This window comes from Uloborus diversus, chromosome 1, assembly GCF_026930045.1.
Source record: "Uloborus diversus isolate 005 chromosome 1, Udiv.v.3.1, whole genome shotgun sequence".
Lineage (NCBI taxonomy): Eukaryota > Metazoa > Arthropoda > Arachnida > Araneae > Uloboridae > Uloborus > Uloborus diversus.
Genome location: NC_072731.1, coordinates 92,365,392 through 92,509,570, shown reverse-complemented (window position 1 = coordinate 92,509,570; position 144,179 = coordinate 92,365,392). Strand labels below are relative to the sequence as shown.

General features: G+C 32.0%; 1 protein-coding gene across 1 annotated transcript; it reads right to left on the bottom strand.

Moving 5' to 3' along the window:
* Positions 1–45,545: 45,545 nt before the first annotated feature.
* On the bottom strand, positions 45,546–121,611 carry LOC129231358 (uncharacterized). Its single transcript, XM_054865689.1, has 4 exons — positions 121,531–121,611; positions 68,243–68,298; positions 57,298–57,646; positions 45,546–49,265 (listed from the first exon to the last, which is right to left on the bottom strand). Exons 1-4 carry the CDS (start codon positions 121,577–121,579, stop codon positions 46,528–46,530), a joined length of 3,192 nt encoding a protein of 1,063 aa, XP_054721664.1. The 5' UTR covers positions 121,580–121,611; the 3' UTR covers positions 45,546–46,527.
* Positions 121,612–144,179: the final 22,568 nt, after the last annotated feature.

The window sequence follows — 144,179 nt, the reverse complement described above, 5'->3', positions numbered from 1 at the left end:
TGGAAATTTAATTCAAGGAAAACTTCGAGTGAATTCTAGGTAACGAACTTTAAGTACAGCGACACAGTAAACAGGTGTAAAATTTAGGTTTGACCCTAATGATACTATAGGATTGCTAAAGAGCCGTTATTAAAGCCTCTTGTATCCCTCCTTCTGTAATACTGGGTGATTCTCTTACAAGCAAGTTCTTAATGCAATAAAAACTAGAGCTTAATGTGATACACGTCGCAAATCACTAAGTAAAAGCAATGTTTGATCGTTTTGGAAAAATCACATTTTTCAATCAAAATACTCGTATCTGCATCTATATTTAATATAAATGCAAAAACACTTATACGAAGAACAAGATATAATGTTCAGCTGCTTCTACTTTTATCGAATTTCATTAAAAATCTTGAATTGTGGCGGTCACTCAAACACAAACACTGCAAAAAATCGATTTAGATTGTTCTGTCATGATTAAGAGCTAATGTCTGTAAGAATCAGGCAGTTTACGGCATTTGTGATTGATGACATTTTTAATTTTCTTTATTTTCACATATGTTGTTCCTTATCATGAATGTAATGTTTGTGCAAAATATGAGTTTTGTCTGCCTTACCGTTTTTGGAAAATTCAATTTTTAAATTTAGGGGGCGTGGCACATTTTTGCGTGTTTTTCAAATTTGCAGATTTTAAAGTTCTTGTTGCTTTAAGCGCCCCGAGAATGACATGTATTTTTAAATTCTATACTATTATATGGTCTTCTTAGATACTATTACAGCTGTCAAATCGGTGTCACTACGAGGGCGACGGCCACAAACTCCGTTTAAAAATTACCGAAAATGAATTTTTTTACTACATTCAATGCCAATTTTCTCAAAGCGCCTTCATGATGACACCAACGTTTTTACATAAATTCTTAGCTACACTTGAATACATCAAAAATATGTAATATAATTGTGTCACTATAAGGGAGCCAGAAGATATTGGAACTTTTATGTGATAAATTTCACAAAAATGCAAATGTTTAAAATCTAACTACTACTCTCGCCCTCATAGCAGAGATCTGAAACTAATTAAGTTTGATAACCAACATGTTCGTCTAACATATGAAGTAAAAAAATTGGTGTCACTCGTATTACTTTCGGAAATATAATCATTCGAAATTAGTATGTTATGGAGTTATTTAAAAAAAGACTTTTCTAATTCGAATGACTTTTTGCACGGTTTGTTTTAAACTTCAATATAAAATTACAGTAGTGACACCTAAAATAATATGTTTCTAATGCTTTTTACAAAAAGGAAAGCTTTATAAAAAGCATTAGAAACACAGTAAATCGATATAGGTACAGATGGACGTATTGTGTAATGTGCATTATGGCTAAAATAGTCGTACTAATATTCATATTTTTCCAACCATACTATTTTTTTTATCTGTTATTTGTATTGAAAATGCAACTATTTATAACATAATGTCTTAAATAGTGATGAACATAATGTATTATATAGCGAGCATTCAGAATCTGAAACATAATTTGAGGATGACGTCGACTAAAACAAAGAAAAAAAAATCGAATTACCCAGTTACAGAAAGACGATCATTTCTTATTGATATCTGGTAATTTTGTAACACTAAAGCTTGGGAAAACATGGTATCCCGGAGAAATAGTAGAAGTTGACCATTTGCAAGTAAAGTCAAATGCATAGCAAGAAGGATTGGAATAAATAAATTTATTTGACTGGAAAAAAGGCGAGTATTGGTATGATAATCTAAACATATTATGCACAATAGATCCACCTGTACCTATATCAAAACGAGCATTTTCTATTCAACATTAAAGACGCTCTTACTGCCCAAAACTGTTTATGTTAAACGTTGCTTTTTTGTAATAAATTGAAAATAAATATAGTCAAAACACTATCTGGGTGTGATAAGATTAAATTAACAAAATACATAAATAAACAAATAAAATAAATTAAAAATAATAATAATAAATGAAAAAAGTGCACCACAACATACTAACTTCAAATGATTATACTTCCAAATATAGTAGGAGTGACACTAATTTTATTAGTTCAAATGTTAGACAAACGTGTTGGTTATCAAACTTAATTAGTTTCAGATCTCTGCTATGAGGGGGCTAGTTGTATTCGGATAAGCTAATTGTCAACTTCTACTATTTCTCAGGGATACCATGTTTTCCCAAGCTTTAGTGCTACAAAATTACCAGACATCAATAAGAGATGACCGTCTTTATGAAACTGGGTGATTTGATTTTTTATGTTTTCTTTGTTTTAGTCCATGTCATCCTCAACTTATGTTTCAAATTCTGAATGTTTGCTATATAATACATTATGTTCATCACTATTTAAGACACCATATTATAAATAGTTGCATTTTTAATATAAATAACAGATAAAAATAGTATGGTTGGAAATATATGAATATTAGTACGACTATTTTAGCTATAATGCACATTACACAATACGTCCATCTGTACCTATATCGATTTAATGTGTTTCTAATGCTTTTTATAAAACTTTTTTTGTAAAAAGCATTCGAAACATATTATTTTAAATGTCACTACTGTAATTTTATATAAAAGTTTAAAACAAACCGTGCAAAAAGCCTTTCGAATTAGAAAAGTATTTTTTTAAATAACTCCATAACACACTAATTTCGAATGATTATATTTCCGAAAGTAATACGAGTGACACCGATTTTTTTTAGTTCATATGTTAGACGAACATGTTGGTTATCAAACTTAATTAGTTTCAGATCTCTGCTATGAGGGCGAGAGTAGTAGTTAGATTTTAAACATTTGCATTTTTGTGAAATTTATCACATAAAAGTTCCAATATCTTCTGACGCCCTTATAGTGATACCAATTTTATTACATATTTTTGATGTATGCAAGTGTAGCTAGGAATTTATGTAAAAACGTTGGCGTCATCATGAAGGCGCTTTGAGAAAATTGGCATTGAATGTAGTAAAAAAATTCATTTTCGGTCATTTTAAACGGAGTTTGTGGCCGTCGCCCTCGTAGTGACACCGATTTGACAGCTGTAATAGTATCTAAGAAGACCATATAATAGTATAGAATTTAAAAATCCATGTCATTCTAGGGACGCTTTAAGCAACAAGAACTTTAAAATCTGCAAATTTGAAAAACACGCAAAAATGTGCCACGCCCCTTAAATTTAAAAATTTAATTTCCCAAAAAGGGTAAAGCAGACAAAGCTCATATTTTGCCCAAACATTACATTCATGATAAGGAACAACATATGTGAAAATAAAGAAAATTAAAAATGTCAACATTTACAACCTGCCTGATCCTTACAGACAATGGCTCTTAAGTACCTGATTCAAGCTCGTTGTCTCAAATTAAAGAACATAATAATAAAATTCGTACACATTCAATTAAAACTGTCCAGTAATTGAAGATTACAAGAAGATATTTTTAAAAAAAATCTAAAACCCTCGTTAAAGTATGGTGAAATAAAAATTAGCAAATAGCGAGATTATCAGTACAGGCGCATGCTTTATGAAGAAACATAGTGGAGGCTTTCATTAAAACAACAGTAACGCAATTATTGGATGTAGAGATAATTATATTTTTCTTTCTGCCAGCAGATATATTATCTTTAGCAAAATTGTGTTAAACTCAACAAGGATTACCTCTGAGAATTAAAATCCTTATATATCATTTTAAGATCTTAAGAAGAAAAAGCAAAACGTGTTATCTTCATTAGCAAAGATAGTTCGGTGCTTTCTAATTGCAAACGAAAAAATTGGATTAGTTTTCAGTTTCCGTTGCTTGTAAAACTGATTGTTATCAAAGAAAAGATTGATAGTTAGAAAGAAAAAAAAGCGTGGTTTAAGTACGCTTTCTTAATGATTTTTCTAATGAAGTATAACTGTCTTACACAATGTAATACCATTTGGAGGAATAAAATTTGAAATCCTGTCGAATCGTTCTTCTGTACCTACAAAAGTGGACTGAGAGCTTTACCATGTTTTTATTTTCGTATGCAATCATTACACAGTATGAATTTTGTTCTTTAATTAGAAAAATTAATTTGATAGATAGTAAACTAATTGCTTTCATGATCCTCGTTGCGTTTTTTTTTTTTTTGATAAACTAACAACTGAAGATAAGACGTTGTACAACGTTACCAAGAAAACTAAAGTTACATTGAGTCAATTGGGGTAAAGAAAAGATGGGGGTAGATGGAAAAAAACTCTATTACCACACTTGTTCTAAACTTTAAAACTAAATTGTTGGTGAGTGAAGACTAGGTAATATATGGGAAATGCTTTGAGAGCTCCGCAGGTTTCCAAACTGTGTAGACGTCATCATTCTTTAAAGACTAGAAAATCTATCGTCAAGATATGACGGGTGAAAATTGCTTCTACATTAGAACGAAGTTAATAATTATTTCGTGATATTTTGATAGTGGAAATTTTAACCCTAACTCCAGTGGATAAACTCTAAACTCCTAGTGTAGATAGCGTTCATTGTTGATCACTTTTTTGTTTCTTCATTCAATTGAAATGACAATCTTACCAATAAAACAGTTAAGTTACCGGATCCAGTTCAGTCTTGTCACAATAGAGCCTTTCTCTACATGTTAAACATTACTAAAACATATTATCAAATTATCATGCCGTGGTGCGTTTTTCATTGTATAAACACAAGGGTTACTCGATCATCGGCGATTATTTATGTGAGGAGGAGGATAACATAGCAAAAAAAGTTGATCTTTAAAGTCGTGGTGCGAGTTTCATTGTTGATGACGTCACGAGCGCTACTCGATTATTGGCTTTTATGTATTAACTAGAAAGTCGCCCGTCAAGATATGACGGGTGAAAATTGCTTCTACATTTGAACGAAGCAATTGCCTATTTTGTGATATTGTGATATTTTTATAAATGAAATTGTAAACCTAACTCTGGTGAGTTAACCCTAAACTCCAGTAGGTAGCGTTTAAAGTTGACCGCTTTTCGTTTCTTCATTCCTCTGAAATAACACAGTCTTACCAGTAAAACAGTTAAGTTACCGGATAGAGTTCAGCCTTGTCACAATCAAAACTTTCCCTGCATGTTAAACATTACCGAAACACATCACCAAATTATCATGTCGTGGCGCGAGTTTCATTGTTGAAACAAGCGAGTTACTCGATCATAGGCTGTTATTATATGAGGATGAGGATAACACAGCAAAATCAGTTGATCTGTGAAGTCTAGTGAGTTTACATTTTCCTCTTGAGCAATGCGAAAGCAGTTTTTTAAATTCGAAGTAAGTGGTTTCAACGACTTATAGGCTTTTACTTCCTTCTAAACGTCATTTTTTTCCGCATCGGAAGTGTTCTTGCATCGAACATCAAGTTCCCGAAGCAATTTTCTGAGAGCGACCGTGAGCTTACTACGAACGCCTCAAAATTCCCGACGCCGTATATTTGAGACGTTCGCGTTCGAGGATACAGATATTTCGATGCCGGTATGTTGAGCCAATCACTGAGCGGCTTCAATCTTAAGAGTCATTTTTTTAAAGCAGGACACTTTTGATAGTTGATGTCTTAAGTTTTCGTAAAAATTTCATTATGGGTTAGTGGTTAACGAAACAGTCGAGTTTCCTTTTCTAAAAAACTGATTTGTTTGTCCTTGAGTAGAGGTCAAAATTTAAGGACGTAAAAAAAAAGAGCTAAATGTATGATTGTTTTACTTCAAAAGCAGCACTGCAAATAAACCTGCACAATTTGGAACACTTTGTTTCAGAAAAAGTGATCCTAATATGTGAATGTGCGCTATGAAGTGTTCTGAATAAGCTCCGTCAGAAGGAAAGTATTCCGAATATGTTCTAGATACTGAACCTCGAGTGCCAACACACGAGTCCAGGCAGCAGATGGTTCGTCAACACATGTGAAAACATGTTTAGTCACATTTGGGCACACTTGTAAAATCATTGCTTTCTTTGCTGCAATGAGAATGGCTAGATGAAGATTGGTTGGTTGTACTATATACTGTATGTATACACTATTAAATTAAAGAACGTTATTTTTACGGTAAATTTCGTTACATTTTTTCAAGACCCTCAATCATAAACTTAATTGAAAGAACTTTGTGCTACGAAATTGTGACATATTTCATCACGTGTGCCAAATTCTGCGAAGCTACGCAGAAAGTATTAGTAAACATTGATGTCGATTTCAGAATTTTCATCTGTAGCTGTTTTGGTCTGCTTTGGAATAATTTAATGCACGTTACTTATTTCCATTACTATTCATTACATTATGCTTAAACATTTGAAAATTGACTTAGCACTCGCAGATTGTTGAGCTCCATATTTTGTGTACATTATGCGCTAGCATTTGTACATTAAGGACTTGTACATCTCTGAGCATTCACATTTTGTTTTAAATAAACTTTTATTCATCATACTGTTTAAGTTGTAGAAGAATAATTGAACATCAATTATGCTTGGAACAAAGATCAATAACCTTTATTGTTATTTGTTACACTTTATAAATTTATGAAGTTTGAGTCTCACAATTTAAATTTAACACAAATGCATAGTAAAGCAAAAAAAAAAAGGATGTTTGAATTTCTACTCTGAGCTCGAAATATATGCACAAAGTTATATCAGCTATCTTAGTCTGATTTCTGAAACTACTAAAGCTTATATAGAATTCTATAAATAAATGTGTGTTTCAGTACATATATCGGGCCTGGAATTGTTCAAAAATAGGACTGGGAAACAAAAGGTTTAAAACCACTGGTTTTAAAGATAATTCTGAGAAATTTACCTTTTTTTTGCCTTATTTAAATCAATTTTTCAATTTGCTGTTCGACACGTTAATAAAAAATTTTATGCTTTGAAAAATGACCATGTCTTATTTAGGAAAAATATACAACCCGATGAACTAAAATTAAATAACATATGATGAAAATTTTGATGCAAAACGTGTAATTATTGGATAAATAAAAAGTTCATTCTGTTGCAGACATTAAAGAAATATTTCAATATTATACATATATTTCATGCAAACTATTTAACACTATAAAAGAGAGGCTCAGAGAGCCAGACTGGAATACTCGGAATTTTCAGGGCTTTTAATTTAAAAAAATTCTAATTTTAGCTTTAATAACGCAATTTTTGGCCATATTTTTAATGTTCGGAAAAAAGGTGTAGGGATACCTTCCCGAGAAATTTGTTGAAGCTGATGTTTTGAAAATAACGTTTAAACTGTCTTTGGGTGATGTAAAGGTGAGAAAAAGAGGCGGGGGGGGGGGTCTAGAAAAATGAATTAAACTGGAGTTTTAAAATTTAAATTTTAGATTGGTCTTTAGTAAACTATAAGGGTAAGAGTTTCCATGAATGATCCCCTCCGAAAACGATTCAGAGGTGAAGAATTTAGAAAATTTTCAGGGGACTTAAGGGGATATCCAACCTCAATGTTTCAAAATTTAATTTTGAAATCATAGTTTTAAGCTGAACTTGAAGACGTTAGAGGAAGGAGACTCGGAGAATTTTTCCGTAAATTAAAAAAAAAAATATATCTTAAAAACATTTCAGCGATATTTGATGATAAAAGGGAAGAGAGGATGGGGATGGGGGCTAATCCTAGAAAAATATTATCCAATTATCCAAGAGAATTTAGTGTTAAAGGGGACATATATTATTTGTGTTCAACTGATAAAGTTTATAAATGTAAAAAATATCTTTTATAAATTAAGTTTTATGGAATTTTATAATCGAATCGACTTGCATGTAAAAACGAGGATTCTAAAATACAACTGTCCAGCAATGTGATGTAAATTTTAAAATCTGTACATGTGTCAAATAAATTAATTTAAAAAAGTATTGAGTTAAATGACTGTTAAATAGTAAAACTGCAAACGATTTCTGCAGATGCGTTTCAAGATTTCCTTTCATTGAAAAAAAAATGAACATACTTCTGTTCAAGCTCGAGTTATGAAAGACTTTTTCCTGACGTCATTTGTATTTAAGTTTACAGACATTTGAAACTGAAATTCATTTTTTTCGTATTTTGAAAAGCTTTGAAACAATGAACATACCACACTAAATTTACTTAAACGCTTGACTGAAACAAAATAAGTCAAAATTGATCAACACTCAATTAATTAAACTTTTGCCCAAAGGCGATGATGATTCCGCAATAGTACTTTCATCAATGTAATGTAAATTTTAAAATGTGTATTTACGTCAATTAGGTTAATTTAAAAAATATTTTGTTTTACGACAAGATGTGTTTAGTAAACTGCAAAATAGGAGTTCAGAGGTTCTAAGTGCATCAGTTTAAAATGTAAATTAAATACGTGTTTTAATTTTTAGCTGCATTAGGGAGCTTATTTCTTTCTTGAGACAATTTAACTTTTTAAACAGCATTCTGTACTTCAAAGTATAATTAAGCGAGTTTGACCAGGAATTTCTGGAAACTCGTGTTTTTATTTAAAAAAAATCGCACTATTGAAAAAATTCAAGTACAACTGAAACATTTTAAGTTGAAGTGGCCCATTCAACTCAAACATAATTCGATCCAATCAAATAAGATTGTATCTACCAATAGCACAGCCAAAAATTTGCATTGCCTCATACAGTTGAAATTTCTCACTACGCTACTGGTAGATAGCATTCCATCGAATTGAACACAATCGAGTTGAATGTGCCATTTAAAAAAAAGCAAGTTACATTTAATAACTTTTGATCAACTTAATAATCGGATTTTCTCAAAATTTTATTCCAGAAGTAATTTTTCCAAAAAATCATGCTGAAATAACAATTTGGAAACAGTACCTTGTGAAATATTTGTCGCTTAACTTTTCACCAAGTGGGCGTCCATTCATAACATCATTTCAGGGGTACATTCAATCTAACATAATTGATTATTCAATTCGAACGAATTCTATCAACCAAAAGTGAAACCAGAAATTTCCTTCACTCCACCCAGAAGAAAATGTCTCGCTACGTGACTGGTAGATAGAATTCGATCGAATCGAACACAATCGAGAAAAATATGCTTCTTAGTCGTCATTGAAAACTACACCGATTTGGCTCAAAAAAAGAAAAAGTGTAAACGCTACTTTTGGAACCTCTGTGCACACCAAAAACGGAGATGCACAACCAGACTCTACTCAGTCTACATATAAAATTTTAACTTATTACGGCATACAGTTTTTCAATTATACGAGATGCGTAAAACCAGGGGTGAATTCGTGCTTGGTCTTACTGGAACGCTGTTACTTTTCAAGAAAAATAATTCCGCTTCCACACAAAACTGGCCAAAAATCGTTATTCAATCATTTTTCATTAGGGTCTCTGATACTGGAACATTTACGAATTCACCTCTGATACATATGTACTTACTGACTTCACGAGAAAACTCGTGATAATGAATTCAGTAATTATAAAAAATGGGCATTTTCATTGCCGGTACATTCATATGCTCTTGAAGACGGGTCGAAAACACTAAACATACATCTGGGAATGAGTTAAATGGATTTTTTTTTGGCCTAATTCAAATGAAATTGGTTTGCACAAGGAAGAAAACTAAATGCTAACTAATTGGTAATTCCATCTTTGCAGTGAAGTTTCACAGAAATGATTGGTTATTAAAGAATTTCATTGCATTTTAATGGTATAAAAGAACACTGCCTTCTTTAATGGTCATTGATCATAAACCGAGCAGTAGACTACTGAGTAGCTAAGTAGTAGGAACGTAAGCAAATTAGATTTATAGACAGTAATAAAAAAGTTTATGTTCTTGACGAATTATTTTTTTAAAATTAATTTATATAACCATTTGTTTTTGACACATTTTTGTTTACTTTTTCAATATTGATTGGCTTTGAAAACTTATTTATGAAAATTTTTATTTCAAATTTAGTTGTCATTTCTGTAGTAAATACGATTTTGTACTAAAATTTCTTGCTACTTCTTTTGCTCGTTTGTCATTTTGGTGTAAACTATTCAATTGGTTTTGAGATGCCATTCGATTTTAAATTTTCATACTAGTAATACAGATTAATAATCATATTCACTCAAAGCCTAAAGACATAACAAGCCTGCAGTCTCAACAAAAATGAATTTAGTGAGTATTTTTTTTTATAAGCTTCTTTTATACTTGGGTAGCACACATAGTATTAGTGATCGGTAATTGTTCCAAAACGTATCCTAAAAACTGTACTAAAACGTGTGCCACAAAATGTTTAGCCCAAGCGTTCAAAAACCATTCTTTTACGCTATTCATATATTGTTTAAAATGTGCGCTAAAAAGGATATACATGTTCCGAAAGTGTTTCTAGAAGTGTTTTCAAAACTGACCGGAAAAAGTGTTCTAAAAAAGGGGACAAGTGTACGTGTTAAAAAAGTATTATGACATGTGTTCACAAAGCGGTTCTAATGACTATTACAAAAATAGTGTTCTTAAAAAGGAGACAAGTGTACGTGTGCAAAAAGTGTTCAAAAAGTGTTTGATTATTTGCAGTGAATGCGTGAACCAAAAAAATTCTTGCAAATCTTGATACTACTTGATACTAGGTACATGCTAGCATAAATACTTTGGTGGTTCAGTCATTGCTTGGGGGGCACAGGTCAATTGAAACAGCTAATTTTTTACATTTATTTTGCTTTATTTAGGCCCGGATATCTGCTAAAGCCGTGAGTAACTCTCGAAAATAAGTATATGATTGACTACTCACCACATTAACGTACTAAGAAAAATATATAATAGCTTTCGTTTCTCTTGACTTTAGTAGTTTTCGGTCTCAAAGTCGATGATTTTTTTAAAAAAATGCCCAAGTTTAGAGGGGTATAACTTGAATCGCGACTGGTCAACAACTTTGGGACACAGCTGTAGTTATAGTCCGAGTGGTGAAGTTTAAAGTCCAGGTTAAAAACACATGGCAACTAATGGACTTTTTTTAATTACGTGGTCTCAAAGTTCATAATTTGAAACAGTAAGTATCAGTTTTAGGTCAATTACTCTAAAACGTCTGATTCAATAACTTTGGAGCAAGCACTGTAATTATGCTCTACGTGGTGTAGTTTCAGACTTATGTCAGAAAACCATGAGATCTAATCATCTTACTTAATTAAACGGTCTCAAAAATGATGATTTCAGTATAAAATAGCGTTTTTTCACAAGTTAAAATGCTTGCTACTAGAAATCTTATGAGCTCAAACTTATATAAATACTAGAACGATTCAACACACTAATTTACTTTAAGCTCCCTAAATTTCATGCTTCCCGTGAAATAAAATTTTCTGTAACCTTGACCACAAAATAACAATTCTTCTCAAAAATCTGATCCGCCATTTTGGAGCACTATATTTTGGAGATTCAGGATCCTCAGGATTTGGCTCTCGGAAGCTGAAAATTAGCATCAGGTTAGTTTCATAGACATCCTTACGCCTCTATAAACTTTCATCCCATTCGGGGATGATCGAGCGAGGAGTTTGAAAAATATGGTTAGTTGACGTGGAATCATTCTGATATGGGTCATTCTTCAGAAGACGTAACTTTTGAACGGAAATATTTTTCAATTTCGAAACCTTGTGTTCTTTTTTTTTTTTTTTTACATTCTTACATGAAAGTGTTACCTACTAGAAGTAAACATAAATAATGGCCCAGCTAAGTTCCAATTATTTTACTCATAAATAAAAAAAATTAAAAAAGCCTTGTGCACGGAAATAAAATAAAAAAATTATATATTTTTTTAATGTTTAAAAACTGAGGCCAATTTATTATCAAAGTAGTAATTTTTCTAATTGCGCAAACAATGAGCTATTTTAATGATTAGTAGGAATTTAATATTAAGCTCTCCTAAATAAAGTAAGGCTTAGTTAACAGTTATCATTTTAGTTTAAATATGTGTTAAAAAAGTATTTAGTAAATTTGAGAATACACTGGCAATTTATAATTGTGGTAGGGTGCCTAAGATTGATGTATTTAACCTCCATCATTTATTTGCACCGCACAAAAAATGACATTAATATCGCCTGTCACGGAGGTGAGGAATTTTCCATTAATATAGGCTTAATGGATACATTTTTCAGGGAAATATGTTTTGTTCTTCGTTACTACAATCTGCACATGTCAAGCATACAAAAACATGTTCACTTCTTTTTTACATTAATTTACATCCTTGAAATTTGAGTTCACGGAGGTGAGAAGTCAGAGTAACCACACTAAGGTTTTAGAGCAAAACCTATCTCCTTGGTTTTCGATAAAAATTTCACAACTTCAACTATGGCTGAAAATAAACAAGTGAGTTCCCTTGTATCATGGAAAATAAAATTTGATGTCATTACTGCCATGTGTTAATGAGGAATGACATTTTAAGTTTGGGTAACGGAGGTGAGCATTTTTTGTGTGACATTACTACTTATCCTATAAAACGAACTAAAATACAATATTAAAAAATTAAATATACTTAAACAATTAGTACTTGAGACACCTGTGAAAGGAATAATAAATAAATAAATACATACTTTTAATTAAACAAGTTAATAAGCAACATAAACAGTCACACCAGGTGTGTGACATGCCACGGAGGTGAGAATTCACATGTTGTATACCAAAAATATACTAAAATAAAAATTATTAAAAAATTGCTGGCAGGTTTAAATAGGTATATTTTCGATGAAATTAAAAAGTATTATTAAATAAATTGTTCCTTAAAATTTTTTCTGTAAAAGGGGAGTGTCAGAAAATTTACACTTTTTGAGGAATGACCCATATAATCATTATGCACATTTTACCTGCATCTTTTGTTATTGTCTAACAAACCTGTTCTTTTTTTTCTTTTTGATGTTATATTTATATTTTTACTATTGAGCCTTATTTAATAAATTTGTTTATTTATAAAAGTTTATTACTATGTATAAGTAGTGTATATGCAAATTCTGCTGTGATTATGAACTTAATCTCTTACCTAATTTCAATTCTCTTCCTAAAATATAGCATTGATTTATGAACATTATAAAGTGTGCATTTTCACAATGTTTTATCAGGGTGATTCCACGTCAACTGACCTAAATTTCTTAAATTGTCCCTGCTCGATCATCCCAGAATGGGATGAAATTTTATAGAGGTATAGAGATGTCTTTGAAACTAGCCTATGCAAGTTTTCAGCTTCCGAGATCCAAATCCTGAGTATCTAGGATGTTCAAAATTTAATGCTCCAAAAGGGCGGATCAGATTTGTGAGAAGAATTGCCATGTTGTGGTCAAGGTTACAGAAAATTTTATTTCACTGGGAGCATGAAATTTTGAGAGCTTAAGAGCCATTATTTTGAAGTTCAGACAAGGTGTGGCAGTGACCATTTTTGATTTTTATAATTTTTTTATATGTCAAAGCAGGTCATGAGAAGTGAACATTCTGAAATTTTTAGGCTTCCAAAAAATTTTTTTCGCTCGTTAAAAATTCCCAAAGTTTGACGTTTTGCAGGGCTTTTTAGAAAAATTCTAAAAGTCGCGTTTTAGTGCGCTTTAGCTCTTTACAGAAACACCACCCCACGGTTATGTTTATATTTATTGGTTGTACTGTATCTAGTGATGATGACTTCATAGTAATTTTGGTTGGGGGTTGTTGCTTTCTTCAGATAAGGGGTCGCAAAGTATGGATTTTATCCGTTTTCGCGCAAGTTGAACCTGCGTTATTTCCCCCAAAAATCCACCCCCCGAAAAAAATGTAACATATACTGAAAGTTTATACTATGAAGAGAGTAAATGGCACAAAATTTGTTTGAGGTTTAATTTTTTTTAGGAGAAAAATACACTGATATTTTTCAAATTATCAAAAATTGTGCTTTTTTGATCGCAATTAACTCAAAACAGCATCACTAGGAAAAAAAAACCTTTTATATATTATGGTACCTGGCTATGTGTAAAATATCATGAAAAAGAAAGCAGCATGGGATCTCTTCTTGTTTTCCAGAAAATAACTTTTTTTGTAGCACATTTTATGCGTGTTCTCGTACGTAAAACATGTGTCCAGTATGCAGATTAGATCTTCTAAAACTTTAAGGATGTAGTAAGAATGTATATATGTGTGTATAGAGAAAGGAAAAGACTAGTAATACTTTATTTTTCTGATTTTTACAAATTGATGGTATTTTAATTGCAGGTAATTCAGAAAACGATAAATCAATATCATATATATATATATATATATATATATATATATATATATATATATATATATATATATATATATATATATATATAAATATCATGAACAATATCTGCTTCCTTTTCCTCCAAATGTCTATTTTCTATGTCATCTTCAAATACCTCTAAAAGGCTGTCAGTTCTTGATAAATCAGTATTATTCGCTTTTTCTTGCTTGGGATATCAGCTAAAAACAGTTTGAATTCGACTTTTTGTCAGATATTCGTTCGGTTGGGATATTTTTATGTCTTCAATCATCTCTGTTCTCATTGCATGTTCTACTTGGTCGGACGTCTGTTTTCTGCCGGTTTTTTACCATAAAGGAACTTTTCATAAAGAAATTCTATTTGTTTCAATGAAAATTGTGTACTTTTACGAGTTGGGAGAGCCCACCCCTCACATGAGATTTCCAAAATGTTTTCTTCTTTGTTTTCTCTTTTGTTGTAGAACATGCAATGAGAATAGAGATGATTGAAGACATAAAAATATTCCAACCGAACGAATATCTGACAAAAAGTCAAATTGAAGCTGCTTTTAACCGATGTACAAAGGGAAAAAAAACGGATAATACTGATTTATCAAAAACCGACAGCCTTTTAGAGGTATTTGAAGATGACATAGAAAAAAGGCATTTAGAGGAAAGTAAAGCAGATATTGTTCATGATATTTCTTCCATTGCTACGGACATAAATAAGAAAGAATTATTTTGGGATTATTATATATATATATATTATATATATATATATATATATATATATATATATATATATATATATATATATATATATATATATATATATATATATATATATATATATATATACATATATATATATATATATGATATCGATTTATCGTTTTCTGAATTACCTGCAATTAAAATAACATCAATTTGTAAAAATCAGAAAAATAAAGTATTACTAGTCTTTTCCTTTCTCACACATATATACATTCTTACTACATCCTTAAAGTTTTAGAAGATCTAATCTGCATACTGGACACACGTTTTATGTACGAGAAAACGCATAAAATGAGCTACAAAAAAAATTATTTTCTGGAAAACAAGAAGAGATCCCATGCTGCTTTCTTTTTCATGATGTTTTACACATAGCCAGGTACCATAATATATAAAAGGTTTTTTTTTTCCTAGTGATGCTGTTTTGAGTTAATTGTGATCAAAAAAGCACAATTTTTGGTAATTTAAAAAATATCAGGGCATTTTTCTCCTAAAAAAAATTAAACCTCAAACAAATTTTGTGTCATTTACTCTCTTCATAGTATAAACTTTCAGTATATGTTACATTTTTTTCGGAGGGTGGCTTTTTGGGGGAAATAACGCAGGTTCAACTTGCGCGAAAACGGATAAAATCCATACTTTGCGACCCCTTATCTGAAGAAAGCAACAACCCCCAACCAAAATTACTATGAAGTCGTCATCACTAGATACAGTACAACCAATAAATATAAACATAACCGTGGGGTGGTGTTTCTGTAAAGAGCTAAAGCGCACTGAAATGCGACTTTTAGAATTTTTCTAAAAAGCGCTGCAAAACGTCAAACTTTGGGAATTTTTAACGAGCGAAAAAATTTTTTTGGAAAGCTAAAAATTTCAGAATGTTTACTTCTTATGGCCTACTTTGAGATATAAAAAAATTAGGAAAATCAAAAATGGTCACTGCCAAAATTTCCGTTTTTTGTCTGAATTTCAAAATAATGGCTCTTAAAATACATTAGGCTGTTGATTCGTTCTTGTATTTATATAAGTTTGTGCTCATAACATTTTGAGTAGCAAGCATTTTAACTCGTGAAAAAACGCTATTTTATACTGAAATCATCATTTTTGAGACCGTTTAATTAAGTAAGATGAGTAGATCACATGGTTTCTGACATGAGTCTAAAACTGCACCACGTAGAGCATAATTACAGCTCTTGCTCAAAGTTAGACTTAAAACTGATTCTGTTTGTTTCAAATTATGAATTTTGAAACCGTCTAATTAATAAAATTTATTAGTTGCCAAGGGTTTCTACCCTGGACCTTAAACTACACCACTCGGACTACATTTACAGCTGTGCCCCAAAGTTGATGACCCGTCGCGATTCAAGTTATTGATCTCTAAACGTGGGAATTTTTAAAAAATCATCGACTTTGAGACCGTTTAACTACTAAAGTCAAGAGAAACGAAAGCTACTTAATATTTTCACCATCTTCACCATTTTCGGGGTCGGCAACATCCTAATTCATTTTCCTCGTGCTAATACCTTTCATAAATTTTACTCCCTAACTCCCTTAATTGTATCATAAAAATTGAACTTAAAACCACTTGCTACTCTGCAGTTATAACCACCCCCTGCTCCCTGCCACATTTTCGGAGTTGGCAACATAAAAATTTGTTTTCCTAGCGTCATTACATTTCAGAAAAACTAACCCCGTAGTGGTATCACAAAAATTGAACGGAAAACCATTTGCACCCAGTACAGTTATAACCGCCCCCTTACCCCCTACACCCTTTTCGAGGCTGGTAAGCATCCAAATTTATTTTCCTCGTTCCAATACCTTTCAGAAAAACTAACTCTCATAATTGTATCACAAAAATCGCACGGGAAACCATTTGCTCCCAGACTATTTGCGAAAGTTAACACATTAGTTTGAATGCCATAAGTTTGATCCACGTTCATTTCATGCATAGAAATATAATTTTATTTTTTGATTCTGTGAAAATATACTTTTTAGGTTTTTTTCATGTGCTACATGTGATATGTTTTCACAAAAGTATGCACTGAAAAAACTTACTGTTTGTTTTGTTTTCATTTTAATTTTAAATTTGAAGAAGCAGAAGAAATTTTAAAATAAATTAATTAACTAAATAAAAATAAAGCTCAGGCCTACAAAATGCTCAAAAATCCACTTGCATCTGGCGTAAAAGGAAACTTGCTTGATGAAATAAAACACTGCTTCATTTGTTAACAAAAAGACAAAAGACATTAACAAAAGACATTTTTCATACTCAGTTACTCTCAGGGAGGTTAGCCTTGGGCACAGTGGACAAAGTTTTTTTTTTGTTTCGATTAATCCAAAAGAAACGAAGGGATGTAAAATTGAAACCTTAAATATTTTTTTATTTACTAATTGACCTTATGGAAAAGAAAATACAGGGTTAGCATAAAAGAATATCCCGGTTTAAAAAATTTATATTTCATAAATTATCCTTTAGGCTACGGCAACTATACAATTATCTTTTCCCTTTCCCTACGGCTCAAAGCTTTCTTAGTTCCTTCCCCCCCGAATAGGACAGCATAAAGGGGGCGATGTCCACTTCGACCGCTGAGCTCTCCGCAATACAGGGTTGCTATAGTGAGACACTATACTTGGCTAGTCATCACTTATTCAATGGTTTGAAAATAATTTTTTTCCCTCCTTGTTCCTTATGAGGTTCTCTAGGTTTAGATTTTCTGTAAGTGTATTTGGTTCAGTTTTAAAATTGAAATCACTGAAATAACGCTTCTCATCTAACCTAAGGCTAACGACAACAAAATAATAAATATCAAACTCTATTTGTGAGGTAGACCACTGGATTCAATAAATGCCAGATGTCCTTATCTATGCGCTAAAATGCGGAGGTAAATAGCGTTCAACTGAGACCAAAGCCATTGTAAATACAATGTAGAATACCTTAGATTCAAGGGAGGCAACTTTGCTTTTCAGCTTGGCTATTCAGAAAAATGATGACACTAATACGTGTGTCCAAGAGAGAATCCACAATAATAGCGAACAATTCCTTGCTTTGCTTTTCGGAGCAGGTGCAAGCGGAATATGGTTGAACACCGTATTCATTTACATAAAGAACGTTAGCGCTTATCTATCTTTTAGAGCATGCAAGGCACCCTTTTTTGTATATGAAGCTGGCGTTTCAAAGTCAATCACTGTCGAGTGAGATAATATGGAGAGACAGCCTACAAATCCCCTGATATCCCCATTCACTCTTTCTTCTAATTGTGGTTGAAATACCTCTAGTAATTGTTGAAGGATTAAGTTCCGCTCCCTTCACAATGCACAAGAAAAATATCTGGGCAAATTTGTTTTAGATTCCAAGTCTTTCCTCTTTTCAACATTTCCTATTTATGTACTATCTTTATAATACATTTTCACTACCCAGTACGTTGTTATTTGTGAGTAAGAGAAGATAAGTAAAAAAAAAATACGCATGAGTAAACAGAAAACCAACCTCTTTCTACCATTTTTTACTGGCATAAACAGTTCCAAATGTAAGAATTAATTAACAGAAAAAAAAAATAAACAGACATTAGACTCTCATTGAAAACTGAGTAAGATATATCAGGTGCTCTTATAAATCTTTTCACTTAATCTCTCTTTTTTTTTTTTTTTGCGCAAGGAAGAAATAGGAGCAACCGACTTTGACTTAAAAATTAACATTTTAAGCCCCTTAAATACAAACAGGGGGAAAACTGAACGCACAAATTTATACTTTATTAACTGCTTTATAAGGCCATAACGTTTAAGAATTCCTAAGTTGAACCATAAAATTAAAAAATTCAGCGAAAAAAAAAAATCCTCGTAAACGTGCCCTGGTGTACCATACTTATTTTGTTTCATTCAGCATATACTTAGTCCTTTTGACTTTCTACTGAAATAATATTCGCTATAGACAAAATATCAAGGAAATACATTTATATTTTCTAAAATATCAAAATTAAGTTTTTATGCTTTTCACTCAATAAGTGATCAATGAGATAGATTTTGAGGCGTAGCGAAGGGGGGGGGGATAAAAACACCCCTCAGAGCCCTTGATTTTAACATTCTTGCCATCCCTAGTGCAATAACTTTTACATATGAAAAGGCTCGTTTTGAACAGAAAACCCCCTCCAGAAGATAATTCTGGCTGTGCTAGTGACTCTTTTTATAAAAAAAAAAATGAGCATTTAGTCTAACTTTCAATTTTCAAACCAAAAGATTCACGACACAGATTTTTAATTGAACCTCTCTTTCAAATTTATTGATTTTAGAATGTTTTCCATGTTTTGTTGAAACGGTATTACAAATAATTTTCAGTTAAAATGTAAATAAAGAAATAAATGAAACGTGGCAAATCGCAAATTGATAAGTTGTTTCTTATTCAGCATGATATTCATTTTCGAAAAGTTAGCAAAATAAGATATGCTTTTCAAGTGTTTAATTATTTTTATAAAACCATAACAAAAGAAATATTTTGGAGAATGATGTTTCTTGCGCTCTGCTCCCTAAATATCTACACTGCTTAAACTAAATAGGTGTTTTGTACTCAGTAAAATATGCTGTTATTAATTATAGGAAGCCTTACTATTGGGTTATTAAACAGAAAAAGGCTATCAAAAATTTTTCTTTCCTTCAAGTATTTTACTTCTGCTTAACTTTCTCCCCTCTTTTTCGAAACTTCGCCACACATTCCTTCACTGGGAACAAAACTATGCCAAACGCCTCTGATTGACAGACCCCCAAAAGGGGTGTAGTGCGTTTCATTCATTTTCTCCCTGCGTAGGCGTGTGTGAAAGGATTATCAACTGCGGGAAGTAACTGGAGGGGGAAGGGAAGGACTGGTACAGACGTTGTACCACAGCCGTAGGAAGAGAGCACTTTTTGTCGGTACAGCATGTGTACCGCCGTTGGCTAAAGGTTAATACACTTAGTACTATAAATGATACATAAAAATAAAGATAAAATGTGAAAGTTGTTTTTTTTCGCTCACAAATGTTCGATGTGCGTTCCTTTTGTAACGCAACACATCTATAACAAACATTCTGAAGTGCTTCACTGTCAATTTTTCGAAATGCTACACACATGCAATCTTTCAGTTTTTGCAATATTGTAGGCAATGGTGGTGTATAAACACTGTCTTTGGCATAAAACATGTCCAAACAAGTCATGTCTTGGTCCTCATTAAAATAAAAATTCACATTGGGTTAAATTTGGAGATCGGGCTGGCCAGCGCTGGTCCTCACCTGAACGGCCAATCCAGCCATGCGGAACGTATTGTGGTGTTCCGGAAGGAATTTCTATTTGCGCTAGAGCGGAACGTGAATGAAATATTAATTTTTAAAACCGGTATTTTCTTTTATAGTAACCCTGTACATTAAAATTAAATGAAATAAGTTTAATTCATGGTTATTTCATACATAGGAAAAAAATAATTTTTCATTCTGTGAAAATGCATATTTTTATATGCACATGTGATAGGTTTTCTATAAAGTATGCGCTAAAAAAACTTGCTGTTTATTTTGCTTTCATTTTAATTTCAAACAAGACGAAGCAAAAAAACAAAATAGATAAAATAAAAGCAAAGCACGGGCCTACAAAGTGCTCAAAAAATCCAGTCTCATTTAAATCTCAAATAAGATTTATTTTTAGAAGATTTGATTATAAATGAGCTTAAGGTTTAGAAAAATCAATAATGGAGGTCAGCATGTATTTAAATTGCTCGGTTGGAAACTGAAGATCATACAATGATTTCCTGTCCTTCTTTGGCTCATATTTTATTTTTTATCAGAATACTTTGGGTATACTTTGGGTCATTACAGATTTTTCATATTTTACCATGTTTATGCTATATTACTGTATTAGGATTGGTAACATGGATCAAAAATTCCTGTCACTTCTCCTGCTTTACGTCGCTTTTGGTTTTGAAACAGCAAAGGTTCCTTGATCTTTTGAGGCAAGCATAAATAATCAAATCGTGAAATAAAATTGAATACAAACTAAAATTAAACCTCTTAAATACTAAAATTCGAATGTACCGAAAATACACCTTCCTTAGTTTTCTTAGAGATGGACTTTTAATTTGAATTAAATAAACTAAAGAAAGAAAACATTATTATCGATGCATTTTTTGTGCAGTTTTTTTTAAAAATAATTTCTGAAAAATAAATATTATTTACGTAGTGTATTACTGAACCTCATTTATTTCAAAAAAAGTGGATACGTGTCAATAGAATACCATTGCTATTTTAAAACCTTAATTAAAACAGTAACCTGAAATTTAATCAAAAAGAACTTGATCGATAAACACCGAAGTAGATAAAAGAGAAAATTAATTAAAGTCAGTAACAAACTAATTGCATGCTCTATTAAAAAAAAATCAAAATTATTCAAAGCCACATCACTTTCAATCTATTTTTTGCACGAAAATGGGTTGTGGACATTAAAAGCCGAAATATACCATCGAACAATTTAAAAATGAAATTAAAATTATGAGTGTTTTTAGAAGAGTAATTACTATACGTTTCAACTTTTTTATTTTAACTTTAATAGCTTTGATTTCAAGAGTCACCCCCCCTCTAAATTTTTAAATCAATAATATCAAGAAAATGTCGCAAAAGAGCTCAATTAAATCCATTGGGGTTATTATCATATTCCATAATCATTTTATGGTTAGTTATATATTCTGGCAATCTTTAAGAACAAAAATGTATCTTAAAATAGATAAAAATGCATATTAGCGAGCTGCAAAATAAATAAAAACGAGATAAAATGTCTACACACACGCAAACATTTAAAGGGCAATGCATGAAAAATTTTTATACTATATTTACTGTTTAAAAGTAAAGAGTTACAGTTTACAAAAGAAGGGAGACACTATTTCAGTATTCAGGAAGAAATATTGGGTACTACAAAAAGTACTACAAAATATAAAACTGGTGCTATTTGCAGTTCCTATAAAATGAACTTTTCTTTCCTCCTAGGAACAATGTCTTTTCGTTTGCTTTTTCCGATTTATCTTCGAAATTACTGTCCCAAAACGAGGGTCGCAAATGAACAGCATCATATCGCCAAAATGGCAGAATTTCAACGGCGTCTGGAATATAGAATCATCGATTTTAGTTTAGACACACACAATTCATAGGATTTGAGAAAATAAGAAACAACGAAACAAAAAGTATACAGTTTTGTAACGCATACATAATTTGTCTGATTTTATTTGGAAAGTTGCAAGGTATAATGTAAAAATGAAGTAAAATATATAAAAAAGACGTACTTCTGTTATATTTTAAATTCAGAAAATAACTTATTGTATTTGGATTTAAAATCTCCTCAAACGAAAGAAATTAATTGTGTGACGCTTTACAACATTTACTCTGAGTTTCTAGTAAAAAGTCCACAATTATTGTTTTTTAAATCTGCGTAAGAATATCTTTTTTAAAAAATGTAGTGATAAAAAAAGTAAAAGTTCTTTGAATGTTTTATTTTCTTCAAAGAGTCTACAATGTCTTAGTTGTTTTTTTCCATATGTTTTCTAAAAATCATTACCGTTCCACCTTTGTATAGCTACAATTTAAAATTTAGAAAGTTTTTTTAAGCCAAACCAAGTGTCAAAACAGAGTATTTCGTAATGGCACAAACATTCCTTCCAGCAGCGGATGATATTTTTAATTTTCTCAATGTCTATTGTACGGCTGGGTCATAAATAAGTTATTTATAAAAAAAACTTAATAAAATTAGTTGCAATCCAATCATTTTTGTGAGTGATTTCAACCTCGTGATTATGTTTTTGTACAAAACAAATATCATACCGTATCTCACAGACACATCTCAAGATTTTGAAGAAAAATAATACGTGCTAATAACTAATCTATACTAATAATATAAAGCTGAAGAGTGTGTTTGTTTGAACGCGCTAATCTCAGGATCTAATTGATTGAATCGTCCATTTATTGAGGAAGGCTATAGGCTATGTAAAATCACACTGTGACTAATAGGAGTTGAACAGCAATAAATTGAAACTAAATCTATAATAATCATGATGCATTTTTAATGCATCAATAGCTCGACCTTTTGTTGCCCGAATAGCTCAGTCGGTGAAGCGCGGGACCTGCAACCCTAGGGTCTCGGGTTCGAGCTCGGCTGCGGGCGGGAAGCTTTTTAGCATTCATTACGCGGCTCATTTACTAATACATCAATTTATAAATCGATGGTTTTCATTAATTTTACATCGATGTGGATAAGGGCGTTTAATATTCATATCATATATGTATATATCAAAGTGTGATCTACTTAAAATAGTTTCTTAGTAGGGTGACCGGGGCACGATTACGCATAAGACACGTTTACGCAGTGCCTTTTTTTCAAAACGAGTTAAAATTGAAGAGTTAATAGTCATAACATTTAAATGCTGCTCCCTAGCAGTTATCCTCACAAGTTTTTGAGCATCTGTCGAACTTCGGTCTCGCATGCAGAAAGAATAATCTGTTTTCTACCAAGGTGTTTAATGAACGTAATACGTGTGATTAAGATCAATTTGTGTAAATTTGCCAAAACTATAAGTTGAAAAAGAAATTGTAAACACTAAATGACAGCGTCTATGTAAATTTGGCTAAGGAAAAACCATTATCGCTTCATTCTCACTAACTATTCCAACATCATCAGCACATGCCAATGGTGCCAAAGTGTCACTATTTCTATTTGTTCTTGCAAAGTCAACAGTATTCTGTAATTTGTATCATCAACTTATAACAATAAACCTACTTAAATCTAAATGATTTTCTTTCATGTACGAGTATGTTCCACAAATACATAATTACCAGCTTCAGCAGTTTTTGCAGCTGAACGATCAATTCCTACTAAGTCGTCATAGTTGTCTTATATTTCACTAATACAAATATTTACTGCGAGTTGCTTTTGATTTTGAAATCCTCATTATTATAGGGGGACCCCTTACCCGTATATTAAAAATGTACGAGGTAAGTGAGCCCCTCCTTTTAAACACTTATTACTAATACATGAAATACACCGCCAGCTAAGTCAGTTCCAGCCTAGGACTAAAGTTTCATGCTTATTAGCACTCATCAGCCCGGCATAGGAGTGACTGAGCTGGAGGCGGAAACCTCTTACTGAAGTGCTAATTCTGTATTAGCTACCAGTTTGTTTGGCACTCTTGGCTCCCTTAAGAGGTTTTCCGCCTCCAGCTCAGTCACTCCTGTGCCGGGCTGATGAGAGCTAATAAGCACGAAACTGCAATCCTCGGCTGGAATTGACATAGCTGGCGGTGTATTTCATGTATTTCTGCCTTAGCCCTGGCTATAGGGGGGTAACTTACTAAATGTACTTATTACTAATATTTTATACAAAAATTCTTGTTGCTGTATGAACTTTAAGTTAAACTGTACGTGAAAAATTAATTATTATAAAAAATAATAAAACTAACCTGGAAACACTTCTTTGAAAAATGTTGCTTGAACTCGCGAAAAAAATTTTTTTTTCGTTTTTTTTTTTTTTTTTTTTTTGACTAAGTGCTATGACTTAGAAAAAAATTCCATGAATCCCAAATGTGTGCGAAACCAATCACTGTGATGAAATTTAACATGATCTGTGCAAAAAAGTTTCAAAACTTTATTTATATTTCAATTTTAGGGGAGTGACCCACTTCCCCCAACCAACCCTTCACGAAAAAAGAAGCATTAAAAATAACGTTATGAATGTTTTGTGCGACAGTAGTGTTTGAAAATATACATTACACATTGCGACTTTCTGTTGAAAGTCGCAATGTGTAAAAACATGATTTATCCGATATTGTTATTTTTTGAATTCTGACACTTATGTTGCCTGATGTGAATGTAGGAGAGTAGTCCTTTTCCTCTGTACGTTTTAATGTACAAATTACGTTTTTTGTTTTATTTATTTGAGTTTGTTTACATATAAGAGCATGGCTAAAAACATTTCATCAATAAATTTTTTGTCTCTTTAGAGATATATCTAACTTTTTTTTTTGAGTAAAAATAATTAGCTGGAACCTATTTGAAGAAGGTCATGTCCCTTTAAAAAATGCATCAATAATTACATGCCACGTGAACGAAAACTTATGGAATGCAGCATTTTGTATGATATTACAATTAATGAATATGGAAAAAATCGAAAATTAATTTTTTTGTCACCAGACTATTAGTAAGAAAATATAGTCAAGCAAAAATAGTGGTTCTGTGTTTCAGCAACAGACATTTACAGTTTGAGTAAAAACTAGAAGGCCATTAACCTTTTTTGAGAAATTGGACACATATTAAACTTTAGGATCAAAAAAATAATTTGAGTGGTAATTATTAACCTTAAACACAAGTTAAAAAGTCAAAAACTTTCATTTGAGTGTATTTCTTTTTCAGAAAATATTACAGATTAATATTTAAACCTGAGTGAAATCTCTAAGGCCAGCATAGAAAAAAGCATATGAAGACAAAAATAAAAACATTCATGAGCTTGTGTAGGAGTCATTTCTTCAAATTGCTTCAAATATTCTTATTTTAATGTATAAAACTAGTTTTTGACAAGGTTTGGGATATATTTTACGCCATTCATCGTCGATATTAAATTTCAACTCTGATGAAGTTCAATGTCCCTCATTTGCAGAAATTCGCCTTGCTAAATCACCCTATAAGTTCTATATTACGCTAAGATTTGGAGTTTTAGTTGATCATTTCAAAGTTTTAACATTGTTGATTTTTAACATTTTTTGGCACTGTTACTCGAATGCATAAGTCTTGATGACATTTATAATTTTCTCCAGCAGTACATTCAGCATTTGGTAAAAGATGGCTTGAGAGGACATTTTATATGCTAGTGAATTCATTTTACTTGAAACAAACATAACGGAGCAGACACCATTATACTGCTGTTTGCAGGTAAACGGCAGAAACAACAGAAATACGTTTTCGAGATATTTGAAGAAACGCGTTTTGAATTCAAAACTAACTGTTGGAAATGTTGGAGTTAGACGTCTTTTTTGCGCCGCCTATTTAGGGGAAACCAAATAAGCGAGCTTATACAATAAAGATGACGTACAATAGGTGACAAAAATGCAAAAATAAAATGAAAAGTTTGCAGTTATTGCCCTTTACCTGCATACGGTAGTATAAGCAAAGCAATCTTAAGTCATGCTAGAGCATCTAATTGGCGCATGGAGAAAAATTCTTTTTCATTTCGTAAAGCATACCAATAGTGCTTCCATCTGTCTGGTTCATCCAAATTCTTACTTTTTTCGTCAGTAAAATTATTTTCATTCATTGGTTACCCCAGGCCATGATTACCTGGCTAAAGTTCAAATGCCCTATCTTGTGCCAAATCAGTAACTGAAGCTTAGGAAATTTTGCTGCATAAATAAAACTTCCACACTTTCTAATTGCGACATACATCATTTTTGACAAATATTGATACCTGTCGTTTAAATAAGGTTCCCGATTGAGTGCTTTTCAGGTGATGTAAGTTTGCAAACTCTTCTTCTATCACGAAAAGGTTTAAGTCTTTCGACGGTGATCTTTTTACCATAAGTGTGTTTCAATTTAAAAAAGTTATTGGCTTCAACCTTCAATCTTACTTTTTTTTCATAATACTACGCCTGATCATCCCCGTGGATGAAAAAAACTTCAATCTGCCTTCTTTTACGAACAGTCAATTTCTTACCTTTTCAATATCTTTCCGTTTTCCATTCTCCGTTCAACTGAAACCAAAAGATTGATAAGGCATAAGAATTAAGTTCGCAAATTCGCTTTAAGAACTGACAATCCCAATGTGCTTAGTGAATTTCAAACTCTGAAATCTACTCTTAAAAAGAACATTAAAGATGATTACAGTAAATATTTGCGTATTACCGAAAATAATCTTATTTCTGATCCAAAGAAATTTTGGTCCTACTTTAATAACAAATATTCCCTGCCTAACAAAATCTTTTACAACAATGTGTGCTATGAAAATGATAGTGATATTGCTGGGGCATTCGCAAACTACTTTAGTTCTGTGTATCAGTTTATTAATTGTTATGAAAGAAATTTTAGTCTTTTTGAAAACAATGTTTGTGATCTAATAAAAGTTGATAATATTGGTTATGATGAAATGAGAGAGAGAGAGAGAGATTATTGCCATTAACGTTTTAAAGTCGTCCTCAACAGTTGGGGTTGATAATGTGCCTTCTTTTATCGTTAAAGGTTGTGCTGATGGGCTAATCTATCCTCTTCTTATTTTGTTTAACTTTTCTTTGAAAACGAACACATTCCCTGATGCTTGGCAGCATACGAAAATTATTCCTGTTTTTAAAACTGGGAATAAAAATGAATGCAGAAATTTTCGCTCAATTGCAATTTTGAGACATTTTTCGAAAAATTTGGGATCTTTTATATGTAAAAAGCTCTTTCATCAAGTAAAAAATTTAGTATCACCTGATCAATATGTTTTTTTCCTCAAGCGTTCTGCGAGTACCAATTTGTTTTGTTTAACTAATAAAATCATTTCTGCATTTGAAAGCAGTGGTCAACTTGATGTTATTTACTCTGATTTTGGAAAAGCGTTTGATGCGGTTGACTTCGGTATTCTTTTGGCGAAATTGAATAACATTGGCTTTCACATCAGCCTCACTGACTGTTTTTTTTTTTTCATATTTAAGTGGTCGTATGTTATATGTTTATTTCAATGGTGCTATTTCTAATGATTTTACTAATACTTCTGGTGTGCCGCAAGGTTCTAATTTAGGACCCTTGCTTTTTATTGTATTCATAAATAATATTTGTAATATTTTTCAATAGTGTGACTATCTTTAGTTCACTGATGATTTAAAGATATTTAGAAAAATTGCACTATCTCTGAATATCCTTTTAGAGAGTGATTTGGATAAGCTGCACCGGTGGTGCATGGTGAATAGGCTTTATTTAAATATTAGTAAATGCAGTGTTTTGAGTTACAGTCGCAGATCTTTTCAAGTCATTCTTGCAGCTTTATAAAATTGAACAACAGTGTTTACCGCGTTCTGACTTTGCTACGGATTTGGGCATCACTTTTAATACTAACCTTGATTTTACGCAACATATTAATGACTAATAAGGTTCTGGTTTTTCTTAAACTCAAGACTAAATATTTTTCTAATGAGTAAGCACTTAAAACGCGTTATTTTTGTCTTGTGCGGTCCAAACTCGAGTACTGTAGTCTTATTTGGAATCCCTATTACCAATAATAAATCTAAAACTCTTGAGGAGGTTCAATCCAAATTTGTTTATCACTTATGTTACAGAACTAATAATCAAAAATTTTTAACTTATTCTTCCACTCATTTATGTAATATTTATGATGTTTCCGCTCTTAAATCATGCCGTGAACTTTTGTATCTTCTATTTTTTCTGCAAGGTCCTACATAATTTAATTGCCCGCTCAGATATCGTCAATTCGATACAACTTGCTGTCCCAAGTAGAACTTTAAGGAATCATTCTTCTTTTAAAAATATTTTTATCAGACGGAACTATGTTGATAATTTTTGTCTTTTTAAATTTTACAAACTTTTTAAAATTTATTGTCATGATTTAGATATTTTTAACTACCAATTAATTTGATTGCATGTATAAATACCTACTAATAAGAAAATAACTCATTGTGGCAACCAGCTGGCCTGATTATTTATCGAAATTTCTGTAACAGCTACTTACGCCGCGCCGTCTCCTAGTTTGCTTTTTTCCTAACTTTATTTACTCGTAGCTGAAAGCAACTGTCAGCAAACAGTTTCGTTGCCTAACAGTTTCTAAATAATCACTTTAAAATAAAAATAACAGTATATTTTTTCCTTGATGTCTGTTATTAAATAGTAAAAGGAATATATGTATCGCTTGAGCAAGTCAGGAAACTACTCACGGTGCTTGGTAAATTCAAAAATGTGTTGGCACGAAAGCGCAAATCCAAAAGATACGATAAAATAAAAATGTTTTTTTAATTCTAAAAACTTTATCTAAGAAAGCTTGGTTAGCACTGAAAAGTACGAAATAAAATACATTATTTATTAGTTACAACACTCTACAATTGTAGTTATCTTTAAAATCTTCATATTAAGGTTAATGCTGAAGCTGTTAATAAAAAAATTAAAAATTGAGTCAAGAAAAGTAGCTACTCGTATAAAGATGCATACCTCCGCCTTTTGTGTAAAATTCTCTCCAGACGGACATGCATCCGACCTCTCTCCACAATACAGTGCAATATTTTTGTTTAAAATTTTAAGATGAAATTTAAGATTGATTATTGGGGAATTTTTTTAGAACTAAAGTATTTCAATTTTTGTAAATTCTGAAATTAAGTTAAGGTGTCACCCACCAGAGGGTGTCCCCCGTGAGGATTGGGGGCGCCCCCTCTCAAGAATTTTTTTTGACTTAGCAAGAAAGTTTTTTTTCTCTCCAAACTCTTTCTCTCATTCTTCTCTGTGCTTTCAAAAATTGAAAACCCAGGATTTGATCAGCGTCTATTTGTTGAACATTAAAGAGAAGCAAATTAATCCTTTTCATTTTTTTTTAAATGGGACTTTTTAGTAATCTCATTTTAGAAATCACACCTATTGAATAGTTTGATTTTAAACTTGAATTTCAAAAGTTGTATGCATCTTAGGTTTACAATAAAATACAACGCGAAATTTTTCATAAAAAGTAATTCATATTTCAATCTCTATTTTGGGGTTTCCCCCCTTCTAATGAGGGGCGGGGGAGAATTTGCTAAAATAAATTTAAAAAAAAACGGAATTGAAGTCGGAGTTGGAGTCGGATTCAGACGTATTAAAATTCTGGAGTCGAATTCGGAGTCGACCATTTTCCTTCCGACTCCGCAGCCCTGAGCGGTGGACACAGAAATTGTTCGAAGGTGAAGCGAGGGGGAGGGTCCAGGATCGAAGGCACACCATTCTCCTATATCTACTCCAACACATTCTTTTGATTTTAACAATTTTCGGGAACAAAAAACATTGAAAAAATATATATTGAATCGTTATTTAACATTAGTTAATAAAATGCATTTATAAAAATAAACACTTAATCAAAATAAAATAAAGCACAAGAATGAATGAATTTACCTTTTTCATAATTAAAAATAAAAACAACGAAGCAAAATCATCATTATAGAACAATATATGTTCAAATACAATTCGATTTTTCAGGGGAAGAAAGATGAAACAAATTTTATTTTTTCATTTATTGAATATGAAATTATCGTTTCATTTGATTGGAATTATTTTATGTACTACATACATAGGATTATAGTCAATCAAAAAACTCAAGAGCGATGGGAAGGGGTCCGGACCCCCTGGATCCTCCTCTTCTGTGTGCCACTGCTTGGGACATTTTGGCTAGTTTTATTTAAAGTGATTTTTTACGTATCCCTGTCAGTACTCTACCAGTAAGAAATAAATGGTATTATATGATAAGTTAAAAAATACCTTTTGAGAATATTTGAGTTAAACTTTAGTATCACGGATAAATTTACTAGGTGAACGAGAGGCACCCCGCCCACTTCGTCGTTTCTTTTAATTTTGCATTGAAAATCTTACAGATGATAAAAGACTATTTTTTTTCTCATAACGACGAGGAAGAAAAATCTTGCACAGCATTTCAACTCTGGAAGACGCTACATCTACTTTGGACTCAATGACTAAAAAGGAGTCCACTATTACGGACTTATTTCAACTTAAAAACCCGAATTAACAACTAAATGTGCTAAAAAGATATCTATAATAATCTTGTTTCAATAAAATATAGATCATTACATCTTTTGAAAGAATCATCGTTACTACCTTCGGTTTTTTCTTTTTAATTTTTGCTTTTTATGTATTTCCCGTATTTTACGTTAACCAGTCACTTGAAAAACGTAAAATCGGAATTTCACTGTATATTTATTTTAAATCTTATCATTCCTTATCGCTAATCTTCTACATAAATTTCAAAAAATGTTAGTAGATATTGCGCCTACATTTACATTTCTGAATCATTTTGTCCCTGCATCAAACTAAAATTTATTTTCATGATAATGCATCTGAAACAAAACTCTCTTAAATGAAGCATTTCCTGGGACCATAATGATTTATTTTATGATAAAGAAGACGCTGGATGAAAATGCTGTAAAAATAATACTTGAAAGGAATTCATCAGAAAGAATAGTTTGTTGGTTGCTGCACCTACTTACTTATTTGCTTCCCGGGAAGTCGCAGATGTTGGATGATAAGGGTAGGATGGGATCTTAATTTTAAGCGGATTATGGAGGAAGTTTTACCGAAGAAACATGAGCTTAGTTTATGATTTTCCGCTTCTTAGAAATTGCCAGCTCTTTCTTCAAAATTTTCTTGTTTCTGTACCTTCTTGGGGGGGGGGAAACACACAACAAGGCATGATTGAAATGAAAACCCAACGTAAATAAAGCAAACTGTCGAGAAAAAAATGTTTTATATACAATGTTTTTTTCATTTCTTAAAAAATTGCGCTTTATTTATAAATTGTTTTTCTTTTTTTTCTTTCATTTCAATCATATTTCAGCATATAGCATATTTGTTTTTGTTTTTCATTTACAAACTACAGTAATTTGGAATTTGCTGCTAATATTGGGGTAAAGTTACTTTTTATACTTCATCCAATATATTTCATGTATTATGTTTGTTTTTTTTTTTTTTTTTTTAATTTCTACACTACTAAAATGTATTTTTATAATCTACATGATTCATTGTATTTATTAGGTTTGAATATTTTTTGATACATAATTCCTTTTGATTTTTTACCGTTTTTGAAGTATTTACCGTTATATCAGGAACCCCTTTGCGTAACATGAGTTTCAACTGAGTTAGTTTTGCTGTCAAAGCTTTTTAGCTTTGCAGAGATTCGTTGTATTTAAACTTATCATATTACACTGCTCAAAACAATTAGGGGAGCACATGGTTTTAACAAAATTACGCAAAGATGCATACTAATAAATAACATAAAATGTATGTACATATAAACATCTATAATTTTAAGCCTACCAGGAAACGGAAAAAGAAAATTTTATATGCCAATCAGTGTTCATGACGTCAAAAACCAGAAAAAGGAGATAAGAGCAGAAATCGAGATGTTGCAGAAACGTCCGTTTTATTGCCGTAACTGTGAAATTCGATTGCACAGTATTTTTTCTTGAGACAAGGTTACTTGAGAATGTCTTAACAGAGTGATTTACCGGAATCCATGACATGACATCTTATAGACAGACTGGAATCCGCGCAAACATAACGTAGTGTCGCGGACGCTGTTGGAGTCTCCAGAAGTGTTGTTGCAAGGCTTTGGAATCAATTCCAAGAGACAGGAAATGTTAGACGTCGACCAGGGCAAGATCGGCCACATGCCACTGAAGCAACTGATAACCAGTATATACTGTTAATAGCTCGTCGAAACAGAACAGAGAATGCTACGCAGCTGCAAAGACAGTTACTCTTGGCAACAGGACGAAGGATGTCCAGCCAAACAGTACGTAATCGGCTTCATGAGGGAGAGCTCTATGCACGTAGGCCAATGGTCCTCATTCCGTTGACCCCACGCCACCGTGCTGCCCGAAGATGATGGGATGTTGAACATCGAGATTGGGAGCAACATGATTGGAGCCAAGTGTTGTTTACAGATGAGTCCCAAATCAGCCTAGAGTGTGACATCCGACGCTTTCTGGTATGGAGGGACAGGGTGAACTCGAAATAACCTCGCATTCATTCGTTAAAGGTCACAATACAAATGAGTTGGTTGGATGGTATGGGGTGGAATCAGCATGGGCGGACGTACGGACCTGCATATCATTCGGAATGGCACTTTGACGGACCGATGGTATGCAGACGAGATACAGCGACCTCATGTCACCCCTTATGCTGAAGCCATTGGATATTTTTTTGTTTTGCAGGATGATATTACTCGATCGCATAGAGTTCGTCTGGTGGAGAACATGCTTGAAGCTGAAACAATACAGGGTATGGAATGGCCAGCGTGTTCTCCTGACCTGAATCTAGTCGAGCATGTTTGTGACATTCTCGAACGACGCATTGCTACGCGATCAAGGCCGCCTGTTTCTGTTCGAGACTTGGAAATTGCACTTCTTGGGGAGTGGAACAGTATTCCCCAAAGTCAGATAGATAACCTCATCGCATCCATGGCAAACAGGTGTGCAGCAGTCTTAGGTGTTCGAGGAGCCCACACGCCTTATTAAAACTTATGCATCATGTCTAAACAGTGTCTTTTTTCATCATTTACATGTAACCAAATTGTTGCCCTAAATCATCTTTTTACGTTTTTTCCATACTTTCAAAGCATTAAAACTTAATTCCAATTATTTTACGTCTTTTTTTCTGTATTGCGCATTGATACGCGTGTACTATCCATTGTATGCCAAAACATAGCCGTCTCGCCCGGTTTTCTTCACATTTTTGCTTGCTCCCCTAATTGTTTTGAGCAGTGTAGAATAAGAGCTAATGAGCGTAAGGGCATCATAGCAGGTAAAATACAGTTATCTGTTAATTTAAGCTGGGTCGCGCATGCCTTGGCAGGAAACAGCTAGTAAAGTTGTGTCAAAAACGGAGTCCTTCCATGTAAAATAATTTCGTCATCTCCATCCGACCATCTCCGATTTGAACAAAATTTTATAGAGGTGCAGACATGCCTTTGAAACTCATCTGTACGAATTTTCAGCTTCCAAGACCCAAATCCTGAGGATCTAGAATCGATAAAAAAAAAGGGCTTCAAAACGGCAGAACAGCTTTGTGAAACGAAGTGCCATGCTTGACACAGTTTCTCCACTGGGGGCAATTTTAGGGCCCGCTTTTTTTTCTTTTTAATGTATCCTAGATCATCGTGATTTGTGTTTTGAGAGCTGAAAATGTGTACAGGTTAGTTTCAAAGGCATGTCTGCACCTTTGTAAAATGTCTTCCAAATCGGGGATGGTTAGATGGGGGCCACCAAGTAACGTGACGTTAAATGAATCTATGATGTTTAGCTTTTTGTTTCCAAAGCCAGCTCAACTTATCTTACCTGCTATGATGTTCTTACACAGAAAAATGTTGGGTCTTTATACTATGACGTAGTGCAGGCACTCATGGGCTCTCGGACTACATCATTTGACAACTATCAGGATTATTTGGGAGCACAGCCTATCCTGATATTTGAAATTCCAAACAAAAAGATAACTTTCAGAAAACAAGAAATTATACAGCCATCCTATACAGCATTTAATGTATAGAAATACAGAGTAGTACAGAATTTAATGTACAGAAATACAGAAAAGTACAGAGGTCAATGTACAGAAATACAAAACGGTGCATAATTTAAATTACAGAAACACACAATAGTACCAAATATAATGCACAGAAATACAGACTAGTATAGAATTTACTGCACAGAAATACTGAACAATGCAGAATTTAATGTACAGATATACAGAATAGTCCAGATTTAAATGGTATTAAATGAGGAAAAAAATATACATCCGCGCTAAACGCAAAAGTCATATCTGCAGCTGAGTTCAAAATGAGAAATTGCTATTTAAAGTTTTGCGTCTGCAAGTATTTGATTCAAATACAACTTTGTAAAAATATTTCCCATTGCAGATGACCATGAAACATTGTATTTAGGTAAAATAAGAGACAGAGAACCACCTGGTGACCGTAACTCAATTTCGATATAAAGCGCAGATGCAACTTATCTACTTCGCACGGCAGTTTACTCTCTAGTCCAGTGAAGGTAAGTAAAAATACGTGATACTTCAAGATACCGTTGTCTGTTAGATAATCAAGAAGACGTTTAATACCTTCAAGTTTTGAAGGTATTGAACGTTTTGTTTTTCTTCTGTTGTTGTTGTTCTTTCTAAAATCTTTTTGAAGTTCATACAAGGTGTTGCAGATAGTGCTTTTTTTTTTTTTTAAGTATTTTATTTTCAGATGTAAGTCATGAGAAGTGAACATTCCGATTATTTCATATTTTCAATAAACTTTATTCGCTTAAGTTTAAATTCTCGATGTATGGAATGAGGTGGTTTCCTTCAGTCAAAAGAACTACTTTTAGTCATTGAAATGAATAGAATGAGCAAAAAAAAAAAAAAAAAAACATATACCCAGAAAATACTTTTATTTTTCAAACAGTTTTTTTTAAATTAATTTTTTGAAACGTCCGATTTTGCAAACAAGGCGTGATCTTTATGACGTCACAAATAATGCTATTTGCCGCGTCTGTCCACCGCGTTTGTCTACCGCGTTTCCACGTTATGATAATCAAGAGGCGAATTAAACACTGCTCACTACGCTTGCTATTAACCGTATCGTTGCCAATACACGTTAGTAAAGATGCGAATTAAATATTTTCGACCGTGAATGGCAGCACTGAATGGCATTTCATCATTTGTGATGTCATCGGCAGAAGCGTTAAACGATGAAAAAGCACCGATTTAAATAATTTTTTTATAATATTAAACTTAAAGAAATTATTTGAAAAATGGTCAGATTCTATATTTTTAAGCATGCTCTTACCGAAAAAAATATTTTTTAAAATTTTGGAAACGACCCCATTGCGCTTGAGTGTTTTTAACAAAACAACTGCAAGGTGCATTAGGGTCATTCTCCAGAAAACGTAATCTTTGAAAGCAAATACTTTTTAATTTTGAAACCTTGTATTTTTTTTTTCATTCTTACATGAATGTGGTACCTACTAGAAGTAACCATAAACAATGGCCCGGCTAATTTCCAATTATTTTACTCATAAATAAAAAAAATGTCTTGTTCACGGAAATAAAAAGAAGAAAAAAACTTTTAACTCTTAAAATTCTCGGCCAATTTAATATTAAAGTAGTAATTTTGTTAATTGTGCAAACAATGAGTTATTTCAATGATTAATGAGAGTCTAATATCAAGCAGTCTTAATTAAAGTGTGGCTTAATTAGTAGTTATCCTTTTAGTTCAAATGTGTGTTAAATATAGTCTTTAGTAAATTTGAGAATATACTGGCAATTTATAAATATTGTAGAATACCTTATATTAATGTATTTCGCCTCCATTTGCCACGCAGGTGAGATTCAGAGAATTGAGGAATTTTCTATTAATATAGACCTAATAGATACATTTTTCAAAGAAATATATTTTTTCTTTGTTGCTACAATCTGCACATGTTAAACACATAAAAACATTTTGACTTCTTTTTTCCTTCAATTTTAGAACATCCGAATCCAACCAAAAGGGGGAGGTGCACAACTAACCCCCCTAAACGATAATCACATTTAGTTTAACAAAATCTATCTTCTTGTTTTTCGACAAAAATCTCACAACTTTTTTATGGCTGAAAATAAACAAGGGGGCTCCCTTGCATCATGGAAAATAAAATGCGATGTCATTACTGCCACGTGTTAAAGAGAAATGGCGTTTTGTGTTTATGTAACGGAAATGAGGCATTAAATAATTGGCCTTTTTTTATATACCTAAACAATTAGTATTTGAGACACTTGTGAAAAGAATAATACTTTAATAACTATACACTTTTGATTAAACAAGTTTTTAAGCAACATAAACTGTCACAACAGGTGTGTGACATGACACGGATGGGAGAACTCACATGTTGTGAACCAAAATTAAAAATTATTAGTAAAAAAAAATTGTCATTTTTAAATACACATATTTTTGAAGAAAATAAAAAGCATTGCTAAATGAATTATTCCTTAAAACTTTTACAGTAAAAAGCGTGTGACAGAAAAGTACTTTTTGAAGAATGACCCATATCCGTGAGTTGTAGTTCTGTACAGCAAGACCACTTTAGAGTAGCGTTTATATTTATTGAATGCACTATTTCAGCTGATGGCTACTGTATAGTAAGTTTGATTCGGCTTAACACTCTCCTTACTTAAGCGGCCCTAAAGTCAGATTTTTCGTCCGCTTTTGCGCCATTTTAACCTACACGTCATTTCAGTCAAAAACAACATCCCAAAATAAATTTAACAAACTGAAAATGTATGCAGTAAGGAGAAAATGTGACACAAAAGTTGCTGGTTCATTGCTTTTGAGATTAAATTATCCTGTCATTTTTTACATTTTCAACAGTTTTTTTAATTGCATTTAACTCCATTTTGAATCACTAGGGGAAAAAAAACTGTTTTTGCACGTGTACATATCTACAGCAACATGGAAAAGAAAGTATCCTGGGTCTAGCCCGTCATCTGGACAGTCATCTGGGCGGGTGATGTCAATTGACCCCCTGGACCCCACTTTGGAAACATAATGTAATAATGCATTTGTATTTTGATGCTTTTTTTCCATAAAAATGCATTGATTTTAAACCTTTTGATAAAAGTTCCTTTAAAACTTGGACATGACGGGTCTGGCCCTTTCAGTTTTCAAGAAAAAAAAGTAGATTATTTTATGAATTTTTTCCTACATAAAAGGTGTCTGAAATGATACGCTCCAGTAAGATCTGCTGAAAATTAAATGCATAATAGTATCACATGTATAGAAAATTACATACCTACATGTAAATATATAAGAATAATTTACTTCTGATAAGGTATAAGCAGAGCTTTCCAGCTTTTGATTTTAATGATGCAAAACTGTATGTATAATTCAGAAGACAAAAATTTAAATTTCAGTTGTAATAACTGATTGATTGCTAAATATAGGGCGATATTTCGGCATTATTTAAGAAAAGAATATATTTTTTTACGCCAGATGATTTTTTAAATTTGTGAAACAGCAATTATAAAACAACACATGCATGTTAAATGCTTGATGATACCAAGAAATAATCTTTTTGTGATGCAAAATAATGAATGAATAAGAAAATAAGTGAATGAATGAATAAACACAAGTGAATTACTAAATGAAGAAATGTAAATGAATTAATTAATAAATTAAAACGTAACTGATTTAATATTAAATGATTTTGTGACTAAATGAAACAAATCTTTCCCTTTATCCTATCCACTTTGCCTCTTATGTATTTGACTAATTGTACAATTTATTTAAAATATGAATTGACTTAATATTAATTAAATTAATACTGCATTCAATATTAGGAGGCCTATATTAATATTTAAAATATTAATAACAATACCTTTATCATGTTATTAGAACAAAAATAATTTGTAACTCACAACAAAATATTACAATATGAGTATCATTTTTAAAAATAGCCTGTATCACCAAATGCTTTAATCTTCAGCGGTATTTTTTTCCGACTGGAATAGACTACATATGGTACTATATCGTTAAAATAATACCAGATAGGTGGCGCTAAAAGCAGAGAAATTATTTCACATTGTCACTTTGCCCCATGTTCCCCTACATAAGTATTCCTAAAAAAGTACCGTAAGTAAAGTACTCATACATATAAAGTAATAATGCGAGCACTACGAAATGTTCGAATGCTAAAAATACAGCTCTTGTGATGTGCATGGAATTTCATTTGGCCATTTAACTGTTTTAAAAACAATGCCATGGCTCATCTAAAAGTATTTTTACTACTACATTCTTTGTTTTTAATGCTAATACCGCTAATATGTTGGTTTAACCATGGGTGCACTCAGAAACATGACGAAAATAAGGGGGATGTCTATAGGCTTTTAATAAGATCAAGAACTACATTTTATTTGAGATTCTTAAAGCAACGCTTATTATAGAAAGAGTTAGAGTTTAAAAACATTTCTAATAATGAATAAAAGAGCATAATTTAGTAACTTCACTACTAAACTCCAACAATGTATTGCTTTGCTCATTTTCTTTAAATATTTTTTAAAGGTATTTGAAAAAAAAAATATAGAAAACTTTGCTTCAGCTTTAGAAACGAGTAAAGTCAGATTTTTAGCATTTTTCAGTTAAAGTATTACAAAGTTACATCGTTGGTTTGTTTCATTAAAGAATAAAATGAGTGCAAAGATACTGTCGAGAAAACGTCTTTTCGTGCAGTTGTTTTGCTTCAGTAACATATTTCATTTATGAATGCATTAAAAGCAACATAGCTCGTTCGTGAAAATCAATTTTATTTTAATTATTCGTGCAGTCCAATTTGAATAATATTTCATATTAAAAAATGACGTGTGATTGTTTTTCTCACAAAACAAATGAGGTGACCAAGTTGTTCCATTCATCTGGAAGTTACATCGGATCAGTTGAGATAGAACATATCTGTAAAATGCTTCAGCAACTACGGTTGGCAAGAGCAACATCATTGATTTTAGATTTACTTGAAACGAAATTTCTCGAGTCAGAGAACATTGAAACAATCGGAAAAGTGTGTCATTTTGTGCAGTGGCAGATGTTTTAATATCTTCGAGTTATTAATTTTTAAAATGCAATAAAGAAAATAGCAATGTGTTCGATGAATATAGATTCACTTTATCAGTTTGAATGCGTCAGAGTTTATTTCAATTCGAGCTCAGTTAATTAGTTTGTATACTTAAGAGTTTAACTGAATTTGGGTTATTTGTTTCTGTAATGTGTTGACTGATGGAATTGGAGCTGATTGAAATGGCAGAAGCTTTAATAAGTCCAAATTATTATTAAAAAAAATATATATATATATATATTTATTCGGGGGTGGTCCTTATGTTTGAAGCGCATATATATATATATATATATATATATATATATATATATATATATATATATATATATATATATATATTTATTCGGGGGTGGTCCTTATGTTTGAAGCGCATATATATATATATATATATATATATATATATATATATATATATATATATATATATATATATATATATATATATATATATATATATATATATATATATATATATATATATATATATATATATATATATATATATGTATATATATATATTATATATATATATATATACACAGAGTGCGGAGAAAATTCCCACAATTTTGTTTAAAACGTTTTTTTGGCGGTAAAATCATAAGTTGGCGATTTATTTGGCACATATTGTTTATTGGCATCAAAAGTATTTGAGGTTTAATCATTTGTTCTTTGTTAGGTCGTTGAGTTAGTGAGCTATGAATCATGAAAATGTTCGTGTTACTGTCGTTGAATTACACAAGAAAGGAATGAAAACAGTCGATACTATTCGAATGACTGGATTCAAGAGTAAAACAGTCTATGACGCTGTGAAACGCTACAAGGAGACTGGAGGGACTCTCGACCGTTCACGGAGTGGTCGTCCAACCACTGCAACGACTCCAGCGAATGTGCAGAAGATCCGCTGTCGCATCCGTCGCAATTCAGACGCTCAATGCAAAAGATGGCCAAAGAACTGTAGATCAGCGAAAAAAGCGTCCGAACCATCGTGAAAAACAATTTGGGACTTTGTTCTTACAAGATCAATCGCCTCCACTTCCTCAATGACACAATGAAGCAGAAAAGATTGATAAAAGCTCAACGGATGCTTTGCTTGGCCGCTGGTGCTCGCCTTTCGAAGGTTCTCTTTACCGATGAGAAGATCTTCACCATCGAGCATACACATAACCATCAAAATCATCGCCAATTGCTTAAGAAGGATCAGAAGAAGACCGCTGCTGTAAAAATCATCGGACACAGTCACTTTCCAGCCTCCATAATGGTCTGGGGGCTGGCATTTGTGCCACTGGGAAGACGCCGCTTGTTTTCATTGACATAAACGTCAAAATTAATGCTGGAGCTATCAGCAGCGGGTTCTATGCGATGTACTAAGGTTATGGGCAACCGAACACTTTGACCAAGATGGATTCACACTCCAACAAGACTCGGCTCCTACGCATTCGGCCCGATAGACGATTGCCTTCTGCGAAGATCTGCTCCCAGGTTTTTGGGACAAGGATGTTTGGCTCCCTAACTCACCGGACCTCAATCCGATGCATTACTCGGTGTGGTCAATCTCGGAGGAAAAAATATCGGGAAAACGATACTCCACAGTCGACATGCTCAAAACGGCTCTGAGGCGTGCCTGGAATGAGATAATGGTGAATGCGTGCGCGAGCATCGTCGGAAATTTCAGACTGCGGCTCCATAAATGTATTGACGCCCAGGGAGCCAATTTTGAACAATTGTCATAATTTTTTTGTTTAATGTAGTTATTATTGTTTCAATAAAGAGTTTTTATTGCTTTAACTTGTTGATTTGTTAAATTATGTGTTAGTTACAACATATTGGAAATATCCAATAAAATTGTGGGAACTTTCTCCGCACCCTGTATATATATATATATATATATATATATATATATATATATATATATATATATTATATATATATATATATATATATATATATATTAGGGTGGTCCTTATTTATATGGGACATTTTTTTTTCGGAATTCAACAAGTGACGCCCCCTAGTTTTATGACACTATAATAAAAAGTAATCGTTGCAAAATTTGAACTCGATCGGTCAATAATAACACGTGCCCCTAGGACGTTGAACTTTAACACTTGTGATAATTTTCCCACAAATCTTCGAGTTTTTACTTCAGACCCCGTACATCGTTTCTCCTATGTTTGCAAAATATTTTTACTGCGAGGTAGCCCTAAAATTAATCTTTTTAATTGCTTCATATCGTCTAAAGATTTTTCATTGAATAAGAATGAAATAGTGCTTTAGAAACTTTACCTTAATCGTACGCTTTTCTCAATGTATCTCAATCGTGTGCATTTTTTTTCCCGATCGTCTTGAACTGTCTGTAAAATACTAAATTGCTTTTGTGACTCATATTTGGTAAATTGATTGTGAAATTCGTCGATTAATTTTGCTCCTCTTTCAGTTGTATCATTTACAACTTTCAGCATTTTAACGATATCTCTTCCCTTTAAATAGCTTCCTTCATTTTGCCATGAATCAGGATCACATAGGAAAACATCTTTTGGTGTTTGTAACTTATCAAACAGTTTTATTTACTTGTAATTGATTCTATAAAGAGGAAGATCTTTACTAAGAAAGTATTCCAAATCATCTACTGTTATCTGAATTTTTTCATATAGTCATCAGACACGTCTTCCTATTCAGCAAGCATTTTTTTGAAGTAGTCTTTTCCTATCTTCAAAGTCAATTCCTTCATCCAATACGGACAAAGCTACTAGTTCATCCCCTAAATACCATATGTGATCTGTGAATTTTTCAATCACTGCTTCTCCTGCATGTTTGTCATCATTTTGTACGCTGCAGGTTTTTTAGACACTAGACTTTATATTAGTTTAAAAGGCCTAGAATGGGTTGCTGCGAAAAACTATATCTTCTTACAGCATTTAACTGTAAAACAGCATTTAGGGCATTCTCTTCATATAAGGTCAATTTAAATTGTTTCCTAAATATATAAATATTCAAACAATAAATTCCTTTTGCCATCCATTTGGCTCACAGATAAGCTCCAGGTTGCCGAAAACATATCCCTGTAGGAAGGAGGACTAAACCAAGAAATATTATTACACGTTAAGAGAATTCTTTGTAATATTTCTTAATTCCGCTTTCTACGAACAATAATATGTCATCAAATTCTTCTTTTAGAATTTAAGTGGTATGTGTACTTTTTGAATTTTGAAGCGCTTAAATAATGGAATACCGAGTCTAGAACTAAGAAAGGCAAGAACTTCTTTAAAGACACTCTGCAGTACGATTTCAAGTGCATGATGATAGCAACACAAATGCAATATATCACCGTTCAGCTTTTGTTCTAAAAAAATACATGCACAATTTATACGACCGGTATTGTAAACCGCTGTATAAAACACTACAGCTTGAACAGTCAGCAATAAAGAGCAATCATCTAAAGGTATCATATGCAACTGAAGAAATATCTCAGAAATTCTGAGTAGCTGTTCAACATTGGGACCTGAAGCTATCATGGTAAGCCTATCAGCGTTTTTTTCCAGTTACATCTGGATGTAGCTTTGTATCCGAGGAAATAACTAAAAAATCTAAATTTGAATTCATGAAATCTGATTTTGCTTCTCAAAGATTTTCTCTTGCTCTCTTAAGGATGTACGATTGATCATAAGGTTATTTGGATTTAAATTTACTACATCTACATAAGCTGTAAATAAATGAACAGCATCTTTGTCCCTAATATGGCATTGGCATTTGTCTAACATTGATGAAATGCGAGCAGATATCAATAGTTGTCAAGCTTTTTTGCGTTGTGGTAGACCAGATATAGAAAAAAGGTTCAACAAGTTAGGATAGATACCCATTTCGGTTTCTAAATCTTGTGAATTGGAAGAGGAATTTGATGATAATAAAGGACTATGTACTGAAATAGAAGACAGTTTAAAGTGTAGATTTTTACATTATTCCGATCTGGAATTTTTTAAAATTTATATTTTAGATATGGAAATAGAGTTTATTTTTATTGTAGGGTAATCGAGGATTTTTCAAAATTTAAATTATGAGAATGCATAAACATTTAAGTATTTAACTAAAGAACAGCGAATTAAAATATAATTTTCATTACTTATATTTATAGCATGGAAACCTAGTGACCCTATTTGCCACACCTATTACATACACAGAAAATTTTCTAAATCAACACCCCCAAAGCCTGGAGGAGGCAATTTGTTGTTGTCAAAAATCATTCATTAATGGCCTTTGAAATCTCTTGTATCCATCTTGGTGGTAAGAAATGTTCTCCCGCCGCTTGGTTTGAAACGAGCGCGAATTGCGGTATGCCCGTCCCTAGGCCTCTGGTGTACATGTACCCTACGTAATATGTAAAATATTACAGAATGAAAATGAGAGAACGGTTGGTCTGGAAGTAGCAACATCTATTAAAGTTCAAAATTACTTTAAATATGAAACCTGGGAATATTTTTACATAAAAATGAGAAAATCCGCATTTTTTTCTTCGGGCCCTAGGGGCACGTGTTAATATTCATGGATTGACTGAAAATTTTGCATGGATCATTTATTTGTATAATGGAACAAATTGAGGGGGCGTCGTGTAAAATATCTACAACTTCAAAAATAAGGACCACCCTAATATATATATATATATATATATATATATATATATATATATATATATATATATATATATATATATATATATATATATATATATATATATATATATATATATATATATATATATATATATATATATATATATATATATTATATATATATATATATATATATATATATATATATATAGAAAAGCATCACCTTTCCTCATATTTGAAAGCACAACCATCCATGTTTATTGGTTCATACCAAGGTCTAAAAAGCTATTCATTTAGGAAGCATTGCTTCTAACGAACGGACATGAGTACGTGCACCCATACTTTTAAGTTAATCAAACTTTTAATTATGAAATAGACATGAGAGGAGGTAATGTAGGGTCCAGTTCATGTATTTTTTAATGAGTTGACTGCATTCTCAGTGAACTTTGGTACCTATCTGGTACTAACTTGTTGATCCAGTTTTTAAACCCTTTGATTTTCTTTGAAAGATAATGAACTTGATTCATTAGATAACCTAGTTTGTTCAACTAAACGGATCTATAATTTCGCAAAGATGGTAGTTTTTTTGAATTAGTTACAGGAACGAATTTAATTCAGGTCTTTATGTAAATTAAATTAGTGAGTCGATGATACATGCGAATAATACGTGCAGGCTTGTGCATGTGGCTTCGTTTGTGTAAACGGAAAAGTTGTTGCGCACGTAATGTAAGTATTGGATTTACAGTAAATGTTAAATGTCAACACAGTAAAAAAAAATTAATAATAATTTTCATCCAAAAGCTCAGATAGCCCTGTTGGCAGTTATATTAAATATTTAGATCTTGATTACGTTCTTTTTATTTTTTCGTCATGAATGTTAATTTTAATCTGCAATTAAAAAAATGGTTGAAAATATGCAAGAGAAATGAAAGTGTCATCTATTTAGAAGTACTTTTAAAAAATGGGTTAAAAAATGTTAGAACAAATGCATAAAAAAGTGCTCTTACAGCGATCGCGCAATTCATATAATAAAAATAAATAATCTCTGACTGAAAAGAACCGGAACAAAAATCAGAAAGATCATTCAAAACTTTGGCCTAGAGCTGTCTTTTTCCATATTTTCCTTTTTACTTTTACTTTTTTTTTACTGCCTAAGGTCAATAGCTTTTGAAAGCAGACATCTGGGTTTGATAGACCATTGGCATCACTCGAAATACCTTGAGCGTATTTTTTTCATAAAAAAAATGAAAGATATTGTCTGTGCATCTCTGGGGGTAAATAGTAATTTTAAAATGTGTTCATTTCGAGCTCCAAAAGATATACTTACTGTCACATGCATACATATTGTAAAAAAAAATGATAATTTTTACATTTTCATTTACGTTTGCACTTTATTTTAAAGAGCTTTTTTTTTCATTTTTTAAAAGCTTTTTAAGATTTTTTTTTTTTTTTTTGTTCGAGTTTTGTTCGTCTGGTGCCTATTTTTTGTGTGACAACAGTTTTATAAAACCTTTATAAATTCTAAAGGTAAGCGTAGTTTCTTCTGCTTCATAACAGTATAAATTATTACATTTTAACTACGTTGGATAGTACAAATCAAATGGAAGAAGAAGACATAATCCAATAATGAATGAAACATTTTATTTACATTAATAAATATTTATATACATGACAGATTAAAATGAAAAAAAAAAAAAAACAGTTGTTTTGAATGGTTTGAAAAATCTTTCAGGCGGGAAAATATAATGCATCATAAAACATTTTAATAGCTTTTTTTTTCCGATGAACATTAATTGAAATGAATATTTTCTTCTTTAACCATTAGTAAACTACCTTTTTGCTTTAACAGTCCAATAGCCCGTTTTGCGCAAATTTTCAAAAAAATTTATATTTGTGGAAGAATTGAACAACATTCAGAGCAAAACTACAACACACCTGGCTGATTTAGTCTATCTCAGAGGGAAGTATCTTTTGGTGTTTCTAAGAATACAGAAAATTGAAATCAGGTGCAAAAAAAACGTTCTGGGATATCTACAACACTTAATTGCTGATTTTTTTGCAATCTTTAGTACTTAATACTGTTAGTTTAGAAATTTTGACTAGGAAAACATTTCAACATTGTTACAAACCATACAATATCGATAAAATTGTATCTAGTCGACAAGTAAATGACCTATATTTTGCTACGTAGTGCTCTACGTTAATATTTTACTTTTGAAGCAACTTTTCAAGCTGAGTAAATCTTTTAAAGCAACTTAAACGAGGACAATGTCCTAAAACACATATTTTGTGCACTGGAATGTCGTTACATACATTGATATATCTAAATAAGTGTACATAAAAGTTAACACATCTGACCAGCAGTTGTGGATAGACATCATCATAATGAAAGCATAGAAAACGATGGAAGTATTTTTTTTAGTTTAATAATATGTATTTATCAAATTGCGGTCCATCAAAATCAATGAAATGTGTTGAGGTATTACTAAATTAAAAATACACTTCACTTTTAGTCGCTTTTCCTTGCTTTCGGAAGATATAAGTTATTACATAGTAATTACTTAATTTCATGGAAATCGTCTCTTTTGATATAATATCTTCATATATTTTGACTTCACATGAGGTAATGCACACTTTTGTATAATTAGTTGTAAAAAGAGTACAACAAAATGTTACTCGTCTCGTTTCGTCACTGTTTTATTTGCCTGTGAGCAAGTAACATTTTCTTCAAAATCACATATTCCTGAATCAGGATTGAAGAGCAGTCCTTGCTTGCAGTAATGGGAAAATTTTTTACCTCTCGTGCAACGGTAAAATACATGACAGTGTCGAGTGTAGTCTGGATAAAATCCATCTGGTTTGTCCGTACACGAAAAGAAGAATCTTCCTGGAATTCCATGGACATGCCGCGACGATGGGGAGCGTTGTTCAGGTTCGTCAAAGGAAAAAAACTTCGTTGAATTAAACCCGGTTGGCATTTCGCATGGATAATTTTCCTCTAATTCACATGCGGAAGTAATGGGAGTAAAAATTTTACCTTTGGGGCAAGCAAATTTGTATGGTGTGTTATTGATGCAGCCAATGTAATACTTGCAGCCAGATGAAAAATTAGCAACAAAATTGTTATTTTTCCCCCTGCAATCTAAGCCATCGATAGGTTCTGGTCGGGTGCAAGCAACATTTTCCGGTAAATCGCAATTTTTGGTCTCTGGATTAAACAACAGCACACTTGGACAGCTATAAGTCTTTCGTATTGTTCGGAAACAGATATGGAACATTTTGCATCCACTTTCATAATCTGGGAAGAAACCAGTATCGCCTTTCTGGCAAGCGGCGTGTAAATCCCTGTTGGTAGTTCGGACATTGTGAACTTTAGCTGGTCTTTGTTCTATAGTTATTTCTTTATGTAATTCTTCATATGAAACAGTTGCTGGTTGCCCGTATTTTTCAGTTTCAGTAACTACTTGTTGCCTATATGATTTTGTTGGGTTGTATCTTTTACTAGTTGGTGCAATATATATAGAGTTATGAACTCTGGCATTGTAAGGCAAATCGTGATCTTCAGTAGAAAGAGGTGTTTTGTTTTCGGAAGATATTTGATCTTCATCGCCACTCGTTCGGATATTAATATCTCTATCATTTTGCAAATCAGGTGACTTATCCGGTACATAGCTATACATTTCAGTATACAGTTCTTCTGGTCTGTACACATGATATAAGTCATCATTTTGTCTAGATTGCTTGTGTCGAGGAGGTCCTGCTTCATGAGTTCTTAATACAGAGCAACGAACATTATCTTCTTTATCGCACATCATTTTGATCGAGCTAAAGATTTGACTATCTGGGCAGTACACGGGTATTGTTTTACCGTTTTCACACACAAAGTACCGTCTGCAGTTGGAAGCAAAATCTGGATACATACCATCATCTAAATAACTGCAGGTAAATGTTTTGCTGTTATCATGCTCTTTCAAGGTAATATCGTTGCAAGATTCATTAGGGGTTAAAACTCTGCACTGCTTAATGCCATTATCAAACGAAAATCCTGATGGGCACGAATAAGAGAAAGTTTCACCATTAACACAGAAATGAAATTTTCTACAAGATATTTCATCCGCGTAAACCCCATTTGATTTCTGCTGGCAGTTAAAGTATGAACTTCTCTCTTCTATTGTGTTCAGCATTCCTGAAGTAAACAATCTTCGCTGTATGCCCAGTTGAGGTGAACATAACTTCATTATACCACTACACTTCCCATGCATTGAGTCGTACATCATTCCTTCTGGACATATATTTGTAAAACCAACACCATTTCTACATTCATGCCACTCGGAGCAGTTTGGGTCAGTATATATACCGTCATCTCCAGGTAGACATTGAAATGATGCTAAAGCAAAAGGAGCTTTACAATTGCCATTGTTCATTATACATAAGTTACTATCAGAGTCAAATGAAGTACCTGTGGGGCAGTTGTGAAATTTTATGTTACCGTACGCGCAAGTAACAAATCTGCGGCAATCAGTTGAATATAGAGGGTAAAATCCTAATCTATTGTCACAGTTATACGTGTCAAAAAGCCTCGGTGGAAAAATTGAAGTCGAACGGTCGTGGCAAAATACAAAGCTTGATGGCAAACATTTTCCAGTAGCAATGTCGTATAACTCGCCGTCTGGACAATACGACGTGGATACACGTCTTCCACTTAGACAAGCAAAGTAAGCAAAACAACCGCTATCATAATCTGGATACACTCCATCTTGGAGTCCATTGCAATCACTATCCAAAACAGGCGAACAGCTCATCAAAGAAGCAGGCTGACATTTACCATTGTCCGGATTAAGAAGCTTCCCTAGGGGACAAGAACCTTGATGAGTTAAGAGTCCATCAAGGCACATGTAAAAGTCCCTACAGCCTGAATCATAGTCAGGATGTATTCCGCTTGTTTTTCCAATGCATTTATTGGCATCGGGCTTTGAGCACCGAGCATTCGACTCACAAGTCATCGCTTTAGAGTCAAACATGGTATTTGCTGGACAGTTGAATGTTTTTAATCCCCCATTCATACACAACCCAAAAACTTTGCAATCAGCAGCGAAATCTGGATAATAGCCGTCAGGAATTCCTGAACATTGGGCGATTTCTGAACCGTAGCAGCGTGTTGTAGCACTTCTTGTGCATCGATTTTGCCTGGCGTTGTATATTGTGCCATCTGGACAAATGTACTCGGTTATATTTCCTGATCTGCATTCGAAGTAGCGTCTACAGTAACTGTGGGAGTCGATGTAAATCCCATCTTGCTTATTCTCACAGGACAACCTTTCACACAATAGATGATTTGACTTTCGACAAGATCTCGTTTTCCAATCAAAGAACGAAGAATCCGGACAGTTGAACGTTGTCTTCAAACCACCTGAAATAAAAAAACAAAAAATTACAGAATTGTTTGTGGAAGATTTTGAAGTAATTCAAACAAAATACTTTTTAGGTAATATTTTAGTTTATTGTGCTTTTATAGCCTTATTTGAAACTATGATTATTTATAGTGCGATTTTAATCCTTCTTACTCTATACGGTTTCTTGTAAGATATTTAAAATAATGCTTATTTGTTGCTGTGAAGTATCAGTCTATATTATTAAAATCTGACGTTAAACATACGTAAGCAAATAACCAACTAATTATATGTAATTATTCCTGGTTATTGGATCGCAGATAGCTGAGACTTCTGAACTGAGACCACTACCAGTGGATTTGGAAAAATCTTAGGAAGTCAGTTAGAATGATAAGGTACCAATACATCTGCTAATTAAAGCGTATCATGTCTGGGTCACATAAAATAGCAGATTAATTTAAAAGAAAATAAAGCGTATTTCCTGCTTATTTTCATGAAATATTCATAACATATTTTTGAAAGTTTTTCTTAAATGAGGAAACAATAAACATAAAGCCTGGAGTTTAACTGATGGAGTAAAATATTAAATTCATTGAGATTGAAGTAGTAAAAAACCAATTCCATCCGAATGGTAAAAAAATCCCCAATTTTCTTAATTTCCACATGCGAAAAACATGTTTGTTTCTTCTCGTAGACGATCAATAAATGATGCATTTTGTTCTGTTATGTTTGAAAGGGTTTTTTTTTCTTAGGGAATGTTGACTTTATTTTGAATATGTTACATTTGTTCTAATGATGAGAGGTACTGCAGTTGTTTATCAGCAGTAATGACCGCGTTCTAATAAAGGTTTTTAAGAAATGCTGCTTCAATTTATTGGGGATTTGATACGACAACTACCCTTTTTTAACGCTTATACTCAAGTATTATTAACCTTATTTTAATGCGCATGTCTAAGAACTGCTGCAGTTATTCTAAAGAGAAAATAGAACTAAATTCCTCAGTATTTATTTTAAAGAAATCTTTTGACACATATGTGACGTAATATGTGATTTCATTTTTTTAATATGAAGGAATGACGCAGTATTCGAGCTGGGCCGTGCAACGAAAAACAAAACATCGCTAAAACTGTTTTTTACTTTCCATTTATTAACACCAGTAATACGATGTTTTCCTTATACCTAGAAAGACTAGTAACGGTCATTTTGACCGTCATACCCTGCAGATCGCAAATTATTTCTTTTCGGGATTTTTCATCATTGAAAAGGATTTGTTTTGATGTTTAATGATTTAACTTAACATTTTAATCATAATATAACTTAAAAATATCTCTCAGGCCATTTTTTTTTAATTTTATGTTCGAGCAAGCGACATCCACATATGCCTTGCGTAACTGACACTGAGGAAGAAAAAATTTGTATACAAAAAAGGATAAATTTTTTGAGCATAAAATAACTAACAAGTATTTTCAACCATACATGTGATTATTTTCATAAATGCATAAATATCGCAATATATATTTACATTATTTACAAATAATCAACTTTACCATTTCGCTTATAAAAAAAACTGACTTTCTGCATTCAGAACAATTTTTCGATTTTTTATTTCCAGATTGTTTCACTTGACATTGTTCTCGTTTTCCCCTGAAACACTTTATCATTTCTATTAAAACTGATCAGTGCAGGAGACTTGGAAGAGCTCTACTCTTTACAGTGCTCGTCTGCTAAGTTTAACACACATTATCGACACTCATACTGCGTAAAAGTAATTTCTTTGTAAATGTGTCAAAACATTGCTGGCTGCGGGGTCAAGAATATTTAAAAAGTCTTACATCAGTCAACTGTATTCCAAACTGTTTCATACGTTGCCATTTATTTTTTCTCTCTCGTGCTTTGAGAGAGAGAGAGTTCTGCTTTTGAATAAAAAATATCGGCATCTGACCCTTTTCCTTTCATAGCTTGTGTTTATTGGCAAAGCTTTGTCTGATTCTGACTTTGAAGTAGAATCATTTTGTGCAAATCTAGGTTCCAAAAAATTTCGCAATCATCTCATGAAAGTAAATTATTTTCGTCGCTACGAATGTGCTACTTTTCAGATAAGTCAGACTGTTCATCCGAGTCAGAATAAGTTCTCTACGAATTCTGTAACAGTTGTAGGAATTTACTTTCTAAATAAATTTTGACTACTAGCGGTCCTTCGTCGCATTATGAAGAGAATTATGTGACTGGGCACTACAAGAAAAACACATGTTCTGGTGCCCAAAATAGTTCCAGCAAAGTTCTTAGAATCCACCAGTTATAGCAATTTCACTAAGCGGAGAATCACTCAGCAAGAATTTCACTTGCCCTGTAACATGCTTTTAAATTCACATCTCTCAATTGTGCTCTCTGTATTGATAACAGAAAAAAAGATGCTTGCGACCAACAAGTGTTTCGCGTTTTCCAAGCTTTTCAAAAAAATGTACCTGACCAGCAAGTGCTACTCAAATAAACCAATTACAAAATGATGTTACTCATCCTGAAAACCGATAAAAAAAAACATCGTGTACATTTCTGATAACAGAAAAGCGAACAAAACTGGATGTATAATTAAAAGTTTCTTCAGCAGTCAAAATGACCGTAGTCAGTTTTTCTAGGTATTAACATTCATAGCGACTATAATAATAAGCCTAAAGAAATAAAATTAACTTCTGTAAGTTTCTAATAAATAGTTAGGAAAAGACAATGAAAGAAAAAGAGTTTGACAATTAAACGTGGTAATAATGAGTAGCTGAAAATTGTTTGCGGTCAAAATGACCTCTTCCGTCTTTCCAGTGTTTTAACATAACCTATCAATTAAAACGTTTCCAAATTCAATAAAGTTCGACTACCGTTGGAAAAATAGTTATTAAAACTTATTTAAATATTTAAACTTTGCTCATCTTTCACAAAAAAAAGGGGGAAAACTTTTTTTTTTCATTTATTTTTCATTTAACCAAATATTATTAATTTATATACTATCAAGGGAACTGAAAGTTTTGTAACTTATTTTTACAGTTATGTTCAAAGAAAAAACGTTGCAGTATTAAACAGTACTTTCCACTAATATATTTTTCAAAAGAGTTTACACTAAAAACTCAGAGAATGATTTGGTATTGGACACAGCTAACAATAAAAATAGAATAGGAAGAAAAGTTTGAAAGCCGGAAATAGTGGAAGCGCTTGTAATTAATTGACTCCACCTCATAAGTTATGAATCTTCTCTTCGAGACAGTTTCAACTATCTGGAGAATTATGTAAAGTCATCTTAATTGTTTAGAGTAAATATGATTTACCCAAAAGGCACGATTCAAAAAAATAAATAAATAAATAAATAAATAAATAAATCATGCTATGGAGTAAAAGCAAAACAGAGATGTAAGAAAAATGTGAATAAGCGAATAAAATGTTTCATTATATATGATTCTAAATAAAATTTAATGCAATGATTTCATAGGAAGTATTAATAACATAATAAAATTACATATTATGGTTTTAATAAAAAGTTTTTTTATATGTTATGATTTCATTATACATAATTATGTGATTTTATTACATATTATTAATTTCACTAAACATGATATTGTAACCTAATTTTATCTATCAGATATTTAATGTATGTGATTCAGTAATTCAGAAATTAAACTGTGTATCCCTAGATCTTTATCTAAAGAGAAAACTAACTGTTAATATTGCGACCAACGGATGTGCTACACAGTCATATTTTAAAACTAACATGACATATATTGTCGCATTTCTTACTTGTTAAATTAGTATGCTCTCTTCTGTTACATTGATGGAAAAAAAATACGTAACATTTAATAGCATTAAAATATAGGGACTAATTTAAAGCAACAAAGGTGGAAGATGCATAACTCCATCGTTGTCAAACATATTCGGCATCACCACTGAAATAATTTTTGTCTTAAAATAATTTAACTGCAATAAAAACAATAAGTTAAAAAATAAACTTTTTTTTGTGTGTGTGTGTGTGAAAGCACAAAATTGCTACCAAAGAAGTAAAAAAACGTTTCAATGAACATACATTTTTCTGATAAGCAAATATCTAATTTGTCCATTTTAAAAGAGTTATCTTAACTATTGCCTTGTACATTTTTCTCACTTTAAAACTTTCCTCGTTCCAATTTTTTATAATATAAAACCATACATTTTTAAGCTTGGTATTAAGCAAAATGTTTTGTATAAAGCTTTTAACAGGCAGTTGAATGCAATGAATATCTACTCTATGCAGTACTTAAGAAAACTGCTTACATTTTACGCACTGTTCTTTAACGCCTAAATGCCAAGGCATCAAATGAAATTCCACTCATATTGCGACTATTTTTTTTTCTTCATTCCTAAAACATCAGCTCTTTCAGTTAGTCAAAATTACATTTTCCACTATCCCACGCGGATGTTTAAAAAAAATGGTGAAAAAAATAATCCGTCTGTTGGATATAAATTGGAAATGGAAATTTATCATGATCTCATAAAATGTTACTCCCAGCAACATTTAAATCTTGATTGCAGAAACATTTCATGAATATATCAAAGATATTGAGATTCAGACTTCATTTAAAAGCCAATGAAAGTTTTTCTGGTAAAAAATCCCAGGCCCAAGATATATAGCTCTCAGAAGGAAATCGATAATAAACTGCAGGCACGGGATTAAATCGGTCGCTTGAAAACTGAATGACTTTTAAATCAAATGAATGATTCTTCCAGTTTTCCATTTAACACTCCCTTGGGCGCTTTCCTGGGAAAGACGAGGAATTGAGACATAAGAATTTTAAAACATATGATCTTGACTGTGATTGATAAGTTAACTTTTAAGCTCAAGGATGCATACGGTGGTTTTATCCTTTAGATATATGCACCAATCGATATTTCTATAAGCATTATACGTTTTGAAGAGTCATAAACTTATCGAGTTTTGGCCAAATTCTTGTCGAAAACCGTTTTTACTATTCATTTTTAAAGTTGATGTGAGATAAACTTCAAGTGCATATTGGCTTTTGAGTAAAGTGTTTTTTTTTTTTTTTTTAATTTTTAATATTTTTTTTCAACGTGAAAAAAAAGTCATTTTTCTTCCCATTTAATTATTTTGTGTAGGATTGCTTTCTTACAAAGAGAGTATTCATTTATAAAGAAGGAAAAATATAAAATAAACAAACTGAAATAAAACTACTTTTTTAACTACTAGAAAGCATGAGAGCTTCAAAAGCAAAAAAGAAGCCTTACATCAGCTGTATTATACCAATGCCATTCTTAATGTGGGCTACACGATTTTTTTTACTAAATATGAATTTCTTTAAATATAAAAAAGCTATATAGTTCTTAAATGTAAGAAAAACTAGATTTCAATAAATATAATAGTTAAAAAAATTTCAAGCACATGATGTTGAAATGTTAAATACACATGTTCCTTTGTACATTAAAAGTTCAAACACAACTGTTTTGGGGGGGTGGGGTATCGGGGGGGGGGGTGCAGCGCATATATATATTGATTATTATGGAAATATATCACACATTTTTCAAAAAAACTCCAACACAAAGCAAAATTTATACCGACAATGAAAATCTGCACCACTGGATTAAATATGAAACTACACGACATAATTTTACTATTTACAGTACAAAAAAAAAACGTAGTTTGTTGTTAGTAAGTAGTTTTGAAATTTTTAGAATGTTCTAAATTCGGTAGAAGTTAAATGAGCTCAAAAAAGAATAAGACATTTTATTTTTCAGGTTGCTTGAACTTTCATCGTGTATTATAATCAGCATTGCTATACAAGAATTTCTTTAAAAAAATAGGCAAATAGGCGACATCACTCGCATGCTTTACGATTTTTTAATATACACAACAAGAGGGAAATATTTGCGAAACTTTTTTTTTAATAAAAAAAGCAGAAAAATAATATAAGTTCTGTAATGTGAAGTATGTTTTCAAGTTACATTAAATTCAGTCTTTAAATTAAAGTAAACCGAAGAAACGCTTATTCATTACAATGACTTACAAATATAAATTTGTTTTACAAATTTAAAATGGTGGAAATAAATCGCGAAATTCCAAATTTCCCATTGCATTCAAACTTGAAGAGCTGAAGGTTTAGTTAAGAGTTGCTCGGAATACAGTTCTTATTGTAAGATCTTTTAATTATGCGAGACAATTCAAAAATGTCAAAAATGATGCTTAAAAAGTTATGCTGATTTTTTTCAGCAAATCACTTTGAATTTAAGTACAGGTTTAAGCTTGGATATTGAATTAACGATTAACCTTTGCTGTACTTTTTTTTTCAATCAGAAGTAAAGTTTTTATCTGCAAATTTTAGTTCGTCTGAAATAGACAGTAAAACCATATTAAAATGCCTCTTATTAGAATAAATAGTTTAAAGTAAAACCAATATTGAAGTAAAATTGCTCTTAAATACCAAAAAAAGAAATTTAAGATTTTTATTCACCACAGGCATGCTGACCACTTGAGACAGCATGGCGACATCACATTGAATTTTGACGCCAACGACAGTAGCTTGATGACATTCGCGATATACAGCTATACGAGAGCAGATTCGAATAGTATGGATTGCATATATGATTAAATAAAAAGTTAAATTTCCTTTATATAAAGAGTCCTCAAATATACGACAATAGAATCGAAATTTTGCTCTCATTGAAATGAAATGGGAATGGGGGAATTTAACGATTCTTCTTTCTCTACGTCTTTTTTCCTCTTTGCCCGAAATAATTTTCTTGCACTTTACCCAAGACGACAACCCGCACTTTTAAAGAAAAAGGTGAAGCAAATTTCCAAGTCACGATCCCTTCTCTAGATGCCATTAAGGAATTTATTACCTCATAAAAATTCCTTGTCTGTATTGTGGTTTAACCCAAATACCCTTCCGTTTTCGTTTATGGGCTGCATTAAAGCAAGTTTAAAATGTTTCTTTATACATCAGTACATTATATTTTCTTTATTTCTGATCGTAACTGCAATCGGTGTGTTAAAAGGAGGGATGTATAAAAGACATTTTCATCCGACTAATATTTGTTTAAATGCATAAGAAATAATTTGGAATCTAGTATTTAAATTGTTTATGCCATAAAATTTCATTATCATTTTTTTTCTTTTGAAATGCAAGAAAAAATACAATTACATACTTAAATAAATGTCGCAGATTATAAATTAATCTCATTTTAGAACATAATGTTTTTCCGTATACATGAAAATCCAACTCAAATGCCACACATTAATTTATATATATCATGTATCGCACACCTAAGACAACATGTCCAAAATGGTCGATTTTGAGTTATATACATGTCCTGGTACATTTTTATTACTTCTATTAAAACGCAAGGCAGCCCACAAACGGGAAAAAATATAACCCTTTTTTTGACACGAGTCGGTGTGTTATTATAATAATTTAAGCTAAGTCGCATTACATTTGGATTGTTTTTCTCGAAAAACTAGTTTTTGCTGGTGTAGCAATGTTGTACTAGGTGTGCGATATATCGATATCATCACTATATAATATCATTGTGTTATGTATGATGTAATAATTTGGAAATATGTCAGAATATAATATTATTAATTTTTATTATTACAGGTTGGCTCTCTATTTAACAACTTTCAAGGGAGTACAAAAAATCGCCCTTACGTAGAATGCGTCCTTAAATAGAATGCTTTTAAAACTACAGTAGAGCAACCGGGACCGTGAAATATCGTCTTTAAATAAAGTCGTTAAATAGAGCGTCGTTAAACAGAGATCCAACTGTATATAATATTTTGATGAGAACTGCAGATTTCTTTTCCTGAGAGTCAAAATGACCACCGTCGTATGTTTAGGTGTGCGGAGACCGCATTAATGTTAGTGCTAAATCAAACTATCACTCATATTATACTTTTTCTATACTTTAGTGTGCTGGCACACGTGACTCACTGATACTTTCCTAAACATCATATTTCTATGCCTATAACTTATTACAAAGTTATGCTTTTGTTGTCCTTGAAAATGCTAAACCACATTTACTCACCTTTGCATATGAAAAAAGACGAACACCTGTTGCTGAAATCTGGGTACACGCCATCGCTTCCAGTACAATCTTCATCGATCATATGAGACAGAAACACGCTTTTTTGTGAGGAACCTTTGACATCCGGGCACATGTCTCGATCTGGAGGCTTGCAGTGGCCCGTGCTTTGGCTAAAAACAAAACCTTTGGTGCACCAAAATGTGGCGATTTTCTGACCTCCACTGCAAATAAAAAACATTCGGCATGCTTGGGAAACGTCGGGATATGTACCGTCTGGAACATGTTGGCATGCATCTTCGTACAGTAGACTGCTGTTTATGGTCTGTTTGTAGTAACTCGATTCTTCAGGCTTAAAGAAAAACAAAAACGTAATGACCCATTTTTAAAAAAATAAGAATGTTAAATACATGAATTTAAAAAAAAGAAATTATATATATATATATATATATTAAAACAATGAGAAAAAAATTTAATGTGGTATTTTATATCGTATTTTAATTTCAAGGCATGTCAAGCATTTTTGAAACTGCTAAGGATTATGAATTTTAAAAACCAGGTATAAAAAGAGCATTAAACAGAAATATAGATACAAAATGATATTTGTTACATTAATCCACTAAATGAGTTTCGCTGGAAATATTGCGAAACATTTATTATGTTTTAAGAAAATATAAGGAATCAATAATCACTTTTATATTATTCATCAATTATTTCTTTTGTTGATTTTTTTGAAATTTATTCCCAACTATCAAACTTATAACAATTATACAGTCACCACTTTTGTATAATGTACAACAGAGAAACTGGGAAACGTTTAAAAAGTAGTATGCCACTGGCAAAATGAAGAAAGAGCTGGGTAGTTATGTAAGCATTTGGTAAACAAGTTAAGTCCTGGCCCACAACAGAAACAAAAAAAAAAAACCCACGTACCTAAAAGTCAGAAATGGAATATAAACTGAGGCAAATGGAAGGCAACGACACTAGTCACAGACATGCTTAAGACATTGCTCTCAGGTTAATTCAATTTTCTAAACTTTTTAATGTATTTATACTTTTTAAACTATTTTTCTCTCAGTCAACTACATCTCATCTAACGTTTGGCTGCTTCTGGATCCCCTGAATTAGTGAATTATATTTTTATTTCTTCAATTTCGAAAAAAAAGTCCGACCCGCAGTAACAGACACCGACGAATCTGATGTTACACAGTAACAAATAACATGAGAAAATGATGATTAATAGACAAAAATTTTCTCCTCAAAATGCGCAAAAGTTCTTTATTTTTAGAACTAAAGTCTTATTAAATTTAAATGAACATGAAAAACCATTTGACTTGGTAGTAGCAGTTCATAACCTTCCACCACTTCCTTGCAAATACTAACTGGCTGATAAAGTTCACTCTGATAACGTTAGATAGTTGTACCGTATTTATGGGACACAGCAACATCAGTTTTAAACGCCTGAAAGGTTTATTATTTAAATGTAATTTTATGACAAATTTTCTGGACCTTTGCCTTTTCTGCTGAATGTACCCAAATCCTCATACGATTAACAAAAAAGTAAAAAGTTATACTTTTCTAAATTGTTGTTTCGGCGATTTTATTATGTCTTAGTGAAAATTTATTGCTTACTGGTTACGATATTCTAATTGGCTTAAATAATAATCAAGATTGCCTATTGTTTTCACTTTGACTGCAGATGCATTCACTTAGTGGTTGTTAGAGGGATAGTCACGTTAATCATTGCTTCATGTACAGATAGGACTTCAGTCAATTTAATGTTGCATAGCTTGAAATTACTTCTTAATTATTGTCGATAATTTTTTTTTGTGTGTTTAACTGTAGATTTGGATACTATTATTTGGTAGAGAACAGGCCAGTATTATATTTTTCCTACGTTTATCGTTTTTATAATTAAATCATTAAAAATATTGTGATGCATTTGTTTACCATAAGGTACAATAAACTAATTTATTTAAAAAACCGTTCTAAATACATATATATACATCTTAAAACTAATTTGAAACACGAGGATATTTATTGTAGAATTAATTAAAGCACTAAAAATGCGTAATATGTTTATTTGGTTTAAAAAATCATTCATAAAGAAAGTTATACAAGCATTAATTTGCCACGAAGAGCGTAGTTCAAAATCCAAAGAATTACTTCAATTTTTCGGGGAACGAGAATAGATTGAAGCACGACATATTTTCAAAAATCCTGTCTATACGTTTTCAAGTATCTAATTAGTGACCACGTTTAGAATTATATAGCATGATTATAACGTTAATTTTGCATAAAATGTGAAAAGATTTAAAAATATCACAATCTTTAAAAAATGTGGCATTAAACATGTAATTAAAATATTATACGTTTTATATTTCTTCCTATCAAAACATGAATAAAAATCAAAAATAATTTTGCCATTTTTTGATATTAAACACTAGAGGTAAAATTAGTCTTGAATAGTATATTAACAATTAATTTATTCTCGTCCCACTATAAAACTACTTTCGTATACTATACAGTTACACACTAAAATATTTATTTTTAATTCATAGATGCAAAATCTGTTAATGCTATAAGAGAATATATTTCTAAAGAACTATTTCGTTTTTTAAAATAATTTTTCTATATCGGACTTCGTTTTGACATGCTTTTTTCCACTATACAAAACGCTTATTTTGAAGAATTCTATTAAAGTTTGGCCCAAAATTAACACTTCCATTGAAAAGAAAATTATTAATGGAACTAGTTATAAATTTGATTTCATTTTGTATTAGCTTTAGTACTAAAATTTCTATAAAATCATTAACCACTTTAAAACACAACAAAAAAGGAATGATTAAGTGTTCTAATTCGTTTCTGTTGCATTTTAAACTAGGGCTATTGCGAGATTTTTCTAAAGCCGTGCTGAAATGTTAAAACGGTGTCTTTGACACATTTTGCAGTCTTAGTTAAGAAAATACAAATCAGATTTTAAAAAGTCGATGGTAGTAAACAGGAAAGTAAACTCGTTTAGTTCTGGATGGAACTTCTTGTTAGTTTCAAGAAATAAGAAAAAAAAAATATGAATAAAAATAGAAATACCATCTTTCGTAGACTGTATATTGGCAGAAGTCAGACATAATCATGACTGAATCAAAAAGAAATAAATATAAATCCCAAATATGTTTACAAGGACGGCGGAGTTGAACTCCGACTTCTAGGATTTTAGTGCCTTTGACTCCGACGCCTATTCCCTAAAATCAGTACAACTCCGGGTTTAATGAATAGCCTTGGCAGAAAAGATTCGGGAAAAAAATGACCGACTCTGACCCTTGACATTTAAAGTCTATGAAGTAATGATTGTTGAGTTAATTTTCTTGCATTTTCAACTTATTTATTTTACTTTTCTAAACGGGAAATAAACCAAAATTCCAAGTACTTTTTTTGTTTAAAGAAAAACAGAAGCAGACGATTAAATGCTTTGCAAAAATTAGATGGACATTTTATTATTTGATTGTTTATTTTTTAAAGTTTTTTTTTTCAAATCCTCGGCATTTTTCGGATGAAAAGGGGGGGGAGAACACTAGGAGCGCTTTATTTATACCGCCCCCCCCAAAAAAAAAGACGATAAAACGATTGTTTTTATTTTTTTCCATTTAATATATTTTTTATTGGACTTTTATTTTACTTGTTTCTTCTTTAGAAAACGAGTTAATATTTTTTATTAAAAAATATATAAATACATATCTTAGCTGCATTTTTTTAAATGTACAACTACTTTATTTGTTCGTTCATTTTTTTACACCGAGTCTATTTCATCAGATGAGAGCAGCATATTTTGTTTTAAAAACTAGCTTAAAGTGTTAAAAAGGTATGTTTGATAAAATTTACAATCTTAGCTAGTTAAGAGAACATTGATCAAATGCTAGAAAGTCAATGTTGATGTGAGAAAGTAGACTAGTTTAGCTCTGGAAGGAACTTTTGCATTTTCTTCCTTCCTTTTTTTCCAGACCAACTGGCCCCGGCCAAAAGTTGGGTCTTGGTAACAATTAAGCCGATTAGTCAGGAGTCTGCTATAATTTGAGAGTGAGTTGATCCTAATGAAGAGAAATAACTTGCTCAAATTTCCCTAAAATAATCTTTGCACGTAGTTCATTTACCATTACACCGATTCCAAAATATATATATACAGTGGCGTAGCTACGTTTCTGCCGCCCTTTTGATGGGAAATAGTTCATACATTAAACAGTCAAACGTGTTTTTAAAAGATTTAAAGATTTTAAAAAAGAAAAAACCTTCTTATTTTTCTTTCCTTTTCCTTCTTATTTTTCTTGCAGAAGGAAAAAAAAAGGAAATCAGAGCTCCACCGAAAAACTCCAAAAGTGAAACCAAAATTGTTAATTTAATCAATTTTTTTTGGTAACAACTTATAAAAAAGAGGCTTTGAGCTCCCTCCAGATTTTTTTTCTTTTTTAATAAGTTTTATGCTTTCTTTGGTGACGATAAGGGGATTGGGAGTTCGCAAAGAAATTTTCCGAAAAGAAGCCTTAAAAAAGCAGTTTTAGGCTATCTTTGGATACGTGAAGACATTGGGAAAGGTTCAGCGGCGCTGTCCAGAAAGCTGTTCAACTAAACTGAAAAGCACGTAAATGTAGGCTGTATGTAGTGGTGTAAGGGTCTCCCCTAACTCCAACAAAGACTGGATTTTCCTTCCGAAATATTTTCAAATTTGAAATCAATTTTAGTTTATCTTTAATGACGTTATAGAGAATAGGGAATGTACGCGAGCTCTCGAGAAATTTTCCGATGTCGAAGTTTCCAAAACGGAATTGTATGGTATCTTTGACGGCATAAATTTCGGACTATTTCCAAAAAGGTTGGGAAGTCAGATGGTTTTCCTGTCTCCTTACGAAACGTTTTGAAAATGACGTCCTAAAAAAGCCGTTGTTTGACGGACAACGTCATGAGAGAGAGAGAGAGTTCGGAGGGGGGTTTCCCACTCGAAATCTTTTTCGAAACTCTTGCTCATTTTAAGCTCTTCATCCCTGAAAAAAGAAGGCTTTGCGGTCTTCCCTTTGAAATTTCTAAAAACGAAATTTGGAGCCAACTGTGATGACGTTAGGTTCGTGCACATGGGGTCCCTACCTTAGAATTTTTTTGAAATTTCAGTTTCACAAACCCAACGTTAAGCTATTTTTGGGGACATTGGATGCGATGGGGGTTTTAAAATTCGAAGTTGATGTCCTTAATACAAATATAAGACTATCTTTAACGAAGTTAAAGGAAAGGTCAGGGCTTGCCCGCCCTCAGGAATTTGTTGGTATTGAAATTTTAAAAACTTAATATTTGGCTAAAAGATTAGATGTAAAGGGATGGGGTGGGAGTTATCCCTTGGAAATATTTCGAGACTCAAGACCTAAATCTGCACTTTTGGGCTGTTTGGTGACGTTAAGGTATAGGAAGGCTCTTCCGGTTGCTCTTCCCGAAAAATGTGACACCACCCTCAGTCTGTAGCTTCAGACGCAGGAAGAGAAAAAAACAAACAATAAAATCCTGAGATGTAAAAAAGACCAACACGTGTTTTGTATTTGAGTAATTTTATTATCAAAGTTGTACCTCAACCTTAGACTTAAAAGACCTTTTTTTGACTCCAAAAAAAAAAAAAAAAAAAAGATCAAAAACATGATTTACTAATTGGGGAAACGCGTTAAATTTTTTCTCATCAAAAGTGTGAAGTTGCCGCCGGGAGCGGACCCCCTCCGCCCCTCCCTAGTTACGCCACTGTATATATATATATATGTATTATTTAAAATCTCAATCATAGGTAGCACAATGGCAAGCGTGCGTACTAAACAACAACAAAAAACACAAAAGAATATTAATAATGTAAAATGATAGCCATGTAAATATGAAAAGTTGAACAATATGAACACGTTATCAAAGAGCTGGAGCAGTTGGCATAATATATTTATATATTATAATACTATATATATATATATATATATATATATAGTCATTAAAGTCTCTTATCACAGGATAAAAGTTCTCTGTTGCCATTCTCCTCCGTAAATCTCGGAAACTCATGTTGAATCTGTTGAGAATTTTATCACAAACCCTACTAACACTAAATAGTGTATAACGTAAACATTCATTTTCCAAAGTAACTCATTTAACCATGCATGCACAGCAAACATTAAGCGTATGCAAATTAGAAACTGTTTACCGCACTGAAATACCATGTTCATTAAATGTGCTTCGGAATTCTAGCTGAAGACTTATCCATATAAATTTAGAGTTACGGCAACACTTTACAGGTTATTTTCTCATTTTAATTGCACGTTCTACGAGTACGTATATATATATATATATATATATATATATATATATATATATATATATATAGAGAGAGAGAGAGAGAGAGAGAGAGAGAGAGAGAGAGTAAAAAGGTTAATAGCCCTTTAAACTTGTAAATTTTTCATACTTTTCACAAGTGCAAAGTTAAGTGTAAATGCAAGATATGTTGTATTTTTGTTAAAGTGTTAAAGTTAACAAAGCATTGTCATTTATTTTACATATACTGAAGGTTAAATGAGTAAATTTGATGAATTTTATGAAAGTTTTTTTTTTTTTTTTTTGATTTTTTTTGTTTTGGTTTACTTCGATTTTGATTCTTAAATTAGTGAACTAAAACAACCCCATTAAATGTGTTATCTTAAACCAAAACAAGATGCTAAAGTATTGATTTCTTTTTAAATACCCCTTAACTAATTTTTCAAATGAGTTTCGAGTATACTTATCAAATAAAACTGTCATGGTATCAAAAATTAACCTCCAAAATATCAAGTATTTGAAGCAGTTGAAAGAATGCACTTAACCTCATTTTATCCGCAGTTTATGTTTACCATCCGCAAATTAATAATTTGTACACTGGATGGTAAATATTATTAAACGTATTTCACCTGACAAGATGTCAAAAGTTTAGGAATTTTGAATAAAGTTTCACTTATTACAAGTTCAAAAAGAAAAAAAAAACTGCTCAATATTGTTGAAAGTAACTCGTTATGAGTAGTATTTGTAATGACTGACTTTTGTTTTTGACTTTGATATCTGTGGAGTGGGATTGATTTCGGAGTAAAGGAGTCGGAGTCTAAGTCGTTCGAAAACATGCCATTTCCGACTCTGGGTTTCTGTTTTTTCTTTAATTTTCACTGACTCTCCTTGCAATTTTTAAAAACTGACTACCAATTAATTTAATTACATGTATTAAAGTACTACTAATAAAAAAATAACTCATTGTGGCAACCAGCTGGCTTGATTGTTTGTCAAACTTTCTGTAACAGCTACTTACGCCGCACTCTTCTAGCTCGCTTATTTTTTAACTTTATTTAACTGATAGCAACTGTCAGTCAACAGTTTTGTTGACTAACATTTTATAAGTAATAACTCTCATATAAAAATAATACTATAAATTTTACCTCTAGACTATAAATTTTACCTAAAAGGAATGTATCGGTTGAGAAAGTCGGGAAACTTCTGACGGTGTTTGGTAAATTTTAATAAGTGTTGGCACGAAAGCGCAAATCCATAAGATCGGATAAAATATAAATGTTTTATTTATTACTATTTTTTAATCTAAAGACTTTATCTAAGAAAACTTGGTTATCACTAAAAATGCAAAATAAAATCAGTACATGATTTATTGGTTACAACACTCTATAATTGTCGTTAATCCGCAAATATTCATATCAAGGTTAATTCTAAAGCTGTCAGTAAAATTAAAATTAAATTGAGCCAAGAAATGTAGGTTTAGTAAAAGCTATTTGTACAAAGCTGTATACCGCAACATCTTGTGCAAAATTTGCTCCGGACGTACATATACCCAACCTCTCCACGCAATATAGTGCAATATTTTCGTTGAAATTTTTAAGATGAAATTTAAGATTTATTATTGATGAAATTTTTCAGAATTAAAGTATTTCATTTTTTGGAATTTCATTCACTCTGAAATTAAGTTGAGATGTCACCTACCAGATGGGTGTACCCGGGAGAGAAGGGGGGGGGACCGCCATTCTCAAGAAAAGTTTTTTGACTTCGCAAAAAAGTTTTTCTTACAGCTTTGAAAAATTGAAAGCACAGGATTTGATCAACATCTATTTATTAAACATTAAAGTGGAACAAATCAATCCTTTTCATTTTTTAAAAATTGGATTTTTTAGTAATCTCACTTTAGAAATCGCAACTATTGGTTAATTTGATTTTCAAATTGAACTTCTAACGTTGTATGCATCTTAGGTTTACAATAAAATACAACGCGAAAATTTCATAAAAATGAAATTGATGTTTTAATCTCTGTTTACGGGTTTCCCCCCTTTTCCTATGAGGGGGGATTCGACAAAATAAATAAATTAATTAAAAAGCCGGTGTCGGAGTCGGACGTTTCAAAATCCAACAGTCAGAGTTGGAGTCGGCCATTTTTCTTCCGACTCCGCAGCCCTGGATATTAAACACACCTAAGCTTTGAAATTTCTTCCCACAAAATTATTACCTTACTAAAAAAGTTATGATAGCTGCTACAAATAAAAAAAAAGTTATTTTAACTGCAAGTTGCACTTAGTGGTCATGAAAGCCTGCAAAAACTGTTGGATGGTGATAACGCAAAATATTGGGGACAAGTTTTAACTATGCATTAAACATATTAATGTATGCACTCAAGCAAAATAAAAAAATTATTTCAAATAAGGACTCGAAGCATAAAGATCTGTTTTAGAGATACAGTTTATTCATTAACTAGCAAAAGTACCCGGCGTTGCCTGGGTCAGTTATGATTTTGAGAAACAGTCGCTACTTTCATTCGCTTTTTGTTTTAACTGAAAGAACTCAAAACACCCCACTTTGATTTGATTCAAAATCGAACTTCTTCCTTACCAATAAAGTAAAATAGCAATAAGTGTAAAGAACAAAATAGTATTCAGTTAAAAACGAAAGCACGACATTTAAGCACATTAAATTTGAAGAATTTCTAAAATATAAAATTTCACTTGTTTAAATATATTTATCAGTTAATATCTTTTTTTTTTTAGTATAAAATGTTTTCTATATGGCTATTGCTATACACACGGTTTTGAAATATGTAGCCGCCCGTAATTCCAGTATACTTGCCTTAGTTATTTTGGGAAATTTCAGCTATTGTAGGTTCTTGATGCGATTGAAAATGTTACCAAATTTCTGGTAATCGTTTTGGGATTCGAAATTCGTTTTGGGATCCGTTTCCAATGGATTTGGGTCCGTTTCCGATTCGTTTTAGGATCGAAATAAGTCTGGTAATCGTTTGAGATCTTGGATAATGTTGACACCCCCTCCCCTACTTTGTAAAACTGTCTGTTATTAATTTTCACCTATGAGATATTGTCGCCAAACACTGAGATATTTTTGCTGACCATAAAATGATGCTCAACGCTTACATCCGTAATGTTTCCGAAATAAGTTGTAAAACTTGGCGAGTGTTTGAAACTGTGCACAAAGACAAATTAATGGAAGTTTTGAGCTGGTAATAGATTTGCCTAATTTAGTTAGCGAATTATTTTACATTTTAACAAAAGTTTTAAAGATTCTTTTAATTGCGATATTTTGGTTACATGGTGAAAGCCGAACTATGTTCTTGTTTCTATGAAATCAATCTACAGTGGCCGCCGCTTACATGAATCACGTTTGTTCTAAACTGTTTCGATAAAGCGGCTAGTTCAATAAAGCTGGATTTTCTTATGTTTTTGACGATTTGATTTATTAAAGCGGTTGATTTCAACGAAACACTGAAACACTGATTCAATTAACCGGCGTCCACTGTAAATATTTAGTAAATGATTTCCAATTGCATGATGCGTAAACTCGTTTGTAAGTAATAAACTTAAAGATATTTTGAAAAGACTTTCTCCCAGAATTGGAAAAAATAAGGCTTTTCTGCCTCGGTATGCACAATCGGTAAAGAAATAAACACTTTCTATTTTCTAACTGTTGCCAAAATCAATTGTCTTTTTACTTAGTCCTTTTATCGATTATTGGCATAGATGAGGATGGAAATCCTAAGAAGGCAATAAATTTCATGCTTGCTCCAGAGAAGCCTGTATTCAAAATTTTCATTATGATTGCAAATAATATTGTCGTTATAAGGCAAATAATTTTTGTAACAATGGAATTTTATATTTAATAATTTAATGGGGAAATTACATGAAATTTACTGTCTTCGATCGTAACTTTTTTAAACTAAGTTTTTGAGGAATAAATTATAGCCTATGTTTCTCCTTGATAATGTAGTTATCGATGGTGAAAAATTGTTAAAATCTGTCCAGTAGTTTTGAAGATTACCCCAGATATAGATACAGAAGTAGCCATTTATGTGTAGAGTATAATACATTTTTGGCTGTCTAGTTTTATTATTAAAGACATAAGTTCTGATTAAGGATTATGAATGGTAATGACATTTTAGTATTTATATCAAATCTCCGCACAGATTTGCACAAACAAGTATTATTTAGTCTTGCTAAATGCTTGTTATTTTGTTCTTTAGAAGACGACAAAAAATAAAAAATAAATAATAATAATAATAATATATATATATATATATATATATATATATATATATATATATATATATATATATATATATATATATATATATATATATATATATATATATATATATATATATATATATATATATATATATATATATATATATATATATATATATATATATATATATATATATATATATATATATATATATATATATATATATATATATATATATATATATATATATATATATATATATATATATATATAGTATCCACTACGTAATATGGGGTTAAAATACATCGATTTACTGAGAGTTCAGACTAAACAATTGAAATACGCGAAATAAAAATACTATAAACTATTTATAAATCAAGAAATGTATTACCTCTAATCTGCTATCGCAAAAGGCGCTTCTTAAGAACAGGAATATTAAAACTAGGCCTGTAAATGAAAAAAATGCATTAATAATTATGGGATTAAAAATAGATGCACTGCAACATAAACGAATATTTTCTTAATTACAAGTATTTGATTTTGTTTACCATTCACCAATGTTTTTTATTTAGATGTAATGTATTGCCAGTGGAAAGTTTAGCTATTTTGATTTAAATCTTCAATTATTGTAATTTTATACGTGCCTTATGTTCCTCTACTTCATTTAACCATAATTTAATGTTTTGTATTTGATTGCATGCGTAACATAATCACGTCATTTGCGAATATGGCGTCTCTTTTGATCATTTTAATTTTTACCAACTTGCGTTGCGGCATTTTTTTTTTATCTTATACTGACTCGTGAAATGTGGTATATTTTTGAAAATACGCTGAAAATGGCTCACATTACTGTGTCAACAAGGAATGTAAGAAATGTAATTCAAATAACAAAGTCAAAATATAGTAAAAGGATGAAAAGTAAATATATCTTTTGTCTGAGAGAGCTCAACAACTTGCATACACGAAAGAAATTCTTAAGTTGTTTCAAATCAACTCAGAGTTGGGGCCTGATTTGAAAATAAAAAGGTTCGAATGTGCTATATAATTTATTTTTTTCTAAAACATTATGCGCTGGAGTTGATTTGTAAGTACTGAGATACGAATGTTCAATGAAAACAAAATAAGTAGGGTAGAGTGAAATTGGTTAAGATAACTTACCTTTTTCAAATGGAACAAATTGGAAATTTGTTTTGAAAGTTGCAGTGTATAAAGAAATAACAATATATTTTATAAATGGCTTGTAATGAACTATTATTTTCATTTTCGGAAGCAAATTTTTGCCTTAAAAAATTGGAAATTTGGACTTTGAGGTACGTGGGGCTAAGTAGATTTTGTTTTCTAATAAAAGTTTTTATTTGTTTAGAAAAAAATAGTTTTTACCAAATTAATGAATAAAAAATGAAGGAATAAATGATAAATTAATAAACAAGATAACTAATTAATTAAGTAATTGATAAAAGAGGAAGAAATTAATGATTGAATACAAGAGTGAATGAATAAGAAAATAAAAAGAAGGAATGAAGCAATAAGTGAAGGAAAGGAAATGAAATAACAAATGAATAATTACGTGTGTTTTAATGAAGGAATGAATAGGTAAATGAAATAAGCTACTTCACTTTGCCTCATTCACTTTTCCCCGTGGGCACTGGACTAATTGCGCTGCTTTAACAGGACAATTATTATGTCTGTAGATTTAAAACTGTACTGGACACCAATAGACCTTAGGGGAAGGTCGTTTAGTATCGGACAGCAGGTAGTATCGAACAAGGCTGCTTCATAATTTTCCCGCTAGGGGCAGCACGTACTGGGTCAACATAGTGTGCCGTATTGGAGAAGAAAGCCATAGACACCATATTGGTTCAAATCAACCGATCGTTCTGGTGTACAAAGCTAGTTCTTTGTTTGTTGAGAGAATTGCAGTGCACGAACTTAATTTCTGGGGCATATATTTACACATAGAGTAAGTTACATTGTTTCATTGTTATACTTTTAGACTGATAGCACATTAATCTAAGTATTATGGGCTATAAAAGTGTCTAGCATAAGTAATAACTTAGTGGTGGTTAAACAACTGTAGCTTTACAATCGGGTTGTATCGAAAAAAGCAATTTTGGGTTGTATCGGACGAAGTTACCAACATCAAAATAAAATACTGACGGTGTTTTTCTTTGACTAACAGGTTGAAATGGAAAAATCACGACATACATGGGATGAGAGAGAAACAAATATGAAAGAAAGCCATTGAAAAAGTTGGATTTAATAAAATGACAATTAGCCAATAGGCTATATTTTTCAACTTTTATAAAAAATTATTACTTATATTAATTTTTAGACTTGCATACTATTCTAAGTTAGCAACTACACTGCAAAAAATAATTGTTGTTTTTATAGAAATATACTGCATTTTCCTGCAGTTTAATTCTGCTCTGCCAAATAACAGAGAAAAACTGTAAAAATATTTTAGATTGCGCAAAACGATGCGCAAAAGGTGTTTCTTTCATACGGGAACATAAACTAATGAATTCAAGATATTAGCAGTCATGTTTTTTGATGATTCGGGTGTGCTAAAGCAGGACTGCTCAACTGTAATCCAAGTTAAAGGTAAGTGCTGATTATGTTATTCATTCCCTTTTCCTCAAAATATAGTTTTCTTTATCATCGAGAATGTATGTAAAATAAGTTTATTTTGAAATCGCAATTCGTATCCCAATATTCGTTGATGCTGACTTTGCAATTTCTTATAGTTGCTAAGTTGCAGCGATTGCTTTCTAGCAAAAATCTGAGTAGTTGTTGTGATTCTGAATATTTTACTGCACGTGTGATAGTTTTTAAACATTTTCTGAAACTCAAATTTTATTTAAAAATAAATCAATTCCTTTCTTGATCGTATTTAAAGTTATTAGAACATTAAACTTTGTGTACGACTACATTTTGTGTTATATACTATGTCCGTACTTAAAATTTAAATTTTTATGTTCTCTAGTGAATTTTTAGCATATCGCGATTGACTTCTTTCTTCTGTTTTTTTTTTTTCTTTCTTATGTTCAGTTTTAAATTCTTTAACATTTTGCATTTAAAAATTTTATTGAAAAACTTTACGTCATAGCGTCAGTAGCTTTTATATTCTGTACATAATTCGATGAATAAAATGTAAATAAATAAAATAACAACGTGACAGAGAGACATGCAAATAGTATACAATTTACTGATATTTTTTGTTGAAGAATTTGACTCTGTGGAAATACAATACTCTGATGTCTGAACGACTCAAAATTCTCTGAAATCTGGAGCCAGCTTTCATACTTATCGGTCGAAAGTAAAATAATATTAATTAAAAAAATCATCAATAAGGAACTCAAAAAAAAAAAATAAATAAAATAAATAAATAAATAAATAAATAAAAATAAATAAATAAATAAATAAAAACTTAAAAAATAAGCATCTTAAAATACAAACACGAAACCCTTGTGTTTTAAAAGTTTTATATTTGCGTCAGCAGGATATTAAAGTTTTACTTCAGGAAAATTGTACTAGTACCATTGAAACTTGTGAACGTAAAAATAATTTTAGAAACTATATTTAAAGGCACTCGATTGGAGGTCACGGGAAGTCTCTATGACCTCCCCAAAAAAGCCATATTGGGAAAATTTTGTCTGGCTATTCGGGAAATTTGGGGACATTGTAATGTTGCAATTTTTAAATTTTTGAATGACCAAATTTCATTAGATATTGTACTTAATTGTGCGTACTTAATGTGTGCATACACCAGTATTTTATTAATCGGCAAATATTTAAGTTCCATTTGGCAAATTGAGATTATACGTCTTCCCAACACATTTAAGTTCAGGCCGTGCCTATCTATATTTTAAAATTTTCGGCTTTTCATTTCTGATCTGGCAGTGTTTCGTTCTCGTAAAAATTACAGCTTTTAAATTTAAAGTAGAATGTTTACATTATTATGCATTGTTTGTCATATTTTATTCGCTTTGAAGGACATGCTCATTTAGAAAAGTAGATGCTCGAGAACTACAGTAGAATTTGAAACTCTTATAATTTTGAAACTCATCAGTTTCCTTACATTTTAATTTTTAGAACACTTTGAGTCTTAAATTTTGGCATCAACATGTTCAGGATGAAGACAAAAAGTACATTATAAATAATGAAAAGTGTAATTCTGTACTTCACTGTCTTTCACTGCTTATCAAAAGTAAAAATATGTCAGATTGTTATCCGTGTAAAATGAAAAAATCGGAGAATTTCGTTTAAACCTGTAACGGAGATTCAAGCCAACGCCCTGTAAGATCTTCTTTGATCTGTATTTGAATACGATGGGTTCCTTAGCAGTTGAGTTCTTTAAAGGGGGGTGGGAATAATTTTCACAATAATAGACGATTTTTCAAGAAACACTCCAGTTTATTTCTTTAAGAAGAAAAGTGAGGTTTAAGAACACTTTGTCAGGTTTCAAAAGATAAGGGAGATTTGTGGTAATGCTCCGATAACGGAAAGGAATTTCTGAACTCCCGGTTTGAAATTTACCTTAGCGACCAAAGCATAAGAATCGAAGAAACCAACAAATCCTCTAGTTAACAAAGTAGCGTATAGAACACTATAAGTTAACATTAATGAATGGAAACTTTTAAATGAATCGAATGTGCCTCAGCAGTTTTGAGCCGAAGCAGCTATGTACTTCCACTGCTTACGGACTAGAGCGGTTTTAAAAGGAAAAACCAAACCCTTTTTTGAGCTTTTTGGGGGAAGAAAGCCATCTATTAAGCAAAACCTATTTTGAGCTATTTGGGGGAAGAAAGCCATGTATTAAACACTCCCGGGGTTCTTTGGCTGCATTTCGTATATTGGACTTCCAAAACAGAAAATAAACAAATTGGATATGAGAACTCAACAAGGAGTCATGGTAGGATATGCGTTTCATACGAAAGGTTACAGAATTTGGGATCTCAAAAATCGCGAAGTGACAGAAACGCTGAATGTTAAATTCGATGAAAATAAATTCTGGGAGACCCCCTCCCCCCCAGGAACGAGAAACAGAGGGACACAGTTTTATTTCACTACTGAGTAAATCTGAAGTAGAAGAAGAATATCCTGAAAATCATAAAATAACATGTTGAGAATTAAATGGGCTAAAGAAAGTCCAAGGCAAAATAAAGAATGCAGGGATAAGTATTATTCTATTGACACGACGGTTCTAAAGTCCGAATCGTGAAGCCGAGGTTTATTGTTCTGAAAATAACATTGAATATGACACAACATATTTTAATTTCACTTGTGATGATAATTCAAGAAAAATATAGGATTTTTATGAAGATAGGGGGGATAATTCAAGTATGCTAGAAGCTAACATTTCTGAGATTTAAAATTGGCAAAACGGAATGGCTCAAGAAATTCAGGTGATATGAAAAATAAACGTTTACGTATTGGTTCCACTGAATGAAAGTTTTAGAAAGAAAAAAGGGTACAGATGTTTTTTTTTATTTAAAAACAAATGAGCAGAATGAAATAATGCGCTTCAAGACCAGACTGGTAATTTTAAATACCCACCAGGAGGGGGGGGGGGGGGGGTCACTTTTCGCAAGTGTTCTCTCTAGTAATTTCCTTTCCTTTGATTGAAGCTTTCTTTTGAATTTTTGTGTATAAGCTACATTGAGTCCATTTCCATGTAGATGTTTGCAATGCGTATCTATATGCGGATGTAAAACAGGAGATTTGTGAGACAACCTGAAAGGTTTGTCCATCCTTGAAATCTAAATTTTGTCTGTAAATTGAATAAATCATTGTCATTCTGATACAGATTACGCCTCGAATCACGACGACCAGATTTCAATGGGGGGGGGATGGAAGCGGAGTATATTTCAATTAGTGAATAATCTAAGGATGTGGGTTAAAGGAATTTTAAATCAATTGACTACGAAAAGAGTTCAGAATTTTAAATTGTCACAGTACAGAGTACCATTAGTCAATCTAGTTTCAATCGATTTTTCTAGTTCTGCAATAGGAAATTGCAGAACTAAGCAGATTGATGTGGGGTACTATTTCCTAAGGAATTTGATTGATAAAAATGAATTTGGAATACAATTTGTTGAAACTAAAAATAATGTAGCTGATTGTTTTACAAAACCTTTGTCTAGGGAAAATTTACATAAAGCTTGAATTGCAATAACATATTTTTCTAGAGTTTTTTTTTTCTTTTTCTGAAATGTTTCAATTATTCCATTATGTTTAACTTACAATTTGTGCACACAAACGGATGGCCTGTAATATACTTCTATTTTTTTTATTCATGTCTTAAAGTATTTCATTCTAGCCGCCTGAATTTCCTTCATCTAAATTTATTCACTGATGCAATATTATTTCTATGAGTTTAGTGGTATGCAAATGTAAAGAACTACGTAACTTGTGACCAGAATTGAATGGGTGGTCTCATTTTATCAAGATGGCAGTTCGTGGTTGTGTTCCGCTTGGAATTTCAAAGAAGACTCTAGTCTGAACGATGTTGCGATGATTCACTTAGTGACATGAATGCCGGTAATGGAAGTTTATAAATACCTTTTTCATTTATATTTTTATGTTTTAGGATGTAATTTGTAATCACAAATGCTTTTGAGTTTTAGAGCGTTCTTAGCCACTAAAGCCTATCCTGTGTGTGCCATATTGGGCCCCTAAAGCTGATTTTTGTGTGCAAGTTGTCAGGTTTTATGTTACAATCAAGAACTATGTAGTGGAACAAGATAAACTATTTTTTTTTATTTAATGTGATGGATCATACAATTCATTTACGTCTTGGTTTTTTAAACTTGTAATTCAATATTGTTTTTTATGGGTAGTTGAATATTATCATTTCAAGAATCACCGGAATATAGAAGTTTCTGTTGCTAGTGCTAAATTAAACGTAATTTATTTCATTATTTATTTATTTTTTATTTTTATTTTCCAGTAAATTTTAGAGCACTGATTGTTTGTTTTTACATGCTATTAAAATTGAAGGAACCAAATCAGAATGTTAAGTACTTTATTATTTATTGTACGTATGTTTGTAAAAATTTAAAGGAACAAAATTTAAAGTCAACTTCATAATGAGAGCAACAATAAAGATTAGAGTTTAAAGTACGATGTATTACAGCGTATGAAACTTTCTTCGTATATTCAGACTTGTGACACTTATCAAACAAAATTATAGATTATTTTTATTATAATGCAAATACAAAGCAGTTATTTTGCAAATGTGAGCATATTTAAATTTACAGTTAAAAGAGGTGCGGTCCTCTGTCAAGCATTTCCAAGAAGGGTAGCATTGTTTGCAACAAGAACGGCGGACCAAATGAGGACTTAGAATTTCTTAATGATTAGATTTGGCAACATCAGATTTAATCTATTTCTTGACATGTTTGTCGATTTATTCTTTTGTTAAAAACTTTCAACTTTTCTAATCGATTTTCACTTTTTACTGAATTGACTTTAACTAAGCCATCTTGATTTTGGGAATACAGTATTGTTTCTTCCGGGTTTCAGGTAAATTCTGAAAAACTTAAAGATAAATTGTCTAAATCCTATCAAAAGAAGTAGCACTTTAAAAAAAAGTCGCTGGCGGATTAAATGGGGACATCGATAGCTGTTCAAAACGGGGTGGGGGGCGTCCACATTTTGAAAGACATAAAATATAAATGAAACATCTTAAATTATGCTTAAATATTAAGACAGATATAAGATAGAATGCACTTACGGTATTATTTTATTTCAACTCAAATGATTTTTTTTATGCAATTCCTTAGTACTTAGAAAAAAGCTTCAAAAAATAAAATTTAAACAATATAATAACACAATTGTGGAATAAAATATATGAAAAAAAAATACTTTAAAAAATTATAAGTAAAATATTTCATATTAAGTACAGAAATCTAAATAATTATTTTACATCACACATTGTTTCATATTCAGATTTCTAATAATGGGCAGCTGTCAAAGAAAAAAAAATATGAAGCTGGTATCTGTTGAACATAGCTCGAGCTGTTAACAAGTGTTGGAATGGAATATAAGTTTAAAAAAAAGAAAAAGGAAGAAAAAACATCTACGGTTTTCAGTGCTACTATAGCAACTCGGGGAGGGGGAGGGGGCTAAAAGAGGCTAGATGCAGTATTCATTGTTTTAAATGAATACCTCAATATTTCCCAATTGGTTGTCTTAAACGTCGACCTTGCTCCATTTTCTAAAAAAATAATTCTCTACCGCATCCTAATTATTGCTTTGAAGTAAACATATTGCAATCCAATAATCTGTAACCTATTATAAGAAGAAACTAGTTTCAAGTTTTATTATCCTTAAGATATATATTCTCCCAATCACCGATCACTTCAGTTATCCGATCGAAAAAAATAAATATTACTCTTAATCAACGGTCTCCTATGTATTACAAAATCTTTCAAAACTACCGAAGGTTAGAAGGATTTTTTTTAATTGTATTTCAGAAACCAGTATAAATGCATTTCTTGACATGGAAGATAAAATGTAAGATTATGTTCTTTCTTTTTTCTTTTTTGAGTTCTTATGTAAAGTATTCAGATTAGGTCTATTTTAATTAGACACTAATAAACCACCGTTCAAATTGCGTAGTTTCCAAATTGCTGCACAGCAGTTTTTTTTTCTCCTTAAAACAACATATTTAGCGCTTAACTGGTTCCTGAAATTAACGATTCAATTACAATTTAGGTATATGTTAAGCGGTTTAAAAATAAAAGCAACTTCCCAGGGCAATCTTAATTTCAGATCATTCAGATTCATAATTTTAATCATTTAGGGCGTATTTTTATACCTACGTAATTTGAATTTTCCATGAATGTTTTTTGGTGTCCACAAGTTTTATGAGATTCTAACATTTTTTATTTTGACAGACGCTTTCATGATATAAGGCCTAATGATGGCACCTAAGTCGGCAAAGATGTCACAAAGAAGAATCAAGTTTGCAATATAAAAATGTTGACCTTGAAAAAATTAGCATTCGGTTTTAAATGAATTTCTGCAATTTCACTGTAAAACTACTAATCGATATTTATAGGTGATGTATACGAAATAAAATAATTTGGCAATTTTTAATGGTGTAAATGTTTCATTTTTTCTCATGAAAACAGTATAACATAATATAAAGTTATATAATTTTTGGAGTAGTAAAACCAATTTTTAACTTTAATACTAGTACTCATAAACCTGCAGATTTTATTATACCGAGTAAAAAATTGTTTCTGTTTAGTAGCTCTGGAATTTTAAACCGTCACATATTTATAGTTTTCATCTATGTAAACTTTAAAAGGTTAATAGGATAAAGTATTATCTAATCTATAATAATCAGTTTAGAATAAAAACCATTCTGTGCAGTCTAAATGCTGTATACCGCACACATGGTGTGAAATAAAATTAGTTTGTTACTAATATTTCTCAAATAAAGTAGATCCAAATGCAACTTATAACATTAAAAAAAGAAGAAAACCATGAAAAAATTCTGTTTTACCATAAAAGAAAAATAAATGCACATAATTGTATGCATAAAGTTAAAATAAACTTAAAGGTTTAATGGATTGCATATTGCAAAACATTTCCCACGTTAGGATGCACATTTTAGCATTACAATAATGAAAAAAGTACTTTTAGTGAAGATACGATGTAGTATTTTCAGTTATATATAAAAAACTTTCTCATTTTTACTACCTTCATGGATCAAAAAGTTTTGTATTATGAAAAAGCTATAACTGTTCTTAAAATAAAGTTTCAGACAATATTTTGCAATGTCCGTCTATTTGTAAATTTTTAAGTCTGCAATAGAGCTAAAAGTTTTTTGTAGAAATGAAAATGTACCACTTTTTCTTCTTTAACAGGTGTTTATAAAATATTGAGATGGGGCATTGATTTATTTTGTGAACAAGGAAATTAATATCAATAAAACATATATTTAGCAGCAGTTAACTATTTTTATGTAAAAGTGTTTTATATTTCTTTATTTGTCGCTTTTCATAGCCTAAAACATTATTTTTGTTGTTAAAAAAACTTTAGAAAAGGAACAGATTTCGTATGTAGGCTGATTTCTACAACGTACATACAGAATCAAATGCTTTACTTTTTTATATTGTTCTTCAGCTGTAAAAGCAGTGATTTCGACTATGAAAAGAGACAACGATAGGGTGAAAAACCCTTTTGTATAAAAATTGATAACTTTATGGTTTACTGCTGTTAATTTTACTGTACAAATCATTTATAAAACCGTATACTACTGCTGCTTTTATGGCGCAATTTAGTTGATTCCGCAGCATAATACTGCTAACTTTACAGTTTGATACTGTTAATTTTGCAGGGCAATTCCGTTACAAAACAGTATATTACTGTTAATTTTACATATTATCTCTGTTAAATTTACAGGTCAAGTCATTCCTAAAACAGTATATTACTGCTAATTTTACAATTTGATACTGTAAGTTTTACAGGGCAGTTCTATTAAAAAGCAGTATATTACTGCTAATTTTACAGTTTGATACTGTAAGTTTTACAGGGCAGTTCTATTGAAAAGCAGTATATTACTGCTAATTTTACAGTTAATCATTGCTAATTTCACAGGGCAACTCCATTAAAAGACAGTATATTACTGCTAATTTTACAGTTTATCGCTGTAAATTTCACAGTAAAAGTCTGTTACAAAACAGTATATTACTGCAAATTTTACAGTTTAGAATTGTAATTTTTGCAGTTTTTCTTTGGAATGTGAGCTGCCCGTATTTTATGGTAAAAACAACAGCTTTTTTTTTTTTTTTTTTTGCAGTGTACTTTGTTCGTTTCATTTTTTTTTTTTTTTTTTTTTTTTTTTTTTTTGCTCATTAAAATGTTATTTCTGAACTGTTTGTTTTTATTTCAACATTTTAATGTTTTGTCCGATACAACCCTCCAAAATTTAAAATTGATCAAAAATAGAGTTTGACAAAAATTTGTTTAAAAAATACGACTCTATGTTTTTTTAACCAAAGTTTACAATTTATGTTAGGTAACTAAGTACAGCATAATTTAGTGTAAAAACTAATTCTTTACAAATAAAACAAAAAGTGTTATGGTTAAAATGGCTTAGGTGTCCGATACTACCCGACCTTCCCCTAATTAATATTTAAAAGCCTAAGTGTGGTAATTTAATCATTTATAATAACCAACAACAAGTTTGTATTAACCATAAACGCAAAAAAATGTATTACTAATATGCAAATAAAACTTCAATAATTACTTCCCTCCCTCAATCTTTAGAGGTATCTAGCTTTGACTGGAAAAAAAACAATATCTTTAAAAGCATAGCTAAAATATTGCCGGATAGGTGGCGCTTGAAACTAAAAATTTTCTACCATTTCACTTTCGCCCCTATTTTCGTGTTTTAAATACTCCAAAACTAGTAATTTAATGGTTAAGCTTATTTTTTATTTGAAATCTTTGTATTTTAAATTAAGGTAGAATGTAAAATAAACTACATAAATGTGTTTAAAATAATAATTTAATTTTGAATTACATTAGTAACAGAGTAAGTAGGGAAATAATGGGCCTAAAGTGTTCTGGACAGATATTTTGTTATCAGGTTTAAGTGCTTAATTTAAGTGTTTAATGCTCTTGCTGCACGTAATTTATGTGATAGTTGTAAAATGAATTTATATATATATTTTTTCTAATTATGGATATTATCTCAAAACTGAGTCTTAGTTTTATGCTAATTTATATAAATTCACTGCAAAAATATTAACAATTACCTTTAACGATATAAGCATATTTTTTAAAGCTGAAAGCATTGAATTTGCATTTTGAATTCCTTTAAAGGCATATAAAATACTATCGTTTTTTTTTTTTTTTTTTTTTTACGGTGAGAAGTTTATATCAAAGCGAATTCAAAAGGACTTTTTTTTCTCTTATTCAGAAGTTACCAAAAAAAAAAAATGTCCCAACTATTTCCTTTCATATAATGAAAAAACTCCAATGATCCAAAATAGTAGTTCGTCATATATATTTTTGAATCATCTTTACTTTTCAAGTATTTTCTCTTTATCACAAGGTATTCGGAAGTATCATTGGTGGTAGTAAAAAGTGATACATCTACTTCCGTTAGAACCTTCTCCCACCTTCAACTCCTCAGAAATATGGATAGATCCTTTAAATTGTTTATCCCGTTTGGCGGGAAGCTTTTTGCTCACCAAGCAAACCACTTTACTTTGAAAAGCTTTCCGCCAAACAGGATTAACAATTTAAAGGATCTATTTATATTTCTGAGGAGTTGAAGGTGGGAGGAGGTTCTAACGGAAGTAGGTGTGATGAAAGAGGAGAACAGGGAGGATGATAGTTTGACATATACTTGGCGAGCAAACTAGATATCATAACTTTTTAAGGCTGAGAGATTTTGGATGTAGGATGAAGGCCTTCTTTTTTCTGCGGAAAAGTTAAAGGTTTTCTTAGCGGGGAAATTTTTACAACAGGGTTGTTTTTGATGAGATTACAATTTCAGTGTTGAACACCATTCCGCTATTGAAAACAATCACGAATAGAGTAATTATTTTATTTATTTAACATATTAATTAGATAAATAACATGCGCTATACTGCAGAAAATTAAGATCCAATCAAACAGATTACGATTTCAGTATCGAACTCTCGTCCGCCTTCGAAAAAATCAATTATGTAATACAACTTACTCTCTATTCATACAAATTGGAAAACGAAAAGTATCAGCCTGAGATGAACTAAACTATTTAATTTAACGATGCTTAGAAATATCTCGTTTGACTGAAGAGCACTTCCTAAATTTTGAAGCGTGATTGACCACTGAACAGAATTGCTGAGCAATTTCACTTCCTCAGTAATTCTCCGTGCAGTGATTTCCATTCGGTTTCGCTCAATCGTATAATCACTCCCACCTTACGAAATTGAATAGCTTAACATCGCTACTCTACGCATTCTTATTGCATTTGATGCACAGTACAACTCGTGAATCAGGAGCAGATTGGGCGCCACATCAGGATTGGGTAATTTCATGTTTAGTTGGTTACGCATTTAACGCAACTGTTTATGCCAGGAGCTAATTTGAGGATATAGATAAAATTTGGGCGATAATTATAATTTTTAAGGTGTATAATTCTTGCTCAAATTCTCTGGGCTCGAGTTATTTCTCTTGTTTGAAGCATCATTCTGCAATGCACTTTAAAGCTGTTTTTCGCTTTCTGTTTTATTACTACAACTGGGTGTTTTGTAATTCCTGAAATAAATTAAATATGAATAATTGTTTTAAAACAAAATTGTTTCATTAAAAAAGCAATTATATTGAACTGCAAAGAAGCAGAATAGTAATATAATGATAAACAATAAAAACTGCTTTTTGTCCTTTAGTGGTTACAATGAACTGTTCTTATCCACAGAGATGAAGTAATAAAGAAATTATAATGTAAATATTTTTCGTACTAAATACATCTTATGAATTTGATGCACAGTACAACTTGTGAATTAGCAGCAGATTTTGCACCACATCAGGATTGGGTAATTTCATGTTTAGTTGCCTACGCATTTAATACAATTGTTTATGCCTCGAGCTAATTTGGGTCAATAGATAAAATTTGGGCGATAATTATATTTTTTCAGGTACATAACTCTTGCTCAAATTCTATGGGCTCGAGTTCTTTCTCTTGCTTGAAGCATCATTCAGCAATGCACTTTAAAGCTGTTTTTCGCTTTCTGTTTTATTACTACAACTGGGTGTTTTGTAATTCATGAAATAAATTAAATATGAATAATTGTTTTAAAACAAAATTGTTTCATTAAAAAAGCAATTATATTGAACTGCAAAGAAGCAGAATAATAATATAATGATAAGCAATAAAAACTGCTGCTTGTCCTTAAGCGGTTACAATGAACTGCTCTTATGCACAGAGATGAAATAATAAAGAAATTATAATGTAATTATTTTTCGTACTAAATACTTATGAATTCGATGCACAGTACAACTTGTGAATTAGCAGCAGATTTTGCACCACATCAGGATTGGGTAATTTCATGTTTAGTTGCCTACGCATTTAATACAATTGTTTATGCCTCGAGCTAATTTGGGTCAATAGATAAAATTTGGGCGATAATTATATTTTTTCAGGTACATAACTCTTGCTCAAATTCTATGGGCTCGAGTTCTTTCTCTTGCATGAAGCATCATTCAGCAATGCACTTTAAAGCTGTTTTTTCGCTTTCTGTTTTATTACTACAACTGGGTGTTTTGTAATTCATGAAATAAATTAAATCTGAATAATTGTTTTAAAGCAAAATTGTTTCATTAAAAAAGCAATTATATTGAACTGCAAAGAAGCAGAATAATAATATAATGATAAGCAATAAAAATTGCTGCTTGTCCTTAAGTGGTTACAATGAACTGCTCTTATGCACAGAGATGAAATAATAAAGAAATTATAATGTAATTATTTTTTGTACTAAATACAACTTATGAATTTGATGCACAGTACAACTTGTGAATCAGCAGCAGATTTTGCACCACATCAGAATTGGGTAATTTCATGTTTAGTTAGTTACACATTCAGGGCAAATGTTTTTGCCACGATCTAGTTTGGGTCAATAGATAAAATTTGTGTGGTATATATTTTTTGTTCAAACTCTCTGGCCACGAGTTCTTTCTCTTGCTTAAAGCATCACCCTGCAAAGCACCTTAAAGCTGTATTTCGCTTTCTGTCTTAAAACTAGAACTATCAGTCTAGTAATTCATAAAATAAATTAAATCTGAATAATTATTTTTGAACACAATAATTGTTTTATAATAAAAGCATTTACATAAAATCGGAGAGAAACAGAATGACAAGATACAAATATGCAATAAGAACCGATGCTCTTCTTATAGTAGTTTAATTAACTGCCCTTATGCGTGTGATGAAGTTATAAAAAAGTTATCATCAAATTATTTTCGGTGTAACGTACAATTTATCTATCTACATCATATTTTAAGCATAACACTAACGTATATTTTACAAAAAACAGTCAAGTAACATGTCAAATTAAACTGCACACAAATGTCTTAAGAACGAGCTATTACTTAGCTACAAAGCTTCCATAGAACTTGAGTCATAACATTTTAAATTATTGCTAGCAAGTAAAAAGAGTGCGGTTTCACAAGTTCAAAAATTAGTTTCTCATGAATGATGTTATGAATGATGGATTTTTTATAATTATATATTGATTTAAGAAGTTAAAGAGCAAGACTTTTAAACATTTCGTGAAAACCTGAGACAGTATTGATGAGAGAAAATATTTTGGTTGATTTGACATGGGATGACCGAAACTCAATTGCGATTATAGAGGATGAAGATATACGCCAAATCACCCTAAGTTTGCCCTCAATTTCTTTCATTGCATTTATATCAATTGATACACATAAATTTGTTCCTGTTGCATTACACTTCAAGCGACGGAAAGTTTTTCTTATTTTGATCGCCTTCTCTTTTCATTGCTAAGGCTTCCCACAAGTTTAAGAATCAATGAATTCCAAATGGAAAAGAAAATAACACTTTAAGCAAATATAGGAAAGGCAAACCAACATTACAAATTTTCAACCTTTTTTTTTAGCTAGTGAGAAAAAATCATTATTATCTAAATATTGCATAAACTGCTTGTTTTAAAGCATAATAAAGTATGAACACAAGATAGCATTCATACATTTTTAAGCAAACAGTAAGCACAAAATGCAGAAATAAAGTTCTAAAAAAGTGTTTCCTTGTTAATGCTTTCAGCATAGACTGCTTTGAAACGGTCTTTTAATCATAAAAAAACGCAAAAAGAAAAAAAAAAAAAAAAAGATAAAAGAAAAAAAGGAAAAACAAAAAGAAAAACACAAACGATGCCCTTTAAAACTAAAAGAGCTCCTATAGTTCCATTTTCAAGAAACCCATTAAATGGCGGGCCGACATTGCTCACATTGTTTTTTAGATGTTACTGTCAGTTTTTGAATGCGCCGTGACATACAGTAGAAGAAATGCATCACATTTTACGTGAGGAAATGGCATAAAGTGTAATTTTCTGAAGTTGGCAAACAGCTGAGACCCGATTATTGTTTATTCTTGCAATGAAACATTTTTTCTGATTTCGCTGAATGTGTTTCAATAAGCTCGAGATCCAGAATAAAAGAAAAGAATGTCCCTCACCCCCCTCCCCAGAAGCATACCTGTATAAGCTGTGATAAAATTATTCCTATTTTATGCATTCATCCCTTAACCCTTTAAAGACCGTAAGCTTTGCGGAAGAGTATAGACACTTTTTATTCATAAAACTCTTAAATGATGACCTAAATAACTCGTATAGCAAGTTGTTTTTGATGTGTTGTCCAACTCATTTTCCGTAAATGGATGACACATACGCGTCAAAATAGTAAAACTACTACAAAGTTTTAAAATTGGGTAAATTAATATTTAACTAAGAACTATTTGGGCAATTAAAGACATAACTGACAGTTAATGTTCGATTAAAAGTAATCTTAAATAAAAATATTAAGTGTAATAGAAGAAATACGATGTGTGTTCAATCTATATATTTTATTAGCGTTAAAACTTAACAATGTATATTTTAATAAATGTATTTTTCAATTCTTCTTCTTTTTTTTCGTTAATAATGAAAATTTCGATCTTCTTAATAAGATTTTTAAAAAAAAATTAAGAGCACAATTTTATTCCATATTTTATAACATTAATTTTGAACTTAAGAGACATACTTTCGATTTTTCCACATTCCTTAAAAGATAAAAAGACCCGAGTTTACATTTAGAACGCATATAATTTGGTCTTCAAAGCTACTTTTCGAACGAGTTTAAAGGTCTGTTCTTGCCAAAAATCTATGAAATTCATACTGAAGATGCTATTAGGTCAATGTTTTACTTCTAAATGCCTGTAGCAGCTTTAATGTTAAAGAAAATATATACTCCCCCCTCCCCCACCTGTTGCGTATGCATGAATTGATTCAGTACGCTATACGTATCTACGCAAGCAGTTTTGCAGTTATGAATGTACTTATATGTTCTATATTAATCAATGTTGTGGGGATATCTGACTGAAAAGTATTTGTTGTATCGCAGTTAACTCCTGTTGCTATCAAAAGTGTTTTCAAGCATAACAAATATTTAAATCAAAGTACAACTTTTAAGCGTTTCTCCATAATTTATGGGAAACATAAAAGGCAAAGAACGTTTAAAAAAGAAAAAGTTTGTTAAAATATCAGTAATTTCAGAGTTAACATTCGATTGCGAATTTATAGATTATACATGTTTATTGATTGTGTCAAACAGCATGATTCTCTAAGCAAGATAGATAAACCTAGAGTTGCCTCTAACACATGGTGTAGACACTCATGCACTCCCGCACTTACTCGCGTACTCACGCACGCATGCACGTGTGGTGCACACACGAATTACTCCTACAAAAAAAAATATTGCGCCGTTGATAATTTTCTCTCTCGAGTAAACGCCAGAGTAATTCATAGATTTTCATAAAAGTACCTCTTGAATCGAAGTGAGAAATTCTAAGAAACGACGAGTCTCTAGTTAAGATACATTTTCTCTCTGAACCGCAAGTTAAGTTGGGATGTGGTAGAAAGCTTAAATATATATCATAATCGTAAATGAGTGCTATTTAGTAAACTTATTTGCAGTTAGGAGAATGGATAAAAGGTAGCGAGATAGTAAAACTTTCAATTCTTGAAATAGAGATCCCAAGTCAAGTGATATAAGTTAAATTATTGGATTAAATCAGGTATCTTTCAATAGTTTCAAGTAAAACGTATCCCCTTTTCGTCGTAGTTGAAACAAAGATTAACTGAACCATTTGATTTGTATCTTTGCATCAACTTTTAATAATCCAATGATTGTAATTGATTCTCTAGGTACTAATCCCTAATCTGAGGATACATATTAGTTTGTTCTCACAGTGCAAATCGTTAATATTTTTTAAAGATTGATGTGGCAACTGATGCATACAATATATTCATCACTTTACAGATAAACATCCATTAACCACTATCGTCACTACAATGGGCGAAGAGGTGGTCCGCCGCGGTTGACGCCAATATATTTGGCGTGCCTAGGGGTAACGCCAAAAAAAATATTTTGGATTTCTCAAAAAAATATAATTAAGAAAAAAAAAACTATTATGAAATATCCCTTTAATGTGTTTAATATAAAATTGAAATTATTGAATTTCAACGAAAATATTTGTGGAACAGAATGGTTACATATGCATCTCAGCAAATTTTACATATAATGCATTCATAAATTATAAGTTTCTTTTCATTTAAACTTTTGTTACAGCACAAAATAAAAATTCGTCGTTTCTGAAAATTGCACTTCTTAACTACATACAATATTGCATTGGGAGGGGGGTCAAGGAGGGTGGAAAAACAACAGTGACACCTTAGGAAGCAGCCCTAAGAACTGCAGTTACACAAGCTTAGATTTCAAATACCGACTCAAGTGCTATATTATGATAATCTTGATTATGCATAACATAATGTGTTTCAATAAACGTCCATTTATGTAGTGATAGTGTTTATTATGGAATCTTATTATAACTGTTCAACCATGCAACAAGCGCAAAGAATATTTATACAGACATGATATCGTTATGTTCTTTCGATCACTTTATTATGTGTAACATTGCAGTAATGCTGATTTATGAGCCACCTTATATAGTGCCAGTTTATGAAATCGGTAAATGCCATTTATTTTGCGATTCAGATAGATTAATGACTTCAAACCATTTCCCAGTCATTATGGTAAGCACTGATATCGCTTTGTCAGATAATGATGATTGAATAGCTGTTGTGACTGTGGTTTAGCAATACCGCATTTCACTCGCTAAACATCAGCTAATAAAACTCAAAATAGGCACGTTCGTGTTGCACTGTAAACCGTTTTGTGCAACCTTACACCATAAAATCGGTGTCAATTTAACAACCTCCACTGCTCTGGAGTAACTTAACTGATGTAACTGGTGTAAGAGTTACACATAGTTTGTGGAAGATTACACCATGGTAAATATAGTGTAACTATAGTGTAATGTCTCACTAACTTCTGCGTAAGCTTACGCCAGATTTTTCTGTACAGAGTATTACAGAGAAATTGTTTGAAAGGTTGCACATTAGCAAAAATTTAACCTTCGTCTACTTTCTTGAACGGGTACACATTTATAATGGTAAGTTGATCTGCACTTCAGGTTAATTATAGGACGGTTTAAATTATTCAGATATATTAAATGACCAAGTAATATTTTTTTTAACACGTTTTAAATTGAAAGTACAAAAATGAATTAGTAGGATGCAATACTTGAAATTTCGTTCTAACAGTATTAAAAGTTATTCCAGAAATCTCTTCTTTACAGCTCTTGATTTTTTCAAGATCAGGCTCTTTCACCCTACCACTATACATCAATTATTTATTTATTTAATATACAAACAAAACATTTTAATAGCACGAAGAGAAGAAAGGTCCGAAGTGGTGTCCGAACCCACAACGCGAAACCTCACAGACATGTCACAAAGCAGGAGATTTACTGCTCGACCACAAAGACCGGTTTTCGTTTCGCTAATAAGAGTTTACCTGTTCTGCGCCGATTCTGATCTTTACGCATGCTCTTTGAAATCCACTGAAATCATAGTGCAAGGCCCCTCCATCAATTTGAAGCATTAAAATAATAATACTACACACTTCAGAATTCGTGAAACTTTACACTCATTAATACTGGTAATCAAAAACATTTCTTATACAGTGTGCATTTTTTAAATGTTTGAACTGCAAATTAAAGCTAAATACACTAGTAGCAAGAAGGAAAAAATTATAAATGGAACAATTGGTAAGCAAATGTTGATTGTTTTCAAGAGATTTCTTGATACTTCTTCATAGGCGGTGTAACACTTACATTACTGATGTCAAATATCATTTTTAGTAATTACTAAACTAGCATTGGTTAGGTTAGTCGAGTTGTGTCTAGTGTTGCTCCTAATCTGATCCGTTAGTGTCCTACGGTCGTATTCACCCCTTCTAGTTGGCTGACTTGTTAGCTTTCCTGTCGTCGACGATCGTATTCGGAAAATTCGACAAACGGTTAAACACTAAAACCGCCGAATAAAGCTTTTTTATTGGTTGAAAAAAAATTCAATCAGCAAATTTTCTTTCTGATCGCAGACCGATACCTCTGGAGAAAGCGTCCATTAGAAGTTTATTTTGAAACATATGGTTTTAGCTTTTAAATAACAACAGTTAGGATCATTGATTAAAACAAATACACAAGATCTTTTACAACAGTTGCCATTTTAAAATATAATACAAATAATTATGTCTAAACACAATATTTTAACTGCGAGGGAAGCGAAATCAGCTGATGATCGATACTAATAAAGACTTAGGAACGAAATGTGATCACAATGTTTTTATTTTACTGGTTAAAGTGCTTCGTCTCGAAAACTTACGAAAGTAAAAAAGAAAAGGCAGGCAAATATCGGAAGGCTGTACCATTCAGTGCTCAAACTATAACTAATGTTCCATTTACTTACTTGCGCCAGGAATGTTAAAATGGAAAACGAAATTATAAAAGATTTAATTTGTCCATAATTAAGAGGGTTTTAAACACGAAGAGAAACATGGGTGCATAATGTATGTAGAAATTTTCAAGCGTTGCTTATTTCGAAGTTGTCTTAGTGTGATAATATAAACTGCGCCTCTTCGCATTAGTTTTAGCCAATTTTCGTTTTTTTAAAAAACAAGTTTGTTTACGATAGAAATGGGAAGAAAAGACAATCTAATAATACACGGCACCTAGGTAAAACTTTAAATGAAATATAAAGAATGGAAATAAACAACTATTTAAATAGAATTAAAGTTTTGAAAGTAAAATTATGAGAGAGAAAAATGTTTGCTTTTAGATGTGTCTAACAGTGTTTTTGCATGCCAATCTTCTAAATAGCTTCTGACGGCGTAGTCTGATCTAGCTATTTTATTTTTCTTTTGTTATTTCAAACAGTAAAAACCGGAAAAAAAAACAATTGGATCTACGGAGAAAACTTTAGTCTGACTATGGGATTGAGATTGTTTTCAAAAAACCTTACCTTTACCACCTGTGCAAGGCTATTTTACACAAAAGTAGAAGCAAAGCCATCATTTAAACGCTCAGGAATGGGCTTTTTTTTTTCAGAGGAAAAAAAATAATTCAGACATGTATGCATTTTGCAAAACTAGAATTTCAGCAGAAAATAACCACTTTTGATAAAGGAAATACTTGAGATGTGCACCGGAAGATATTTTTTCCCATTTCCGCACTCCCTCGAAAGTGCGGAAGCAGGCAAGTGACAGGAAATGTAAAAAAAAGGCTCGAAATACGATCTCGCAGCTCTTGAGGGATTCATCGCAAGTGGTTGGATCACGAGCCGCCAAGCCAATTTATCACCGACATTGCCACCACCACTCTGCTATATTAGTTGAAGTGAAAAACGACGAAGGATTTTGAAAAGTATAAAAGAAAAAAAAATCATATTCAAGAATAATTTTTTCGAACTCTTTGTCGTAATCAAAGCTAAAATAATTCATCGTTCAATTCACTTGATCTGACATGTTTCACTTGAATAATAAATGTAATCAATTACAGTTATCTATAAGGAATGAGAATTAAATTGGACGAGTTAAAATAATGGCGTCATTAGTCTTTTTTTTATGAGTTAGGGCCGTATTTAACGCAATAGTGTTTAAAGGCGGATACAAGAAAGCGACTATGAGGCGATTGCGGTTCTCCAATGAAACATTTTCGACATTGAAGTTAAAAAAACAAAATTTTAGACGTTTTTTGGTAATTTGAAAGTTTGGAGAAGAGAGCTTCCACCGAGACGATTTTCTTCAGAAATGCTTTAGAACTGAAGGACCTACGGTGACATCTGACTGACATGATGATCTTGGAAAGTCGTCGACCAGGACCAGAATTACGATTTAGTTGATTACATGACAGACGATATGCGAATAGAAACTGTGCTGCTCTAGCCCTCGGAGAAAACATATTACGTATAGATGGTTTTTGGACTTAATACCTGGTGCTCTGAGACTTTACGCGCGCAGTTACTTTTTTATGAGTAGTTCTTGATCTAACCATTTTTTGACTGGAATTTTAATAGCATAGTTAAAATATTACGAGATAGGTCACGCTGCAATCTGAGCACAAAATTTTACCATTCACCTGCTTTGCCCATCTAGAGCATACGTAGATCATACACATGAAACTAAATTGTTTTAAACCTGAACGGTAAACTTTCGTTGTAAATATACATCTTTTTAATAAATGCAGCTCAATAAAGAACACCCTCCCCCCTCCCCCGCACGTCCTCCTTTTTTTTTAATTTCTGGTATTCTGGAAAAGAAACTTTGAATACTGTAATGCGTTCATATATACACTGCTCAAAACAATTAAAGGATATTGAGGTTTTGGGTTGATTTTGAACCTGGAGAACTTTTTGGATGATTGATACAATATCGAAAGGCGTTAGTAAACTATTTGAGACCAAAAATTACATTTGTATGGTAGAAAAAAATACTTTTTTTTCAACTTTTGGTTACAAAAGGGAAAAAAAACGCACTTTGTGCGTATGAAAAAAGCGATAAAAAATTGGGGTTTTCTTAAAAGAAAATCGCTTTTATTAGGAGGTATGGTAACCTCGGACGGCCAGTAATGTAAAACACCTCTGAGGCATGGAATTAATGAGGTTATTAATGAGGGGCTGGGATATTCTACCCCACTCCTCCTGAAGCGCTCTTCCCGGTTCTTGGAGAGTTTGGGGAGGTGGTAGGCGTCTAAAAACTCGTTGCCTAGAATGTCCCAAACATGCTCTATTGGGTTCATATCTGGAGAACACGCTGGCCATTCTATTCGTATGATTCCTTCCGCCAAAAGAAAATCATTCATCAAGTAAGAACGATGTGGTATGCAATTGTCGTCCATTAACATGATGTCACCTCCAATTGCTGCAGGGTAAGGGACTACAATAGGTTTGAGGATCTCATCCCTACTTTGACGACCGTTCAGAGTTCCATTCGGAATGACATGCAGCTCGGTGCGCCCATCGATGGAGAAGCCAGCATGCATCATCACACCACCACCATCAAATCTGACACTTTCGGGCGCGAACGCTGGATTGTTTCTAGTGTCAAGCTCCCTAACCTAAGGCCTACGGCTAAGAGGTGGGGTGTGTGCGGAGAAAAGTGTCAAGCTCCCTCCAGATGAAAATACACCATTAAATGGATAAAGACAAGAACGGGACTCGTCAGATAAAAAAATATTGCTCCATTCATTTCTTCTCCAATTCACATGCTCTGTTACCCACTCCCTGTATCGCGACGGTGTCTCGCAGCTAATGTGGCACAGACCATTGGTCGATGAGCATACAGACTTACAGCGTAAAGGTGATTTCGGACAATTTGTGTCAAAATTGTGGTGCCAGTACCCGAGCGAAGGTGCCGTTATAGTGGGGTGGCATTCATACTTCGGTGCCTCGGATCCGTTAAAGCTAAATAACGGACTTCGTTGAGCATTGTTTACCGTCTGCAACCTTGCCCTGATCTTTGGCCAGCATTTTCAGTCTCAAAAAACCGTTTCCATCTCGTAGAAATCATACTTTGCAAAACTCCAATAGCTTCTGCTGCATTGGTTTGTGTTTGGCTTCCCTCTAGCCTGACAACCACTTTAGAAGCTTCTGATTCCGTTAAATGAGTTCGTTGAGGCATTGCATTCATCGAAAAACAACGCGCTTAGTGAATGTCGATCATTCTTTTCTGCTTTGTCTTACAATAAGTTAAGAGCGAAATCTCATTCGCCGCTACTGAAACGTCGTCTTCTACGTCAAACTCAAAATTTGCATACAGCGACGCTTAAAATTAAGAAGAATTTGCAATTGTAACTCCCTTCTTCGATTCTATGCAAAAAAATATTTGCTAATACCTTTTTTTGTACAAAAACTTACAATATCCTTTAATTGTTTTGAGCAGTGTATTTGCAAATTGGTTTTAAATGCTTGTGTGCTAATTAATAACTATCACTCATGCTATGCAAGTAGATGATAAGGATAACTACAACTTTTTCCACAATAAAATCAAACGTTTAATATTGTTTTCAATTCTTATATGGCTATAATATTCACTAGGTATGTCTCGATATTTCTCGAGATTTCTAACGTACGATTGCCTATTGTAAATTCATCCTGATATTTGAACAAGCTATCTAGAATTTTAGATCACATTCACCAGATGCAACTAGAATATAAATTGACTACTTACATGTTTTTGTTATGCTTTTCGCCGATTAGAGTGTTTTCAAAACTTTGTTACTATTTCTACTCTTCTGAATATAAAAAAAGGAAGAAACGAATTACAAACATTATGATGATTCTATTAGTGATCACAATTGTGTAATGCACTATCTTCTAACATTGAACAGTTAAAAAAGAAAATTTAGTTTTCACTTTTTTATTTAAAGATAAATTTTTGTCAAATTTAAAAATCCATGAAAGTTTTACGTTTTTTTTTTGTAATGCATGTTGATTTTTTTTTTTTTTTTGCAGTTGAAGGATGAATGTTTGTCACATTTTTTCCATTACATTTTTTGAGTGAAATAATAGCGATAAGCTACTATCTATTCTTTGCATTTGCATTTTCCTTTATTGTGTGCGTCATGACCTGCTTTTAATGCAATAACAATAATAAAAATTGTTATTATTATTATTATTGTGATTTTGTCAGACATATTCCCTGAGCATTACCGTTCATTTTTAAATCGTGCACTTTATTAATTGATGAAATAAAGATGTAGTATGTTTTTCTTTCCAACTGCGCTACATAAAAAGAGGGTTAAAAAAAGGTTAAAAAGAAACCAACAGGAAAAAAAAATGTGTTGTTTTGCACAACTTAAAATCAATTTGATTTGTTTAAAAATTAAACAAAATACCTAAACGTAACACAAACTTAATATAAAAGCAATAACCTTATATTAATAATATCTATATGACAATATGGGGCATTTTTCTTTTACATGCCTTATGGATATTAAGGTCAAAACGCTTACAAGTTGAGCTACAAATAGCTTTCGGATATACAAGATTCAATTTTTTAATGCATGGAAGTTTGATTACTTCAAAAAGAACACCGTTGTGGCGAAATAATGGTTAAGAAAAATTATTTTTTGATCAATAAATGAGCAAAATTTAACCCAGTGACACTTCTTTACAAATAGTGACATTTTTAAAAGTGAAGCGTAATGAAGCACAGCCAGAATTGTTATCAGAGGGAAGTGGAGTCATTGTCTTGTTGGATATTTGGATATGATTATAACGGTCCTGCCTGTAACGTATTTACAGATTATAATTGCCAGTGAGCAAGAGCTCTGTTGTGGTGTTGACCCCTCCCCCCCCCCTTCATCACAGCACTTCTGATATCAAGATTCTTAGATACACAAATTGAGTTAAAAGAAAATAACACTTATTCAGTTTGCAATGGAACAGAATTTTTACTCATACTTTTAAGTTTTGTTCCTAAAATTTATAACTTTGGCTTTAATGTCTATGTTTTTAAATACTAAGAAACTAAATATCATGTTCGTGTGTATGGAAATTTTCAAAAAATGTTGTCGTGACTATGTGCCAATTCTCTCCTTTTAATTTCGTGAATTCTGAAATTGTCCATGACAGGGTAGGACTAACGTTGCCCCGAAACATCTTTAATATATTAAGGTCTAAAAGCATGGACCGAAATAATTGTGCTGTTAATTTCATTCATTAATTGTTACAGTTAATTATTTTGATTTTTTAAAAAATCTTGTTTAGTATTTTGTACCAAATGTGGCACTCCCTCCCAATACGGTAAGCAAACCTCTTGATGTTACTAGCATGAGGACGAGTGTTGATGTCCCAAAGTAAATCAGTGCCCCCCCCCCTTTCCGAATGATATAACGTTGTTAACAATCCATGTTGGGCCTTATATAATCTATTTTTGTTCAGAAGCAGATATACTTGCTAATTTTCATTAGCATCTCACAAAAAGTGCAGTTTGTTTACACAGCTATCGACAAACCTAACTCTTTTTACCAACTCTCTTTCTTTTGCTCTGAACACTTAGTACTGATATGCGTTGTCTCACAGCACAAAAGAAATGGTTTTCTCTTTTCATGCTCGGGATTAAGTTTGTTCGTCTGCATGAAAAATGAATCTTAACCCCCTAAACAATGAGAGATGTAGACATTAATAATTACTCAAATATAGGGGGGAAAAAGCGTGGCTGTTTGGCTGTTTCTTCCCATCTGGAGGCCGTGTAAAAGTGTAGTTCATCGTTTCCCTGTTAAAGTGCTTCCGCAGCAAAAGTTCTTTTAAAGGTCCTTAGCATCATATAAATGTTCTCTAAATCGCTTTATATACTTTTACATTCAACATTTGTTAGGAATATATTTAGTTTTTTTTCTTTTTTCTTTCTAACATTTAACTGAAAAACAAACATTATGAATGACCTCCCTGGTAGCCGAAAGTATACAGCAAAATCCTTCAAAGACAAAAATGACGGTCAAACGATTTGAAATTTAAATCTTTTTCAAAACTCCTCAGTATAACAGGAATAAAATATACACTGTGTTTTTGCATTCTATGTTCTGTCAATACGTCCTATGCATCTCATTTTCAAACTTTTTCCATGTTCGATGCTTCGCTCACAAATCGGATGCCTGCATAAACATATCAAGCGAAATAAATCCATTTTCTGTAAAAAAAAAAAAAAAACAACGACGGAGTTTCATTAATGAAAAAAATAAAGATTTCGTGGGTGGAGAATCTAATCGCGTTACTTTTTGCAAGGTTTTTTTGATGACTTATATCATTTAGCCTTTCTAATGACCCGTAATTATAAAAGTTTCAGTTTCATTCCAGTTTTTATGCCATTAGCTTGGAAACTCAGGTAACAAATCACCCTCGTAGCTGCTAGCATAATAAGAAATTTTCTGAAGACGTGTCATTAGGTTGGTTGAGAAATGTTCAGTCAGTTTCAAATGTAGAAGGAGTTCGTAATGAGACGTTAGAAACTGGTGATAAATGAACAACTGCAAAAAAAAAAAAAAAAGTCTATATATATATATATAGTATGTGTTTTTTTCTGAATATATCCTAACAAGATTTTACTTTGGACGGGAAAAAAATCAAAATATTTCTCGAGCTAGATGCATTTCCTCTTGGGTTTCCTTTTGAAGATTTTAATTCTAAGGAAAGAATTTCCATTGCTATCGTGTGATTTAATTTTCTCCTTAATAGATGGTAAAAAAATATCTTTAGTTAAAAAGAAAATAATTTTTTCTAAAAAGCATAAATTATTATTTAAACGGGCAATTTTTAGGGGAATTCTATGATTACAATGAATTACATTGGTTTTCAAATTAAGGATAAAACATAAAGGATTAAACACATTTTAAATTATATGTTTTAATTCTATCAATTAAGGTGAAATACACTGCCGTGGGCAGGTAAACAGCAGTATCTGTAGAAATGAGCTTCCGAGATATTTGAAGAAATGTGTGTTGGATTTAATATTAACAAAGAGGAAATGTCGGAATTAAACTCTTTTTTCGAGCCTTTTTTTTTTTTTTTTGAGCGGAAACCAAATAAGCAAGCTTGTGCAGTAAAACTAACATACAATAGATGACAAAAATGCACAAAATAGAAAAATTAAAAAAATTGCATCAGTTACTGCCCCTTACATGTCCACGGCAGTACAGTTTTCTACATTCTGATATTTTGCCGTAATCATAACTGACTATATACAAAGCTTGACTGAAAGTTAAATTTTTTTTCACACTATTACGTTTCTTAGATTCTTGCTTAAAGGACTACACCCACTTACCGTCAAATTCCCTACAGCAGTCCGATAATCATCGAGATTGCAACGAAGAGGTTTAACATTAAAGCAACTTTCCCTTGCATTGATATAATCCATTAATGCTCATTACAATTAAATCTTTATACATAAAGGGCTAATCTCTGTCCGGATGTCCGGGGTAAACTTCAAAACTACTGGAGGGATTTTAACCATTTTTTCTCCATAGATAGCTACATAATCGGGGAACAACTTAGGCTATAATTTATCGCTAAAAAATAGTCTAAAAAGGTCGTGATCGAAAAGAGTAAATGTCATGTAATTTCCACATCAAATGATTTAAGATTAAACCCATGGTTTCGAAAATTCGTTGCCTAAGAACAGCAATATTAAAAGTAATCATAATGTAAATTTTGAATCAAGGCCTCTCTGGAGCAAGCATGACATTGCTTTCTTAGGAATTGCATCCTTATCTTTATACATAAAGGGCTAATCTCTGTCCGGATGTCCGGGGTAAAATTCAAAACTACTGGAGGGATTTTAACCATTTTTTCACCATAGATAGCTACATAATCGGGGAACAACTTAGGCTATAATTTATCGCTAAAAAACTTAGTCTAAGAAGGTCGTGATCGAAAACAGTAAATGTCATGTAATTTCTACATCAAATGATTAAAGATTAAACCCATGGTTTCAAAAATTTGTTGCCTAACAACAGCAACATTAAAAGTAATCGTAATGTAAATTTTGAATCAAGGCCTCTCTGGAGCATGACTTTCTTAGGAATTGCATCCTCATCTTTATACATAAAAGGCTAATCTCTTTCCGGATGTCCGGGGTAAACTTCAAGAGCAACTTAGGCTGTAATTTATTCCTTAAAAACTTAGTTGTAAAAAGTTATGGTGGAAAACAGTAAATTTCATATCATTTCCCCATTAAATAATTAAGTTCGCAACTCAAATAAATTATAGGGGGCGCAGCAGCCACTGTCTAATGGCGGATGAAAAAAGGTGAAACAAACAAATGCCATAACTTATAACTTGCTTTGACGTATAGTGAATGACAGTACTTTTTCATCGTGTTTGTGCGAAGCTTTCTTTTTTATTCTTCTGAAATTACATTATACCACAAACTGCTTGAAGCCCCAAAGAAAACTCGTGGAATGGAATGTTTTACCTTTTTTCTTTAGTATTGGTAATCACCGCAAGGTAGCGTATTCGAGCTTTGAAGTTGCGAATATAAAACCCATTTTTACAAAAATTCGTTGCCTAACAACGGCAATAATAAAAGTAATCATAATGAAATTTTTGAATCAAGGTTTCTCCGGAGCAGACATGAGTTTAAAGTCGTTTTAAAATTTGGAAATTCTACTTTTTGCATCCTAAAAGAAACATAGTAGAGAGCTTTTTTTTTTTTCTTTTGAGTGTGTACTATTTAATTAAATAAAGCGCACGGTTTTTTCAGTGATCTTTGTTTTTGTTAGTTCATATTTTGGAAATTCTTCAAATTTTTATATGCTTAAATTCGTGCTTTCGTTTCTAAATGAATATTCGTTCGTTCTTTATATTTATTGCTATTTTACTTTAATTGGTAAGGAAGAAGCTCGATTTTTAATCACGTTAAAGTTATATGTTTTGAGTTCTTTCAGTTAAAACAGAAAACGAAAGGAAGTAGCGATTGTTTCTTACATTTATTTCTGACCCAGGCAACGCCGGGTATTTTTGCTAGTATATTTATAAACTTTTTTAAAGCTGCCTTTATTACTTATTCATTTCATTTTATCGATGGCCAGTGTAAGTGATTCATATGATTCCCTGCCGTTTCGTTAAGGTCTCTTGAAAGTTGGAGGAGATGTGTGTGTGGGGGGGGGTGTGTGACAATCCTGGTAAAAAAAATATCGTCTGCTTTGTAGTATGTAGAAAATGAGTGCTTAACAATATTTCTTTTTTTTTCCAAACTTAACTTTAAACACTTAGGTGCAATAATTATGTATGGTTATTCATCATATCATACATAACTTTCCGATCTAAATTTCTGATGTCAAAAATATTTACCCGAATTTCATTTAGAATACTAGAAAGTCGCCCGTCACGGTATGACGGCGATAATTGCTTCTACATTTGAACGAACCGATTGCTTGTTCGGTGATATTTTGATGGTTGAAATTTTAACCCTAACTCAAAATGGATTAAACATAAAATCCAGTAGATAGCGTTCATTGTTGACCACTTTTTGGTTTCTACATTCTCCTAAAATTACCGTCTTACCAGTAAAGCAGTCAAGTTTCAGGCTGCAGTTCAGTCTTTTGAAAATAAAGCATTTCCCGGCATGTCAAACATTAAAAATGGCACGAGTTCCATTATTGGTGGCGTCAGGAGGGTTACTCGATCAGTGAATACGCTATTATATATATGAGGATGTTTTTCATCATCATTTGTCTCCTTTAAAATAAAAAAGGTTTTTTTTTTTTTTTTTTTTTTTTTTTTTCCTTTTTATCACAACATTTTTAACAGTAGTTTTTAACGTAGCTGCAGAAAAAAAAATTACAATTGCCCATATTTATTACTGTTATTTTGGTATGTTATTTAGTATGAATAAAAGTCAGAAAAACTGAAAGAAATCTGTGTGACACAAGTTGTTAGTTATTGAGCATAAAATTCTAAAAAGCACGTTTAAAAAGGAAATCCAATTTTAATCGAAACCTGGTTGCAATTTTTTGACGAGAAAGTCAAATTTGTTAAAAGCAAATAATTATTTTTAATTTAAAATTTTTGCATAGTTCATACTGAAGAACTCTTTAATACAGCAGAAAAGACTACACACAATGCAAAAAACCCATCAAATCAACATCCACATCACTTTTACAACACCTCCTTTCTGCGGTGATGACGGATATGTGTCGCACTAAAGATCCTTTACAAACAAATCAGAACAAAGGAATAATTAGTGTCATTTTTACAATCTCTGCTGTGCAAACACGGCTCAGTCATTCCAGGAGAAAATAATAGATGAAAAAGCTAACGACGTGCACAGAATAGAATAATGCTATCGTTAAACATGCGCCGAGTTTCTGCAAAGTTTTTTTTTTCTGTTGCTATTATTTATTTTACTTGAGCACTTTAACGAGAGTGATTAAGTAGGTTTCTATCACATAAGTTTCTTATGTGCACAGGTAGAGGTAGCTGTGTTGTTGAATAATTGTCGTTTTCCTGATGAGGTGTCATTATGGAGTTTCGGTGCAATTTTTAAAAATATTTTACACCGACAGCCCTTTTAATGAGGCATGGAAAATAACGGATGAAAAGTGATATGGTGGAATTGTTAAAATTGAATTTTTTACAGTGTGTGGCAAAATGCAGATAACTGCTTGTTTTTAAAACAAATCATTTCCAATGGAATATTGAAGGCTAGGAATAAACGCACTAAAAATGAATAATGTGCATGCATGTACACCTAAAAATACCGAAAATGTGCACTTAAATTAAATGAATGAGTTGCCAACGTTTAATGCACAGAAATTGAAAATTACAGCCGACACCTGTTTCGGGGTTGCAAGGAACCATTTTTTCAATGCAAAAAAAGTGTGAGCTTTGGGATGAAAAGTCATCCGAGAAAAGCAACACGGTTTCAGAGTATAAATAACAAAAATTGAAACTAACAAAACAAAAATGACAAAATTGCACCTATAGCGAAGATTTATTACAATAATTTTAAGTTTGGTTGAAAGTCCCATTTTCATTAAAAAGCTCACTACATTTTGCAATGAAAAAGGTGCTCCTTGTTACCCCAAAACACGTATCTGCAATAATTTGCAATTTTTTTCCATTAAAATGTTGGTAATTCATTCATTTAATTTTCAAGCCCAAAAGTATTTATTCGTCATGCACAAAAATGCATAAAATGTTTCACTTATATTTGTTTTTCTTATGAACAGAAAATATGCAACATTTGAATTAAAAAGTATTTCCTTCCTCCATTTTTTTACATTTTATTATTGAAGTGATACAAATATATTGGGACAACTATTCACACAAAAACGGGTATACTCAGCAATTAGTGTTACTAACGGAATAATCTTTTTACTTTTCACTGGCTTCTGAAACGAACAGTGTTTACTTTAAAAATGCCTTTCCTTAGCCATCCGATTTTTTGTTAGTTGCGAGAAAGAATACAATATTTGTCTTTTCATTTTTTAAAGTTAAAAAAATGGGACATTAAATCTAGAAACAAGTAAAAAATTTTGTAATATGCATTTCTTATTTAAGAATTCTGTGTCATGCATTCATATGCACTGACACTTAAGGACGCCAAAATATGCTATTGCATACGTTTGAAGTTCTATTAATGACGTTTTAATTACAATTCTTAACCGTGAATAGTGTTTTTGAAAAAAAAAAAAAACATTTTAGGTATTAGGGCAAAGATGTTAGTTTCTAACTGACGTGTGAAGGAGAGGATAAAAAAGAGATTTACACCGTCCCACATCTATAGATCATAATAAATATGAGCGACAGGTTATATTGCTCTTACCTAAATAGTTTTCATTTACGTACTTTTGCACAAATTATGGAGTTCTGAAAAATGCCTTTCCTTAGCCATCCGATTTTTTGTTAGTTGCGAGTAAGAATACAATATTTGTCTTTTCATTTTTTACAGTTAAAAAAATGGGTCTTTAAATCTGAAAGCAAGTAAAAAATGTTGTAATATGCATTTCTTATTTAAGAATTCTGTGTCATGCATTCATATGCACTATTGTTAAGGAAGACAAAATATGCTAATGCATAAGTTTGAAGCTCTATTACTGACGTTTTAACTACAATTCTTAACCGTGAATAACGGTTTTGAAAGAAAAAAAAAACACTCTGGGTATTAGGGCAAAGATGTTTCTAATTGACGTGGGAAGGAGAGGATAAAAAAGAGATTTTCACCGTACCACATCTGTAGATCATAATAAATATGAACGACAGATTACATTGCTCTTACCTAAATAGTTTTCATTTACGTACTTAGGCACAAATTATGGAGTTCTGAAAAATGCCTTTCCTTAGCCATCCAATTATTTGTTAGTTGCGAGTAAGAATACAATATTTGTCTTTTCATTTTTTAAAGTTGAAAAAATGGGTCTTTAAATCTGAAAGCAAGTAAAAAATGTTGTAATATGCATTTCTTATTTAAGAATTCTGTGTCATGCATTCATATGCACTAATGTTAAGGAAGACAAAATATGCTAATGCATACGTTTGAAGCTCTATTACTGACGTTTTAACTACAATTCTTAACCGTGAATAGTGTTTTTGAAAGAAAAAAAAAACACTCTGGGTATTGGGGCAAAGATGTTTCTAATTGACGTGTGAAGGAGCGGATAAAAAAGAGATTTTCACCGTCAACATCTGTAGATCATAATAAATATGAACGACAGATTACATTGCTCTTACCTAAATAGTTTTCATTTACGTACTTTTGCACAAATTATGGAGTTCTACATTTAAGAATTTTAAACTCAAGTAAGCACATTCTTCTTTTTTTTTTTTTTTTTTTTGTCAAAAGATGTAACACGAAAATTGTTAACATTTTCTTTTGTACAGAGAAGCTTTAATGTTTGGATAAAAACATATTTGCATTTCTTTTTTTTTTTTTCATTTTATTATTGAGGTGATACACTCTGTATTTATTTGTATACTCTGTATTTATTCACGGAATTACGTTTTTATTTGTCCCTTTACTTTAATACTTGTTTGCCCTTACGTTCGACGTTTGACTGGTTACTTTGACTCGTTTTCATTTTTGAACTGCAGCTCAAATTAATAAATTTAACATTCACGAATTTTACACTTAAGTTAATATTCATGTTTTTTTCCTCTAACTAAGATGTAGTGTTTTGAAATTGTGAACGACATTGTTTTTGCGCAGAAAAATTTTAACATTGAAACAAAAAAAAAAATATTGTGTGTGCTTTTTTTTTTTTTTTTTTTTTTGTGAATAATTTTTACTTGTACTTATTACATCATTTAAAGAATTTCTTTTAAATAAAAACGTAAAGCTCGATTAAAATTTCAAAACAATCAAAAACTTACAGTTGACAAAAACTTTCCCACCAAACAAAAATTTCTTACCTAGAAAGGCCATATTCATAACACGATTCTTAAAGTCTGTCTCCTCGTTTTCATTTGCGTCTTCTCTTATCCATAGATAACATTTACTTTCTCCCCCATTAGAAAGGAAAACGAATACTAAAGAAGAACACTTTCAAGTAGTGTTTCAGTTTCCCTTCAACCTACGTTAACCCAGATTCCAGTTTTCATGACCGCCCATTTGCGTTTGCTTTGGAATTGGGACGATTTCATCGCCAAGAAGTCAAATCGGTGGACCCTTCTTTTCAGTTATCTCCCATACCGATTAATAGCATATAAAATTTCAAATGGATTTTGTGGAAGATTAAATTGCATTGTTTTTTTTTTTTTTTTGTCATATTTTTCAAAAGCTATTCAAAAGCTATAAAAGAAGAATTCACGGAATTGGGTCCGTTAGCATCAAAAACACATGTTTGTTTTAAACTACACTAGTACAGACTGTTCTCATTCGATAACTTCTTGGTTTGATGCTTTTTGAGAAAGTTTTTAACCTTTGTAGTCATTTTTTTTTATTTTGCTGTATTTCTCTTTTATTTCAAAGTGTTTGCTCATTTAAACATATTTTGCATAATTAGTGAATACAAGCACCCAGACACTGAATACAGTTAAGATTTTTCTCTCTCTCAAATTTAACTGCCCGTTTCATGGTGGTTTTAAGTTGTTTTTGTTAATTCTTTAGCAGACTTTTTTTTTTTGAGATTTTTCTTTGTTCTTTTTAAATAAATTTTTGGTGAGGAATTGATTCTGAATGAAAGCTTATTAAGTAATTGGGACTTTTTCCCATTATTAAAATGCATAATACTATTAAATATGAAAAATTATTTATTTAATACTTGAAAGCGTTGTGAATATAGAATTAAAATTGAGACAGAAATAATTTCACATTTTTGGATGGCAGTGTCTTGAACATTTTACTGAATTTATTTTTAATATTTATTTATTTTCCTTCGATTTTTTTTCGTAGGATTGTACTAACACTTTCTTTATTTTTATTTATTATCATATTTTTATTGTTTTGTGCATTAGGGCGTGGTCATAAGGCATCCTTGTGAAAGTTTTCTGGTTCACGCCAGACCGAAGTCGGTGGACTTAGATGCTGAAAATCAGCAGCAATGATTGTGAGCGGCGCAGATGCTATGATTATGTGGTATGTTAAAAAATCCTTGAGAATTTATTTGGCTTGAATGCTTTCGGCAAAATTGAATTCATAGTGTTATTTGAATGTTGGAGCCACATGCGTCCCTTTGGCGGCAAACTGGATTATGAAATTGTCAAGAAATATTAATGACAAGTCTGTGGAGAATGCACTGCGTCCACAAATGGAGGAGATTTGATTCACATCCCTAATAAGAATAACAAATATATTAATTTATGTCAGGGTCCTTATGTGGAATAATTTAAGAACGCTTTTTTTTTTTCATAAGATTTGAAGACTTATTTTCAGTATAAGCTATAGTGTACGACTGCATAATATGCTGTACTGGTTCAACTGTATGCATCCATCAAATAATTCCTCCTCCTAATTTACACGGAAATCATATTTGAAATTTTTTAAAATTAATGAGTTTGAAGCGTAAAATTGAACACAAAAAAGTTTATAAAACATTGACTGCACAACAAACTAATCTGTCTATCTAAAAAAACCCCAAAAAATGAAATTAAATAATAATAATAATAAATAAATAAATAAATAAATAAATAAAATGAATAAAACACTTTTAGTTTTTACACCGATTGCGCATTTTTTATTCTAAACTTTGTTTAAATTTTTTCAACCAAGGTATTCCAACCCAATGGTAAGTATGGATTGCTATTCGTATTAAAACCAAGCTAACAAAGTTTAAAATGGGAAATTTGTCTATGGTTGTTTCGAGATGTCATCTTTATCTTAACAAACGACAACAATAAAACAATAGATGGATGTTATGTTTTCAGTAGAAACCAGAACAAAAGAGCTTACTAACATTCAAATGTCTTCCGGCAATATTTTCAGCTCTTGTCGATGCCCCTTTATAAACTATATTCATTGAATATGTAACAAATAATTTTCTTCCTGAAGCAGATAAGTATCAATAAAAGCTTCAGTGAATGCTTTGTTTCATAAGTAAGCAAACTTCCGGCAGCATGCAATATTCTTTCAAACCGATTGTTTAATTCGAAATAATGTTTAAATTGTGGTGTTAAATGGGTAAATTTTAAATGTTAAATGTTTGAAAATTAGTTTGAAATAATGTTACATTGTGTGTTATTGATAAACAAAAGGGAATTCAGGTTGCTGAAATTTTTTAAACTTATATTTCAAAAAGGTAAAGGAAGAGATAAATTTAACAATGTAACAACTTTCCGAAAGTAACTCAACAAGTGCTAAATCTGTTTTCTGTGTACTACTTGGAGATTTCCTTGATCTATACTAAGCCCGCTTCAATGCAGTATACGTTTCAGTAAAAATACAATTCTCTTTTAAATATGAAGCTATAAACTTATTTAAAACTACAAACAATAACATTGACTAGGAAAATAAAGTCAAGAGCTATTATTTTCTCTACTATAATGTTTCGATTATTACTTAAACCAATTTCAACTATAAGACAAGCTCAAACTCAAACACTAATTATTCTTAAAATCACTCAAATCAAGTTTTTTGCCCTACATCCCCAAAACTTTAGAAAAAATGACAGCACATGGAAGAGAGTAATTATATTTACATTTGAAATAAAGTTATGAAAATTTAATGAAATATGAACATTTAAAGCAGTTAATTCCTTACTGCAACTGCTCTCCCACTTCTCGAGAAATTCTTCTTATTGTAAGTTTTATAAGTGGTACAGTTTCTTTTCCGTCACAGTATTTGGAGAAATACTTAGTCTGAACCAACCCTTTTTTATTTGGTTATCTTTTATCAATTTTTTATCTATTTCTATCTTCTTTTAACTGACTATAGAAGACGCATTAATAACGCATGTAGCTAATAATGAAATAAATGTCTTAAATTACATGCAAGACTCATTGGCTAGCGTTGAATCAGTCCACCTAAACCTGGAGTTTCTAGGATCTAATTATGGAGCAGCATTTGCTGCTTCCAAAACCTGGTAGCAGAGATGTTTGTTGTGACATCCGAGTTTATTTGCTTGATAGGCGTTTCCCTGGTTTTTCGCTCATCAAACGGAAAAAATACCAAATGTTATTTTTCAGGAAAATAATATTCCATCAAAGTGTTCTGAATCTTCTTAAGATGTAAATGATTTTTTCTTTACCTGCACTGTGTAGCGTAGTGACACTCTTGATCCATAAAATACAAAATCGATATAAAACATCGTCCGAAAAACAGTAAACTTCGAAAACATTAAACTGCGAAAAAACTATTCTACTCATAATTTCAAAGTATAATTCTCAATGTTATTGCAACAACGTTACATACTTTGGTTGTTGTTCTATCCAGGCCAACTTATCACCGCTACTTTGATGCCTGAATGTACGAGTGGATTAAAATATTGACAAAGTGATCGCTTTCTAGCTTTTCTTTCTTAGCAACGTACTACTTAATGCAATGTCCAGCGAATGACGAAAGCTAAACCAACGATTAATGTTAACAGAGAATTGATGGGTGTTTTAATAGTTCAATTTCGCCGGGAAAATGTTTAATCCCATGGTTTAATGATTGGTAGATACGGGTCACGTGATTATTTTAAATTCCTGTACAATAATATATAGAACTGATTTTGATGTAAAATTTCATTGGAAGTTTTGCGTTACGTATTTATTTGCATAGAAATTTGAAATTCTTTCAAGGACTACAAGGGTTTTGTAAAATGTACTCTCTTTGAAACGCAGGCGTCGGAAATTAAAGCTAAATATTTAATGCTATTCAAAAACTGATTAATTGTAATCAATAATATTTTTTCACCATTTATCCATCTGAAATTATATTATAGCTCAAGCAAGAAAAAAAAAGATGTTTCAATGCATTCAAAATTTAACAAAATATTTCAATTTGATGTGAAAGTAGAGATGATAGTCTGTTGGCGACGTTTGTGATTCTGAAGACTTGAAGGTAACTGTGTGTGACAAACATTCAGGGGGGGGGGATGCGTTCACTTCCGGACTAGTCTGCATATTATTATTTTTCCATCATTGCTTCATATATTGTAATATATTTAAAATATTTCGATTCATAAATGCTTTCTTTCTGTGATATTCAGTATCAATTAGAAATCTGAAAACGTAAACAGAAATATAAGCAACATTACACATTTCAATAACGCAGAGTAACCACCAGGCAGCAATATTTAAACATCGTAAAAATTTTATGAATGACCACTCCTTAAATCCTATATCGAAATTAGGAATTTTTGTTAACAGAATATTAAAACAAATTTATATTTATTTTTCTCTTTCTCTTAATTTTCTTTCTCTTTTGGGGGAGGAGGAAGGAGGATTTTTCTTATTTGCTATGTTATCTACTTGAAAAGAGTTTTTTTTTTTTTTTTGTCTTTTAGAAAAAAAGGTTTTGACCACTTTACTTTTATTCATTACGATAATTGCGTACGTTTTCTGCACCATTGACAGATTATTTTTGACGATTATGAAATGTATTAATGGTATGCTTTTGAAAGAATTGTAAATTTTAGCATTATCAAAAGATATATTGAAATACAAGGAAAAGAGAACATTTGGGAACACCGAGGAATAAACTATAGAACATAAAAATTTGAAAAGAAAAAAAAAAGATTAATAAAAAAACTTTAAAAAACTGGTTGTAAACTTTAATCGTGGAAACTAATTTTTAAAAATCAATTTCAGCTTTTTACTTCTTTTTCTATTGCTGTTCTGATCTACAAGTGAAATGACTCATGTCCTTTACTTTTAACCATTTTTTCAAAAATTGTTTCTTCTTCTTCACAGTACAAAAAACATCCAATTAAAAAAAAAAGCCGTGCAGCAAAATTTCATTTCACTTCCACTCATAATTAACTACAACTTATTCACGTCGAGCCTCCTTCAGCACCACGATAACATTGTACCAAATCATTAAACCAGCAACAAAAACTTATCACAGAACGCCAGGCAACGATTTAGATGCAAACCAACCAAGCATGAAATCCAGTTACAATACTTGAGAAAGAGAAGTATAATAAGAACACAAAAACCCTCCACTTTCTCCGGGTTCAAAAGTTCAATTCCTTGAGTCCGGCTTCCGCAGCTCTCCTTTTATTCTTTCTTATTAGAAGTTGTTGCTTTTGGTGCTTACCGTTTGGCTACCTGATTGCAAACTGCTTCAGAGGTGAAAAGGGGTAAGCGGATACCAGTTGTGAGCCTGGAATGCTAATGATCCGTGTTCGATGATGCATTTTAATGAAGCGTTTCCCTCCGCTTGGTTAGATTGTTGAAGATCTCATTTCGTGTTTCGATTAATCACTCGACTGATGCTTAATTTGAAAGTCAAGAATTAGCCAAATGTCAATAGATTGAGGGTTGGCTTAGGTAAAGGAAGATTACATTGCTGATCGATGAAATCTTCGACCCCAAAGTTAGTCGTATTTCTCCATGTAACATTTGACATTGTATATATTTATATATACTCCTCTATGGATTTATTGCCAAAAACCCTAACTGAGTTAATTGACCAAACTCCCTTCACGTTTTTTTTTTTTTTTTTTTTTTTTGATAGTGACATTCGATGATTCTGAAACAGTTGCGAAAAAATGACAGTTAGCTTAACCAACAAAATGATCCTACCTTTAAAAAAAAAATCGGAAGTGTGTTACCTACAGAAAAGAAGCGAACTCAAACCATTGATTAAAAAAAAATATATGTTCATACCAGTATCCAAATTCTATCAATTCTTCCGGTATTCTATAAAAATGCTTTTCTAATGTTCTTAACCACTTTTGTTGTATACAGGGTGTTCCGTTTAAACCTGCCTGATGGAAGACCTTTATTTTCGAAACCGTTACTCATAAATGTTTACTTCCGGTTGCAAAAATGTTCAAAATCAGATGCAAAGTTAAGATATTGAAAGTTTGAAGCAAAAATAAAAATGAGCTAAAAAATACAAAATTTAACTTTTTGTACCCCCCCCCCCAGGTCCCCTAACTAAAATTTAGAGAAATAACTCAAGGAAATATTCGAGTTTAAGGTTTTAAGGGACCATACAAGAGATGAGACTGGAACTTTCGGCTTTTCAGAGGAATGTCTCGTGGTCGAAGTAAATAGAATAAGTATTTATATTTTTCATTGCAATTCCAAAATAAAAGCAAATGTTATGCCATGATACGCAAAAGCACACTATAAAACCTCGAACAGTTTGAAAAATCGCACTTTATGCACACACATAATTTTAAACCCTTGTTAACCGCTATATTTTCCCCCAAAAGATGATATTGATGGCGAGTGTAAAGTGGTATAAGTCACAAAACGCTGCGTTTCATAACTCGGTGAATAGTGGTCGTACTAGTGTGAAGATTTTTCTGTTGGAATGATTTTTCAATGGAGAAAATTTTCCTAAACATAAGTGGGGGGACCTGGGGTTCGTATAAAAAGTTAAACTTTGTATTTTTTTCTCATTTTTATTTTTACTTCATACTTTCAATATCTTAACTCTGCATTTGATTTTGAACATTTTTGCAATCGGAGGTATACATCTAGGACTAACGGTTGCGAAAATAAAGGTCTTGCAGGTTAAAACGGAACACCCTGTATATTAACTCTCTATAAATTGCAATTTTGATTTACTGTTTAAAATACTTTTTTAACATTGTATAAATGGTTTAAAATGAAGGACCCGCTTCGATTTCGATATAATATGGAAATTGAAGTTTACGAATTGAAAATTTATCAACAGGTAAGCACTTTAGCTTAATTTCATATCACATGATTGCAAGTGAAATTGCACAACAAAAGTAGCAAAGAAGATGATATTTATAAATGAAAAAAAAATTGTCCTTCACATGACAAGTAAAACTAGCTGAAACTAGTTAATTCGCTTTTTTATACTTGCCGAAGAGGTAAATGTAAGATCACTAAGCTTTAAATTACAACTTTTTTTTCAACCCCATTTTCAGACAAAGATGACGCCTACACAATTGTTCAGAGACAAGCTGAACTCGCGCAATCCTCATTAGCAGTTTAATTTCAAAAAGTACTAAAAATAAGGTAACTAAGTTTACTTCCACTTACCCTAAATTTAACTTCAACGATGATGACGCCTACACAATTGTTCAGAAACACTGAACACGCAGAATCTCTTTGTTACTGAGCCTTCACTCACCAGAGTTCACTCACTCAGTTTAGTTTCAAAAAGTAATACGAGTGGTTTTACTAAATTTGTTTCTAGTTTTTCAAACTAAGTTTGCTTCCATATTTACCCAATGTTTCCTCTTACCCCAACTGGTCTTACGTGCATTCTTTCAAGATCAATATAAGCATCAAAAACTAAGTCCTAAAGGATTAATTTTCACTGACATGAAACAAATCTGAAATCGAAATGAGTTTTTATCGCAAAATTTAATGTTTCTTACAGACAGTAAATTACATTACATTTTATATATTGCCGTCAATTTAACTGACAATGCAGCATTTCGATCTTTACGTCGTACTTTACCTGCAAAACACAAACTTTTGGAAGTTATAATTTAATGGAATTGCTACAAAAGTGAGTTACTCTGGGGGAAATTGCAATTCAAATATTTTTTAGTGTCAAAAATAAATATCAATTCTGCAGAAAAGTCTCGGTTTCGTTGTTTTTCAGTTCAATAACATACCCCTCCACCACTTTTATTAAATTCCATCTTCGCAACTTTCTCTTCGAGCACACTTCCTTACTTTCCCTTCTCGCATTCTTCTGTTCCATTGCTCTAGTACATTTTATTCCGACATTCTCCGAGATTACTTTTCTTAAGTTTCTATTTCAGAACGTTTTATTCTAGTGATCTTTAAGTTTTCTAAATCACAGACTTCAATTTGATCTCGTAAACTTTTTCGGAAATTGTTATCTTGGTAATAAAGCAAAGTGTATCAGCTTAAGTACACAGGAGGGAACGCTATAACGTCTTTGATTCTTTCCTATCTTTTAATGCAGTTTTTTCCTTTCCTTCAATAGCAACGTTCAGACTCTAAGCCTGCTTTGTTTTTGTATTGCTTGATTAAAATTTTGACTTTCGAAAGTAGTAGGAAATTGCTGTAAAGTTCTCAAAAGAAATTATAATATATATTGCCATGGTGAAACGTTCACCCATCTTTGAAATTTATTTCACGCAATATCGATTAGATAGTGATAGTTTGAAGTTTCAATATCATTTTTTACTTCTTTTTACAAAAAAGGAAGTATTGTATTCGCGAAAAAATTTTCACTCAAAAATCGCCCTTAATTTCCATTTTGCTCACCCCCAAATGAATGTTGAGTTTTTTTTTCGATTCGACCACATGCGGAAAAGTGCCTAAGAATGTATAGACACGCGAAATATCCATTTTGACCATCACCGAGGTAATTACAACGACTTTTCTCGTGACGTCTGTATGTATGTGCGTATGTGTGTATGTGCGTATGTGCGTATGTGCGTATGTATCTCGCATAACTCAAAAATGGTATGTCCTAGAAAGTTGAAATTTGGTACATAGACTCGTAGTGGGTTCTAGTTGTGCACCTCCCCTTTTGGTTGCTTTCGGATGTTCCTAAGGGGGTCTTTTGCACCTTTTTGGGGGGAAATCATTGTTAATATCAATGCAAACTTAAGTGGTGTTATAATTTGGTAAACACTTGGTGACGTATCGCCAAGCTTTTGGTCGCCAAGTTTTTTCGCCAACTTGGCGACGATTTTTTTTTTTTTTTTTTTGTGCTTCTTATAAATTAATTGTTCTCCTGCCAAATATACCTAGCCATTCCTGATTTGTTATTTTATAAGAATGAGATTAAAAAAACATATATTCGGCTCAGTGGTGACTCTTTTTTACTTCCTTTTACAAAAAAGGAAGTATTGTATTCGCGAAAAAATGTTCACTCAAAAATCGGCCTTAATTTCCATTTTGCTCACCCCCAAATGAATGCTGAGTTTTTTTTTTCGACCCGACCACACGTACGTATGTACCTAAGAACGTATAGACGCTCGAAATATCCATTTTGAAGTTTCCCGAGTTAATTACAACGAGTTTTCTCGTGACGTCTGTATGTACGTATGTGCGTATGTATGTCGCATAACTCAAGAACGTAATGTCCTAGAAAGTTGAAATTTGGTACGTAGACTCCTAGTGAGGTTTGGTTGCGCACCTCCTTTTTTGGTTGCATTCGGGTGTTTCTAACGGGGACTTTTGCCCCTTTTTGGGGGGAATTCATTGTTAATTTCGATGCAAACTCAAGTGGTGTAACAATTTGGCGGACACTTGGCGATATATCGCCAGTCTTTTGGTAGCCGTTTTGTTGCCAAATTTTTTCGCCAACTTGGCGACAAATTTGGCTATTTTTTTTAAAATCTGGTTTTAATGTAGCCATTGTTGGTGATATTTAGAGAGTTAGAGAGAGAATCACATTAAAATTGCAATAATAGAGAAATAACATTAAATTGGTGTAAAAGGAAGTCATGTGATGCACACATCAGCTCGTTACCTTTTCTGATGCAGACTTGTTTTTTTTTTAATTTTTTATAATTATTGTTAAGTGCACTGATATACAGTTAACTTCTCTTTTATGAGAATACGTCTATTATATTTTGGTTACTCCACATTAACTGTAAGGTTAATCATTAACTGCCACAAAACCTCAATTAACATAAACTCAAGAAATTAATACCTTTGTGTCAAAAAGCAGCCTAGTAACAATAAAAAAAAATAAAACAATGTGATAAGGTTAAAAAAAAAAAAAAAAGCAAAAATTTTGCTGGGACATGCTTTGGGGGTTTCAGAAACTGATTTTTCAGTACAGAGAGGTGTTAGTTTATGAATTTAAAGCCACTTTGAATGAGATGAATTTGCAGTCCTTTGCTCACAATGTTATGCATTAAAAAAAAAAAAAAACCTCCCTCCCCCCTTGAAACCCCGAATTTTTGCAAATAATATTTGCAAACTTGTGCTTTAGGGTAGTTATTATTGAAATGAGCGTAATTCAAAATGACATACTTATTAAGCTAAATGGCGGTTTTTTAATGCAACGCAGAAATGCTCTTGGATATGATGCCATAACTGTGCCAAACACACATCTAACGTTAAAAAAAAGTTTCTAACTTTTTTCTTTGCTGCATTTGTGTTTAGGTTTTTGCTAAGTTGTTCTACGAGATTTAATTGAATTAAGTTTATAATAAAGTTTGAATTGCAGTAACCTTTGATCCCTGCATAATATATTTTAAGATCCAAATATTTAATACGAACATATCGTCCCAAATGATATTTCTTTGGATGAATATACAAATCATTTTTTTTTTCAAGGAAATATTTCAAGAAAAAAATGCAACATGAATGGAAAATAATATTCAATGTTGTATTTGCTGCAGAACTGCTACAAGACCTTGACACGAAAGGGGGAGAAATAAGAGAAACACGAGAAAGGCAGTGAAGGAAAATCCCTCTTTCTCGTTTCACTTCCCAAGTTATTTAACCCTTTCCATCGCCAACAATAACCTTTCAGTAGCGTAATAGTGACCCGGAACAATAAAAGTGACCTTCGCGAGACTGGTTCCGCTTCGCACTGTCCAACCTTGACACAATGGATTACGGGAGTTGGCCCCGGATTTAGAACTTTTAGGAAAATAAAGAGTTTTGAAAACAAAGTTGAAGTATAAGAGGGGGAAGTGGCTTCTGATTCAGAAGCAGTGCTTCGAATTAAAAGGGCAGAAAGATTGATGAAGGAACTCAAGGACTTCATTAGCATTTTCTTTATGGGGCTTATTTGCAAAATGATACTAATGACTCCTACAACTAACATCCTGCAAAGTACGCTGCACGCACCTGTAGTAAATAATAGGAATAAATTCATTCAAAGAACAATTTCTCGATAAATGTTCAAATGGTAATATGTGATCTTAAAGTGTCTTAAAATCATCTCAAAATCACGACAAAGGACATCACTAACATTTAAAAAAAAATAATAAATGAACAGAAAAACTTGGCACCAGTACGACCAGAATTCGTGGAGATATTCAAGTCCAAAATTCTTTGGGACCTATCTGAAAATGAGATGGGAGCCCTATCAGAAGAACACCAATTACGGAAAAAATAAAAACAAAATTATGTAATTCTCATTTGATCAATCTTAGTATTTAAGCATATATTAATGATTTTTATTGTTATTGAATAAAAAGATATGTTTTATTATGATAAGTATAAAGTTTTTACAAAAGGTCCTTCAGTTTGAGCAAAATAAAATTTGTTAAGCTGCTATATGGTCACTGAAAGCCACGAGCGTAAATTGATATTGGTCACACTGTTTCATATCTGGATGAATATTGGTCGTACTAGTGTCAAATGTTTTGTGTTCGAATGGTTTTTTATGCCAATTACTTTGCTAAATATGAATGGGGTTCATGGGGGGGGGGGAATCATGTATAAAGTTAGATTTCGTCCCTCCCCCCACTATTTATTTATTTAGTTAGTTATTTTTTTATTTGAACTTTGAATACCTTAATTCTGCATCTTATGTTGACTCTTTTTGAACTGGAAGTATGTATCTAGGACTAACGGTTATGAAGTTAGAAGTCTTGCAGGTTAACCGAGGTCAAGCTGCTTGATATTTGAATGATGTACATCTGAATCAGTCGTTTAAAACTTTCACTTTTTACGCTTTTTATTGATTTTTACATATAACCTAGCTTGCCCCAAAAAAACCTTATATTGTGAAAGAATTGCTTCAATGATAATTTAAGATTCTTAAACGACTTCAACTATATTGAGATGACAACAGTACTTTTATTTTTTTTCCTTATTTAGAAGAACCACTTTTAAATCAGTAATTGTTGAAAAAAAGTTTCGATTGCAAACATAGCGTGCCCTGTGCTTTCATTTCAGCAACATACCATTGGGATTCTTAGCTTCACCACCCTTGTTTCACCATGCCCAAAATATCTTTTTCACAAGTTTCACTTTTAGTTTCGATGTTTTTGGTGCCCAACCTTTTCCTGTCCCAGGGCTGGACCTTATTATAAAATAATTTTTGCAGTTCATAAAATGTCCTTCTAAATAACATGAGAAACTATGGAAACGGAAAGAAAATTACTAACTAATAATAGTTGTTTTCAATTACGTGATGATTATCATATGAAATGCAGGCTTTTCAGAAGCTAAACTGTACTCGAATTGTAACATTGAGCAAAAATACAGGCCAGATAGATCAGCTTTGCTGGCCGTATGTTGCCCACCACTGTTTCAGACTAATATATATTTTCGACATATTCTATTCGTAATGCCGCATAAGCCTCAATGAAAAAAAAAATTTTTGAAAAAAAAAAAAAAAATAGAACCGACTTCAAAATTGCTCTAAAAAGTGAAAAATAATTTTATTCTTCAAACACCATCGATAATGCTTTTAAACATAATTTTTGAAGTTGGCGCAAAAACAAAACGTAAAATCCAGTGTAACCATGCTTCGTTCATATTTTTTTTTCAGAAAAGTATCCAAAGTTACGAACGAAACATTTATATCTCTATTCAAATATGCTGTCATCAATGCATAATGTATGTGATAGTGAAGAAACTGGGCCTGGTTAAATTTATAGTCGTATTTGAGTTATGGCTGTGAATGATTTTATCTATCGTTTTTGCGCCAACTTAAAAAATTATGTTTAAAAGCATTATCGATGGTGTTTAAAGAATAAAATTATTTTTCACTTTTTAGAGCAATTTTGAAGTCGGTTCTATTTTTTTTTTCCAAATTTTTTTTATTTCATTCTTTTTAGTGTAAATGTAGGTATTTCAGAAATAATAAGAAGTTACCATCACGAAACTTCACTTTTTTTTCTTAAAAATGCTCCATACTAAAAAAAAAAAACTATTGACACGCGTTAAACTTTAAGCGATTGGCACTAAAAACTTATCTTTGTTCCTCTCTGGAAATCATGCATAGTTAGTTTAATTATAACCATTTAAGTATTACGTTTTACCTAACTAATTTACATTCCACAGCATCTAAGTTGATCATGATGCAGTCCTGTATTTTCTTACTTAGCCCCGATCATCTGTTATCGGCATAGATGATAACGATAAAAATACTACAGAGTTGTTGAATCAACCCTAATGGTAGCATTGTGAAGGCTAAGCAGATCCTAATCACTGCATCACCTCGCTTCCAGGTTAGGTTTACCCCTATTATGGAGCAATAGCACTGAAGAAAGGAAGATTTTGATAATTCACATAGGGTTACTATAAATCAGCAGGGTTACTAAAATAAAATTATTTACTCCAAAAATGAGACGACAGCACCACATTCCCCATTATCGAAATATCCCTTGAAGAAATTTGATGCTTGCTTCAGAGAAACCTTCATTCACAATTATCATTACAATTACTATTAATGTTACTGTTATATGGCACCAAACTTTTATAACAATGAGTTTCATATTGTCGCGTAGATGAAGATAGAGAAGACAATGTGAAAGCCAAATGAAGCGAATACTCGTTAGTCTCAACTCGAGATCTTTATTCAGAACCACGAATGAACGTTACATCTCCTTATATACAACTTGAGAAAGTGCTGGAACTTTCCAGGCTTGGAAAGATACAGAAATTAATAGAAGATTCGAGAAAATACGGGAAACAGTAGAAACGAAATTTTAGTAAAACTCACTTTGTCCCAGTCGGGATTTGAACCTGGGTCGCTCGTGTGGGAGGCGAGAATTCTACCACTGAACCACTGTTATCCACGGATGAAAAGTGCGAACTTCACTACAATATCATTTTAATCATTTAATAGGGAAATTGCATAAAATTTACTGTTTTTTGCCCATAACTTTTTTTTCTAAAGGACAAATATGGTCAAACAAAGTAATGGGACCTAAGTTGAGCCATCCCCTATCCATTAAAAAAAGAATCATCAAAATTCTCTTACCCCATTCTGCTCGCCAACTTACTCCATGACGGAGCAAGTATGCAAACTCTGCAACGCTTCACAAAAAAAAAATCTTTAAAAAAATACACAAAGCATTGTAATCCCAAAACAAAAATACGACTTTATTGCTGATACTATGCCGATTATCCAAACAATTAGGTAACGTTTTTCCACTTCGTTTACAATCTTTAAAAAAATATATTTTTAAATTTCGCCAGCATGGCCCCGTCTCCCCCATTTAGGTTAGAACCACAAGTCGAAAAAAAAAAAAAAAAACAGTACGATATAACGTTTTATAACTTCAAATCACAGAAATATATCACACTAGTTAATATATGAATACAATAATATTTTCGATTAGAATTATTTCTGATGTTCCCGGCTTTGTGTGTGGTTTTCATTTCTATCTCTCTCTCATTTGCTATTTTGTCTTCATTTTCAAACCACGTTGACAACCAAAAAGTAGTATTAATATCTATGCAGTTATTACATTTGTTAAATATTTAATTTCTCAGCGATTTCAAAAGCAAAGTGTTTTGGCAACAAGTGATTTAATATAAATTTAACATGTATTTCTGCTTAAAATATTTCATGTAGAGAGCAAATAGGGAAATATATCTCAGCTAATGTTAGACGCTAAGAGATCAACAACTATTAAATAAAAATGTTTCATAATAATTTTAATACAGGTCGCGACTCCCTGTTGCTTTACGTCTTTCCAACCTCTTTAAATAAAATAAACTAATAAAACAGAATCAAAGTCCCTTTAACGACGAGGCCGTAAGGATTGAAGGGCATTGTTGCTGGAAAGCATCATTAAAAAGGGCACCGAAAGGAAAGAAGAGTAAGAAAGGTAAGCGATTAAAGGAAAAAAAGAGTAAAACTGACGCTTAGTTCCGGATTCGAAGCCTTCGATGTTTACGGATGCAGAAAAGAAGATATCTCTCTAGCGAAAGTGAAGTGAATCAAACACGAGTTTAAGTGCTATCCTGGCTTGTTCGCATTTTTGACTCTTGATAGAATTAATAGCTATTTTTCAAACTGAAATATTTTTATTTTTTTAAACACTTTTATTTGAAACTGTGACCCCGAGATGAAATCTATGCAAGATGAGTATATTTTTCCTTCATATTTCAAAAGTTCACTGTCCTGGGAACTTTACAAACATAAATAAGGCTTTTATAAATTTTTGCATTACTAAATTAAAATCATTGAAAAAAACTTTTTTTTTCTTCGAAATATTTTTTATCAGTACAGGGGATTATAAATACCCTGTAAAACTACGCGTTAATGCATATTTTTAAGAAATTCATCCTAGAACTGAGTAAGAATATTTTACATGGCGGCGATACATTATATGTTTTTGTTCCTTATAATATAATTTCATGCTTTCCCGTTTAAGGGTTTTATACACCTCTAAAGTTTAAAATAGAAAAATCTTCAGAAAACGTTACATTAGTAAATATACTAGCAACAGTTTTATTGAGAAAGTTCAGCGAAAATCAACTCAAAGAGTTTGAAAACCATTGAAACGCTGCTATAGCAAAACTATAGCACTAGTTAGAAAAATTAAAAAATATGAATAAAAGAAAGCATCAGAGAAACATGGGGAAAAAAAAGCACTTAAACGCTTTTTTAAAGTTTTAAAAAGAGCAAAGGAGTTTTTAATATATATATATATATATATATATATATATATATATATATATATATATATGTAACAAGTAGGATCGAAAATTTGAACCAAATCTTAAAACACCCTTCTTCTTTATTAGGTGGTTACTAACAAGGGCAGGAAAGAGAGCTATCGTTAGAGCTATCCCGGAACTTGGAAAGTATTGAAGAGAAATAATGGAGCTAACCCCACAACCATCCGTGACGCCAGTGCTGGACATAATAACGGACCTCCCTCTACGATCGCCACCCCCCTCCTGCTCCCTTTGAATTGTTAAAATTTCGCTCAACGACGGTTTGAACTTGTAAACCTTTTTTTCGCTTAATTCTATTTAAAAATTCATATAAGTTTATGAGAGATGAGTTACCTTACATATGAGCTATGATTTGTCTTACAGTTAGCAAGATATTTAGGTTAAAAACTACTGAATCGACACATAAATACCTATTTATTGAACGTTCAATCATATGAGAAATAGTTATATGAATATTTAATTTTTGTTACTAGAAAAAACAAAAAAAAACTTATTCGTACGTGCTCGTATCATTATGTAATTGAAGTTGAGTTCTAAAATAAATGATAAAACAATATATATATATATATATATATATATATATATATATATATATATATATATATATATATATATATATATATATATATATATATATATATATATATATATATATATATATATATATATATATATATATATATATATATATATATATATATATATATATATATATATATATACGTATTTATGCGTTATCACTGAAAGAGAAGTTGTGCTACTTTGAAACAACACAGTGAATTGCTTTACATTTTTTTACTATCTTCAGGTATAAATGATGCATTTATGCTTCTCCAAAATCAAATTCCACTCGAGACAGTGTGAGATAGTCAGTATAGCCGGGACGACTGTGACAAAAAGCGCTTATTGTCTCTGTGATGTCACGGAGGCAACCCATGACTTAAGTCATTTTTTATTCATGGATGAACATTGATGTGTTTTTCGGCGGGTTCCAAGCATACAAAATACCTTTTCTACTGCTGTGGTGGGTACAGGGACGTAGGAAAAATATCTCATAGCAATGCAAGCATGTAAAAAAAAAAATATATATTCATACTTCTTTTTGTAGATGAAATTGAGTATTTTTTATAGGATTAAGTTATTTGGCTAGTCCAACGATTTACAATAATTAAGGCGAGAATATTTAGTTTTGGATAGGTTAGTATTAGAATGTGAAAGTGTGTTTAAACTAAAATTGAAATACAGCGTTTTATCAAAGCTGTGTATCATTATTTTCTCATTGTTAATATGACTAAATCTTGATGACTAGATATGGAATCCAAAGTTAAAAGTAGGCCTAAGCTATATAATTAACCGGAATTGTAATTTATCATATATTGAGTTCAGCGAAAATGTTAAAGAAATAGTTGGACAAAATATGGTATTTCCTTTTCCCTTCAAATCAGAGACCATTAATCCGTATTTCTAAAACCACATCATAATATTATTCTTTTTTTTTTAGCTTTCAAAATGTGTATATTAATAATTACTCCATCAAAAGGTATTCCAGTCTATAATTTAGAACTTTTATTTGAAATATTATTATTATTTCTCTTTTTTTAAGTTTTGGTAATGATTCAAGTAGAAAATTATTGTATGACAAAGGTTCTATTTTTGATTTTAAAAAGTATTCATTAATTCATTTTCACAGATGTGTTAGTAAAAGAGTGTTTAGAAATATAATTATCACGCAAAATTCTAGATATTGAAAAATTGCAACAATAAAACAAATCTGGAGACAGCGATTCAAAATTTTACTTCAACCTTAACTGAGAACCGATATACAGTGCATCTCACCGAACATTTCATTTACAAGCTAATGAAAGAGTAGCGGTGGTCTTTTTGTTTGTTCCATTGTTTTCCTCTTGCAATTGAGTTCATTTTTTTTTTCTTGTAGTTTGAAATTTGTTATGAAAGTGTTCTAGTTAATTTTTGTCATGCTTGTATTTTGGACTTCCGGTATCCCCTTTGCTTTACTCGAGAGATGTCGGGGTAATAGTGTTTTTTTTAAATTTAATACGCCATCCCTTTGTACACATTCAACAGTGTTAAATTTAACAAATTATGGGGCGACGTATGTGAAAATTTACAAGCAACCCACATGGGTAACACTCAATTTTTATATCTACTGTGCTGCGTTTTTTAGGCAACTTCGCTTGCAGCACTCACGAAATATCTCAAGGTTTTTTCCTGCCCTTGTTAGTAACCACCTAATAAAGAAGAAGGGTGTTTTAAGATTTGGTTCAAATTTTCGATCCTACTTGTTACATATATATATATATATATGTAACAAGCTCCATGTTAGCTCCATTATTTCTCTTCAATACTTTCCAAGTTCCGGGATAGCTCTAACGAAAATTATTCAGTTATTGTTTAAATTCATGAAATTTATTGCTTTATGCTTTTGCGCAGCATATTTTAACAGTCTGCTGTGCAAATTAATATTGCTTGTAAAAAGTATTTATATGCTCATAATGTTCAAGAATAATGTATTTAACATATATAAGGTTGATTTCTGTTTAAAAAATATTTTACATATAAAAAATTGGCTCGTGACTCTGGTAGAAATATTAACTTGCGTCAGTACCAACAACCTAAATGTAGATTAGCTATATTGCAGGCCGGTATACGAAGGATTAACATTCCTATAGATACTGATAAAATTTGATGTGGCCTCAGAGTCACAATAAGCAGTAGAGTAGAGAGTTACCTTTTTCTTTAAATGTCATTATTCTAGTTTTCTTGTTTACTTGAACTTTATCCCCCCCCCCATATATAATTTTCAAAAGTTTTCCTGTGTGGGGAATTTTGAAAAATTTCCCACTAATGTGTATGTATGTACAATTACCTACCCCCGATTGTCTGCTATAGTTGTTGAAAATAGTGCTCAGGTCAAGTTTTTATCTTTATTTGACAAGGAAAGGTGTTTAAGATCTTTATCATTTTTATAGCATCACTTAATATCTAATGAGTAATTTTATATGACAATCAGTTCTGCGCATTTAGAAATATAGAATTGAACTAAAATGATCCCTCTTGCTATTTTATTTCTTAAGACACGGGCATAAGAAGTAGGTGAACACCCGAAATACTTTTTTCAACAATATTCATTGCATTTTTCTAAAACTTTATAAATTATTAAATATGACATAAAAACCGCATATTGACTGCTTATTTGCTGAAAAAAAAATTCTATAGGCTTTTTTTAATAAAAAAGTCATATTTTTAACAAAAAACTACCATTTCCTTAACACTTCCCGTGCATACACTTTTTCATAATTTTGAAACTTTTTATGTCTATCTCTTCGGTGTATACTAGAAAATGATATGACACTCCAATTTTTAAAATAATTAACCAAAAACAGGTTTTTATGGATATATGTTCGCAAAATTCTCCCGAAAAACATGCTTTTTGCCCCCCAAGTTTAATTGAACATTATTTCAAAACCGCATATTACATGCACATTAACTTTTCGAAATTTATAGCACAGTAATATGTTCAATGACCATTTTTGCAAAGTTTCAAATATAGAGTTAGTATTTTTCCCCTAGAGCTGTTGGCGTCAATAAAAGTTTTGAAAACGTGGTTATGAGAAAATCAAGAAATAAACAGTAAATTTTATTTGCAAATCAGTGCATTTGATTTTAGTAAATTTTTTTTAGTTTTCTCAATAATTCATCGATTTAAAACACAATTGCGGATTTAGATAAAAGAACACTGGGGCTCTCTAAATTTTTTAAAGTCTCAAAATCGTTTCTTTTTTTTTTCTTTCTTTTTTTCGAAAATTCGGGTGTTCTCTTACCTTGTCCTTTTACTTTTCATTTCAAAAAGAGGAAGAAGTCAAGCGTAAAAATAACTTACCCATTCCTGCTGGTAAGTTTCGTTCCCGTCTATTAAAAACCAATAACATCAGAAAACAGTCTACAGTCAGGTAAGATACAACTTCACTCTGCGCGCTAAGCGGAGATGTGCCCCCTGAAGCAAGTTTCACCCAAATAAGCCCACTCCTACTTTCGTCCATTGTTGTTTGGTTGTTGAAGTGCCCACGTGTGACCCTTGGGCAAGACATTCACAAAGCACCGCCTGCTTCATTCCTCTCCCTCCCCCTACTTGTGCGCTTTGTCTTTCCCCAATTATCCTTTTCTTTCCCCTCACCCTCTGAGAATTTACCTCACTTTAGCTGCTCAGGCTGTTTTGGCGCGGTTTTTAAACTTTAGAAAAGTTGCTCAGAAAGAGAAAACTCCCATTTCTTTCACAGAAGTTTCAAAAAGGGTTTTTTTATATTAGCGAAAATAATAAAATAAATACCAAACGTTATCTATATTTGTTCATTTATTTTAAACATATTGTGATACCAGCTGCATATTGAAGACGTTCTAATATATTTGTTCAGAATAACTGAAGTGTTTCTTTCCCCTTTAAAGTTAATCAGAATCCGGCATATTGACCTACCGTATTTGAAGATATCGTTGTGTACGTTATAAAAATAGATAGTACATAGTACCCTGAGCAAAGGCTGAAAACTCCTGTAACACTTCCAAAACAGAACGGGATAGATTACGGGATTGGAACGGGGTAGAATATGAAGTCAAAATGACACCAATATGATTTTGAGTATAGCATCAGAGGTTCATTACGATTGCAAGAGCTTTTTTATCCCTAACTACAAAAATGAGAAAGCCACATAAATTCGCTGTTTTATATGACAAAAATATGCCGATGTTCCCGAATAGGAACAACAAAAACTGATGCTTTATTAAAAATTAAAATCTGCTGCAAAAAAAAAATTTTTTTTACTTATTCGCAACCGTAACTCTTTAAACAAGAAGAAATACTTTAATGTGCGAAAAAAAAAAGAGCTTTATTTTTGGTTAATTTCACGAAACGTTACTGCTTATGAATTAACGAAAAACAGTAAAGGAATGTAAATAATTTTGAAGATATGTAAAAGGAGTGTTCGTAGGTAGTATTTGAATAATGATGGAAAAAAAAAGTTTTTAACATTTGGATTTTCATTAAAAAAAATTTAAATTGACTATTTTGTTTACCTTTTTTTTTCAAACTCACTCGCTAATTGATGACATAAATATCAATTTTTTAAAATTATTTTCCCATACATAGAATGTCAATGTGCAGTTTTTTTTCTCCTAAATAGAAGTAGCTTATTGAAAATATACTTTTTTCGGCCCCCCCTAAGTATTTGCTTTGCACTATAAGTCACGTATTTTCTTTCAACTTAAAACAAATCATTTCGCAATAACATTTATCTTTAGATTTTCCTGAATTTTTAACACTATACTCACTTTACTACATTTTTTTAAAAGTAAATCTGCTTTTTAGTTCGGACCTTAAATTTACCCATAAGCCTTAATGTCAAGGTTTTTCCAACAGTTCAAAACTGAACAAAAAGTTGTTCAAATCGAAAAAGATCTTTTCTATACATGTTCTTCATTAAGAGCTTTCTTCAACAAGGTGTGTTTGTAGCAAATTGCTTTAAATTTCTCCCGTATGTTCTACTGTTTAAAATTGAACAAAAAATGTTCAAATTAAAAAGTTAAGAATGGAAGTGTGTTGGCCCCGCTGAAATCTTTCAAAAAAAAAAAAAAAAAAAAAGGACTATTTGCTTAAAAGTAATTCCAGGAGGACAGACACATTTTTCCCATCTCAATTTCCTACTTTGAAGTTTTTTAGTTTGTCGATATTTATTTAATTGTTTTATTTATTTATTTATTTATATTTACAAGCGATTATTTCAATATGCATTAAGCCTTAATTTATGCTTTTTCTTCTTTATCTTACTTTTAAGGGAAATTATTCAAAAAAGCCATAATACGAGACGATGTAAATTAGATCGGAAATTACTACACAACTTGGCTTTAAAAGTGTATATGCATCAGTGCAATGTGTTTGAGTTCCAATAAATAGGTCAGTCAAACGAATTTTTTTTTTTTTTTTTTAACGAGGAGCATCGTTTATGTTTTTTTCTTATATTATTTAAAAGTAGCAGCATAAAAAGTTGCTTGATTTGCGTGTATGAAATGGTATTGTAAAATTAAAAACAACTCATTTCATTTCGGCATTTGTGAATTATGCAAGACGTAAATAAAGCACAACTCTTGACAGCATGTGTTATTGACAATATCAAAACTGGCTTATGGCACACTTTTGAAAGAAAAATTCAAATATGGAGCATTTCAAAGTAACTAATTTCGAATAACAAATGCATGTTTTTTTTAAAACAAATATCGACTTGATGCGTTTGAATTTGTCATGGAGGAATTTAAAACGTAAAACTAATCTTTTTTTGCGTTTTTCAAAACGAATATTCCGTACATCTGATATTTTTCTCTCTGAACTTAACTGCACCTTTGACTGTACCTCATTTCTTTTTTTTTTTGATCTTGTTGTTACTCTTCCGATCGATAAGACACTAATTTGGCTTGCTATTGAGAAAATGGCATTTTTCTCGTCCTTCGGAATGGTGACAAATTAAATTTACCGATTTCTAGTAAGAGAATGAAAGGTTTGATTATTCGAAGAATTTAAAGAATGCTTTGGGTTTAAATTAAGGGTGCTGCATCCGCAATCCGGGGCAAAAGTAAAACAAATAATTAACTTTGACAAATTTAGATTAAATGTTTTGTCTGAATTCTTCGCTTCCGTTTTTCTCCACATGAGAAGAAAGATTAAAAATGTTAGTGAATGTTATTTCAATTAAAATAAATTTAATAAATCGGATAGCACACCCACTAAAATAACAGGTACCACAAAGCAGGTAGTTTGAAGTAAAACCTTTTGTTTTTAAAATGCAAATTTTTATTCAACGCGTACAGATATATAATACAGCATGCACATATTGCAACATATATTTTTTCTGAAAAAAAAATGTTACAACATATATATTAGTTTGTCCCTGAAAAAAGTCGACTTTTCAAAAGTCGCAAGTTCTGATCCCTCCTCACGCAGGACGAGAAAGCAATATTCCCAGCAAAAATAAAATTACACACATAAAAACTTGACAACCTGAATTTTCGAATTATCGCAAAAGCAAAGCAAAGAGCGAAAATTGAAAGGTATTATTAAACCCTTCATTGAATTAATTACAAATATTTTATTTGCTAACAAACATAAGATGGCAACAGTTAAACATTTTAAATCAGTGATATAATATTTCTGATAATTTCCCAGCAATTAAAATCACGCGAAATACGCAGACGACAGTCTATTACGATTTATCTGTGACAGGATCCTACTTATTGGAGTTATTGTTTCTAGAAACAGCTCCTGTCCCCCCCAAATCTGTCCTTCCTCTTGGACGGTTTCGCGTGTACAGGTGTGTGTGTATAGGCTTGTGTGTGTGCATAGACCTGTGTGTATGCACCACGTAGGCTGTGTGTATGTGTGTGAAGGCGTGTGTGTGTATGAGCGTGCGTGTGTGTACAACATGGACGCCACCGACCAGGAGAAGCAGAATCTGGGAGACAGTGCTCAGGACCGGAGCAGCCACGCCTGCAGAGGCCGGTGGGCGGTGGTGCTGCAGAGGCTCCTGGTCCAAGTTGAAAAAGGTACGGAAACCAAAGACGGTCAAGTGAGAACAATAAGACATCGTGATTGCTCAAAAAAACAGCCCCCCCCCCTTGAAGCGTTTAGCGCCAAAATTGAACCAACCCCTGTTTACATATAGATTCCCATTTATTCCAAGTGTCATCCAGAACGAAGCATTACTTTTTGAGATATAGCACTCGCAAGGAAAACTAGAGAACGTTCGATTGTACCGCCCCCTTTTCAGTTATTAACGTGAAAATAGAATCAGCTCTTGTACCCTCTAAACCTACTTGTAGATAAATTTTCGTTTGGTTCCGTTTATTATTTCTTGAGATATAGCAGTCACAAGTAACGACAAAAAACGTTCTATAGCTCATCCCCCCTTTAAGCTTTTATCGCAAAAATTGAATCATTACTTGTACATCTTAGGGGTAACATGAGGAACAATTTTTTCCGAAAGTTACTTTCTGATTAATGCAGGCACGCATAAATCAAGAAACGTCCCACTGCTCCATCCCCTTCTGAGGAATCCGCTCCAAAAACCGATGGGCACAAGTTCACATAGAGACTCATATGTGTATCAAATTTCGTTCATTTTTATGCGGTAGTTTTTTCTGCAGAGCAGCCACAAAAAAACGGTCACACACACAAATGGACTCAGCACACCTCAAAACTTTCGAATCCGTTAAAATTCGAAATTCGAAAATTTGCACGAATCCAATACTTTCTTCTATATCTTAGATATAGAAGAAAGTAAAAAATAGTTAGGAGGGCTAAAATTTATAATTTTCCTCAAAAAAAAATTGATTTTTTCGATTCATCTTTTAAAAAAATATGTATACATTTGAATAAATATCAAGTTCAAAAATTATTAGCGAACACATTTTTATATCGAAATTTGCAAATAAATAATAATAAAAAATAATATATTTGAAATGAAAAATATAACTTAAATTTCCAAAAAATCCATGTTTTGAGTACCGAGTGGGAGACTTAAATATTGCAAAGGAGCAACAATTTATTCTTAACGCTAACTATCGACTTTACTGTTAAAATTATTCAGTTAAAACTTTCTTAAAATTTACCATACATTTAAAACAAAAATATATAGAAAAAAAATTTTTTTGAAGAAAAATACCAATTTTAGACTTTCTGCCGGACACATAAATATTTTTTTGATTTGAATAAATATTTTTGTGGTATATGTGGAGCTAAGATGGCAACGATTTATCAACATGAAATTTCGAACTTTCTCTAAAATAAATGTCTTTTCGATTCGGCCTAGTACAATGCTGGTTGACACTTCCAGGCCAAGTCCGCACCGGTTGCCGTTTTTCAAATTGTATGACACATTTTATTACAATTTCGGCAGTGAGAAACAAAGGGACGTAAGTGGAAAAATTAGAAATTTGGAGATAACCAGCACACATAGTAGGAGGACCTCTCTTCTGTCTTGGAGCAAAAGATGACGCTAGCAGCTCTGGTAGGTGCTGCTGTATAGCATGATTCAGAAAATGAGAGCCTACCTAGGACATTATCTTTATACGCGTTTTACTCAAAACTTGAATATGTCCACTTACATCCGCTTGCTTCTTACTGCCTCAATTGTACTGACCGAAAAGGAAAAATATAAGAGGGTGTGCGATTTAGAAAATCGAATTTAGTATTTTCTTTTGGGGGGGGGACATCCTAGTATATATAATTATATATATCTATATACAGTGGCTTCCAAAAGTGTTCGTACACCTACGTCTTTCAAGGAAATAGGCCCCTATCAATTGGTTAAAATTAATATTTCTTAATAGGCATTTAATTATAAGATCTATGATCTATTTTTAACAATACTACATGAAAAATTTTAATAACATATTAAAACTTGATTTTTTAAAAATCAAAAGCCAAAAAGGGCCGAAAATTTTATCTCACAAAAGTTTTCGTACACTTTAAAATATGTCTATATATAACTGAATAATGTAACTTTTTTATTACGTTATTATTTAGTAGAATATTGTTCAACATCCACAACAATATTTAAACTTCAGCGATTAGATTTCAATGTTTTTTTTTTTTTTTTTGAGGAATTTCTGAGTAAATGTTTAATTACATTTCGAGTCTTACTGTTTCTAGCTCTATTTTTCATTTTTACAAAATGATTAAAATAGCTTTTAACCATTTTGTAATTAATTCTCCTTATCAGTTATGTTTTTGAAAGTAACATCATTTTCTCTTAAAAATTTTACTTAAAAAAGTCATCTATATGTTTTTCTTCAAATTGCAATCAACCTTAATTATGTACACAAAATGTTGATTTTAGTGGTGTTACTGTATTGTTCCTTTTTCAGCAGTTGAGACTTGGCCACGCCCCCAACACGTGGTATCGGAAGATTCTATATGCGTCTTTTGGGAATGAGGCTTCAGATCAACACTGAGAAAGGTTGCCAGTTGGCCATCGTTATCGCAATGGAAGAAGACGAGTGTTCTATAATTTTCTAAGAAATCACCTCCCACCTTCTCTCTCGAAGAAAAGGTGTGCTACATTTGTTAAGATTTGCAGTGTATTTCTATACGTTTCGGGTTAATTTATCATTGATTTTGCAAAGGAAATCCTAAACTTTCTGTTTTTCACACTAACTAAACATTTTCTGCAAACACGGTGAACAGTTACAGGTGAAATTGGAACGAAAATGTTTCATTCTATTATGCTGAAACTTTCACAGAACTCAAACGTGGGTTTTAACGCATTTTCTAATTATAAATCTCTGATTGCATTTTGTTAACTTTGTTGGTCAACCATTTCTCACTTTATTTTCGATCCAATTTTCTTCTTTAAAGCGTTTTTTTAAGTATTACACAGCAGTATGGGATAAATGAACTACTTTTGCAATATTTCGAACTGTTTTACTTCGCATATAATGAAGAATTAATACATTTTCGAATTGCGTTTGTTGTTACTTTGCGAATTCGACCCATTTTGAAAATAATACGTAGAATTTGTGAAGTAAACAAGCAAAAATTCATACCAAACAATCTTTTAACCACTGCATTGAAAAAATAAGAATAAAAAAAAAAAGAAAACGATAGATGACAACTTTAATTTCGAAATTTTCTGAAAATATTTCTATATCACCTCGTTTTTGGCTCATTTCAAAAAGTCAATATTTTGTAAAAAATGTTGAGTTGATGTAATATAGACACAGTATAAAAAAGTATTTAACTACTATTTCAATTTCTAGGCACTTCATTTTTAACCACACACATTTAAAGCGTACGAATAATTTTGGAAGCCACAGTAGGTAAGTTGCACTCTGTGTGCCACATTTCAATATTTTAGTACTATTTTTTTTTTCAATATAACTTTTATTCTTCAGAAATGAAAAAAAGGTACAAAACAAAAGTTAAAGCTTTTCACATGCCAATATGGTTATCTACAGAATAATTCAATAAGTGCCTGAAACAACGTTTTATGTTACTGTTTTGACCTATTTATTTTTGTAAATACGAAAAAATGTATATGCTTTTTTTTGTTTTTGTTTTTTTAATTTTTGCGATTACTCTAAAAGTAATTCGGTTCTTCCAGTACTTTTACGGAACAGTGTTACGTGTGGGGATCATAAAATAGGCAAACATTTGTTGCCCGTATTCTAATACAGCTCTGAACAAGGACGGATTTAAGGGAGTGGCGATGGGGGCGATAGCCCCTTCCTTGAGTCGAGATGCAGAACTCTTTCACGGCATATTTTTGATACTGAAGTTGAAAATTGTTTTAGCCTATCTTCAATAATTTTACGAAGCTCTTGCTGTCTGGAAAATGAAATTGTTTCACATATCTTAACACTTTAGAGATAGGGATCCGAACTTTATATAGGAAGTATTTCAAAGTTCCAAAAACTCAATTTTAGACGATTTTAATGATATTAAATAGGGTTATAGGGTTCAAGGGCTCTTCTCAGGAAAGTTTCGAAAATTGAAGTCCCCCCCCCCCAAAAAAAAGAGAAACTATTATGAGACACCTTTGATGGCGTTAAGGTAAGGGATGTGGTTTGGTACACTCCTCTGCAATTTTGTAGAAAAAAAAGTCCACCCCCCCCCCAAATAACTGAAATGAGACGATCTTTCATGGTGTTTGGAATGGGGGGGGGGTGTGAGTGGAGGTTAGCGAATTTATAAAAGCGAAGAAGTGTGAAATCAATCACCCCCTCCTTGAATAGTCTCTGGATCCGTCCTTGACTCTGAATGTAAAAGGCGTAATTTTTAGCAAGAAACGTAGCTATAGTCGACCTATTCAGCTGTTCACCGTATCGCACATTGCTCCCCCCCCCCCTCCGCACCATTTAGGTGAGCTAATTTTGCGATTTTTGTGTCGAGAAAGAGCATTAAATTTAGAATTTAAATCAGTAGCGGGTGCGGTTTTTCAAATTTTGAATTGTGTCACATGATCTTAAAAATATTGTGACTAGCTCTATCCAGGGGGAGGGGGGGAGCCGGTCTTTTCCCTTAAAACAATTGTTAGTGCGATTTTGGTGACTTAGAGCTAATTTAAGGAGCCGTTCACAAATGATGTTACGCTTGAAAGGGGTAGGGAGGGAGGGTTCATGAACTTCTGATAGTTAGTCTCAAGGGGGAAGGATGGGATTACAAGAAATGTGACTTCACACATTTTGGTTCAAATAAAAGCGTTCGTTATAGCTATATGTTCATCGAACATTGCGTGAGATGTGACGAGGGGAGAGGGTAAGGTGAAGTGTAACATCCTTTATGGACAATCCGTGGGGACGTAAAGCTACTGTTGTACTGAAGTGTTATAACTAACTTCGTTTCTGCCCCCTCCCCATAGAAACGAAGTTAATTAGCCTCCCCCCCCGCGCTGGCAAATACTCGCCCTGGGGGGTACTCGTCATCTCTTAAGACGGCCCTACCGATGAACCTATAATTTTAAAACAGTATTCCAACCAAAGTCACTTTTTATAAAGCACCGAAAATTATTACATATTTCTAAACATTAACATGCAATACATAGAGAAATAATCTTGACTTTAATAGTCAATTGCATTAATATATTTCAGATTGATTTTTTTTTCATTTACTTTTATTGCTCACATGTAAATCCTTTCTGGAACAACTGGCCAGTCCCCGCCTTTGGTTCAACAAGTTTGTTTGTTTGTTTGTTTTTTTTTGGGGGGGAGGGGCAACTTTTGTTCGAATAATGTTTTCAGCATTTTTTAAAAATAACTGCTACTGTAGATCTATTGATTGTATATCCACTCTATATGATCTGAAATTTTGTACAATCCATACAGAAGCATCAAAGACACAGCCCCTGAGAGCTTCTGAGTCCTCTCCCCCCCCCCTCAAGAAAAGAGAGAGGGAGATGGAGAGAGATATACTAAGTCTTCAAAAAGAACGCAACCCTTAAGCATTTCAATGCCACGAACTGTGTGGCAATGAAATTTTTCTGCCCCCCCCCCCTTTTTTTTATCAGCGCACTTGCAGCTTCGAATATAGGACGTAAGTGTTTAAAAAGATATCATTCAAAATTCAGAAAGCCTATCCTTAATAGAAATGTTTCATTTGGAAAACAAAATACCTTTTTTTTTTTGTAAATACAATATTTATAGTTCTGAAATTTTCAGTTTAAAAGGTAAAGATTCCCCGTAGACGACAATTACGCGAAGCTAGAAACGACAGGAAAGAACACAAAGACATTTTCGCAAATTTAAATGCCCGCCAAAGTTAGGGTTGTCTCAATTGCAAGCGGTAGCGATCACCCCCGCGCTAAAATTAGCTCTGCTTTCGGGAAGGCGTGCCGTCTCCTCATGAATGCACAATATTTTGTCAAAATTTCAATCAAGTCAACTGTTGTTCCGGATTCGTTGGTTGGATGGCGTTGGAAAGTCACTAAACATCTCTCAGCAAAACCGAAAAGGTCTTCTTACCATTCGGGGGAGAAGTGAAGAAGTTGTCTATTTTCATTGTAAAGCCGTATTTTCGTAATCTAGCCTCCAGATATCTCTAAATATGTTACATTAAGTTTAAATCTGGCAAATTGAATACATATTTCTACGCTTAAGGACAATTTTTAAGGCACTAGACGCAAACGTTTAAAACCGTGTGCTTCTTACCGTTATCTTGATAAAAACACAAAGTTGTTTCTGATAACCAAATTTTTGGCTAAGAGTTCAAAATTGTTTTTTAAAATATTTAAATGAACAGCATGATTCATTATTTCATCAAAAAATTCCAAACTACCAAGTCCTGATGCCGATATGCATCCTCACACAAGAACACCTTCACCGTCCTAATTAACTGATCCAACTAAGTTCTTAAGATTAAGTTCCTTATTCTTTCTTCTATTTACAATTATACCACAATTTAACCAAAAATGTTGAATTTATTTTCATCTTTAAGTAAGGCGTTATTCTAGAACTTGGCGAACAACTTTAGATGAAAATTAAATGTTAAACTTTTTATTAAATTCTGCAGAAACTTTTACAGCTCTCAATTGTGTATTTTTCATAATTTTTTTAACTGTAAATCTCCGATAACGCTTTGTTAACTTTGCCGGTTGACCTTTTCTTACCTTGTTTTCGGTCCTATTCCTTCCTTTAAAGCATTTTATCAGGAACTTTACTATAGAATTAAGTAAATTAACTAGTTTAGAGACATTCCAAACCATTTTACCGCTAATGTGAGGAAAAAAAATCAAATTTCGAATGGTGTTTGTTGTTTTTTATGAATACCAGCCATTCAAAGTAATAAGCAAAATATTAGGAAATAAATAAACAAAAACTTAAAGCCAAATGACTTTTAGGGGTCAAAACAGTGCAAAAATAATAAATAAATGACATATGATAATTTTAATCATGAATTTATTCGAAAATATTTGAGTGTACGATGACTTTTGTGGCGTGTTATTTCTCTGTCTTTTCGTTTTTTGACTCATTTAAAAAAGAAGATCCGTCAATATTTTGAAAAAAAAAAAAAAAAAAAAAACATTGGGTTTTATTTAGAATGACATGGGAATGATGTGAAAAAATATTGGACATTGAATTCGAATTCAGTTTCGAGTTACCGTAGAAGGGAAGAATATGGTACAGTTTTAGTACATTTCTGACTGTAATTACTCAACATTCATTCAAAAAAAAAAGTTCAGTTATTATTATAGTTCAGGATTTTGGCTTTCGATTACGACCTGGAATAATTTGAAACTTTACCCACACCCCTTCTAGAGCATTTTTCTTTTTTGTACTATTCTCACCCTCTCACTTTGCGGGTGAGAATGGTACAGCGTATATTTCAACGTTTGCATATATGTTTTGGTGGTTTGTAGCGTAATCTACCTCTCTTATATTTTGAATTGAGAGTGTAGATGTAAGTTATGCTGAAAATTGAACTTTGAAAAATCAAGTACATCATAAAATCGAGATAAAACAAAGGCTTTATTTTCTTTATAATTTTTGAAGATGGATATCAAATCTTATCACCTTTTTCAGGCCACTGCCAAAACTTGCCTCGCTTCAACATTGTTGAAACTTCAAACTCACTTGCATCTACACCCGTGATTTTTCCTGGGTACTTTTTCCCCTGATAACCCAATTCACCCTTCAAAATTTCAACTAATTACTGTACCACACTCACCCTTCAAATTGTAAACTTTACACATTTGTAACTGTAGCAACATCAAAATATTTTATTTTTGAAGGAAAATTGGAGGTAACTTTATATAATACTATACCCAGCGCTAATCCGATTGTTCTACCGCCTGTTCTGTTTTTAGTGAAAAGGTAACTCCAAGAATCCCAAAAAACAACAAATGTACATATATATTATTTTTTCTTTATTTTCAGACCATTCTCATTTGACATCACATTCGTGGATTCCCATTTCTATTCGATACTTTCGGTGCTCAAGTTCCCACTATGCGAATCTACACGAAGAACTTAATTTCACCGAGAGTACTCAAGCCAAACAAGAACTCAAGGTACTTTTACAGCCCGGAAAATGAAAAGTCATTCAGAATCCTTCTGAAGAAATGTGTGTTTTTGGTTACACCTCTCTTTATCTTCGAAGGTCGCACTAATGTCCAGTTTAGTTAATTAAATTATGTCAAGCACCGAGGTTCTGATTTCACCAAAAACGATTTTTATTCCTTTTATCTAGGGGCTACATTTTTCCGATTTCGGTAGGGGAGACCGGGGCAAGATGACGAGCCGGGCAAGATGACGAATGCCTTAATTTTTCCGTTTTAAACTAGGTAACTGTATCAACTGCATGCTACTGGCTCTCCTATCCGCTGTTCGTTCAGCAACAGTATAGAGATACTGAAATCACCATATTTGTGTTAGTTCTGAAGCTCTGATTGTTTATCGTTGCCACGGTCTAACTTTTATGCATGTGTAAATAAGCTCTGCTGCATATACATATAGGATATATTGTGTCTCTTGAGTATTTATGAGTAACTTAGTTTAAATACTACCTATTACCATGAATAAATGTCAATTAATTGCCTTTTTTATGGTTGTGGAGAAGAATCTGTTCAAACAGGCAGTCTGGGGCAAGATGATGGGCAGCAACGCGGGGCAAGATGACGAGCTTGCCTATTGCCTGTGTTTCGGAATTTATTAAACTAACTATGTTGTCCACTTTTACAAATTCCTGTAAACGCTGTGTACTTATCCACGCGACCTTGCGCTTCTCCTCTGGGGCTAAAGGACGCATTGAATCAATGGAGGTATCATTCGGAAGCGGTTGACCAGGGGCTATTTTTAAACTAGTCGACCAAATGACTAGTTGAATGAATTAAACCAAGCAAAGAATATCCTGCTCTGCTGATTATTGAAAATCATAAATCTCACATAACTTTGCAGGCTATCTTATATTGCAGTGAAAAAACATTATCATGATTGGGTTGCCATTTCACACATCGCATCGTCTCTAGCTCCTGATGCGTCATTTTTCTGCCAATTAAAAACCTAGTATAGCCAAGCATGTGACAACTTTATGGTTATTCATCAAGGACAAACTATAACAGCAAAAAAAATATTGGTGAGCTTTTGAGCACCGCTTACTTCAAAGCAGCTACAGTTGGAAATGCCGATCAAGGGTTTAAAGAATGAGGTATTGAGTCTCATAATTTTCTTGTTTTTAGCGGACTATGACGTTGTTGGCTCTGAAACAGGGAATAATAGTGCTAATCCTCAGACCTAGGAAGCAGAAAACCAATAAATCCTCCAGACGAAGCAGAAGTCATTGAAAATGCTGATTCCGATAAACCAAAGAAGAATGTTAGTGTTTTTGATTTCAATGCATTGCCTAAAGCAACACAATGCGAGAAAACAAAAACTGAAGCTCAAACATTCTTAGAAGCACACCCATCAAAGAAATGTCAGAACAAGGACCAAAGCGGAAGAAAAAAAGAATTATTTAAAAAAACAGGGGAAAAAACTCAAGAAGATAAAAAGGGAGTAAAAAAAAGTTCAGACCAAGTTCCTGTAGGCCCAAGTCTATTACTCTGGACCCGTATTCATGCCAAGCAATATAGTTGCATAAAATTCAAAGAATAGTGTTCTAAGATGCCTTGCTTGGTAAAGTGGAATTTTGTGACCCTCCAACAGAAGAATGGATCCAGAACTGTAAAAGCCAAGAGTGGTGGCATGAGGAATGTTCCAATCATGAAAATGGTATTTTTATTTGTGTCTATTGTTAGCTGCACAACTTAACACTTGAACATTACGCCGCAATGCATTACGCTTAATTTGATACTTAGTAAGATGTAAAAACATAGCTATCATTTGTAAAACTAGATAACATATTCAAAACATAAAATATGTTCAACCTTTTTCAACGTTGTCTTCTTGCCCCTAGGTCTAAGTCATCTTGCCCCAGTACTGGGGCAAGATGACGATTTGTTGAGGTTATGAAAAAATAAAAATATCCTTTGTTATTTTTATTTGAAAAATTAATTGGTAATATATTTAATACTACAAAGGACCAGTTTAACAGCTCATGTAAAATTAATTTTACTATCCTTAAAAAAAAATTAATAAACCACGAAAATTGTTAGCATAGTCATCTTGCCCCGATCTCCCCTACGCATAACTTAACTTATTGGAAACTAACGGTACCTGCACGGCTTTGCCCGTAGTGAAAAATTAAAAGGTCGATTGGATCGCCTGTAAACTTATAAATAATGGATGATGAATTTCTCGTCAATTCGCTATGTTCATTTGCTTGGCCCTGTTACGGTTCCACATTATGATAATTTGGTAATTTACTAGTTCACGTTGTGATAATTTGCTCGGTAAAATTTTCCTAAAATTGAAATAGAAAAAAGAACAAAATTGAAATTTCGAAATTCGCTTCGAGGTGCACACCCCCATACTAAATACTAATTCTGTGCCAAATTCATGAAAATCGGAAGAACGATCTAGGCGCTATGGGCGTCACAGAGATCCTGACAGATATCCAGACAGAGATCCGGAGAGATTTTAAGCTTTACTTTTAGTAAAGATGAAAGCGAAAGGTACATACAAAACTATGATTCCTTCTGCACTAAAAGTCCACCAACATAAATTTCCGAGCTACCTACAAACATATAGTACCAGTTGCTCACCACAAATAAATTCACAATCATCAGGTTATACGACTGCCGACCGTTTTGACAGTGATAACAACTCTCTCATTACCATAGAAGGTTGCACATCATTTCCTATTTTAGCGCAAAGTGCAATACGAACGCATATTACGTCAAAACTGAGGTTTGTATCATTCTCACCCGCTTTTACTGTATTTTGGTTTTACTAAAAAATTTCAAAGTGTACGAACACTTTTGGGAGCCAATGTTTGTTAAAATCATATATTTTCGAAATAAATACCCTTTTATCAACATACGAAGAAAATGAAATATTAAAATCGTTTTCCTGTAGATATTCTACCTTCTTTCCTAAAAAAGAAAAGGGAAACACAAGAAAAACGTATGTATATTTTGAATTAAAACTTTACATTTCGAATTTAACGTATTTTTTTACTATCAAACTTTATCCAATGCGGCATTTCATTTCACAATGATATTAAGTTACGTTCCCAGTCTAAATTTTATAAATAGATTTTTTTGGTGTTTAAGCTTTAATGCAACTTTAATTTCAACTGTAGATAGCGCAGTTTTAAATTGATATATATTACTTGTCTGTTTAATTTGGGTGTTCTTGCCATTGAAAAATTTTGAGTTCTTGTTCTTGCATTTAGTTCAGTTAGTATAGATTTGAACGTTATCTCATGAATCTTGAATCATGAATTAATATAATGAACTTTAATTTTGTTAATAGTTTTTGAAAAAAAAAAAAACAAAGATGTTTTTATAAATTTTTTGAGTTGTAGACTGAATTGCAAATTTCTGAAAATTGCACATGAACTTACGGTAGTATGTTTTAATCGTGGATATAATTAAATATTAACTATTTTTTTACATTTACAGGCGTACAAAATCCACCAAAGCATCCATTGTAATAAAAATATTAACTATGATTAGGTAAAAGTATTTTAACTTGCATTATGCTTTTCTTTCTTGGAAAAATAAAAGAAAATGTGGAAATACCTTGAAAACTTTAAAATTATTCTGAAAGCGAAGATAAAGGATGAAGAAAGTGATAGGTAACCCGAGGAGGGGAAAAAAAGAGGTCAAAGTGATCGAAAGAAGAATTCGGAAAGTGAGCTCTCTGTTTGAAAGGCGAGATGTCATGCGTTATCGGTAGCTGCCAATCAGATGTCTTAAGAATGAAGTCAGCTATAATAACTGCTGACGTGGGAAGTGTGGGAAGATTATAAGCCACTAAACTCAACCGCAAAAAGTTTTGCTTGATGCATCTTTTAGAAAGCAATATTGAGTTGATTTTCTTAAGATCAAAGGAACTATCTTCAAAATTAATTTCCATTGAATTCTTAACATTCAGTCACACAAATAATTAATTATTCTACGTAGAAAAATATTTGTGTGCACATAACGTTACGTATGAAATGATACATTATATGCAAGGTCAATTTTTGTTTGTATTTTTTTTTCAAAATATTTGACTCTGTGACTGAAATGTTGACTTGAGTTAGTATAAAGCTATATTGCACCAGCATCCCCTGACTTTCACCGACACGAAATTTCCTCCCCCTCCCCCTGTTTTTCAGCCACATTTTAATATATTTAAGGGGGAGGGGGCTCAATTTCGGCGAAAAGTAATGTAAACTGCTCAAGATACAGAGGTCAACAAAGGAATAACGCTCTTACAGAAAAATATAACAATAAAACTTGGTGTGACCTCAGAGTCACGGTGAGGTGTAAAGGGTTAAGTTTCTCAAGATTATTGATCAATATCATGATTATTGAAAAGAGAGCGAGATTTTATAGACATAGGCCAGCGGTTCCCAACCGCTGGTTCGCGAACCTCTGGGGTCTCGCAGAAAAAATATTGCAATGGCGGAATTTTAACATGTCTGTTTCTGATGAAGTTTCATGTTCAAGCGGTTGCAAGCAAATTTTGCTCCTTTTTTTATTCATTTGTCTCTCGCACATTCTATATTCTTTGCATGAAAACATTACATGAAGCGTATGCGAGGGTCTCAAGTAGCTTGATGTTTAGTTCTTTTACCATTTGAGTCCGGAGATCACGCTGTTGTTTGTTGCTATCATTTTCTTACTACATAGACTACAATTTCCTTTGAGCTTTATTGTCGAACAAGGGAAAGAATGGCTAGCAACCCAAAAGTATCACACAAAGTATGAAAATTTAATTACTTAAGAAAATTTTCGTGGGTGAAAGTTTGGCATTTCGAGGTTAACGCAGTAAAAGAAAAAAAAATCAACAGAATTTAACCTTGCATTTTAATTTGCGCTATATGTAAAAAAAGAATTTATAAAATTTGTGTAGAAAACTTCTTTTGTATAGTAAGTGAGCTTAAAAATATTTCTTTCGTGTAAAAATTAGAGTAAATGCGTACATTGAAAAATGGTCGCTTCTATAATTTTTTACTGTATGCATTTTTCTCCTTAGTTATAGCATAATTACAAGAAAATTCTTCAGCAATCAAACGATTAATGTGCGCAGTACATACTTATCAAACAACAAGGGTCGTAGTCTTTTTCAAGTAGACTTAAACTTAGAGATCTTTCTCATTTGACTGGAAGAAAAAATACCATTTAGTTTGTCTCAGATAGTTTCCTGAAAGGTATTTTTTATGATCATTCTTTAATTGACTTCTGATTTAGTGATAGAGATGTATGTAATCAACCCTTGTGTTAGAAAAATTTCAGCCAAATTTTGAACCTCTTTGCTCCATAAATATCCCATTATCCTACTTTCAACTTTTTTTCAAGTCGATTGAAACTCAACTCCTAATAATCAGTGTTTATTTTTAGTTGAATTTGTTTTGCATTCGTTTTTTAGCGATAATTTTAGTTGGTAGCAATATTTATAATTCTATGTTTTGCAATTATGTTTTCGTTCTTGTTATAAACTACGGAGCAGCATCGAACTAAAAAAAAATCTCCCAAATTGTATTTTCTATGTGTGTTTGTGAATATGTGTGTGTGCGTGCACCCGCTTTTTTTTTATTACTTGTTATTTATTACCTAGCACTGAAGGGGTTCTATGTCAACTTTTTCGGAACTTGGAAGGGGTTCGCAAGAAGGGAAAGGTTGGGAACCGCTGATATATGCAATGAGAGTATATTAAACTAGGATGTGACTCAAGTGAATTCTCTTAGTCCAAAAAACATTCTGTCTGAAAGATTTTGTTCCTTACGATCTAAAAAGGAAATAAAATGATGCTTCATTTAACTCTGTGCTTGTAAAGTCTTAAAATTTGAAATATGTGACAGTAATATAATTTTTTACAGAAATAGAGAAAGAGATTATAAATTTCCTGATTGTTAAAAGTGATTTATAAAATATGCGTTTTTAGACAAATTTAGCTTACTTAAAAGGCTCCTACGCACTTGATAAGAAGAACAAAACATTGTTTTAACGTTCATATAGCATAACTAATTTTATACTGTAAAAAAGTAAGACCTAAAAAAATTAGAATCAGTCTGCACCACTTTATAGCAGAATTTAAAAAAGAAAAATTGCAAATTCCGATCGGTGAAAAATGATTAAAAAATGATTCATTCCTGTTTACATTATCATTTAAGTTGAATAGGTTAATCTAAAGAACCTGCGGCAGAAAATAATCACGTCTGCATTAGTTTTATTTAACGTACATTACCTGACGAAATAGAAATCAAAAGTAAAAGTAGCGCATAGAAATAAATGACTGTCAACAGAGGACCTCTTCAACGGACAATGAAATATAATACATCTGATACCAGGCACGTATTCACTGAAAGCAACAAGGAGTACGATAATAATCTTGTCCGACTTGGATAAATACAAATCATAGGATTTTAGTTTATTACAAATGAAGTTCTCTTTTATCCCTGTAGATATACACTCTATTGTCCATTGTCCATCAGCCCACACAAATGTTGGTTCTCTCTGTGCTGTTTCGTTTAAAGAGGTCACTTTCAAAAGCCTGAACATTAGGAGAAAACAAGGTTACCGAAAGGGAATTGAACGGCAGAAAATGGATGCGGAGTTAATGCATTATTATAATATTATAGTATTGCACAAGGATGCCACATTTTAGTCCAGTAAATGTAGTTAGAATGAAAGTGGCTTAAGTCATCCTACAATTGTTTCTAATAAGTGAAGAATAGGAGAATCTTCTGCAAAGAAAGAAAAAAAAAAGAAATAAGAAAAATAAATAAAAGGAAAAAAAACAGAACTGCGTTAATTTTAGTTTTAAGAAAAGAATTTGTATTTAAACACTCGTAATTTTTCTAAAACCATAACTCATTTTTTACGAAAGTTCGCTTGTAACTTGTTTTAAAGTGATTTTAAATGCCTTTCATCACTGTCATTCAAAAACTTACGATGGGTTTAATTTAAAAAAAATCAAATATATTCAGAGACTGTTATAGAGTGCACCATGCTGTCCCCGGCAGAAAACTAATGCGTCTTTTGCAATCAGAGACCTGTGCCAATATTTGTACGCTGTCATTCCTACCTGCATAACAATTTTGGTTAGTGGCCATTTTTCTGTGCTCCTTGTGAGCAATATATTTACTTTTTTTTTTCAGTGTAATGGACCCATTTAGAAGAAGAACTTTTGTTGAGAAGAATCCACTCAATTTTCACTTAATTTGTAAAAAAAAGTAAAGTCACTTTCTAGTCAATCCGAATAGCCTTTTAATTGGCAAGAAAATTATTAACTTGAACAAATGCATTTGCTTGGAAAATACGTTTCCATCAAGTTCCACCAAGTATTACCAGTTCATTTATTTCTTCAGTAAAATAATCAAGTACACAACTTAAAAATACATATTTAATACTGATTTCAAACTTACGAAAAAGGAAAATCTATCATGAGCAGAACTTTCAAAATTTCAATGCTTAAACGTTCTAGGTATATAGTATTTGTAAGCTGTTTAAATTTTCAACGTAAGAAATACTTCTAAACACCTTTTAGTTTACTCTTACAATCAGTAGTTATATTTTCAAAGCGCTAATATTTCTTATTTTGAATAAATGTGCACTAAGTTTCATTCAAGAGACAATGAAGATGTTTAAACAACTCTCGGCTATCGTATTTTAAGAAAAAACAATTAACTGCTACACATGGTCCAAGAGAAAAGTCCGGATAGCTTTCCAACTAAGAGCATTTACATATCCGCAGAATTATTTCACTAAAAATGGCTCGATATGCATTAAGTATGTAAATGTACGCAAAATTATACATTCGCCGTTTTGCATAAAATTTGCAAAGACGCATTACCTATCTGGAACTATTCAGGATAAAATTGTCTTTTAAACTGTTTCGTTTAAAAACATTTTAAATGATAAATATTTATACTACTAGGAAATTATCATACTTTCTAGAACTAGCATATCGTTAATCTTTTTCAACATTATTCTGTATTTTCTTATTGGGAAACGTTCATGGTTATCATTTGTTTTTCCAACATAAATTTCTAATAAAGTTATCAACTCATTTCGCCTTGAAAGAAATAAAATTAGTATAAATATTCATTGTGGAGCATTCGCCTCATGTACATATTTATTAATAAACATTGTTATCCAAATATCAAAGAAGGTTTTCTGTATTTTTCTCCAAACCAGCTTTTGATATGCAATTAATGTTTCCGAAGCGTCATAGGTCATATAACAATATTAGAAGTATATGCCACAAGATGAAAACAGCGTATTTAAAGGAAATGTGGTCAAATTTATCGTTTAAAAATTAGTTTAAAATGTTCTCTCCCACCGTGAAATGCATTGGATTCGCTCGCCTGGATTATTAAAATGACAGTTCCGTCAGAACTAACAGAAAAAATTAAAGAAATTATATTTAGTACCGATTACTTGCACAGGCTGCAACCAAAATATAGATTACAAACCAACTGTTGATTCTGATAAATTTTTGAACACTGATTTCAGGGAGAATAGCTAAAAAAATCATTTTGTAGGGTAGACTGGGGCATGTTTACAAGGATTTTTTTCAATTAATTTTCTAAATTTTATGTTTTATTTTGGAAATTTTAGACAATGAGGTTTTATGAAGCAGTTAATGGAATCAAAATTGGTATATTCGGTTATAGCTCAGATTGTGTTTTTAAACAGTAAAAAAATTATTTTTGAGTCCAAGTCGATTGCATAAACGTGCCCCGGGAACAGGGCACGTTTACGCATATTTATTTTGACAACTAACGTTAAAAACAAAACTGTTAGTGTTTTGAACATAATGTCTTACCAACGTTATAATAAAGATAATTTATTACAGACTGAATAGTGTTTAAAGTAAAAGCTAAACACACATGGAGACAGCACTACACGATTGTAAGCTATAAGATACGAATTTGTAACTCAATTTAATATTAAATGGTGATTTTCGAAACTAAATACCCTGAAAATACTAAAAAGCTTTGAGACAGGTATAGCAAGAAAATCGTCAGAGCACGTTTAGAAGTAAGACACAGAAAGAACGTGCGTAAAGGTGCTCAGACGTCAACGCATAAACTTGCCCCGTCGCCAAGTTTGGATATATTCTTAACGTGCATAAATATTTAATAGCATTTCAGTTCATACAAATACGATTTTCAAAAAAGGATAAAATTCTGCTATTTCTTATATATTTATTCGTTCTTAACTAAGTATTATTTATTCACAATAAGCTTCAAAATGTTCAACTCAAAATTTACTCGACTTGGTAGAAAACAGATTATTTTTTCTGCATGCTAGATCGAAGCTCGACTGATGCTCAAAAACTTGTGAGGATATTTGCTAGGGAGCAGCATCAATATGTTATGACTGTTGGCTCATCAGTTATAATTCGTTTTGAAAAAAGGGCACTGCGTAAACATGCACCATGCGTAAACATAATCCGGTCAACCCTACTGTTTTTTTTAAAAATTAAAATTTTGCTTTTCGTAACCCCGTTATTTAATGGTGTTACACTTAAGGAAAGGGATCAGCATAAATTGTCCTTATGATGAATACTAAATATTTTTCTTTTTCTGGGGCAAAGTTTTTAAAAAAAATAAGCGATTAGTATGGCCAAAATATTTTTGTTTCAACATGGATATTGAAAAAAAAAAGATCTGATTTGTAGAGTAAGTATGATAAAAATCATCATAAAAATTCAGTTATTGATACAAAGGATTTTCATAAGAATCAGGTACTACTGGAAATGATGGCTTAAATTACTTTTCTCCCCCCCCCCCCCCACCCTTTATTTCACACTTCTGCTCTCAGCTCAGTTGATCTTTGATCTTTGACTGAAACGAGTTTTTGTAGAGCAACATAATTTTAAAGGTGTTATGCCTGTACAGGGTTTCTTTCCCGCTGCGGATTAGTGACCGTAATTTATAGTTTTCATGTTTCAAGTTTTAACCTATATATTAAATGGCAACAAGGGTTTGCCTGAATTCCCCTAATTACTTCTTTTATATTTGTGGCGAATTTGTAGTGAAGAAACATTAAAGAAAAACAGCAGATTTTGTGAAGAGAGTATACTGTGTATATTTCGGTGTAAAATTAAGATAAGTCATAGACTCTAGATAAAGTGTGACACCCTTGTGTAAGGGATTTAAGATAGTAATTAAAATGCATGAAGCAATCTTATCGTTTCGCAAAAAGAAAAATTTTTGCAAGACACCAATGAATCTATGGTAATGAAATTAATTAAATTAAGTGTTGAACTTTGGCAGAATACAAACGAAATCGTAATTTTAATCAGAATTCAATCCTCCAAAAAAAAAAAAGGGGGATGAAAAATTTATGTTTTCATTTACAACGGAGTAAAGCTTTTTTGGCGAAATATTATGTGCAGTTAAGCTGTTTCCATATGGAAACAGCTTAATTGCATATAATATTTTGCAGGAAGTGTAAAATTTAAAACAAAATAAACTTCAGTATTTTTCTTTAAAAATGTTTTTGAAGAGGCTGGGGGAAGTACTCTTGGTACAGAACTTTTTAAGCTTCTAAGCTGATGCTATATAATGCTATTACCTAGCTGCATCAATCTCACGGATAAGTACATAATTAATTTCAATGCATCCCCTACTCTCCGGGGTAAAAGGAAACATGTATTTTTTTTTAAATTTTTTTTTAATAACGAGCAGTTGCAAAAGCAAAAATTTCATACTCATTTGCTCTCAGAGAGTGTAGTCTTGGACACAACGCACAAAATTATGTGTCTTAATTCGTTGAAAAAAAAAGGAAGGATAAAAATTTTGATGCATTGGAACTATGACTCCCTTTACTACAACTGTTTCTACTGCGTAAGCCATCAGACTTGTAACTCTATGGTTTCGGGTTCGATGCTCACCGTTTGAAGATCTCTCGTGTTTATTAATGATGCCTGGAACATGGGATACTTTAAATATAC

What these genes read in the sequence shown, in the direction of transcription:
- LOC129231358 (XM_054865689.1), bottom strand. Translation starts at nt 121,579, where the DNA reads ATGTTATTGGTTTTTAATAGACGGGAACGAAACTTACCAGCAGGAATG. An exon ending in TTTGCGATAGCAGATTAGAG is followed by an intron (nt 57,647 to 68,242) that starts GTAATACATTTC and finishes TTTTTCTTTAAG; the next exon opens with CCTGAAGAATCGAGTTACTA. An exon ending in GTCTTTTTTCATATGCAAAG is followed by an intron (nt 49,266 to 57,297) that starts GTGAGTAAATGT and finishes TTTTTATTTCAG; the next exon opens with GTGGTTTGAAGACAACGTTC.